Consider the following 144,179-nt stretch of genomic DNA (forward strand, 5'->3'; position numbering starts at 1 on the left):
ACTAGTGCATCATTTTTGTTGTTATTGAGGGAATTTTTGAATTAGGAATACCCTTTAATTTTTTTGAAGCCATTAGGGATACCTTTTAAAACTTGACCTATCAACCTTTCCCAATAAAAGTTAAAATATAATCACTGTGTGGAACTTACTTTTAAAAGATCACATAATTTTATATTGCCAAATCTTGTAGGTAGGATTCATGTACTAGACTATAGAAATATTTTTGTGAGGTCAAACCCTAGTTTAGAATAGTTGATCCAAACCGCTATGTGAGACTATCATTGGAATTCTCAAATTTGACAGTGGCACCACATGTTTATCAGTTTTTGATCCATAGAAATATTTGACAAAGTTCTTTGTAATGATGAATTTTAAGGAATCTATTGTAAATTTGGATTTAGGAATGTGATGTATTTTTAATAAGAGGTCTATGAGTTTATGTGTGACAACCCCAAATTGACTTGCATGGTTGATAGGGTGTTTTGGAAGGTTGATAAGTCCCTTGTTATTCTCATTGTAAGCAAACCATGTGAGCTATAAGTGGTGCCTACTCGTAAGGCTTACATAAATGGGCTAGATCAGAGGTTCCTAACACCTCAATGTTTTGGGATATGGATGGCTAGATTAGTTTGTGAATCCTCGTAGTTTTGCGTGAAAATGTATGAAAAGTATTGGGATGGTTGACATCTCGGGAGGGTGCACCTCATGCTATATCAACCGGTATCATAACCAAGTTTGTCCAACTTTTGAGTCACTAAGAAGGGCCAAGTTAAAATTGTGAGTTGAGAAAAAGGTGGACAAACTCATCCTCTCAGCGAGAGAAGTGCAAAGATGAACTTATGAGACCACTGACAAGTTTCAACCTATGAGCTGAAAGAGTACCAAGTAGAAATGAACTCATGGACAACTTCAACCTCTAAGCCAATAAAGTGGACCAAGTTGGCAAAAAGAGGATCCCAAGTCTGGCTTAAGGCGAAGGTTGTTGGGGTAAGCGCAACTGGCTTGCATAAATTGTCTAGATTGGAAGTTCCTAACACCTTAAAGTAGTTTGTGAAGCTCCACAACTAAGCATGTATGTGTAGGAATAGTACTGGGATGGTTGACCTCTAAAAAGTATACCCCATGGAATCTTAACTGGTATCAAAGCCAAGCTCAAAGTTCAACCACTTAGTGGCCACCCTCCATTGGGATTCAATGGCGGCCCAGATCTGTTGGTGCTCCTGGCATATTTTGTGCCCTGTGAAAGGGAGTGCTATGCATGGTGGCATTGGGTGCTCTCTCATGGAGGGGTCGGGATCCCCTCAAGCCCTGCAAGTTGTTGCGCTCCTCTAGTGGAGGTTTGGGTTTCTAAAAGTGTCTAGCTCTTCCGATCCGGATGCTTTTCTTCTTTTTGGAATTATGATCATAAAAGACAGTAAGCATCAAGGAAAATGGTGCACTATTGATTTTAACTTAATGACTATGTTTGATCAATTTTTAACCACCCCCCAATTGATTTTGTCTACTTGCCTTACTAGCAATACAACAAAAAGTAGCAAATAAATCAAAAAACACAATAGTTATTGGATTTTTGATAAATTTTGACCTAACTTCCATAATATTTTCATGAGGACGTTTTGTTGTTGAAAGTAACAAAAAGACTTTACCAAATGTACTTAATGTTCTTAGAGAATATCCATTACTATCTGGCTTCCACAAGAGCATTCAATAACACACTCGGACCTCTCTTGCACTAATCCTAAGCATAAATATGGTGGAGATATTGTATGGCAAGTCCTAAAAGGTCTCAACAGCTAAAGTACACTTTTTTTCTCTAGTTTGAGACACTCAATCCTCGGCAACAATGCGAATGTCAATGACTATCATGATAGATGAAGCATAAAGTCTTACAGAAATCCATCACATAAGAAAATCATAAATTCCTACTAAATCCACCACAAAAGTTTGGAAATGAAGAGGGAAAGAGAATAGAAACAATAGCTTCCATGCTTGTTATGTTGTTTACACCATTATGGAATCGTTTACAATGGTGAAACAGATCTCAGTGTGGCTAACATTACTCCAAAAAGCTTCAACATCCCTTCAATAGGACTCAAATCTCTCTCTCTCTCTCTCTCTCTCTCTCTCTCTCTCTCTCTCTCTCTCTCTCTCTCTCTCTCTCTCTCTCTCTCTCTCTCTCTCTCTCTCTCTCTCTCTCTCTCTCTCCCCCCCCAAACCTAATAAGACTCTTGGATTCATTCCTCAATGTTTATAAAGTTGTGAGCTCAAAACTATGTAGAGATCATCACATTACATATTATCTAGAAAAAATATAATCTGCAAATAACTCAAGTGCATTGTAGTGCAGAAAGTGTGTCGTGCTCTCTACAGTGGGTGCTCCTCAGTGCAATGTGCATGACAATCTCACTCAAAACAGGCTGAAAACAGAAAACAATAGACAACAATTGAGCTCACAAAGACACAATAGCAACAGTAGACCACAACAAATGACTCGACTATCTCAAAGAACTGATACAGACTCTGGCGTGGCAGCACATTTAGCTCCAGCCTAGGACTCTCAGATACAATGGGGTGTCGAGGCTCAGATGTGCACGGATGGTGAAGACGTGCTCTGCGTATAGACTCACTCTAAACGACTACCTCAAGATAATGATGACCAAACCGCTACCTCTCATATATACAACTATAAAGAGCCACCAACGGCTCATAAATGACATCATCTAAGTCTATCTCCACTGGCTGGTGGTGGTGACCTGGCCGCGATGTCCACTAGACCACCGTATCCCTGCCACGTGTCACTGCCCAGTGAGTCCGTCCAGCGTGAACCGACCAAGCAAAGACCAACTGTAAAGTCCAAACTGTACTAAATGTCCTGTGAAAGTGACACTGTAGCCTGTTATACAGGTTGCCCGCCACAAGACCGCTCACCGTCTCAGTGAGAGGAAGACTGAAAAACTGTGAAAGAAAAATACTAGCTAGTGCATATGTACAATGGCGAGCTCCTGAATGTGTCATCCAAGAGATAGAGTGGTGGCCACTGCTGCGCCCGAAGTATCAGACTTTGGAGGTGGAGCCATTAAATCAATGGTGGGGCCCTGCTGTATGTGAGCTCTCCCATCCGTAAAACTGGGCCCCCTGGGAAGGGACCAGCCACCTGCTGTTGGGCAGATGGTAGCACCTATCATGTAGTGTACTGAGGACGTTGAGTGACATAGCCACGACGGTGTGCTCCAACAATCCCGTCGCAGCAAGTCACATTTTGCATCTGAGGCAATGGTGATGACTGAAACCCTTGAGGAGGATACTGTTGTTGATTGTAGTACTGAACTGGAGTCTGTGGGTAAAGTCCCATAAATTGCTAAGAAGGACCCGTTGTTGCATTCTGCACTGGTGTACCTCCTCCAGTCCACCCATACCCCATACCCATTATCGTAGGCTGGGTTGCGCTATTTTCATGTAAGAGTACTTCTCTAAATCCTTGTACTTGATTTTGAAGGTCACTAATCACTTGAGACTTTAACTTTGGGGCCTGTTGGAGTGCAAAAATAGTGGGATCCCTATCGGCAATGGCGCTCTCAGCAACTCGCAGAGATCCCTCCATAGCTGCGTAAGTAGCTGCATGACGCTGGTGTGTAGCTGCTAACCGCTCTGCTCCAAGTTCAATGGTGGCAATGGCTTGCCTGGACTCCTGCAATATATCATCAGATAGCCAAAAAAGTGATGTAGAGTCCGACACTGTGGAAGGTCCTGTTATTAACAGTGTCAGGGTGAAGAGAGTTGGGAAGTGGTACAACTGGTGGCCCTAGGGTGGAAAGTGGCACTGCTCGTGGTGGTGGACTGGGATCATGCATCTCTGTTGGAGTAGAGATGCTGGGAGTGGTTGCAGCATGACTAGGCATAGGAGAAGAAGCAACTCCCACTGGGACTTGGGAGCTAGTGACTATGGTAGGAGTAAAAATAGTAGCAGTAGAGAGAGGGACACACACTGTAGAAGCCACAGCTGTGACATGCGCACTGTGATCTACTCCCAGATTCCCAGATGTAGCGTTGCACTTGGAAAAGCTTGATTACACAGGGCAGATGCAGGAGGGCGATATCAGGGAGGAGATGCACGAGGAGGAGGGCGATATCAGGGAGGGATGAGGCTATCAACGAAAGGTATTAGAGAGGTGACGATATAAGGTGGGTTGGTTAGAGACGAAGTTAAAAGTAGATTGAGTAGGGGAGGTGAATACGCTGGGTAGGGTACGTTGAGTAGGGGCGAGGGGGATTGTTGGGTATGGGCGAGGGGGGGTTGGTGGGTAGGGGCGAGGGGATTGTTGAGGGGCGAGGGGTATGTTGGTGAGGGGCGAGGGGGGGTTGGTGGGTAGGGGAGAGGGGGAGTAGGGTTAGGGGTGGGTAGGGGCGAGGGACAGAGAGGGGTGGGTTGGGGCGAGAGTGTGTGAGGGGGTGGGTAGGGGCGAGGGTTGTGAGGGGTCGGTAGGGGCGAGGGGGAGTAGGTGTAGGGGCGAGGGGATGTGAGGGGAGGGTAGGCAAGGGGTGTGAGGGGGGTAGGGGCGAGGGGTGTGAGGGGAGGGTAGGGGGGAGGGGGTTTATTTTAGGGGTAGGGGCGAGGGGGTTATTTTAGTGGTAGGGGCAAGGGGAAGTTGGTTAGGGTAGGGGCTAGAGGGAAAGCAACTAGAAGCAAGCAGTTTTGCAGCAATCTATTGCTTAGGCCCATCAGCAGAAAGGTTCTGAATATCATACTGAGCTCCCGCTCCACTTAGTAAGCGGAAGCTGAAAGAGGCAACAACAAAAGCTTCCTCGCGTGGTGGAATATTTAGGGCAGCAATTGCAACAGCAGCTTCAGGTTCCGTTCTCTCCAGAGATGCCTTCTGATACAACGGAAGTACCAGCAATTCAGAATCAAAGGTAGAGAGAGAGAGAGAGAGAGAGAGAGAGAGAGAGAGAGAGAGAGAGAGAGAGAGAGAGAGAGAGAGAGAGAGAGAGAGAGAGAGAGAGAGAGAGAGAGAGATGCTGAAGAATTAATGGCCGATCAGGACTTCCACACTGATAGAGACATAGTGTACAGAGAGGGAGTGGAAACATAGAGGAAGGATATTACCGAGCAGGAGCTTTGTTTTGGAACTGCGTTTGTGTGAGAAGCAACATTAGTGTGTGTGAGCACGAGTGAGAGAGACGCGGGACAGACAGCGAGAGATGCACCAGAGTAGTGCTAGGAACAATACCTAGAAAAATCCATATTCTATTTGATTAGAGTTGTACCTCAAAAATTTTGAAGAAATCCACAAGGACGGAGAGAGAGGGCAGTAGAGAGAGAGAGCTGTAAGTTGTAAGACTAGAGATAGAGATACCCAGGGATACAGATGGGAGGAAGATGATTATCCAATCTATGAGTGAATTCAAATAATTAAAAAGAAAAAGCTGGATCGTAACTGGAATCCAACCCGAATTATATTAATGAGATGAGAAGGAATTTAATGCATGCAGTAAAACAAGGAGAATTTTAATGATAACACGGATTACAACTGAGATGAGAACTTGACATAAGGTAAATCTGAGAAGAGGGAAAATGAACAACCGGAGAGAGCCGAGGATTGAGGATGGGACACTGAGGATGGGACAATCATAAGGTTGTAGGTGGGAGTTATAACATAACCAGATTCTAAAGAGTTAGGCAAGTGAGTGATAGCACTTTATTCTTGATCCATTTACCAGTGGCAAAGGAACGCCTGCCAGAGTGACTAACTAGACAACCCCCTGTGGCAAAATCTCTTGTACCATGAATGGCCCTTGCCAGGCTGGGACCAGCTTCTTAGCTTTCTTTAGATACTTAGCTTGATAGAGTAGCACCAGGGAACCCTGCGTTATTTTCGGCTTTCGAAGATGGCAAACATGCCACGCTTTGCGACGAAGTTGCTCGGCTTGGAGAGCATGTGAAGCTATCCTCCTGCTTTCTTCTAGCATTATGAGATGGGAGAGGTTTGCTGAAGCAATCCCCGATGTGACACGAACACTTTCCACTCTTGTTGAACCTGAGTTGAACTCATATGGTGCAATTGCTTCTAGGCCGAAGGTGTAGTTAGTGGTTGCCTTGAAGGAGGTGCGATAAGCCCAAACTATGCCGAGGATAGCCTGAGCCGAAGATGTTGGATGCAGGTGACAAGCTTTCTTGAGAAGCGCGACTAGCACTTTGTTAGTGCTTTCAACCTGCCCATTTGCTCTAGGATAGTAAGATCAAGACTTGCGATGAAAAAGTTGTAATTCGTGAGGAGTGTGGAGATCAGGTCATTGACAAAATGACTACCTCGATCACTGGTGACTTCCAGAGGGCACCCAAACCTGCAAAAAATATTTTCGTACAAAAATTTTGCGACAGTGGCGGCTGTACAGTCGATGGTAGCCACCACTTTGGCCCATTTTGTTGCATAATCTGTTGCTACTAGGAGATACTTACGATTGCCTGGTTGAGCAGATGGAGTAACTGGACCAACAAAGTCCAAGCCCCATCTCTCAAAGGGCAACCACGCCATAGATACCTGCAGAGGGCGATTTGATTGCTTGCTAGGCTTGAGCGCACATCGATGGCAGACATCACAAATCTTGACATGAGCAATAGCATCTCTAAATATATAGGGCCACCATAAGCCTATCTGTAATATTTTTTGCGTCGTGATGTGACCAGGGTAGTGGCCACCTATAGGACCACTGTGTGCATCCTCCAGAATGTGGTCTACTTGATGAGGGGAGACGCACCTACGCAACACACCATCTGGCCCAGATTTGTAGAGCTGTCCGCAAATCAAAGAGAACGGTCTAGACTTCAGCAAGAGTCTTCTTTTCTGCAAGGGAGAAGCATTCTCAAGATATAGGCCAGTAGAGAGGAAATGTAACACATCTCCATACCATTTTGGGGTTGTGTTCACCTTAAAAAGATGACTACCAAGAAAGTCATCATCAACCCTAGTATCCGGCTCACTTGTGTGTATGCGAGAGAGATGGTCGGCCATGACGTGCCGCTTGCCTGGACTAAGAACTACTTCGAAGTCGAAGTCCTCGTATATCAATAGCCATCTCCAGACTCTTCCCGCAACTTGGGGTTTATTCAGAAGATAGCGTAGCACATGATGATCTATGATGATAGTGAAGTGAACCCCTAACAAGTAATGATGAAACTTTTGTAAAGAATACACCATAGCCAAACCTTCCCTTTTTGTGGTGCGGTAGTTGCGCTCTGCTTTGGTGAGCAAGTGACTTGCATAGTGAATAGGGCGATCCAGGCTCGGGGGGTTCACTATGTGTAAAACTACCATATCACGTGCGTTCAAGACATGTTTGTAAAACCCCTTATCTGTGAATTCTGTTAAGAATATAATGTACTCTTTTCTTTTAAAATCTGTAAGTTTTTTTCAAATTTAAAAAAATAATGCCCTTCTGTATATATATTTCTGTAAGTTTCAAGAACTTTAAATACCCTTCTGCTGAACTCACGTGATAGGTTACATTTTTATTAGATGACCTCCCCGGGGATCCAGGTTGTACTCTTTACTAGGCTGAGTCAGCACAACCCCTACAGCCAGTTGACTGGCATCCGTATGCACATGAAAAGGGAGAGACCAATCTGGAGCCACTAAAATAGGTGCTTCAGTGAGGCGCTTTTTGAGGTATTCAAATGCTTCAGCCTCAGGTTTGACCATTTAAAGGGTACTGTAGCACTAGTGAGTCGGGTCAATGGTTGAGCCACCTGTGCATACATTTGTACGAACCTTCGATGATATCCTGTGTGGCCTACAAAGCTCTGAACACCTTTTGGGTTGATGGGAGGTGGTAACTTAAAGATTGCCATGATCTTCTCTGGATCAGGTGCTAAACCTTTGGCAGACACCACATGGCCTAGAAGTGTGCCCTCAGTGACCAAAAAGTGACATTTGTTAGGATTGAGTTTTAGCCGTGCCTCTCTGCACCTGAGAAAGACAGCAGAGAGCTAAGCGAGGTGCTCCTCTAGATTTTCCACTGGGGTTGAACATTGGGCACCTGAGAAGGTCGAAAAATCCTCCATGAAGATGACCCGTAAGTAAAGGATAGAATATAAGATATACTACTCGATTGAAGGAAGGTGGAGCATTTTTCAACCCAAACGACATCCTAGTGTAGATAAAAATACCCCAGGGAGTCACAAAGGCCGTTTTAAGCTGACCACTTGGATGGATGCCCAACTGATTATATCCACTGAACCCATCCATAAAACTGTATAGTATATGCCCTCCTACATCTTTGAGCACACGCTGAGTGAAAGGTGTGGGGAAACCATGTGGGATAGTTACCTTGTTCAGAGCTAGGTAATCTATGCACACACGGATTTTATTGGACTGCTTCTTGGGTGCTATCACCATGGGTGATAACCACTCAGAGTGCTCCACCGGTATAATGATCCCTGCCTCTTGCATTTTTTCGAGCTCTGACTTGATAGCCTCTGCATACTTTGGGTTGAGCTTGTAAGCTTGGCCTCTGACAGTCCTAGCCCCTTCAACCAGAGGGATAGTGTGGAGACCCAATTCTGGTGGGATCCCTTCCAAATCCTTGTACGACCAAGCAAAAACATCCTTAAAAGAGTGTATAAAAGAAACTACCTGATCAAGTAATGCGGGATGCTCCCATAACCAAGCTGCTAAGAGGACGTGCTAAGGGTTCTCAGGGTCGCCTAGGTTGACTTTTTTGACCGGGTCATGAGGTGTAACTGTGGAGGGTACTTCAGAAGTTGAGAAGTGAGCTGCCTCTTGGAGCTTTGAGACATCATGTGCTGGTGTTTGATCGATTGGAAACTCTGCATACTCTTCTTGTAACCATCCTGGTGGAAGCTCCTCGAAGGGTAAATCTTCAGACACAGACATAACAGAGTGCTTTTGAGGGGGCGGGGCGTCCGACCTGAGAGATGTTAGAGGAAGGGGGGAATCATTGGTGAGTTCATGCAGAGGAGATTTCTTCCCCCTTCGGTGATGTGTTATAGGATCCTCGAGGCTAACGGCTTTTATCAGAGGAACATTTGAATCATGAGAATCGAGGACTAACACACTTACTTCTTCGACTTGTACACTCTCTGTTGTAGGACTTGGGACATTGGTGTCCGCTTGAGGAGCTGGGGGAGAGAGTGTTATCGGCACAGGTGAGTTTTGAATAGAGACCACATAGCATGGCATCGAGGCGGTAGCTTCGAACCACTGCAGCCAGCAGGTCTTCGTCAAACCCGTCAGGTGGGATGGGCTGCTCAGGGTCGGGTTGGACTGTACTGACAATGAGCTGTGATGAACCACTGGATCCATACCTCCTTCGATCCGAATTGGTCGCATGGGGGAGCCAGGATTATGTATCCACATAGCACCATTTTCCCAATCATGAAGTGCCTTAGTATGCCGCAACCATGGTCTACCAATCAGCAAAAGAAATCCTCCCTCCACCTGAGGAAGACTGACCACCACAAAATCCAAGTTGAATGTGAAGTCTTGTACCATCAGAGGCACCTTCTCTACTATGCCCACAGGGTAGACTTTCCTCTGGTCTGTCAATGTAACAGTGAATGGAGCAGGGCGAGTAGGGTGTAGACCTAAGGCCAACATAGTAAATCCTGGCATCAGATTGATTCCAAATCCACCATCCACTATGACGCTTGAGAATTGATGCCCAAGAATCGACACAGTGAGACGAGGAATTTTGTAGTCGGTGAGGGAAGCAGCTGGATATGAAATCATGTAGGACTCTAAGGGCTGCACAGGTAGGTGCCCGCCACCACTAGGCCCTGCACCAGGATACAGAGACTGGATGATGGAAAGGGTGTCACTTCTAAAATTTGCATCAAGTCGAAGCATGTCGTACAATGATACTTGTTGAAAGGTGTTTTTCAAGATAGACTCTGCTGTAGGCTTCACTCCTTTGATTAGATCTTGCTCTGGTATCTTAAGCTTCTGCAAGTCCTCTACTGCTTCCATGAAAGCACCATCAATATTTGATAGAAACGAGGTAGGTTGGCTCTTGACACTACCCGCTGGTTTGTCAGCTACTAAGGGAGTTTGACTCATTTGTGTGACAGGAAATGGAAAAATTAGACCAGGGAGGTTGAGGCCAAGAGCAGCTCTCTGTGCGCATGTGAGCACACCAACCGGCTCTTCCACTTGCTTCAACCCATCTCAAGAGGCACCTACAAGAGTGGAAGGCGGGGCCTGTGGAATGGTGCTTACTGTGATGAGGTTAAGCTTTGGGAATGTAAACACTTGCTGGTTCTGGTTTGTGCTTGCAGATGTGGATGCTCATTGTTTTTGTCAGTCCTTACTGTAGTGATCCTTAGGTTCAGGACAATGTCGGCAAGGAGGGGACCCTTCTGGCAACGGACATTTACTCTGATAATGTCCATACTCTCCGCACCTGTAGCACAAAATTGGCCTATTGGAGGGGCGAGATGGTCTCTGCCCTTGCTGCATGGGACCAGATGTAGACGTGTAGAAGCTTTGGGGAACTGAAGGAGTACTAGCATGATAAAAGATGGGAGATGCAAAGTTGTTGTGCATACCTTGTTGCATAGGAGGTGTTGTCAGCAGAGGTGGCAATGGGTTTTGATGGCCATAGGGTGAGACCATGTTCGATGCAAGTGCTAGCCCTTGTAGGAGAGAAGGACCTAGACTTTGTTGTATTTGCCGCAATCCCTTGATATAGTAGCAATCCTTGTCTTCGTGCCCAGATTTTTCGCAGAAGTGGCAATAAGCCCGAAGGGGACAATCCTGTGGAGGATGCCCTAGAGAGCGACAAGAGCTGCACCATACCATAGCTTTAGTCTCCTGCTGAGACCGAAGCTCTTCTAGCTCTCTCTTGATTTGATCCAAAGCCTCAAGATGTGGTGGTTTCTCTTGTCTAAGAGAGATTGATTTCTCTTCTTGGAGAGCATGTTGTAGTTTTAGGGATTCAAGTTCTATGTGCAAAGAAGTCAATGGACCTTTCGAAAACACAGAGAGAGTCTCTTAAGAGGGGGGTTGGTGAACAGCTTCGTAGCCCCCTCGATCCTAGTAGCAGCTGCTATGAACTCCTCTACAATGATGTCGGGTCGGAGACTCTCTCGGAGTTTTTGCTGAGAAGTTTTGGGAAGCGCCTTCTCTACCCACTTCTAAACCATAAATTCACCGGGTTGCTGGGGAAGCTTGGCAACCAAAGACTTCGTTCTCATCATAAGTCTCCTCTGGCTGGAGCACCATGTTGGGCAACTCATCCAAATCCTTCTCCTGATAGTCACATGGCCTCAATGTTGCACATAACTGTTGTCTTAAGGCTGCCCAAGTTGCAAAATGGTTCTTTGCAAACTGGTTGTACCATTTGTCTGCTAAGCCATCCAAGGTACATGGAAAGAGTACCAAATAAGCATCCTCTCTATTAAGACCACGACCCTTACAGAGAGATACAAAACTCCTTGCATGGTCGTCAGCATCTTCTAAAGAGAGTCCTTTGAAGGTAGGGAACTTGATGTTCACCTTGGCCAAAACACTGGCCAAAGCCTCCATGGCCCCTTGTTGAGCCTGTTGCTCAATAGCCTGCTGTAGCAGAATAGGAGAGAGCTTTACTGGAGAAGGTGATCTGGAAGATGTGGAATCGGATGAAGGAATGGGTGATGTATGTGGAGGTATGGGTGATGAGGTTGATGGACTTCTACTAGGTACCAAAGGTCTGTTAAGTATGGAGCCTGATTTACCCTTGCAATTTTCTGTGGTAAAAGCCCACATTTGTAAGGCCCCCATTATGAGGAGAAGCCATTGTGCGTGAAGGAAAATCACTCACCGGAAACCAAAATTTTCACGGACAAGAATCAGGGGCAATTTTAAAGGCCCCCTAGACTTTTATTTTTCGCCGGAATATTCTTTTTCGCCGGAATATTATGGCCGGACGGCGGCCGGAAAGTGGTCGGAAAACAACCGGTCGGTTGGCTGGTGGCCGGTAGTCAATGGCCGATGGCCGGTGGTCAGAAGTCAATGGCCGGTGGCCGGTGGTCAGAAGTCAATGGCCGGTGGCCGATGGCCGAATTCAAAAGCAGACTTGTCTTCTCAAGGGCGGCCACACATGGACGGATTGGAGGGTCTGATTTGGACTTATTCGCACAAGGGCGGCTACACATGGCTGTCTCTCATAAGAGAGGGCAGCCCTTTTGGCCTATAAAAGGAGGCCATTTCTACACACATTTCATAGTGTGAAGTTGATGCAACAAGGTGAGTGTGAGGTGGTGAGAGTGAAGCAAGGCGGGAGCTCCATTAAGGGTATAATCCCTTTGTAAACTACTTCTTGTTTTGAAGTACTAAAGCCATTGAGTGGCTGCTTTCCCGTGGACGTAGCCCACATTGGGTGAACCACGTATATCGTGTGTACTCTCTCTCTCTCTCTCTCTCTCTACTCTATAATCTCGTGTATATAAATCTGTCTCTCTCCATTAAGTAATCTACTCAATTATCTATTTAGCTACGTCTTATTTCCTAACAACTGGTATCAGAGGAAGGTTTGCTCGTAGCTAAATTATCTCAAGGAAAGGATTCCTTGAATTGAGTGGGAGTTATGGCGGAGGAAGGGAAACTCAAGATTGAGAAGTTCAACGGCAAAAACTACCAACATTGGAAGATGCAGATTGAAAACTATCTCTACCAGAAGGACCTCTATTTGCCACTAGGCGGTCTTGCGAAGAAGCCCGCAACAATGGCAGATGAAGCATGGATTGTCCTTGATCGAAAGGCACTGGGAACAATCCGGTTAAGCTTGGCGTCAACGGTGGCCTTCAATGTTTCGGAGATGAAGACCACGGAGGACTTGATGAAGTCACTTGACGACTTCTACGAGAAACCATCGGCATCCAGTAAGGTATTTCTTATGAAGCGCTTGTTCAATCTAAAGATGGCAGAGAATGGTTCAGTTGCAGAACACCTAAATGACTTTAACACAAACATAAGTCAACTTCGATCAGTGAAAATCAATTTCGATGACGAAGTGCGAGCTCTCCTTATACTATCATCTCTACCGGATAGTTGGGACAGCCTTGTGATGGCTGTAAGTAATTCTATCTCTGGCACAAATACTCTTAAGTTTTATGATGTTGTGGGTGTTCTCCTAAGCGAGGAAATGAGAAGGAGAAGCACAGGAGAATCATCAAGTGCTGCACTATCAGTGGAAACAAGAGGAAGGCTTAAGGAAAGGTTCAAAAACCAAAAGGGTCGTGATCGCTCAAGGCGGAGCAAGTCACGCACAAAGTCAGTTCTTGAATGTTGGAACTGCGGCAAGAAGGGCCACGTCAAGAAGGATTGCTGGTCCAAGAAGAAGAAGGAGACAGAGTCTCAAGACAACAAGCCAACATCGGAGGCCAATGTGGCAGGTAAAGTAGAGCAAGATGCTCTAATTCTCTCATTAGACAATGTGTCTAATTCCTGGATAGTAGATTCCGGGGCTTCATTCCATGCGACACCACACAAGCAACATTTCCAAGACTACACCAAAGGTAATTTTGGGTATGTATACTTGGGAGATGATGAAGCTTGTGAGATTGTCGGCAAAGGTACAGTTTTTGTCAAAACTGCTAACGGAAATGAATGGAAGCTTAAAGATGTTAGGCATGTTCCTTCTCTTCGCAAAAAATTGATCTCTACAGGACAATTGGACGATGAAGGTCACAACATTGCATTCGGAAACAAACGGTGGAAGATCTCAAAGGGATTTTTGGTGGTTGCCAAGGGAGAAAAAGTCGGTACACTTTACTTGTGTACTGTTAGCACGCAACCTTCAGCTTGTGCAGCAACTACAGAAGTTGACAGTGCAGTGTGGCACTACCGACTTGGGCATATGAGTGCCAAAGGAATGCAAATCCTTCAAACAAAGAAGCTTCTACCAGGTTTGAAGGAAGTGGACTTAGAGTTCTGTGAAGATTGTGTTTATGGTAAACAAAAGAGGGTAAAATTTCAAAAATCAGGAAATGAAAGAAAAAATAAAAAACTTGAGTTGGTTCATTCTGATGTTTGGGGTCCTGCAAGTACACCATCACTTGGTGGCTCATTGTACTATGTAACATTCATAGACGATGCGACTAGAAAAACATGGGTTTATGTCATGAAGAATAAATCCGATGTATTTTTCATATTTCAAAGGTGGAAAGCCTTTATGGAGAATGAAACAGATACCAAGGTTAAATGCCTCAGATCCGACAATGGAGGCGAATATTGCAGCCAAGCTTTTGAAAACTTTTGTGCTAGCAATGGCATTCGGAGGCAAAGGACAACCCCAAGGACACCTCAACAAAATGGGATTTCGGAAAGGATGAACAGGACAATCATGGAACGAGCACGAAGCATGCGGCTACATGCAGGCCTACTGCTTGAGCTTTGGGCGGAAGCTGTAAGTACGTCTGTGTACTTAATCAATCGGTCACCCTCAACGGCATTGGATGGGGGAGTTCCAGAAGAGGCATGGACAGGTGAACCGGTGAATTATGCATTTCTCAAAGTGTTTGGATGTAAGGCTTTCATGCACATAGATAGAAGCCTAAGATCAAAGCTAGATGCAAAGTCCAAAAAGTGTTTCTTCATTGGCTATGGAGAAGGAGACTTTGGGTATCGCCTATGGAATCCTGAAGATGGTAAAATCTTAAGGAGTAGGGATGTAATTTTTAACGAACAAAATATGTACAAAGATTACTTGGAAAGAAAACAAACAAAAGAAACAGGTGATGAGTACATGGAGCTTGAGGACGGTGAAGACTCAAGGACTGCAAACGGTGACAATGTGCAACAACGTCAACCAAATGAGGAGCCTCAACCTATTCCCCGAAGATCTACAAGAGCAAGTAGACCTCCAGAAAGGTTTGTTCCTTCCTTCAACCATCTCTTGATCTCAGATTGTGGAGAGCCGGAATCATACGAAGAAGCTATGCAACATGAATCCAAAGAAGAATGGACGAAGAGCATGCAAGTGGAGATGGACTCACTACATCGCAACCAAACATGGGAGTTGGTTGAGTTGCCTAAAGGTAAGCGGACACTTCAAAACAAATGGGTGTACAAGCTGAAGGAAGAAGAAGGTGGGAAGAAAAGGTACAAGTCTAGGCTTGTGGTAAAAGGTTTTTCTCAAAAGAAAGGTATTGACTTCAATGAAATATTTTCTCCTGTTGTAAAAATGAACTCAATTAGGCTTGTCTTAAGCCTTGTGGCTGCTCATGATCTAAATCTCGAGCAAATGGATGTAAATACGACATTCCCTCATGGTGACTTAGAGGAGGAAATCTACATGCTTCAACAAAAGGGGTATGAAGTAAAAGGTAAGGAGAAAATGGTTTGCAGATTAAAGAAGAGCTTGTATGGTTTAAAGCAAGCATCAAGACAATGGTACTTGAAGTTTGATCGATGGATGTTGGATCATGGATTCACAAGATGCAACTCGGATCACTGCGTCTACACGAAGAATTTGGGAGATGGGAAATTCATCATCCTAATGTTGTATGTTGATGACATGTTGATTGCAAGTGCTAACATGCACGACATCAAAGACCTAAAAGAGGAGCTGTCCAAATCTTTTTCAATGAAAGATTTAGGTGCTACAAAGAGGATACTTGGTATGAAAATATCAAGGGACAGGACAAAGAAGACAATAAAGCTATCTCAAGAAGATTACATCAAGAAGGTACTAGAAAGGTTTGCAATGCAAAATGCAAAACTAGTTTTTACACCTTTGGCTAGTCATTTCAAACTAACGAAGGATATGTGTCCAAAGACACAAGAGGAGATAGCCTATATGTATAAAGTTCCATATGCTACAGCGGTAGGTTCTCTAATGTATGCTATGGTCTGGACAAGACCAGACATTGCACATGCAGTGGGAGTTGTGAGTAGGTTCATGGACAACCCAGGTAAAGAGCATTGGCAAGCTGTGAAGTGGATACTTAGGTATCTAAAAGGGACAACAACAAATACTTTGTATTTTGGAGGAACTGATATTTTTCTAGAAGGGTATGCTGATGCAGATATGACAGGTGACAAAGATACTCGAAGGAGCACTACTGGCTATGTGTTCACGGTTGGAGGCACAGCAGTAAGCTGGGCTTCAAAGCTGCAGAAAGTGGTTTCACTTTCTACCACGGAAGCAGAGTATGTAGCAATGACGGAGGTAAGCAAAGAAATTCTGTGGCTTCACAGATTCTTAGAAGAGCTTGGATTCAAACAAGACAATTGTGTCTTGTACAGTGATAGCCAAAGCGCTATCCATCTTGTGAAGAACTCAGCCTTTCATTCAAGGACAAAGCACATTGAGGTGAGATATCACTTCATACGCACTCTTTTGGAAGAGGGACAACTAAAGCTAGGAAAGGTGCATACAAGTGAAAATCCTGTAGACATGTTTACAAAGGTGGTCAACAAGGAGAAGTTGAGCTTTTGCTCATCTTCAATCAGCATTCAAGGATAAGAAGCCAGAATGGAAAGCAGTCACATGTTTGGTTTGGAGATCAGTCTCCAAGTGGGAGATTGTTAAGTATGGAGCCTGATTTACCCTTGCAATTTTCTGTGGTAAAAGCGCACATTTGTAAGGCCCCCATTATGAGGAGAAGCCATTGTGCGTGAAGGAAAATCACTCACCGGAAACGAAAATTTTCACAGACAAGAATCAGGGGCAACTTTAAAGGCCCCCGAGACTTTTTTCGCCGGAATATTCTTTTTCGCCGGAATATTATGGCCGGACGGCGGTCGAAAAGTGGTCGGAAAATAACCGGTCGGTTGGCCGGTGGTCGGTAGTCAATGGCCGGTGGCCGGTGGTCAGAAGTCAATGGCCGGTGGCCGGTGGCCGAATTCAAAAGCAGACTTGTCTTCTCAAGGGCGGCCACACATGGGCGGATTGGAGGGTCCGATTTGGACTTATTCGCACAAGGGCGGCTACACATGGCTGTCTCTCATAAGAGAGGGCAGCCCTTTTGGCCTATAAAAGGAGGCCATTTCTACACACATTTCATAGTGTGAAGTGGATGCAACAAGGTGAGTGTGAGGTGGTGAGAGTGAAGCAAGGCGGGAGCTCCATTAAGGGTATAATCTCTTTGTAAACTACTTCTTGTTTTGAAGTACTAAAGCCATTGAGTGGCTGCTTTCCCGTGGACGTAGCCCACATTGGGTGAACCACGTATATCGTGTGTACTCTCTCTCTCTCTCTCTCTCTCTACTCTATAATCTCGTGTATATAAATCTGTCTCTCTCCATTAAGTAATCTACTCAATTATCTATTTAGCTACGTCTTATTTCCTAACAAGGTCATCTTCTGTTATATTACTTCAGAGGGCTCAATAGTGCGCTTTGACGCTCGACTGACCGCCTTTTATGTGTCATGCAGTGACCACCAATCCAACCAAGATTTGGGCAAGAAAACCTTGAACTGGCTGAAGTCTAGTCTAGACTCTACTAGACCAGGCAAGTGACTAGACCAGGCTGGACCAGGGACGAGGAGGATAGACCAGGGTCGAACGAGGACTAGACGAGGGTCAAGGAGGACTAGACCAGGGACGAGGACTGGTTGGACCAAGGCGAGAGATGACTAGGGTGAGGGAGGAATCGACCAGGTCGACCAGGTGAGAGGAGAACAGTGCAAGGCAAGGTAGGCGAAGCTAGATAGACCCAAATAGCTTCAAGATTTCTACCTCACAGATTGAGATTTCAGTTGAGGTCCCACCGTGATCGCCAAAATGAGAGCACCTGTAGCGTAGATCATGTGTCGTGCTCTCTACAGTGGGTGCTCCTCAGTGCAATGTGCGTGACAATCTTACTCAAAACACGGTGAAAACAGGAAACAATAGACAACAATTGAGCTCAGAGAGACACAACAGCAACAGTAGACCACAACAAATGACTCGACTAAATCAAAGAACAGATACAGACTCTAGAACATAGTTTGAACCATGATTGGCAAAATGCTTCTCTTGGGCTATTAAAATACATAATTTATAAAAACTCAAAATATAAGCATATTGTTAAATGATCGAAGTGCTCCGGGGAAAAAAAGAAAAAAACCTCTCTCTCTCTCTCTATATATATATATATATATATATTTGTATATATATAGATAAAAGTACGGCCAACCGCCTCGACTGCTTCTCTCTCTCTCTCTCTCTCTCTCTCTCTCTCTCTCTCTCGCTCCCCCTCTTTATCGCGTGCTTCTCTCACTTTTGGCATTTAGCCTTCATCTCGTAGATAAAGACACGTGTATAGGGTTACTACCTCCGACATATTATGTTAGTAACTATATATATATATATATATATTATACACTTAAATTCAACGTGCAAAATAAACGATCGATGAGAATTCTTTGGAGGGTCGCGTCTGTCTAACAAAGGTGGCCAGCATTACACGCTCAACGACACTCACTACCGTCGGCTTCGCATCCTGCCCTCTGCAAATCGTAACGTTACCGATACCATTATCTCCATGGCTGCGGCATCGGAGATCTTGCAGGGCATGGGTGCGGACGAGGACATCATCAAGGAGCTGGTAGCTCTGCAGGAGGTGCCTGTCATGGCCAAGCTCCAGTCCCTTCTGCGATCCATTTTCTCCCGCCTTGCAACCCAGGTAAGGGTTTTTTTGACACTGTCGTAGTTGTGAAGCAGCTGTATGAACTCGTTATCTTCCAATGAAGGCTTGCTTGTATGTTTGGGTGAATCGGACTAGGGCACCATTGTGTGTGTGTGTGGCACATGTGCACGCGCACAACGTATTCTTTCTCATATCTTGGGTAACCAAGCATGCACCCTCTTTCATCTTTAAGTGTCGGTATTCTGCATTTTCCAGGGATCCAAGATCGAGAAAGCAGAAGAGCAAGGGAGAATTGCTGCATTGCTTAAGGATGAGTTTGAACACCTCAGGTAAGCCATCAATCTTTACAAACTACCCAAAATCTTAACATGATATTTGCTTGAAGTGCTGGCTGGCTCCATTGGCACGTATTCTAATTGCATTGGGACTTACACTCAATACTCTTTACCTGTGGGTTCTCAACTACCCTAAGCTTGCTAAGTCCATTCCACTGAGACATCGCAAGAATCAAGCAATAGAAGTATGGTCTCTATATGCACTTGCATTTGTAGGCCTTGGGGTGGTAGGGACTTGTAGAAAACAAACATACTGTGTGTAGACACCTTGGCTATCCAGTGGACATAGATGTTAGTGTCAATCGGTTGCTGTCTTAAATCTCTGGCAAGATTATGGATAAGTTTGCTTTTTGAAAATTGCAGGCATGGGCTTTTCATGTGTGGCTAAAAGCAACTCAAGCAATCATAATTCCTATGCTGTTGTATGTCATACCTTTACTGCCTTCAACCTTGGAATTCTAAAGCAATTTTTCAAATTGCTCAATCCATTCACTTGTGCTTTGGAATAAAGTAACCTCAAGTCAGAGATGGTTTGGGTCTCATGGCAACACACATCCACTCCTAAAAGAACAGGTGGGGCAACACTTTTGGATCTATGGACACATATGATAGCCAGGTGTTGGAGCCTTCTTTAAAGGATATGTGTATTGATTCCATGCAGCCATGAGTTTTTATTGCTGGGTATCTTATATATCAGACGGATCTCCTACATGGCAAGACTTTGATAGAGGCACCATGGTGGCATATTTAAAATGTGAGTCAGCCATTCAAATGTAAGGAGTCCTCTTTGCTCACATGCTTGGTGCTCTCGTGGCCTGATAACCGTGCACCTCTATATCCCTCTATTAATGTAACTCACAGTATCATCTACATGAAGGAGCAAGGGTATCCAAGTGCCTGATAATTGTGCACCTCTGTTTTCCTCTCTATCAATATAGCTGATACCTCATCAATATAGAAAGATGGGGGAGCAACATTTTATGTGTTTCTTTTACGTGGTGCATTTCTTTTGAAAAGTCACCCCAAGGAACAATCTTTATTGTTAGAAAAACCTTAAAGACCTTCAAAAACCTTTCTGGTTTAGGCAACTTGAAACTTCTGAAATGTGTTTGAATTCATCCCAAGGTTTGGTGTAATGGGATGTCACTATCTCTCAAAAGGAGTTGCATGAAAGACAGCTGATCCAAAAGCAACTGACCCAAAGACAAGTGCCCTTGTGGCTGTTCGTACAACGCTACCACGTCATTAGCAGGTTCCGCAACTTGTCCGTACAGTCCAGCCACATCATCATCTGCTACACAAATAGACTTCTTTTGGTCTTTTTAGGGTTTAGGCCCCTTGGCCACTGATTTGTAAGTTGATAGGAATCCTAACCCTTTTGTCTTTAGTTGGTAGGGTTAGGATTTTTAATTCTAACCCCTTTTGTCTTTAGTTGAGGTTCTAGGCCCCACGGCCGGCTTTAGTAAGTTGGTTAGGACTTCTTTTGTTAGGCTGGGGTTAGGGTCAGGGAGTCCTAACCCCCTTTATCTTTAGTGTTTGACACGTCAACAATTTGTGAAACTTGGCTCCATCGTTGTTTGTCCATCAAGGTCGTGAGTTGGAAGCAATGCTATGGCCTTTTGTTTCTTGTCAGTTTGATGAAAAAGCTACGGGAAGGGCGAAAGAAGCTAAAGGCAGATCTTTTCACAAACTGCTGACGTGTCAAGCCACTAAAAAACGGAACCAACTTGCAGATCTCGGCCAAGGGGCCTTAACCCTAAGTAAAGAAGCAACAGAAGAAGAAGTAGAAGCATAAGAAGTTTTACCAACTTGCAAAGTCATGCCGAGTGGTCTATTTTTAAAGAAGAGTTCCCACCAACTTACGGGGCCCCGTCCGATGGGGTTCAATTGCCTAGGGGCATTAAAATAGAGCAGGACCACACACTTTTTTTGTAAATCAATTTGATTTATATAGCTGTGGGAAACCTCAAAGCGAGGAAACCCACCAAAAAGATCAGGTACAAGGGAAGGAACACAAAAGTGTTATGCTGTACAAAATGGCTAAAAGCATTCATAGGAAAGCTGATGTATCTCTGCAGTGATATCACCAACTTCCAAGGCAAACTCTAAAGACTGCCTAAGAGAGAGCTTGAAGAACAGGAAGGGATCTGCATGAATGTGATGTAGCCATTATGCTGTCGCCATAGGCTCCAGTAAGCCCAAAACCTGACCCACATGAAGAAGACGTGAAGCGCTGCAACGCCGGCGAGAAAATACCAAATGCCCAAACCGTTAATGGAAGACCGTCGTGGGAAAATGGAGCCGCATGCATGCTGATACTCGGAAGGAAATCTCGAGTAATACAACAATCCCACAACAGGTGAAAAACATCCTCCATCCTCTTCTATAGTCGAGCAACGGAGACAAGATGAAGGGCAGATATGGCGTGTCCTAAGAAAAGTGCCAACCGGGAGCACACCAAGCAAACAACGCCAAAGAAACAATTGCTGCTTCAAAGGCAAATGGCTTTTCCATAAGGTAGATAGAAGCTTCCTCCACCAGATATCAGATTTATGCATGTGCCAAAGAGCGTTACAATGATCAGCAAGCCAAGGTTGAGGGAGAAGAAGAGCATAAACTCGACCCGCAGAAATATCCCTGAAAGGGCATTTCCCGAAGATTTGTTGCAATTCTCTCTGGAACTGGCGGTAATGCATGCCCAATCCAAATCGGTGAGCGGCGAAGGGAAACTCCAAAGTGAAACTGGCTGCATCCACCACATCCTCAACCACCCGAATGCCATGGCAAGAGAGGAAGTACGCCTGGCGAGGCGAGTGGTCAACCAAAGTAAGAGAGAAAGCCCGGCTCCAATGAAGACTCTCCAGACGAAGCGAATTTACGTCCCTCCAAGCATTCCACGATAGATGGATCGTAACCTCTTTCCAAGTGACAGCAAGGTGGAAGCAAGCGGACATCGAGGAATATGCCCGTTTATCTTACCAAATACAACCTCTCAAATCAATGATTGCTAGTGACCAAATGAGGACGTAACAACATGCTGACTCAAGTGTGCAAACATAAGAGTCCAAGGTTGAGATTGTTGCGCAAATGTAGGCAATAGCATAGCCTTCCTAGCAAGAACATGCATACGCTGGTCCAAGATATTTAGACCACCGAAGTGTTTGGGTGTACAAACCTTTGCCATCGACATCAAACGCAGGCCTTTTTTGTGTGCATGAGTTCGCCACACAGCGACAAAATGGCTGACATGAGAGAATCAAGATAGTGGCGAGGCTAGTGTAACAATGGCAAAAAGAATTGAACATATGCCATCAAGATACTGTGAACGATTCGTAGGCGGACATGCTGGCCAAGTAGATAGCTTCCAATAATGCAATTTGACATTCAAGCGATGCATAACCCAATCTACTTTTTGCGTGTGAGTGACATTCCATCCAATTGGGTATCCCAAATGCGTGGTGATTACATTTGGAGAAACAATCTCACCTGGCCACATTAGAGTATGCTAATCACAGGAATGAAGTGGCAAAAGCTTCGATTTATGAAAGTTGACTTTAAGACCAGCCGCAATCCCAAACAATTCCAAAGCTTCCATAATCACTTGAACATCACTGTGTTGGTTGCAAGGCGTAAACAACGAGTCATCCGCATAAGCCTGCCCAATAAAGGTATGACTCGAGGGTAACTGCAAACCATGAAGACGCTTCGCAGAGGTCAAGTGATCAAGATACATCAACAAGGGGAGAGTGGCAATAGCATACTACAAAGCGCTAAGGGGGCAATCTTGCTTAACCGAACAACCAAGTGGCCATGAGTTTGTCAATTCACCTTTCAGGATCCCTGAAGAAGTACTACAAGCGTACAAGAAATAAACCACATTGGCCAATTTAGGACCAAACCCTATACGCTTCATCGTGGCAGCAATGAAGTCCCATAGCATAGTGTCAAAGGCCTTTTCGATATCAACTTGCATGACCAACACATCCTGCTACGTGTGCTTAGCATACTCAATGCCAATCATAACATTAGCCAAATTGTCCATGATTTGACGACGAGGAATGAAACCATACTGAGCCTCATGGAGTCCTGTAAACAGATGGTCCTTAATGCGATGTACCAACATTTTAGCCAATGCCGCATTAAACATGAAAAGCAGGGGTTGTTTAAGAGCATCCCAAAAGGAGAGAAAGAATTATACAGTAAGTCCTTCCCAAGCGGCAGATCACCAATGACCCAATGCAAGCAACGCAGCATGCAATTTAGAATAAGTGAAAGGATCCTCAAGGCATTGTGCATCCTGCAAAGATATTATGGATGAGCACCAATTGACGTGCTTGGCGCGCGCTCACACACACACACACACTCAATGTCACAAGACGGGCACCACGTGCCAATAGAAAAGAACAGACTGAATAGACTTTTAGCACTTCAATAACAACTGAACTGAAAGAGAGAGACGACACGCGACACGGTGTGGCGGAATTCCACCCTAGAGAGTATTGGCCCCAAACCTTGGCGCCCCTTTCGGTATTTCTTTATATTGCATCAACACAGTACAAGCCGATACTCCTGACTTGGCACCTTCTCCAGGAAGCATGCCAGAGAATCAACCCTAACCTCATATTTAAAGGCCCTTGGCCTGAAAAGCAATTACAATGAAAAGCCTTCAAAACTCAAAAGCTTCTGGTCCAAAAAGCAATGCCAAAAGCTGCCAGCGTAATTTACGAAAATCCGTACAACTGCCACGTCATCAGCCAGCGCAAAAAGCGGAAATCCGGACAGCTTGCCACGTCATCATGCCAGCGCAATTTTCGAAAATCTGCGACGTCATCAGTTTTTCCTGTGTGTAGGTCCTGCTTTATTTTAATCCTTTATGTCACTTGGGGCCCCATCGGACGTGGTCCCCATAAGTTGGTAGGACTTCTTCTTCTATTACTTGTTCTTCTTAGGGTTTAGGCCCCTCGGCCGACATCTGCAAGTTGGCCCCCTTCTTCAAGGCTTTGACACGTAAGTAGTTTGTTACATTTCCCCTTCTTGAAAGAGAGTAATCGTCCGCGAATACAGAGTAATCGTCCGCGATTACAACATATCTGCAAAACAACTCAAGTTAGCTCAAAAATTTCCGAGGGACATTGCGAGGGACAATCAATATGCTCTTTTTACTAAGGAGTTAGCTTCTCCTTTCTGCTCTTTTGATCAAGGAGGATCAAGGCTTTGACACGTAAGCAGTTTGTTACATCTCCCCTTCTTGAAACAGAGTAATCGTCCGCGATTACAACATATCTGCAAAACAACTCAAGTTAGCTCAAAAATTTCCGAGGTACATTGCGAGGGACAATCAATATGCTCTTTTTATTAAGGAGTTAGCTTCTCCTTTCTGCTCTTTTGATCAAGGAGTTAGCTTCTCCTCTCGGCTGTTTTGATCAAGGAGTTAGCTTCTCCTTTTTTCTCTTTTGATCAAGGAGTTAGCTTCTCCTTTTGGCTGTTTTGATCAAGGAGTTAGCTTCTCCTTTCGTCCATATCAGAACTCTTGATATTCTTGCGTAGTAAAATTAGCCATCACACCCAGACCGTACTGATCTTCCACGGGTGATGCACTAAAATTACATACCTAGGCAATCTCATCCAATTAGGAATATTCAGAATTGACACATCACACTGCAACACAAATGCTCACATATGCATGTTACAAGACATAGAAACATTAAGCCGTCGATGAACACTCCCCCCGCAAATAACCATCCAGGTCCGGGCCATGAGCTGTTTAACGACTCCCTCATCACTCCTCCCGCAAATAACCTAAAAAGGTTCGGGCCATGAGATATAGAGGCCTTTTACAACCAAACGCCGCCCAGTCTGCAGCCTGCGTTGTTTGGAGGTGCTGAGAGTAACCACTGCTCAGACTTCTTAATTCTCCCCCCATAAATAACCATGCAAGTCCGGGCCATAAGTAACAACAACAATACTGCCCCCATAAATAACCACAAGGGTACGGGCCATGAGTAAAAACAACACTTTTCAATCATTCAATACTCCCCCCGCTAATAACCACAAGGGTCCGGGCCATGAGTATGAACAAGCAATCTCAAACATCTTTTCTCACTACTCCACCCGGGAGTAAAATCACCAATCATTTAAACCAGTATTAAAACCAGAGTCAAACAGTTCAAATCGGCACCAAGACAGGTTCAAAACAAATACCATCCATTTCAAACAGATTCCAAACAAGATCACCAAACAAGATCAAACAGAAGTCAAACTTAAAAGAAATCTCGACATCAATCAAGCTCGAAAAGTCGATTGACTTTCCATCCTAGAACTTGCACCAAAAATTAGAGTTAGGTTCATTCCGTAAGGTCGTAGCCGAGCACAGCATGGTCCATCAGCTCTCGGACAAACAGTGTTTCTTTGGCGGCGATGGCAGTCCCAAGATAGCAATCACATTGGACCTCCAAGGTCATCTGCTCGTGAAGAGACATCTACTGAGAGATGTCGAGAAAATTTCAAGTTATAATCTGCTAGGGTTTCCATGGCAAGCATTTCAAGATACCCCACACTGCCAGAAGTTGCACTCGGAAGGAAGATGTCAGAAACCATATAACTTCGGACGAAAGTTTTCTTGAAAGCTTGCCAAGTCCTTCGAAGTGTGCGGCTTGGTAGCTGTAGACATCAATATCTGCATGGCACTGTCTCTGAGAAAAACAGCAGCTCGAAACAAATCTTGGATCCTTCTCTTGCAAGTGATCTTAATGGCTTATGCCCTGTAAGACATGAGCGGTGAAGAAGGGAGCGCGCCGATGCGCGATGAAGTAAGGGTGGAAGTAGCTAATAAGTTCGGGTTGGAGGGCGAAGATACCTCAAATAAAGCTCTGTCTGCTCTTTTGTGGGATTGGTATGCTTTCAAAAAAGCACACGCCTGATGCTCTGATACCACTGCCACAAGACGGGCACCACGTGGCAATAGAAAAGAACAGACTGAATAGACTTTTAGCACTTCAATAACAAATGAACTGAAAGAGAGAGACGACATGCGACACGGAGTGATGGAATTCCACCCCAGAGAGTATTGGCCCCAAACCTTGGCACCCCTTTCGGTATTTCTTTATATTGCATCAACACAGTACAAGCGGGTACTCCTGACTCTGCACCTTCTCCAGGAAGCATGCCAAAGAATAAGCCCTAACCTCATATTTAAAGGCCCTTGGCTTGAAAAGCAGTTACAGTGAAAAGCCTTCAAAACTCAAAAGCTTCTGGTCCAAAAAGCAATGCCAAAAGCTGCCAGCGTAATTTACGAAAATCCGTACAACTGCCATGTCATCAGCCAGCGCAAAACGCGGAAATCCGTACAGTTTGCCACGTCATCATGCCAACGCAATTTTCAAAAATCTGCCACGTCATGAGTTTTTCCTGTGTGTGTGGGTCCTGCTTTATTTTAATCCTTTATGTCACTTGGGGCCCCATCAGACGAGGTCCCCATAAGTTGGTAGAACTTCTTCTTCTGTTACTTGTTCTTCTTAGGGCTTAGGCCCCTCGGCCGACATCTGCAAGTTGGCCTCCTTTAGGGCTTTGACATGTTAGCAGTTTGTTACACTCAATCTCTGGGTAGCAAACTAATGACGTAGCAATAGCTATATGAATGCTTCGTAGATTGCGTTGATAGGCTATCCGGAATTCCGCGTTTTGCGTTGGCTGCTGACGTGGCACCTGTACGGATTTTCGTATTTTTCGTTGGCTCATTTTAGCGCCGGCTTTTGGGGGTTGTAGCTTTTCATGTAACTGCTTTTGAGAGGCCAAGGGCCTTCAAATATCATTGGAGGGCCTCCTCATTGGCATTCACGCAGGATGGGAAGCAGAGCAAGAGCCTTAGGCTGCTGTACTAAGCTCAAGCAATGTAAAGAAATACCAAAAGGGGCGCCAAGGTTTTGGGCCAGTGCTCTCTCGGGGTGGATCTCTGCCACTCCCCGTCTTGTGTGTCGTGTATACAATGGTATCAGAGCTCTAGTCGTGTGCTTTTTTGAAAGCATACCGGTCTTATCAAAGAGCAAACATAGCAAATTGGTGCGTCCGATTTTTTTTTTTCCACCAAGAATCTGTGTGTCCTTGCTTCGGACTTATTACCCACTCTCACCCTTAGTCCGTCGCGCATCGGGCATGCTCATGTCTTCATCGCTCTATCTTACGGGGCATAAGCCATAAAGAACTGACGACCACATGGCGTTCATGGATTCGGCAGAGTACCTGCAGCTTCTCCTCGACGAGCTTCGCGACATTCTTTCACGACATCCTCAATAGAATCTTCCAATGTTGCAAAGTTTTCAACAGTTTTTGAATTACATGTTATCCCCTCGGATGCCCCGGGTGGTACATCCTCCTCCAGCACTAGAAAGTACGAGAGCTTCCAACCGTTTGTGCTGATCAGGGGAGTCTTCAGGAATATGGTGCAGCCATCTGACCTTGATCCAGTGCAACCACCTTTGCCACCACTGTTGCCTCCACCGCCACTGCCACCATGCTACAATGGTTGGAGCCCATATGGATACCCATATTATCCGTACCCGGGATACGCGCCTAACCAACCTAAAGATTTCAAGGATGACGGAACGACAATCAAATTGTGAAACTATATAGAAGAATCCAAGATTTTTGGAGCAGCGGGATTTCTTAAAGATAATGCTATGCAATGATGGAGTTCAATCGCGACAACCGCATGCTCCAAGGACTTGGCCAACATTCAAGACAATATCTGCACGCAGTTCTATGACTTCTCTCTGTGAAGTCCGGATCTTGTCAGAATGGGGCAACTTGAAAATGCTTGCCATAGAGACCATGGATGACTATAACCAAAGTACTCCCTAGGGCTTCAATCTCTAGAATTGAGAGTGATAACCCTTCTAACCATATAATTTTTGCTTATAAAGATTTCAAACGGAGATTGATTTACCTATCTAGAGCCATGGAATTGTGTTCTTTTTCTTATAAATTATTTGAAAGGTATAATATAAGGATCCTATTTGAGCTCTTGTATACCCTTGAGAACTACTCTTATGGAAATTTGGAGCTAAGAGAGTCTCATAGTACTCAACTTCGAGTACTGTTAGGCAAATTACTGAAGTCCAAGTGTCCTAGTCTGAAAAATCCCTTGGTTGGAAAGAAAGATTTGTTGATAACTATCTTTACCTCCCTTGACCTAGAAAAGATTGGGTTAAGCTCTATTTTGAGATCTCAAGAAGCTTTGGATGCTCTCCCTCCTTGTGTGAGAAAGGTATGGAACCATCCCGTCGTAGCTTTCAAATATGTGAAAACTTTAGGACAAAAAGCTTTCAACTATAGTGACATAGGACGTAATCTTAAAAAGCAAGAAAGGCTAGCAATCTCAAGTATTCATTGCCCTTGTAGTAAAATTGCCTTTTCTTCTTACGTAAATGGAGCTTTGGGTCATGTAGTTACTGCCGATTGTTCTATTCTTCCTTCAGATTCCTTGAAAGAACTTTTCTCAAGATGTACTAAATATAGGCTCCGTTCCTCAAACGACTCTTGCCTTCTCAAAGCCATAAAGAAAGGAATTTCTAGTTTTGTAGTAAAGTTTGAGGAGTCTTTAGGAGTTCATGGTATTTTTATCCATTGGAAGTCTGTAGTCCTCAAGAAAGCTTCTTTGAAATTAGCATCTTGCTCTAGGAATGTTTCTTCAAGAAGGAATAGCTTATCTTCTTCTGATCGTGATGCTCTTAGGAAATTTCATCGTGATTTTGTAATCTCTTACATAGATAAGTGCTCTAATAACTTTGTTGTTACATGCTAAAAGTTCTATTTAGAATGCTTGTTAGGTGAAGTAAACTCTCAGGCTTACAATGATGGTGATCTTTCAATGCAAGAGGTTATCTTGAAACATCAAGACTTTTGTAAGTCTTTTGGTTTCAAGTTACCTTTTTTATATACCGTTTGGAAGTTCCACAAGAACCCTATAAAGCCTAGATTTATAGCTGCTTCTTGTAACACCTCTTTGACTGAGGTTTCCAAATGCCTTAGTTATTGTTTCAAAGCCATTTTACCTAGCGTAAATGAATTGTGGAAAAATATGCTAAAGGAAGCGGACGTACCTATTGATTCAAGTTGGATTTTAAATGATTCAGTAGGTGTGATTCCTGTTTTAAAGTTTTTGAACTCTTCAAGAAGCCTTAAGGAGAAATCTTCTCCTTTATGTCTCCAAACTTTTGACTTTACAACGTTATACACGAAGCTACATTTGGAGGACCTTAAATTTAGAATCAAGTCTCTTATTCCTAAAGTTTTTGCGTATAAGCTTGAGAAGGATAGGTACAAGGCATTGCTACTAGAAAAGTCAACTTTGAACTTTGACTTCTTATGGCTGGAAAGTAAGAATGTAGATGTAGACAAAGGAAGAAAGAGATTCACCAGGATTGTAGATGACATTGACATCATATCTTGGTTAGATTTTCTTTTGGACAATTTATATATAACCATCGGCGACTCTCTTTTCAAGCAAACAATTGGTATCCCTATGGGCACCAATTGTGCTGTTTTTTTTTGCTAATTTTTATCTTTTTACTTACGAGTTTGATTTTATGGAGCGTCTTGTCCTTGCCAACACTTGCCCAATATTTTTGCACAAGTTATGCAATGTAAGACACTTTGTAGATGATCTTTTTGTCCTTGACGTTCCTTCTTTTCAAGATTTTATGTACTTGAATTCGAGTTCTGTAGGCGGAGGAATTTATCCCAAGGAGTTTGTTGAACTTAACTGTACCACAAATAGTGATTGTTGTGCCTTTTTAGACCTTAAGATTTTTCAGACTCCCTTGGGATTAGAAGTAGATATCTATGATAAGTGCCTTGAACCAGAATATGCCAATCTAAATATCATCCGTATGTCTCACATTTCTTCAAACATTTCTCTTTTAGCTAAGTGGTGCCATTTTCTCTCAACTATTTAGATTTTCTTGTCTTTGTTCTAGTAAATCTGCTTTTGTTGTTCAATCTTGCCATCTTATTTCTTTACTAGTTGAAAAAGGATACTCATTCAAAAGAATCATGAAAAACGTTCGTTCATTTTTGCATCGTAGTAAGTTTATTTTTAATATTTCTTCCTTTGGAATGTTCAAGATAATCAATAGTAAATTCAATAGAAGTGGGGAGCTAAAAAACCCACTTATTGTTTGACTTAATAACACTTTATGTTGTTGTTTTGATCTTTAGCTCTTCTAGTATTTTTACTATAACTTGACAAATGCTAGCCTTTATCATGGCTGAGTATGCCCATCACCTCCGGAGGGTGATAGAAACTCACCTCGTTGGTTTTGTAGAGTACGTTCAAAGCATGAATGACCTCTATACAAACCTGCAACTACTCTTGGGCACTAACGACGTGAGTAGGGATGTAATAGCTGTTGTCCAAGCTATGCATGATAAAGGTGATAATCTTATTCTTCCTGTTTGGACAAGCAACGAAGTTGAGATCACATATTGTCAAGTTTGGTTCTTTGCTCTTCGTAGGTTTGAAGTAGTATTTATTTTCCGATTTCGTATTTAGCTTACCTGAGGACTTAAGAATGTGTTCCTTTAGAAGTTGTTGTGTGAAGTTTGATTTCTAGGATTAAGTTTTTAAGATGTTTTATCCTTTTTTGCTTAAAGTTGAGTACTTGTTTTAAGCCAAGTAAGTTGCGTCAACTTATTTTAAACATGCCTTTTCTAAAAACATTTTCAAGTTAATAATGTTTTGTTTTTATCTAGTTTTGTTTCGTAGCAAATAAAGTGATTTAGTTTGTTTGTTTTTGTTTTTCTTTTCTTTTCTTGTGTCCCTTGCTTTTATAGTTTTATGAGTGCTTTATTCCCTTTTATAATTTGTGAGTTCAGATTATTTGAACTTATGAAGATATATGTTGTACTGAGTTCAAGCAATATAAAGAAATACCGAAGGGGCACCAAGGTTTGAGGCTAGTGCTCTCTCGGGGTGGAACTCCGCCACTCTCCGTCTCATGTGTTGTGTATCTCTTGTTAGGAAATAAGACGTAGCTAAATAGATAATTGAGTAGATTACTTAATGGAGAGAGACAAATTTACATACACGAGATTATAGAGTAGAGAGAGAGAGAGAGTACACACGATATACGTGGTTAACTCAATGTGGGCTACGTCTACGGGAAAGCAGCCACTCAATGGCTTTAGTACTTCAAAACAAGAAGTAGTTTATAAAGGGATTATACCCTTAATGGAGCTCCCGCCTTGCTTCACTCTCACCACCTCACACTCACCTTGTTGCATCAACTTCACACTATGAAATGTGTGTAGAAATGGCCTTTTATAGGACAAAAGGGCTGCTTTCTCTCATGAGAGGCATCCATGTGTAGCTGCCCTTGTGTAGGTAAGTCCAAATCGGACCCTTCAATCCGCCCATGTGTGGCCGCCCTTGAGAAGACAAGTCCGCTTTTGAATTCGACCACCGGCCACCGGCCATTGACTTCGGACCACCGGCTACCGGCCATTGACTACCGGCCACCGGCCAACTGACCGGTTGTTTTCCGACCACTTTTCGGCTGCCGTCCGGCCATAATATTCCGGCGAAAAGAAATATTCCCCTAAAGTTGCCCCTGATGTTTGGCTGTGAAAATTTTGGTTTCCGGCGAGTGATTTTCTTTCACGCACGAAGGCTTCTCCTCATAATGGGAGCCTTACAAATGTGCGCTTTTACCACAGAAGATTACAAGGTAAATCAGGCTCCATACTTAATATCTCTTTCAGTTCAGTGTTATTTGAAGTGCTTAAAGTTGTTCAATATGTTCTTTCCCGTTGGCACGTGGTGCCTGTCCCGTTACAGTGGTATCAGAGCTCCAGTTGTGTGCTTTTCTGATAGCATACGGGTCCTATGAAAGAGCGAACAGAGCAAACCGGCCCTTTTAAAATTTCTCTCTCAAGAATCTGCGTGTCCCTGCCGCAGACTTATTAGCCACTCCCACCCTCAGTCCATCACGCATTGGACGCGCTCTTGTCTGCATCTTAAGGGGCATAAGCCATAAAGAACCCAGGGCCACATGGCGTTCATGGATTTGGTAGAGTACCTGCAGTTTCTCCTCAACGAGCTTCATGGCATTCTTTCGTGGCATCCTCAACAGATTCTTCCAATGCTACAAAGTTTTCAATAGTTTCTGAATTATATGTTATCCCCTCTGATGCCCCAGGTGGTACCTCCTCCTTCGGCACCAGAAAGTACGAGAGCTTCCAACCGGCAATCTTCCCAGCCCTTTGTTCCGATTGAGGGAGTCTTCAAGAATATTGTGCAGCCATCTGACCCTGCCACCGCCATTGCCCCCACCACCACCATCACCATGCTACAATGGTTGGAGCCCGTTCCGTACCCTAGATACGCGCCTAACCAACCTAAAGGTTTCAATGATGACGGCACGACATTCAAAATTTTCACCTTTTCCGAGGTGAAAGATCGAAAGAAAGCACTGCAATTCCTACAGTAGCTCGACAACATCCATGCTTTGGGGAACTATATAGAAGAATCCAACATTTCTCGAGCAACGGGATTGCTATGCAATGGTGAAGTTCAATCGCGACACAACCGCATGCTCCAAGGACCTGGTGAGCTTTCAAGACAATGTTTGCACGCAGTTATATGACTTCTCTTCTTGAAGTCTGGATCTTGTCAGAATGGGGCAATTTGAAAAATGCTTGCCATAGAGACCATGGGTGACTATAACCAAAGGTTTCTTGACGTCTACTTGCCGATGTCCTTCTTTAAGTTTATTTCCTTGAAGGACCAGTGCGAGCGATACACCATTGGACTACCATCACCATTGCAGGAAAATTGTCTGTCCAAGCAAGTCTGAAAGGTGCAGCGGAAGTGAGTGTTGAACTTTGCTCAAGATGAGTGCTCCGAACTGTGCTCAAGGGTTCCTTTTACTTACGGAAGGGAGAGCCTTCCGTTCCTTTAGTGAGAGTGCAATGATTACAAACAAAGTGAATGACACTGTGAATGAAGGTGCTGAGAGAGAGAGAGAGAGAGAGAGAGAGAGAGAGAGAGAGAGAGAGAGAGAGAAGAAAAGAAATGATATATTAACGTCTACAAAAGGCCAAAATGACCTATGAGACCAATTGATTACAATGATGAGTCTAGTACCAAGTCTGGGTACAAACAAAGAAAACTACAAACAAAGAACTGATAGGAGTGCTACCGACTCCTATGGGTGGCTGGTAGGCTGAGCAATGGTATCATGCCATAAAGGTACAAAGTGGAGATAAGTCATCATGATACAATATAGCAGTAGCATGAAGCCTATCCTGATCGACACTCTGGGTGTCGTGCTAGAATCCTGTGGATCCTCTGCCGCAATCTCCGCCGGTGCTGTGTGGCTCCCCTCCTCAGTCGCGGTCGTCTCGATCTCCCTAACTCTATAGCTCGATCAATGAGAGTACCGTTGGTGTGTGTATGGGTGGGAACCGAGCTCTGTGATGGTGGTGTCCCCTCTGCCTCTGTGGTACTCAGACTGAAGAAATCTGAGATGCGTCTCTGGGACTGTCTTTGTCTTTGCCCATTCAAAAGAGCGTCTCTATGTCTCTGAATCTCAAGTAGGAATAATCCGAGACATCTTTGATCCTGATATCTCATGACTCTATCTAACGAGTCAAAACCATCTCTGAATAGACAATGAAAGCGTCCCCGTATCTCATAGTAGACTGTGCAGCGACATATGTAGTGAAACTCTGTCTCTGGCTTTGCATGCACAACTGACATATCCTACTGTCTGCTGGTATGCCTCTCAATCTACCTGTCTCAATCCCAAGCTGGTGTGAAGACGTGCGAATCTGGCCTATAGCACATCGTAACCCATGAGATAGATGTGTGTCCATGTAACTGGGCCGTGTGACAAAACCGTCTGTCGTGAGTTGGAGAAGATGCTCTCTATAGAAAACCCTCTTCGTACCCAACTCCCGTGATGGCTCTATCCATGTCCTCTTGCTATCAAGCTGGATAAGATCCTGCTGAATGAGTCTAGTAGTCTCCATCCGTATAAGAGCCAAGGATGGTGCATTAAGAGAATACTGGAAAGGGGGCAGCCTTTCCATGCTGAAACCATGCCTTTGAAACCATGAGCTCATCTATGCATACCAACATGATGTATCTCCCTGTAATGGCAGCTGTCTGGATGACTCAAGAGCAAGCCTGGCATACCTGTCCCTGGTGGTGTCCCATAAGCTGTGTACAAATGATACTGATCTGGTGAGTGCCTCAACCTCCATAGGTGGGGCAGCCAGCTCCGCTCGTATGATGTCATGTGGGACTGAGGCCTTGGCTCTAATCAGCCTAGAAATCATAGATATCAAGGGTCTCTCCATATTACTCCATCCAGCACTGTCAATAGACGGTCCCCAAACCTGAACCCTGTAGTGCATAACTGAAGCGACCAAAGTATCGAAAAGCTAGAGCTTTGTTCGGGGTTCCTGGAACTGAACCTGCGAACAAATCCTCTCTAAACCGCCTAGGGCTGCACAGGCACGAGTCAATCTAGTGTCTGCTGCCACTTTCAGTGTGAACCTCGGTCCACTAAAGACCACCCCAAGATATGTGTATGCATCAGTGTACTCCATACTGTCCTGCCCATATGTGAAAGTAGGTGCTGATCTCCTAACCCACTGTGGCGTGGTATTAAATACCATGACCTTGGTTTTGGCAAGGTTGACAAACAATCCACTATCCTCTGCAAAACTATGCAATGCGTCCAAATGTCTCTACATACCCTCTAGTGAGTCTGATATCAACACGATATCGTCAGCATACAATAAAGGAGGGATCCATGTCCCTGCAAGCTGAGCACCTCTATCTCCTCCTCTGTCAATATAATCAGAGACCTCATCAACATACATACCAAATAAAGTAGAGGACAGTGGGCATCCCTGTTTCACTCCGATAGTGGAGTGAACTATGTCAGATATCCCCTCTGCTGTGCGTACATGACCCATCACTGAACTGTACAATGCCATGATCCCTCACATCAGCTCTGTGGGTACCTCCAATTCCATAAGTCGGCGCATCAATCTGGCCCTCGGTACTGTGTCAAAAGCTTTGCGGAAATCCACAAAGCTGCAGTATATCCGTCTACCATGTTCTCGACCCTCCTCAATGATAGCTCTGAGTGTAAAGACATGATCTAGTGTGGAGAAACCCCTCCTGAAACCAGCCTGCCCAGGGGCCCGTATGCCCATAATCTCTGCCCAATTGCTCAGCCTATGCTCGAGGATGGATGCATATAACCGTGCCAATGTGTGTCCTACCATGATAGTACGGTAATTCCCCGGCACTGTGGGGTCTCCTGTCTTGAAGATAGGTACAATAGTAGATAATCTCCAAGACTCAGGGAAGCCCTCACACATGACACGGTTGAATAACCGTGCAAGCATCTCTGCCAACAAATCCCCAGTATGTATAATGTGCTCTGCTACCAAACCATCATGATCCTGTGCCCGTTTGGTCTTCATCCCGTCAATGGCCTCCTTTACCATCTCAGTGGTAAAGCAGGTGCTCGTAGTCGGACATGGCTGTGGTGGGTCTGGTAGTGGTGGTTGTCTAGGTACAGTGTATAAAGATGCTGCATACTGCCCCCATATCTCTATAGAAGTAATCACTGGTGGGGGAGACTGCTCATGGAATAGACGCCAAGCCTCTCATGAATCTCTACTAAGGAAGAGCTGATATAAATCTTGCTCCATCTGGACCAAAAAAGCTCGCTTCTTCCGTCGCACTAGTCGTCGTGTAGCAATACGAGAGTGTCTATAGGTGATCACTCCCAATGTAAGCTCCCGTTGTATCTGAGCTCTCCTCTGTCGACACTCCTCATCATACCAGCTGTTCTGAGGCATGTGCCCAGAACGACGTCTCTGCCCAGGCTGAGCGTGTGGGTATGCCTCTGTCGCTGCCCCATGTAATGTCACTGTTAGCATAGATGTGATCTCCTCCACTGTGTATACTGGCTCTGATGTGCATAAAAGCCTACGTATCTCCTTTGCATCACTGTAACAGGGAACGGGGGGAACACAGCCCAAACGTTCCGAAATGGCGTTCCGGACGAGTCCCGTTCCCGAAACGGAGATGGGAAGAACGCCGTTCCGGAAATGGGTGTAACCGGAACGGTGTTCCGGAATTGGCGGAACGACGAAACGTGGGGCGGAACGAGCAAAAGTAGGCATTTGGGGGGAGAAAAGTGGGCTTTTGGGGGCAGATTTGGGGCTGTTTGGGGAACATATTTGGTGCAGTTTGAGAGCAGGTTAGGGGGCAGATTTGGGTGCAGTTTTGGGGTTGTTTAGGAGTTTATTTGGGACTAAGCTGAATGAAGGGAATTCAATCCTTACTTAGGTGGACCGTTCCAGCCCCGTTCCCGTTCCGGGCCCCCCTCCTCCTCCCCGTTCCCGTCCCGTTCCGGACCCTCCCGTTCCTGTTCCCTGTTCCCGTTCCGCGTAACTATGCTCTGCATAGACTGAGTCTGTCTCTGGTGTAAAAGTATAGCGTGGATGTCTACCACCCCGTGAGGCCTGAGATGTATTGTACTCAAAGGAGACTGATAATGTCAAAAGTGCATGATCTACTGCTATCCCAACAGTCCTGGGCCCCATTGTGAAATCATGAATGTGAGATAAAGCTCGGATGTGTCAGAACATAGTCTACAGTGCTGGACCCATGTCTGTGTGGAAAACAAGTAAAACCTGTAGACAATGGGAAAGTCGGTAAGCCATTCAGTATGTGGCTAAACTGTGAGTAGTCGTCATCTCTCTCAGGTATCTCCTATACTCTGTATGCTCTCTGTCGTGTGAGCATCTCTCAAGTCCCATCTCCTCTGGCTCTAGCTCTCTAAGCATCTCCTCTGAGGTGTCATAGAAGACTGTCTGTGAGCTGCCTGTACGGGCATTGAAATCCCCTAGGAGTATGATGTCTCCATCTCTGGAGAACTCCCAGATATCATCATCAAGTACAGAGTAAGGAGACTGTCCTCTGGGTGAAGCATATACTGAAGTGCTGGGAGGAAAATAGCATATGGCGATGTACAAGAAACGTCCAGTCTCTGCCCTCAGCCTCACCCACAAGTATCTGGCCTGATCATCTGTCCGAACTATGTGCAGTAGTGGTTGGAGCTCCTCTCTGAAAAGATCTGCTACACCTCCTGATCCTCTAGTCCCATGCGCAGATCTGGTGCATGTCCGGCAAGCTGTCTCCCATCTGTATCCTGATATATGCGGCATCAACTGTCCTGGAGCTTGATGAGTCTCTGAGTAGAGAACAATGTCTCTGTCTCTGAAGCTATACTCAAAGGCCCCCACATCAAGTCTATACGAACCATTACAGTTCCAAACCGCCATCCTGAGAGTGGTCCCATAGGTCTCGCACCGTCATGTAGAGAGGTGCTCTGTAATCACTACTCGTCCATTTCTGTAGAAAGCTAACTTTCCCTTCTCCCTTGCTGCTATAATCTCTGGCATGACCTCTCTCATATGTGCAAGCTGAGAGAGAGAGAGAGAGAGAGAGAGAGAGAGAGAGAGAGAGGGAGAGAGAGAGAGAGAGAAGAATACGACACCAGACAGTTGTCAAACCCTCCTCCAAGGGCCCCACTCTCTATGGCGAGATAGGTCTATGCTATTGATTGCACAGATCTGGTACAATGGCCTGAATGCAATGGACTTGCCGATGATGTCGACGACAATGATGATGGCGACGAGACGGGCTGAAATCTGAAAACGCTAGGGGCTGAAATCTGCAAATCTGCTATTTGCTGAATTCTGACACTATGTTGGCGAGGACGGCGATGGCAACAACGTCACGACGATGCGCTGAAAATGTAGATGCTGAAATCTGCGAACAGTGGGCTGAAACTGAAAACGCTGGCTGATCTGACCACGCGGCGAGGATCTGCTACGGAGAGGTGAGATCTGCGAGGTTTGGGGCTGCTGTTGCGGAGTCTAAGGACTAAAAACAGAAAACGCTGATGCAATGGCTGGTTTTGTCGCTGGGAATCTGCAAAAGGCTGGGCTGATCTGCAATTTGCAAAAACGCTAGGCCTGAATTCTGGGATCTGCTAATGCTAGGGTTGATTCTGCAATCTGCTGAAAACGCTAGGCTTGTCCTGTGGAAAACGCGAGGCTGATCTGCAACCAAACACTATCTAATCTTGTTGGCTGGAAAACACTAGGGTATCCTGCCGGCCTTGCTGAGAAGGTGCACTGTAAGTTGGTGGCCTCTTCTGCCAGAAAGTGCTAGCGTTTCTTTTATAGAGCTTAGCAAATTTGCCCTACCCAGTTTCCTAGGGCGTTTGGTTGTAATAGGCCTCTCTATCTCATGGCCCGGACCAAGATGGTTATTTGCGGGGAAGTGTTCATCGGCGGCTATATGTTTCTATGTCTTGTAACATGCATATGTGAGCATTTATGTTGCATTGTGATGTGCCAACCACTAAAAATATTCCTAATTGGGTGAGGTTGCCTTGGTATGTGATTTTAGTGCATCAAGACACCGTTACAGATCAGCGTGGCTTGGGTGTGATGACTAATTTTGTTACGCCGGAATATCAAGAGCCCCGATCTAGAATGAGAATATACTCCTTATTGGATGAGATTTTTCTTGGAAGCCAATGACCAGGATATCAAGAGATCCGATTTGGAATGAGAAAATTGATTGTCCCTCGGAATGACCCTCAGAAATTTGTTTCAACTAACTTGAGTTGTTTTGTAGATATATGGTAATCGCAGACAATTACTCTCTTTCAAGAAGGGGAGATGTCACAAACTGCTGACGTGTCAATCCACTAAAGAACGGAATCAACTTGCAGATCCCGGCCAAGGGGTCTAAACCCTAAGTAAAGAAGCAGCAACAGAAGAAGTTTTACCAACTTGCAAAGTCTTGCCGAGTGGCCTATGTTTAAAGAAGAGTTCCCACCAACTTATGGGACCCCGTCTGATGGGGCCCAAGTGCCTAGGGGCATTAAAATAAAGCACATACACTCAAGCTCTGCGTAGCAAACTGATGATGTGGCAGCAGTTGTACGGACGCTCCATAAATTGCGTTGACAGGTTGTACGGAATTCTGCGTTTTGCGTTGGCTGTTGATGTGGCACTTGTACGGGTTTTCGTATTTTTCGCTGGCTGATTTCAGCGCCAGCTTTTGGGGGTTGTAGCTTTTCATGTAACTGCTTTTGAGAGGCCAAGGGCCTTTAAATATCATCTGAGGGCCTCTTCTTTGGCATTCTCGTAGGAGCGGAAGCAGAGCAAGAGCCTCAGGCTGTTGTACTAAGTTCAAGCAATATAAAGAAATACCGAAAGGGGCATCAAGATTTGGGGCCTGTGCTCTCTCGGGGCGGAACTTCGCCACTTCCTGTCTCGTGTGTCATGTATCTCTTTCAATTCAATGTTATTTGAAGTGCTTAAAGTTGTTCAATCCGTTCTTTTCCATTGGCACGTGGTGCCCGTCCTGTTACAGATGTTTACTACACACCTTTTTTTTGCACGTGTAACTTTACATTGATAAGGCTTTTCCCTAACTTTTAGGCAATGTTGGTGTCTATATGCAGTAAAAGTGCCTTGGATGAGTTGAAAGCAGAAAAAGAAGCGGACAAAAATAATTGGCTTAAACTGATTGAGGATAAATTGAGAGGGTACTTGTTGACAATATTCACATATAAGAGCTCTTTTGTTTTCTTTCTTGATGAGGCATAGTGCATACGATTATGGTTAATAGGAAATGTTTTACACTTAAATAAAGACAATCAACTTGTTTCAGTTCTATGTTTCTTTTCAAATAACTATGCTGGAAGTATGCAGCATAGATGACATTGCGAAGCAGTATGGTGATGTGGTAGCAGCATTGCAAGGTGCTGATTTGTCAATTCTTCAGTCGCTTCCTAGCCGATTGACTGCCATAGAAGAGAAGACTCCTGGTTTACATGATTCAAAAGATGGAGATCATTTTTCACTTGTAAATGACCCCACAACTGTGCATGATTCTGCTGATGTTGAGAAGTCTTCTGATCTTCCTACGGACCAATCCAAGCTACCATTTGGGGAGAGATTGCAAACTTTGCAAGAAGATTTTGATGACCAAAATGATAAGATTGGTAGACTAGAAGAGCAGGTAATTTGAAGAATGGCTTTCCTCAAATCTAGTGCTGAGTCAGTCCTAATTGACTCAGATGTAATGCATCCTGGTTCTTTCATATGGAATTTTGTTGTCGTTTCAGCCTCTATCAATTCTTTGTTTGGATTGTTTGTTGATTTTTTACCGTAAAATAAATAAAGCGATATTATGTAAACAAGCAAAGTGTGATGTTGGCTGGAAAAATAACCTTCCATCTTGTGGTTTTTCCTGGACTGCCTGAAGGTTTTGGACAGCCCAGGGGTTGTTCATAACAGCCCCCTTTTTGCACCTTTATTGTCCATACACTGATTTAGACTATTGAAGTTGTGTTTTCCACACTCGGCAAGCTACATATCACCTCATGTTGCTACATCTTTTTACCTGCTAAGGATTCAATAACCACATGTTTTCTGCGTTGTGTTTGTGTTTGTCAACCTGAGTTGTAGCTTCTAGACATACATGTAGTTTCTCATGCTTGGTGAACAAAATTTAATGTGGTTACCTCCTTGCAGATTAAAGAACTCAAGACAACAATGCAAGATGCAGCAAGGGCTTATTCTTCTGATATCGAGTCACTACAGAAGATCTGCAGGGTAATGGGACAAGAAAATTTATGGAAATACATCATATAGGTGGAAAATTGATGACAAGGGCATGCATATGCAAGAAATTTGTATATTGGCATGCAGATGTCTTTTATGCTTTCAAAACGTAAAGAGGGGTCCAGAGAATGGAGACTTCAAAATTTGATGAAAATTATGGACAGTGGTTTAGATTGATGCTCTTTTACTTTCTGATTATTTTCAGAATTTAAGGTCAGACCTTGAGATGCTCCCAATTTTAGACATTTCTGCACCTCAAGAAAGTGTGCAAGGTCCTGTATCTGTAAATCCAGACTATACAGGGGCTCTTAGCGAGATTCAAGCTCGTTTACAAAGGAAAGCAGACAATGACACAGTGGCTCAGTTGATACGCTCTACAACTCAAGCGAAAGAGGTTAGAGCTTCTTGACTCTTGTTAGAAGCTTTCTTCTGCTTAGAAGCATTGCCTAAAAAGCATATATAAGCTTTTGTCAGTTAAAAGAACTATGCGGATTTTAACTGTCTTTCTTCTTATGTCGGATTAAAAAAGCATGTGGATTATAACTTTCAATCGATTTTGCAATTGTAGGGACTCGAAAAAATGAAGTTAGTAGTGGATGAACTGAAACAGCAAGTACGAACAACAATACCCCCAGCTTCAAGAAGATCATCATCCACGAATATTCAAGCCCCTCCAATAGAGGCTAACATGACAGAGTCATCTTCTCAGAAAGACTTGGAAGTAGATCCGAAAGTAATTTCAGAAATTATTGTTGAAGAAAAGGTAAGACTTCTTTGAACTTCTTCTGCTTTGTTCCAGTGAAGAATTCAGGCTTTTTTCAGATATCTTATTCAGGGAATGTATCGCCTCAAATCATAATATTTTGGTCATTCCCCAACTCTCCAACAGGGAAATTAAAGCCCAATCTTAGTACTTTTCAAACCATGGGAGAGAGGGGTATCCATGTATCTTGGTCGCATGATGAAGCCATTCTCCATAGTATGAAGAAAGGCTATCTCTGTCCCCAACTCCTTTGAAGGTGCAAGCCATGTCCCAATTGAGTGAGATCCTACCTGATAATCTTGGTAATATGTGAGTGGATCAAAGTAAGAGATGGGGCATCTAGACAGTAGTGAAAGGGGGGTAGCTTGTCCATGCTAAAGCCATGAAGCTGAAACCAAGATTACAGTCACGATAACTTGCTGCTCTACGGAAACCCACCCCCCCCACCCCCCCCCCCCCCCCCCCCCCCCCCCCCCTCCCCCCCTTCTCTCTCTCTCTCTCTCTCTCTCTCTCTCATGCGGGTAGAGATTAATAGACTCATTCGTCAGGATCTGATCCAGCTGGACACGAGGAGGACATGGATAGAGCCGATACAAGAGTTGGGCACAAAGATGGATTTCTATAGAGAGCATCTTCTCCACCTCACGGGGGATGGGTTTGTGATTCGACCTAGCTATATGGACACGCATCTTTCTCATGGTTTGCGTTGTGCCATTGGCCAGATACGCACGTCGTCACATCAGCTCGAGATTGAGACTGGCAGATTCAGAGGGACACCAGTAGATAGTAGGATATGCCGCTTATGCCATCTAGAGCCAGAGACAGAGGTACATTACATATGTCATTGCACAGTGTACTATGAGATACGAGGCCGTTTTCATTGTCTATTCAGAGAAGGTTTTGGGTCTCTATCTAGGGTCATGAGTTATGAGGATTAGAGATGTCTTGGGCTCTATCTACTTGAGTTACACAGACATAGAGAAAATTTACTGAGGAGAGCTGAAGAGAGACAACCCCAGAGACAGATCACAGATTTCTTTACACTAGATATTGTACACCCAGAAGAACAGACAGAGGAGCAGCCAACAGTGGAGAGGTCTGCCCGCACTATTGGCATTCTCATAGACCGAGCATTGGAGCTAGGGAGATCTAGACGACCCCGATGGAGAAGAGGAGCTACACAGTTTCGAAGGAGGCTACAACAAAGGATTCGAGCCATACTTTTTCGTCGTCCAGAGTGCAGATGAAGATGGATCTCTACTTCCCTCCCATATTGTCTACACATTATACTGCTTAGTTCACACATTTCACCTTTCACACCTATCAGCTTAGTTTAGGATTTTTTAATTTGTTAATCTGACTTTGTATCAGATACACCGCATTGTAACTTTTTGGTCTCATAGGTCACTTTGGCCTTTTGAAGACGTTAATATAACAATTTCATTCCATTTCATTTCTCCCCTTTTGAAGACGTTCATATTACATTTCATTTCATTTCTCTCTCTCTGCCATTGCCTACCCTCCATCTCCCTCCTGTGTGCATGGTTGGCTGGGGCTTCTTGTCTGCCTCGCCTTCGACGTCAGCAGCAGACATGGATGGAGGCTCCTTCCGCCCCTCTGAGGGACTCAGCCGTAGCGCACTCGACCACCCCTGAGTAGCCTATCATCTGCTTTCTCTTTTGCCAAAAGAGGAAGCAAGCTTAGCAGCGAAGTTGGTGCGGCTTCAAACCACTTTTTCCATATGCCAGATTATGGGTACCAGACCCAGTAGAGGAAAGATTTGTTACTTGCTCCAGGCAAGACTGCGTGCCGACGTCAGTAAGATTTGTGATGTCCAGCTTCTTGGCTAAGGATTTTACCAGATTGAGTTTGAGATTGCTGAGACGGTCGCCATAGTTATCAACATTAGTCCGCTCGCCATTAGAGGGGCACGCGCTTTCTTCAGCCACTAGCACCATGGTTATCGACATGAGCCTGCTCGCCATCAGGGAGGCACGCGCTTTCTAACCCAGCTTCCGAGTATGAGAGGGGGGAGTGGTTGTCTCCCATCACAGTTTGTTTCCCCGGCCTGTGTCGCAAGTATCTTTCCATTCTGTCTCGGATTGGTTCCTTGCTTGGATCAGTCTTGGAGACTCCTACTTCAACAGCCTCAGTGGTTGCCCGAGCCGCTGGCATGCCTTCAATGCGTGTTCTTGACAACAATCCTCACTCCGTCCCGAACGTAGTTTTGCTACTGAAGGTGGGGGAGGGCTTTCTCTCACAGTGTATTGAGTATTCGGGTCTCTCAAACCAGTGCTTCATATGCAGGTAGATTGGCCACCTGGCTAAGGCCTGCCCTTGGAGGCAACCTCACCCACAGGCTCGACAGACTACAGCCTCTGATACGGGGTCATGGCAGCTAACTTGTCTTGGAAATATCGTTTTTACGTGGGTGATTGGCTAGGCGAGTTCGGTGGCTCCATTGGTATTTTGGCAGGCTCTTCTTTTCCTGTTCATGCACTAGAGGAGCAAGCTCGAGTGGCTAGTCACAGTAGTTGCGCGTCCTCTTGGATGAGGGCCTTTCAGCGGAGGTCGGGAGGATGTGGTAGGCAGCAATGGAGTCTAATAGGGCAATGTGCTACGGGTATCTCTGAGTTGAGCTGTTTTATGCATGAGACAGGACTCACCGGGCTTGGGGAGCTTTGAGAGCGGGAGGGACGGCTTCAGCAGTGTTTTGTTGCTTTACAGAGATTGCAGGAGAGGCAGCTCGCTTGTGAGTGGATTGAGGGACAGATGTGCCAGGTGAGACGGGAGATTCGGGAGACTGAGGAAAGAGCATGATTTTTTCTTCCACAGCAAAAGCCTCTCGGTAAACATAGCTTGGTGACAGAGTGACGGGGGAGTTTTTTGAGGTCACAGGACCTAGACATTCAAGGCGGGGGTCAGACAGCTCCAGAGACCAGATGGATCTTTGGCAGTTGTGAGACAGAAGAGGTGCATGATATTGCCACGGACTTCTATAGAGAGCTTTTGACTGCTGAGGCTCCCTCTGATCCCAGAGACGCTTGTAGAGAGCTTGTTTGGACACATGTACAGAGGCGGGTCTCTGGTAGCATGAGAGCGGCTCTTGCACAGCCACTCTCGGAGGAGGAGCTTTTTGAGGCACTGCAGGCACTGTCGTATAGCAGTTGCCCAAGTGAGGATGGTTTGACGCAGCCTTCTTAATGCAGTATTGGGGTGGTGTTTGGGCCCGGCTTGTGCAGGACGGCTTTGAGTTTGAGGGTTCAGCCCTCGGGGATTTGATTCATGCGACACAGATAGGCTTTGTCAAGGAGCGTAGTATCCTTGACAATTTCTTTACCTTCTCGGAGGCCACTATTTTGGCACGGATGCAAGATGAGGACTTGTCTGTGATCCTTTTCGAGTTTGAGAAGGCCTATGACCGGGTGGATTGGGGATTCTTGGTGTAGGGCACGGTCTTGCGCATGAGCTCTGGATTCGGGGGATTGTAGCCCTTTACAGCACAGCTCATAGCTAGGTTCTGATTGCTGGGGGCAGGGGCCCTAGGTTTGCATTGACCAGATTGGTCTGAGAGGGATGTCCTTTAGCTCCTTTCCTGTTTCTCTTTTTCTCCGAGGCTTTGAGTATGTATGGGGCGATGATCTTTTGGATGCGGAGTTTGCTGATGATACTGGTTTTTACTTGCATGGCCAAGAGGCCAATTTGACTTGGGTAGGTCTGACTATGGAGACCTTTTGTGGGGCCTCAACAGCGCTGATCAATTGGCGCAAGACTGTGGCCTTTGGATCAGCTTTTTCCCTACAATTGCATGGATGCTTGACCCTGGTTTTAGATGGATTCCATCAGGTACTGCAATTAGATACTGGGGTTCTCAGATAGGACTTGATTTGTCACCAGAGCAGAAGGTTGCACCTCTCCTCCTGAGTATCTGGAGGAAGCTGCTTCTTTGGAGTATAGCATGGTTATCTCCAGCAGGACGGGTGGTGGTGACGAGTCAAACCTTGTTGGCTACTATGTTGTACATCACCTCTTGTTGGATTTTCTCGAGTTCTTGCATCAGCCAGATTCAGTGGTTGATCAGGAATTTCCTTTGTTTAGGGCATGATGGCTAGACCTCTCGGGCCAAGGTGGCTTGGCTGGTCATTAATTTATCGCTTGCACAGGGAGGGCTGGGAATTATAGATCCTGTGCACTAGAGCAGGGCAATTTTGGGGAAGCTTATTGTTCGAGGACTTCTTCCAGTCTCTGAGCCTTGGAAGGAGTTACTGCTACAATTGATTCATGCTCGAGCTCCCCCCATTGATGGCCTTAGGTCCCCTGGAGATTCAATGGACCTTTATAGAGATGATGAGGATTGGCTTGAGCCGCGGCTAGGAGGATCGCTTTGCATTGAGGAGGGTTTGTGGAAGCCGATTATCTAGAACCTTATGGCTCGCACACAGCAAGGCCACATGCTTGGGAGCCGCTTGCATGTGGCATGGGGTCCTCTGGCAAAGGGACCGGTGCACAACTTTGGAGACTGGCTCCAGTTTTCGTGTGCTCTAGAGGAGGCACAGCAAGAGAGGTTGAGTCACATTCAGGGGGGCTTGATCACGCACCAAGATATTCAGGGAGCTCTCTTAGAGGCTTGGCAGACATCTTTTGAGCTTCACGCACTGAGTTGGATGGGTGCCTTCACCCAGCTTGAGATCTTGATCTCATTTAGAGCTTGCACAGAAGAGGGATGCTGTCTCTTCTTTGGGGTACAAGGGGAGGGAAGGCTCCTTAAGAGTGGTGGAGGAGTTGCCTCTTGTGTTGAGTTGTATCTTCCAAAGGATTTGGGTGATTGCGGTCGTTTCGCGGAAGTGGTTTATTGATCCGGACCGGGCAAAAATCGATGATGATTGGTGACTATGGGCTTATCGAGTGCGACCTCTTGCAAGGTTGCAGTGGGATTCTGAAGAGTGGTTTTGGCATGATCCTCTTGGTTTCCCTAATACCCCTAGTACGCAGATCCGGACCCGGCAAAAATCGATGATGATTGGTGACTATGGGCTTATCGAGTGCGACCTCTTGCAAGGCTGCAGTGGGATTCTGAAGAGTGGTTTTGGCATGATCCTCTTGATTTCCCTAATACCCCTGGTACTCAGTTCTTCCAGTATACAATGGAGTTGGGCAGACATTATGACAGAACGATGCATAGCCACCCCTAGCAGTGGGAGAGCATTGGAGGCAATAGGGACTCTCTAGGGAGTTCTTGTCTGATTTTTGGACCCGGTTCAAGGTTGTGAGCTAGTGGACAGGCCCGCAAGATATTGACTTTCTAGTGGTTCACGGCACAGAGATGCATAGCGGTGGGCACGTGGGTGGTCTACTGTGGGCATTCTGTCACACAAACTGGTGATGTTGCTGCTGGCTGCCCAGTACACACACACACACCCTCTCTCTTGCAAGAACCCCCGCTGTAATGCTGATGTGGCAGGCATCGTACGGACAGGCCCGCGATTTGCGGCGCAGATCACGGAAATCCGTACTGATGATCTGGCAGCAGTGTACGGCAGCTTGCATGGGCAGCTTTCGGCAGATTTTGGGCAGCTTTTGCGTGGCCTGCTTTTCTACGCAAGAGGGGAGAGAGAGCTTTTATTTTAAAGCCTTACTTTATATTTTTACCAAGCCTTGTGAGAGTTGGTGCATTATTTTTAAATGCTTTTTATTGGCCAGCTTTTAGGACAGCTTTTGGGGCTCTGCTTTTAGCATCCCTTGTAACCTCTTTATAAGAGTTGTTGGGCTCTCACTTCTCAGAGCATCTGGACGTAGAGTCTGAGAGTGAGTCCCGATCACTCACTTGTACTTTGAGTTGCAGATTGATACAAAAAGAAATATCGAAAGGGGCGCCAGTCTTTGGGGCCAACATCTCTAGGCACGGAACTCCGCCGGGCCATTGTCGAATAATTATGAACCGTGAACTGTTTTGAAGTGAATTCTTGTGGTGTCGTGGTAAATTCTCGACTTGGAGTGTCCAAGTCTGTTACAGTGGTATCAAAGCACGGCCGATTTCTCTTCTACGGGAAATCCGATCCTTTTTACGTGGCACCTATGGCTTCAAGCAGAGATCAGTCGACTTCCTCTGCATCCAGAGATGTGGGAAGAGATCACGACGAAGATTCACGCGAGGAGTATGGCCCGCCTCGGCCTACTCAGGCAGAGCTCGAAGAGATGGAGCGTCGACGATTGATCGGCGATGCAACAAAGATGATGCTAAATTTTGGGAAGGACCAAAATTTGCAAAATTTATGAGCCAGACCTCCTTCGACGAAGTGCATTCACAGTGGCGGAAGACCATAGAACCACCCCTCAAACCGGCACTGAAGAAACCTCCTACTCCAAGGATGTATATAGAGCAAGAATTAGAGAAGGTGGTCGATGCAAAAATCGCTTAGCTTTTTGACATGCAAAACAAAGCAGAAAAGCACGACAGAAAGCAGAAGAAAGGAACTGACTTCCCGGGTTATTTGGATTGTTTGTCTACATTTGCATCGGCAAGAAAGCAGAAGAAGCGTGCTCGATTTGAAGGAGTACCCAGTTTTTCTTCTTCTTCTTCTTTCGAGAGTTCTTCTATCTCCTCTGACTCGAGCGAAGAAGACAGAAAAGGCAAAAAGCGAAGCAAAATGCAAAGCTTTGGAAAGGGCAAGAAAAAGGTAAAGAAGCCTCGTCCAGTGGTTGACAGTTCTACAGAGGACTTGTCTTCGGATAGTTCGGACTCTGACGACAGCAACTTTTATGCAAAGAAGAAGAGTTGCCAACCAATATGACTTTTTGGAAGATAAAAGCAAGAAAGCCCGAGAGTTTACGGAAGGTGGACAGTCAATTAAATTTGACACGTTTTCTGGAGATAGAGATGCTTCGAAGGCTTTGTCTTTCATACAGCAGTTTGACTAGCTTTCTCTGGAGGGGGTTACTCAGAGCACTCCAAGATTCGGAGGGCTGCCTCTTACTTCAAGGGAAATGCTTGAACTTGTGGTCCATGCTTCTATTAAACAAGACGGTGCCAGTTAAATGGTTGAAATTCAAAAGGCTTTTTATTTCTTCTTGGCTGACTCGAGAGTACGAACGCGACATACGAACTGCTTGGAACCATCTTCGGATGACCAAGAAGGATACATTGGACGCATATTGTGAGAGAGTCTGGATCTCTTTTCTACCCGCCTCTTCATTTAAGATCTTGTTCAAAGAACAGATTGAGCGGTTTACCTTGGGTCTTCCTACAGAGATCCGAGATCACTGCTTAGAGCAAAAGTCAGATTCCATTCAGGAATTGATGAGTCATGTGAAACGGGGTTTTGCCATTCACTCAGGCAATTTGACCTACCCCACAGATGAAATCATGACGCAAAGGACCGAACAGACTTCGAAAAATGAAAGTAGAAAAAAGAAGAGCATTCGAGAAAAGAAAGAAAAGGATGCATGACCCAAACTCACTCCTCAAGAGATAGCTCTTTACATCAAAGAGGAGAAGTGCTTTGGATGCGGGGAAACTGGGCACATCTTCGCGAAGTGCCCTAAAAAGGCACCGAAAGAACAAAATGACAAGGATGAAGACAGGCCTGAAGGTTCGAGAGTAGCTGAGGAACGTGGACGAAAAAGGCAAGATGAAAACAAGACTGGTTCCAGATTACGTGAGTACTGACCCAAGCACGATGGACAAGAGTACAAAACTTTGCGAAGCATGGGGAAAAGTGAAAGACCAAGAAGCCCTGATCAACTTCATTTCACCTGAATTGGCGGCGCGGCTCGAGATCACAACCGATCGGATGGGACCACTAGCAGAGGCAGTTCTAGCGGCACCCGGTAGGGACATAGCCATTACACCTGTAATTGGCAAAATTTGGTTGCATTGTCAGGGGTATTTGGGGCATGAGGACTTCTACATAATGCCTTTGGAAGGTTGTGATGTCCTCTTGGGAATTCCTTGGTACCACAAGAACAACGCCGTGGTCAACTATTGGGCGAGAAAAGCGACTTTGACCAGAGAGAAGGGCAGAACCATTGTACTAGATGTAAAACTTAAGGGCGAGTCTGTCCCTATTGTATCGGCTTCGGCCATTTCAAAATTAATGAAATCTAGTCAGTTTATTTACTCGATCTTCTTGAGAGGGATGTGTAACAGACTTGGACACTCCAAGTCAAGAAATTACCGCAACAACTCAAATAAATACTTCAAAACAGTTCATAGTTCACAATTGATTCGACTGGCCCGGCGGAGTTCCGTGCCTAGAGATATTGGCCCCAAAGACTGGCGCCCCTTTCGGTATTTCTTTTTGTATTAATCTGAGTTCAAAGTACAAGAGTGCGGCAGGCGCTCACACTCAGACTCTGCATCCAGATGCTCTGAGTTGTAAGAGGCGTGCTCACATGTTTAAAGATTACAAGGGTTGCTAAAAGCAGAGCCCAAAAGCTGAAAATCAAAAGCCCCAAAAGCTTCAAAAACTGTCCATAAAAAGCTGCCAAAGCAACTTTCAATATTTTTATCTCTCAAGCCATTCTTGGCAATAAAGCAGGCTTTAAAAAATTAAAGCTCTATCTCTCTCTATCTCTTGCGTAGCCAAAAGCAAAAACAGCCGGCCGTAAAACCCGCCGCAATTCACGGGATGCCACATCAGCAGTACGGCTTTCCGGATTCTGTGCCGCATTTTGCGGGGCTTGTCCGTACGGAGCCTGCCACGTCAGCTGCAGCTTGCGAGAGTGTGTGTGTGTCAGGGTTATGCCACGTCATCCACTTTGTGACAGGATGAATGATGAGAATAGGACAAATACGTCTGAACTTGATAAAGAACGCAAAGATTTTCTCCACACTCATGCCGATTGCTTCTAAGAGGGCGTGCTAGGCGAGTTACTACCCGCCCGTCGTGAGGATCATACCATTGATCTGATACTTGGAAGCACACCAGTGAACCGGCCACCTTATCGTGTGAGCCGAGCCCAGAACAAAGAAATTATGAACCAAGTTAAAGACCTCTCGAAAAGGGTCTTGTCCAGCCTAGTACTTCACCGTACTGCTCTCCAGTGTTGTAGGTTTTGAAGAAAGACAGATCTTAAAGAATGTGCATCTTTTATAGAGATCTCAACAAAATCACCATCAAGAACAGATTTTCGATTCCTAGAATCGATGATATACTTGACCGACTACAGGGATCCTCGTGTTGTAGCAGGATCGACTTGAAAAGTGGATATCATCAGATCCAAATCGCGCAAGGAGATGTCTACAAGACAACTTTTTGGACGACTTTTGGGTTATTTGAGTTTTTGGTGATGCCTTTTGGCCTAACCAATGCTCCTGCGACATTTAACCGGATGATGGATAGGGTTTTTCGAGAGTACAGACTATTTGTTGGCACTTTCTTTGACTACATCATTGTTTTCTCCAAGGATGAGACAGAACATAGAGAACATCTGCTTCAGGTCTTTCAGGCATTACGAGATCACAAGTTGGTGATTAATGCGAAGAAAAGTGAATTTTTCCTATCAGAGATACATTCTTTGGGACACATTGTGTCAGCAGCAGCAGGAGCGCAGATGGACTCGGCCAAGATAGAGACTATCCGTGATTGGCCCGATTTGAAGAATGTCCATGAAGTTAGAAGCTTCTTGGGCTTCTGTTTGTACTACAAGCGGTTCCGTAGAGAGTTTTCAGAGGTGCTTCCCCTTTGCATATTTGGACACAGAAAGGAGTCACTTTCTCGTGGGGACCCATAGAGGTGACCGCCTTTCAGACACTGAAAGAGAAATTGACTACAGGTCCAGTTTTGACTTTGCCGGACTTGCAGAAGTCATTGGAAGTATATTGTGATGCTTGTGGTCGTAGTCTGGGTGTGGTCTTAATGCAAGAAGGCCATGTCATTGCCTACGAGGGCCGATTGTTCTCAAGGCAGGAATTGACAGCACAGATTTATGAGAAAGAGCTTTTGGTGGTTATCCATGCTCTTACTCAGTGGCGGCATTACTACTCGGAGCGAATTTTACTGTCCTCACAGACCATCAGAGTACTTCTTGTCACAGAAGCAACTATCAAAAAAACAGATGCGGTGGGTGCATCTTGTCACAGTTTCACTTCCAAATTGTCCATGCGCAGGGGCAGAAGAATTTGGTGGCAGATGCTTTGTCTCGGAAGCCGTTGGTTTTGGCTATTTCCGCAATACATCATAGGAGCTTCGAGGATATGGTCGATCAGTATGCCACAGATACAGATTTTGCAGACATTTTTCGCATGGATACGGGACGGGGAGACAGTAGTGGGATATTCCATTCGGGATGGCTACTTGATGAGGAAAACCATGTTGTGCGTTACACATCCGTTGGGGGAAAAGGTTATGAACGAATGCCACTGTCCGCCTTTCAGGGGTCACCGCGGCATCGCTACCACCTTGAAAGGGGTAGAGAGATACTTCTTTTGACCGAGACTCAAGAAGGATGTGGACGAGTTTGTGCGCAGTTGCTTGGTATGCCAGAAGGTCAAGTTTGACAGGCATAAAGCACAGGGATTGTTACAGCCTTTGCCCATACCCACCCGCTCCTGGGTAAGTATTGCAATGGATATCAATAATGCTTATCTCAAGCATGAGCCTTTTCGGGCTATGATTGTGGATATCATCCCACCTTTGATCTCCCAGATGTATGTTGATATGGACATAGCCTGGTTCCGCTTTGTTATGCGTGTTCAATGTGTTATCCAGGATTATGGCAGGGACTATTTGTCACAATTCAGGGAACAGGTTAATCAAGCGAAGGATGCTTGTAGCAGACTCATGCACTTGGTGAATCATTCTTCTCTTACTGAGACTCAAGTGACTGAGTTGTTTTCTGCTCGCGGTATGTTACGGCACAATGATGAGAGGAAATTGGCCAAATGGCAGACTCGAGCTCGACAACAAGCTTTTGCAGATAAAGGTTGTTCTTCTAAACAATTTTTCCGGCATTTGCATCACTCCAGGCAGTCTCAAGCTATACGAAGAGTTAAATTACTGTCGGTGGAATGGACCTCCACTTTACAAGAGCTAGCACTAGCCCTACATTCTCATTATGGCAAGATTTTTGAGGCCCCTTCTTCTCCCACGAGCGCAGCTTGTCAAGCGCGTCGCATGTTTCTATCACATGTTACTCCCATCCTTTCGATGCAGCATGCTCAAGACTTGGAGGCTGTTTTCACTGAGCTGGAATTGCATGCCAGCTTGCTTGATTTGGGTCGGTGGAGAGCTCCTGGTTGGGATGGCCTCTCTGTGGAATTTTTCCTGTCCTTCTGGGATTATTTGAAGATGCCTTTGTTGTTCATGATGAATACAGCTTGGGAACAACAGGAACTGCCCCCCTCTTGGAAAGAAGGTTTGCTCAAGCTGATACCTAAGCATGCATTGTGCGAAGAATTCTCTCATTAGCGGCCTATTACACTTATGCCTGTGGTATATAAATTAATAGCAAAAATGCTTGCTAACCGACTCAAGTGCTTTTTGCATGAAGGCTTGCATCAATCTCAATACGGCTTCATTCCACGACGTCAAATTACTGATAACCTTGCGAATGTCATCATTGGTATGGAATATGCAAAGTACACTCAACAAGATGTATTGGTCATGCAGGTTGACATTGAAAAGGCCTTTGATACTGTTCTTTGGGATTATATTGCGGGCACCATGCAACACTTGGGATTTGGGCCTAGGATATCCCGTGTCGTGCTGTTCTTGTATGCACACAGCACTTCTGCGGGCTTGCTGGATGGATCTCTTACAGAATCTTGGCCTTTGGGACGGTCGGTGAGACAGGGCTGCCCTTTGAGTGCTCTGCTCTATGCGATTGCTACTCACCCGTTGTTTATGTATTTGGATTCCTTGACTTCCAATGTGGCAGGCTACATGACCTGTCTTTACTGTCGGGATGGCAATTTGCTGGTCAGGCCTATGCGGATGACTCTTTGTTTATGCCTCGTAATCACTATGATGAAGTACAACAAATTATGCATACTCTTCATTTGTTTGGATTGGCAGCGGGTCTCAAAGTTAACTTTTGCAAATCCAAGCTATTGCCCCTGAAGGAGTGTGATCGGCATTAGATATTATGGCATGGGCAGATTGTTCCTCCACATGTTTTGGTTCGCCATTTGGGTTATCCGTTGGGTTGGAATGTATCAGCTATGCAAAAACTGGATTGGGTGCTCCAACGTCTACATTCCAAGTTAAATTATTGGAAACTATCCACGTGGCCACTTCATGTACGTCTCAGGATTGTCCAATGCATCCTTGTGGCTAATGTGCAGTTTTACCTGCCTTTGTTATCCTAGCTTCGGTTGCGCTTGCAGTCCCTCATGTCAAATATTTTAGAGCATTTTTAGCAGACCTCGTCTACCAAGAAGGTTCTTCGGCTTCTCTCTATGGACAAGCTGTGTTCTCCCAAGCGGCTTGGAGGGTTAAATATTTTGGACTTGCGACGTCATCTTCTGGCCCGGAAAGCTATGCTGTTGCCGGTCTTGGTGGAGCAGCAGCAACCCTGGGCTCTCATGGTCACACATTTGTGTACGCACATTGTCACCCCAGCTTTTGGTCATTGGCAACCGACCTATTGGGATGTTGTCTTTGGGAAGCTTGAAGGACACATTCCTGGATGTCCCTTTACTTCTTCTCTCATTGTTGATTGGAAAGTTGTCACTTCGCATTTGGCTTGGAATGGTCGACCATCCGCTGTGGGTAATTCTCTTTGTTTGGAGAGTCTGCATTGGAGCAGGGCCTTCGCTTCGAATTTGGCTCAACGGTCTCCTCGCCAAGCATATTTTTTTGCCCAGAACGGAATCTGTCAGGTGCATCAGGTGCTTGATGGCTCGGGTTATGTTCTTTCGTTCGATGATGCAGTGTCCCGTTTTCGGTTGGGTCCTCACTATTCTTCTCTTTGGCGGAAAATTCAAAGGATGCCTTCTGATTACTCACCCATTCCTCCTTTGGATGTGGACTCTCGCTTCTCTGATTGGAACTTGGCTACGACTAGATTGGACTGCATCTCAGCTGGCAGTGTATATGCCATCTTTCAGTATGATATATGGATTGTGCATCATGATAATCGGTTGTGGTTGCTCTCCGAGTCATCCTTGTGGTGGCAACACACAATGTCTCGTATTTGGCAGAGTCATCTACCTTTGAGGGAGCGAGTTTTCTTGTGGCGCTGCTTGGTGGGAGCTCTACCTGTTGGCAGCGTGTTACATACTCGACATATTGCACCTTCCCACTGCCCCAGATGTCTTGAAGCTGACGAGACAGTGCCACATTTGCTATGGCGTTGTCGCCACTCCAGAGCCTTCATTCGGCAAGTGTCGACTGCTCTTCAGCTGCGTTTTCCTTCCGGCCCTTTTCACAGACGCTTTTGGCTCTTTGGAGTGCTTCGGTCATCGCATTCTCAGTTTGCGGTGTTCTTCACCTGGGTCAGATTTTGGACTCTGTGGACCATCTGGAACTATAGGAACTCCTTAATGTTCCAAGGCACCTATGTTGACCCCTTCTCCTATTTCAAATCATCTCTTGGTGAAGCACTACATTTTGCTCATGATGTTGGAGACTTCACTCTTGATGCCTATATGATTTACTTTGACTGTTTTTAGCTTTCGGAGCCTTATAGTGCTCAGCTTTTTGTATCCCTTTCTTTTCGTGGGTTTTCCTCTCTTTGAGGTTTCCCACTTTTAAAGTAATCAAAGCAGATTTACAAAAAAAAAGTATTGCAATGGATTTCATTTTTGATCTCCTGAGAACACAGAGTGGTCACGATGGTATTTGGATTGTTATTGACAGATTTAGCAAGCAAGCTTATTTCATTCCAGTGAAGAAAACAGTCAAGTCGGATCACTTAGCTAGACTGTTTGTGGCCCAGATCTTCAGATTACATGGCATGCCCGAGACGATTGTCTCCGACAGGGACCCCAGATTCACGAGTTTGTTTTGGAAGGCAATTTGGGAGAACATTGGCACGCGGTTGCAGTTCTCGTCATCTTTCCACCCGAAGACTGACGGGCAATCTGAGATTGCCAATTCAGCGGTACTAGATTTATTGAAGTCTTACATCTGGGATTAGAAGACTCAATGGGAAATGTATTTACCTTTGGTGGAATTTGCCTACAGTAACACGATACACTCTTCGACGGGGAAGGCGCCATTTGAGATTATTGAAGGTGCTACGAAGGTTCCACCCTTCCTAAGCACAAAAGATAAGATTTTTGAAGCCGATGAGTACATGCGTGACTTGGACACGGCTTTTGCCAAGGTCTGCGAGGCTTTGCAGAAATCTCAAGAAAGACAGAAAAAGGTAGCAGATCGCCATCATCGCGATTTGAAATTGAAGGAGAACGATTGGGTGCTCTTACGTTTTGAGAAGGCACGCCTGAGAAAAAAAAAGGGAAAGGAGAGGCTTTTTCCAAACCTTAATATGCGATACTACGGACCTTTCCAGATCTCCGAAAAGATAAATGATGTCTTCTTCCTATTGAAACTGCCCGACACTTGGAGGATTCACAAAGCATTTCATGTGAGTCCCGTGAAGCCTTTTAAAGGCGATGTGCCCGAAGATGGGGAGCCTGACGAGCAACCCGAAGTGGAAGAAAACGAGGAGATCCTTGTTCCAGAACAGATATTGGCACATAAGGACAAAAAGATTAAGGGTAAAGTGAGAAGGCGGTTCTTGGTTAAATTCAAGAACTATCCTGCATTGGATGCGAAGTGGATGGAGGAGGAGGACCTAGCAGATACTCCTCAGATTGTGAAACTTTACCTTGAAGCTTTTGGTTTAGCATAGTCTATTCCAAATGGAACCCCGAATTCAGCTTGGCCGGAAATATGGTGGAGTGGGTATGCACAAGAGGAGAGTTACTCCGCTCCTTTGTCAACAAATGCCTCGATTTTTGATCCTAGAGTCACTGATGTCTCTTTGAGCTTCAGGGATACTGAGAGCTGACAATATTCTGCTGTATGACTTTATGAACTGGAATTCCTGATAATATGATACTGATTTGTTCTTGACTTGTTTAAGTGCAGGAATTGATAGACGAAATGACTGCAGCATTTGGTATGAATGATCTCGATAGACATGGTTGCAATAGGGATTAGTCAATCGGGCATCTCTGAGGTCTTGAGTGGATCTAGATGCGATTGCTAATTGTATTGCTGATAAATCATGGTCTGAGATCCGAATGAATGTTGAATGTAATTTGTCATGTGATGTCTTGTGATGTCAAGTGATGTCCTGTGATGTCGTGTGATGTGACTGTCGATTGGTACATGTGCTAGATGTGTGTTCCTAGTGCATCGATACTAACAGTCAGTGTTTGCTAAGACAGTTTATGGCTTCTATCTGTTTTGCAGGCGTAATCGATGGCGATTACAATGCTTTTAAGAGGGGGGTATGTCACAAACTGGTGACGTGGCTGCTGGCTGCCCAGTACACACACATACACCCTCTCTATTGTAGGAACCCCCGCTGTGATGCTGACGTGGTAGACACCATACGGACAGGCCTCCGATTCGCGGCGCAGATCACGGAAATCCATACTGATGACGTGGCAGCAGTGTACGGCAGCTGGCGTGGGCAGCTTTTGCGTGGGCTGCTTTTCTACGCAAGAGGAGAGAGAGAGCTTTTATTTTAAAGCCTTACCTTATATTTTTACCAAGCCTTGTGAGAGGTGGTGCATTATTTTTAAATGCTTTTTATTGGCCAGCTTTTAGGATAACTTTTGGGGCTCTGCTTTTGGCATCCCTTGTAACCTCTTTATAAGAGTTGTTGGGCTCTCACTTCTCAGAGCATCTGGACGCAGAGTCTGAGAGTGAGTCCCGATCACTCGCTTGTACTTTGGGTTGCAGATTAATACAAAAAGAGATATCGAAAGGGGCGCCAGTCTTTGGGGCCAACATCTCTAGGCACGGAACTCCGCCGGGCTAGTGTCGAATAAATTGTGAACTGTGAACTGTTTTGAAGCGAATTCTTGTTGTGTCGTGGTAGATTCTCGACTTGGAATGTCCAACTCTGCTACACATTCCCTGGGATGTCGGCATCCTTTGGAGACTCAATAACACTGCTATGGGACCATCCACATGCTCAGCAAATATGGCTGTGGATACTACGCCTCATGGTTCCTTTTCTCCCAGACATGACCTTCTCATGGGGAGCTGCGGCATGGTCCACTACATCAGGCCCTTCTTTATGGTTTGAGACTGAGCCAGACAGTCAGACTATCAAGTTTGGCACTAGGCAAATGAGTCTCTTCCCATGGTCAAGTATGGAAACCATTTATGGCATTTGTGTGAGCCCTTTCCTTGGTGAAAAGTACCTTGAAAATGATTTGGAAATGCAAACCAAGCGCCTCTCAAATGGAGGGTCTTCTTTTGGTGTTGCGTCATATGTGACTCTATGCCTTTTTGGTGCACTGGCATATTGCTACACAATTGCTACACAACTTCTTTGTGAAGCTACACAACTGCTGCAATATTGTTTACACCACACCAATTTTGGAAGATTTTTTTGGATTTTTCGTTGTTTGAGCCTAGCACGATTGTACCCAAGTGAGTACTCTGGTAATGTTTTCGGCACTCTGGACTATTCCTCATAGGGGCAATTACCAAAATACCCTTGTAATTTGTGGAAATTCCCAAAATACCCCTCAAATTTCAAAAATTCCCAATATTTACCAATGAGCTCACAAATAGTGGCATCTGTGTCTAAAAATGATGAACGATTTCATTTTAAGAGCCCACGATACCATTTAAAATCCTACTTCTATCATCTTCTATCGAGGGAGAACGAATCTTCCTATAAAGAGTTGCAATTTTTTTTTGTCTTTAGATATGTTTGCGAGGTTACTGAGGGGTATTTTGGGAATTTTGGAGAAATTGAAGGGCATTTCGGAAACTTTTGGTAAAATATGATGGGTATACTAGGAATATTTGAAATTTGAGGGGTATTTTGGGAATTTCCACAAATTTTAGGGGGTGCTTATTTTCCCTTTATCATGCGCACAATGATCTTTAGCACGCCTTTTGTTGTGGTAACAGGTCTTTTACTTTAGGGAAAATCACCAAAATACCCCTGTAATTTGGGGAAATTCCCAATATACCCTTGTATCAGTTTGTGATGGATTTGCCCCAATTTTTGTATACCCTAATCTTTATGAAAATAAAGTTCTATCTTTAAGTGTCTTAGACAAAACTATTTACCAATGAGCTCACAAATAGCGGCATTTGACGATTTCATCTTAAGAGCCCACAATACCATTCAAAATCCTACTTCTATCATCTTCAATTGAGGGAGAATGAATCTTCCTATAAAGAGTTGCAAATTTTTTTGTCTTTAGACATGTTTGTTGTTAGACTTACACCATTCTGCTGCTTCACATAGGTCTAGGGAAGACTTGTACGGCTAGTATGTCTCTGGGCTGGCCACCCATAGTCTAGGTGTACCTGGTTCGGCCACCTGAGCTTGGGGTCGGCCGCCCACCTTGTTCGGGCACCCTCATATATATTTCTTTTCTTGTTGGGTCGGGGATTGTATCTGGCATTGCCCTACCTCCCCTTGGGCACCTATTTACGCGGCCAAGGGGGTACCCACTTCCATCATCTGGTCATTGCGTATTAGGTCTTCTGCTCATGGTAGTCATGGGGGGACTGATCGCCCCCTCTTCACCATATCTTGCGTTTGTGGTCTATTATCTCTCTCTCTCTCTCTCTCTCTCTCTCTCTCTACAGATTATGGCTCTATACAAATCAGTGATGGGACATGTACGCACTCCGGAGGGGATATCTGATTTAGTTTAGTCCACCATTGGGGTGAAGCAAGATTACCCATTGCCTCCTACTCTATTTGGTATGTATGTTGATGAGGTGTCTCATTACATCGACAGAGAGGGTGATAGAGGTGACCGGCTGGCAGGGACATGGATCCCATTGTTGTTATATGTTGATGATATTGTGTCGATCTCTTACTCACCAGAGGGTATGCAGCGACAGTTGAATGCATTACACAGTTTTGCAGAGGATAGTGGATTGTCTGTAAACCTTGGTAAAAGCAAGGTTATGGTGTTTAACACCACATTACAGTGGATCAGGAGATCAACACCGACTTTCACATATGGTCAAGAGATTGTAGAGTATACAAATGCATACACTTACGTTGGGGCTGTCTTCACTGGGCCGAGGTTTTCTTTCGGGAGAGCAACAGAGACTAGGCTGACTAGAGCTTTTGCGGCCTTGGGAGGCTTGGAGAGGATGTGTTCGTAGGTTCAGTTCGAGGAACCTCGAACAAAATTATGGCTCTTTGATACTTTAGTAGCCTCAGTTATGTTGTATGGGGTGCAGATATGGGGACTTCTGTAGGCCAGGATGGTTGGAGACGTATGGAGAGGCCCTTGGTATCTGTGATCTCTCAACTAATCAGAGCCAAGGCCTCCGTACCCCACACTATCATTCGAACAGAGCTAGCTGCCCCTCCTATGGAGATTGAGGTGCTTACCAGGTTAGTCTTCTGCGTGCACAGCTTGTGGGATACTACTAGAGAGAGATATGCTAGACTGACCCTTGAGTCTTCTAGACAGTTAGCTCTTCAGGGAGACACTTCATGCTGGTATGCACATATGACATCATGGTTTCAGACGCATGGCTTCACCATGGACAGGCTGCCCACTTTCCAGTACTCTCTTCAGGCACCCTCGATGTCTCTTACACGGGTGGGGATTACTAGACTCATTTGTCTCAGGACCTGATCCAGCTGGATACGAGAAGGACATGGATAGAGCCGCTACAAGAGTTGGGCACGAAGATGGCTTTCTATAGAGAGCATCTTCTCCACCTCATAGGAGATGGGTTTGTGATTCGACCCAGCTACATGGACACACATGTCTCATGGTTTGCGGTGTGCCATTGGTCAGATACGCACATCCTCACATCAGCTGGAGATTGAGACTGGTAGATTCAGAGGGATACCAGTAGACAACAGGATATGCTGCTTATGCAAGCTAGAGTTAGAGACAGAGCTACATTACAATATGTCATTGCACAGTGTACTATGAGATACGGGGCCGTTTCCACTGCTTATTTAGAGAGGGTTTCGGTCTTTCTCTAGGGTCATGAGTTATGAGGATCAGAGATGTCTTGGGCTATATCTACTTGAGTTACATAGATATAGACACTTTACTGGGGAGAGAAAGAGAGAGAGAGAGAATCCTAGAGACAGATTAGAGATTTTTTTTCGCTAGATATGGGCCAGCTAGAGGAGCAGCCATCACTACAGAGCTCAACCCACACTCATTCGACCACTACCGGCATTCTCATCGACCGACCACTGGAGCTACGGAGATCCAGACGGCCACGATTGAGGAGAGGGGCTACATAGCATCAATGGAGACTACAACAGAGCCATACTCTCTCGACATCTAGAGTGCAGATGAGGATGGATTCTAGTAGTATTATCTTTGTTCTAGTTCTTTTGTACCCAGACATGGTATTAGATTCACTATCTTGTAACAGATTGGTCTCATAGGTCATTTTGGCCTTTTGAAGACGTTAATATAACATTTCATTTCATTTCATTTCTCTCTCTCTCTCTCTCTCTCTCTCTCTCTCTCTCTCTCTCTCTCTCTCTCTCTCTCTCTCTCAGGCTTCCGCACACGCGCACTCATATGGCGTCAGTCGCCAGCGTTGAGGGCGCACCTTCCGCATTAGATTCTTCTCCTCCCAAGATCTGAACAGCCAGCGTTTCTGCAAATGGAGCAAAAATCTGCTAGCGTTTTGCATCAGCCAGACAAGCAATGGAATCTGGAGCTTTTTTGTCGCGGAGAAAAAACCCGACTTGGCATCTGGTGCCTTGCCGGCGAGAATCCTCTTCGTTCACTTCAGATTTCAGCCATTCCCCACTGCTGTTTTTTCTCTGTTTTCAGCCCCCCGACGGCTGTGCACACAGAGATAAACCCTCCCTACGCCCTGTGCACCACCATCTTGGGTGGATAGACACTTACCACTTGACCTCGACATGTCAGATCACTTGCTTACACAGGAGCATCTACATGGACTTAGGGAGAGGATCTTGGATCTCTTCTTGGACAGGTTCATTGCTTGGATCTACAGACTAGAGTGGGACTTCAGTTCTTTGGACTCTCTGGGAGAGTTTACCCGCGAGATACCCAGAGCTTGGCTTGGATGGTAGTGCAGTTTCTCTGCTACACTCATAATCATTTGGATAGTTACCGTCAGAGTTATTTACTCGCCCTCGGTAACCTTACAACAAACTTATCCCCCGACCTGGGCAGTAGGCCACTCCCAGCTCATTCACATTTAGAGCCACATCGAGATGTGGTTTGATGGCGTTGTTGGTGCGGATTCTGTTTTGGTTGACACCGAAGGATTGGAGGGAGGAGATACAGGCAAGACGGTGTAGATAGGTTGGTCTGGCCTTTCCTCTTCTCAAAGGATCTTCATAGTGCAGATTGCTCAGTCTGGCTTGCCTTCTTCATACAGGATGAATACGGTGCAGACAACTTGGTATGACCACACCTCTTCTCAGAGGCCCTTCATAGTGTAGGCTGTTGAGTCTGGCTTTCCCCTCATCTAGGATTACCCTACCTACTGACAGGACACCATCCGGTGGTGGTCCGTGTGGTCTCTCGGTGACTGCTGCAGCTTACGGTAGCTTCTACAGTGCAGATTACTTAGTCTGACTTTCCTTGTTTCGGAGGACGTTTACGGCGCAGATTGCTACATCTCGCCTTCCTGGAGTTTTTCACAGCGTAGCCACCTGGCCACACCGGGTTACAGGTTCATGCATTCACAAGCTTCCGGTCATTCGCATGACAGTTCCTGGGCTTCCCCATTTTCTCGAGACGGTTTGACGACAGACACCCTAGATCCTATTGGGCAGGACACTTGCAGGTCTATTGGCACTTCTTTTACGACAAGGAGTTATTTTCACACTCAGTTTGGGACCTTCATGCAGTATCTTCACCCTGTATCGGCGGAGTACAGCAGTTTGCTACACTTCTTGTGAGGGTACTTTACCATGGAGATTTCTTGGCGGTCAGGAAACCCCAGACTGCTGCTACACTCGCGGAGTTTGCCGGAGGATTGTCCTTCAGTGGACGTTGTGGCAGACATCTTCATCATTTGCCTCACATCTTCCGCTTCATGTAGTTTGTTCAGCATCCGGTGCTGAGAGGGGGTGTTAGACTTACACCACTTTGCTGCTTCACATAGGCCTAGGGCATACTTGTACGACTAGTATGTCTCTGGGCTGGCCATCCATAGTCTAGGTTGTACCTGGTTGGGCCGCTCGAGTTTGGGACCGGTCGCCCACCTTGTCCGGGCGCCCTCATATATATTTCTTTTCTTGTGGGTCGTGCGGGAATTTATCTGGCATTGCCCTACCTCCCCTTGGGCACCTATTTATGGGGCCCGGGGATACCCACTTCCATCATCTGGTCATTGTGTATTGGGTCTTCTGCTCATGGTAGTCATGGGGGGACTGATCGCCCCCTCTCACCATATCTTGCATTTGTGGTCTCTCTCTCTCTCTCTCTCTCTCTCTCTCTCTCTCTCTCTCTCATGCTTCCGCACACGCGCACTCTCACATTTGCGAGGTTACTGAGGGGTATTTTGTGAATTTTGGAGAAATTGAAGGGCATTTTGGGAACTTTTGGTAAAATATGAGGGGCATTCTCGGAATTTTTGAAATTTGAGGGGTATTTTGGGAATTGCACAAAGTTCAGGGGTATTTTCCGTTTCTTTTACCTACTAGTAGCATTTCAGCTGAGCAGTTTGAAGTCTTTTATAATTTTGTTTTTAACCATCTTACATGGCTTCACCTATCTAGGGTGGCCATATCTTATACATTGTTTAATCAATGCAAACTTCTCCACCCAAAACACAGAGTGGGTTAACACCTAGGTCTCCACCCCCTATGTAGCATAGATGATGTTGGTGCAGAACTCAATACTGTACATTGTGGAACTGACGTATATATTATCGTCTGGATGATTACCATGAGTATATAACTTGAACTTTTCTTTAGAGGTGAACTTGGGCTATTCTTGGATTCATCTAGGTTTATACTAAAATGAATTGTAAATTGTTTTTGACATTCTCCCTGCTGAATTACTACTCGCGTGGCATTTTGCAACAGATGCACTGCTCATATCATGATAATGTTTACATTGCTGTGTATATATTGGCACTACAATGTAGAATCCTGCCTGAACAAGTAGAGTTTGACTTGAATGTTTCAGGTCAAAACATCTATGGATGGAGAACTGTTGAATAACCGCTTGAGGTCATTGGAGGAGGGAATAGTTGGCCTAGTAAGTCATATATGTCCAGGAAAGAGGACTATCCATTTTGGACCACTCATGTTTAAGACAATCAAGAGTGCAAGAGGTTAACGTTTTTCAGCCTTTTGAACAATTTCAGGCAACTCAAATGGCAGGTAAAGCAGATCGTAAAGACCTAAATGGGTTGCAGATTCAAATGTCTCTCCTTAAGGACTCTCGTTCAAGTGAGCTTCCATCATCCCTAGCAACATTTAGTCCAGAAGGAATACTGATGGAGACCTCACCCGGGGAAGAAATCAAGGAAGTTAGCCAAAAACAGAGCTTCTTAAATGAACACAAACATGCAGAACCCCCTGAACAGATCACAAAAGAAGAAAAGGATCAAACCATAGCTGAACAAGCATCTCAGCATGAAGAACCAAAGCCTAATTTAGTGTCGTCTAGCGAATTTCAGAAGCTTAAAGCCACCTTTTTTACCCTGCAGTTCTCACTCCAGAAACTTCAGGTAAAAGTTGCACTTGTTGTGATCATCTAGTGGACTAGTTTTACTGCTTTTTTTAATGAGTTCCACAATTTGGAATTGTTGCATTCTGTTTGGTAACAAAAGAATTTCAATTTTGACTCTTCTTAACAGCACTAAGTACCCACTACAAATGCTAAAATTTGTAGAAAGAGACCTCCAACTGGTGATACACCAATGGGCTGCAATTTGAGTTTGTTGCACACAAGCTTTTCTCAGGATGCTTGGATGTGTGGTTGTAACCGGCTGGCCTACTGCCCAGGCGGTGCGGGACAGCATAAACAGTAATTTTCAGCTTGTAAAACCAGAAATTTAGCACTTAGATAATGGAGATATAAGGCAGAGTAATTAGGGGGGAGAGAGAGATTGAGAGATAGGGATGGGATTGGGAGAAATGCAGAGGTAGAGTTCCTCCCCTACACGTAATTGGCCCCTGAATATGCCCCTTTCGATATTTCTTTTATTTAGATAAAGTGTTATAGTACAATGCTTATGAGAGAGCTGGCAGCTTGCTTTTGTGAGAGCAGACCAAGAGAAAATGAAATGAATTGAGAATTAAACATCTTTAAAAGGCCAAAATGACCTATGAGACCCAAAACATTACATCTTGGGAGAATCCGATAAAGTGTCTAGAAGAAACTAAGAAACTGAAATTGAAAGCAAAAAAAGCTAAAATAGAACCGTAGGGCACTACAAGGGGGTGATTAGGAGCTCTCTAGCAAACACAAAGATACAACCTTGTTAAGGATCAGGAGGGTAAAAACATCATCATCATCGTTGTCATCGGTGTCCTAGGATGTCCAGTGTAACAGACTTGGACACTCCAAGTCGGGAATCTACCACAACACACGTGAGCAAAGAACTGAACAAAAGAGAAATGAAATGAAATGAAATGTTATATTAACGTCTTCAAAAGGCCAAAGTGACCTATGAGACCAGAAAATTACAATGTGGTGGATCTGATACAAAGTCAGAGTCAAAGTAACAAGATGACAACAATGACAAAAATGAAATGACAAATGCCACAATAAAATACTATGGAATCCTAAACTACTAGGTGTGAACAGCAGCTAACTGGGATATCTAGATCACAAGAGATCCAGCATTAGTTGCTGGTGGATCTCATCAATCTCCTCCATGGTCAGTAGTCTGACCGGGCGTCGTGCATGTCGAGCCAAAGTGATCCGAATCCTGTGATGCAGCCTCCGTCGATGTTGTGTAGTCCTCCGCAGTCGTGGGCGTCTGGATCTTCCAAGCTCAGTCGCTCGGTCGATCAGTGTGCCTCTGGTGTGAGACGACAAGCTCTGCTGTGGTAGTAACTCCTCCGGGTGTCCAGTGACAGCTCTAAAGAAATCTGTGATCTGTCTCTGGGACTGGCTAGCCTCTCCTCTCATCAGGCTCTCTCTGTGTCTGCGTAGCTCGAGCAAAAACAAGCCCAAGCATCTCTGATCCTCGTACTGCATGACTCTGGAGAATGGTCCAAAGCCCTCTCTGAACAAGCAATGGAAGCGGCCTCGTATCTCATAGCAGACGGGGCAGTGGCATGTGTAGTGCAACTCTGTCTCAGGCTCGATGTCACACAGGGGGCATGTCCTGGCCTCTGCTGGTACTCTGCTGTATCTCCCAGTCTCGATCCGCAGCTGGTGTGAAGATGTACGTATCTGGGCGATAGCACATCGTATCCCATGAGACAAGTGGGTGTCCATGTATCTCGGCCTCGTCACAAAGCCATCAACCGTAAGCTGGAGGAGATGCTCTCTGTAGAAAGCCATCTTCGTGCCCAGCTCCTGTGCTGGCTGTATCCATGTCCTCCTGGTGTCTAGCTGAGTCAAGTCCTGGCGGATGAGCCTGGTGATCTCGGACTGTGTAAGAGTCGGAGAGGGTGCATCCAGTGAGTACTGGAAGGGAGGCAATCTGTCTATGCTGAACCCATGCGCCTGAAACCATGATGTCATCTCCCCATACCAGCATGCTGTATCTCCCTGCATGGCTAACTGTCGAGAGGACTCAAGTGCAAGGCGAACATATCTGTCTCTTGGAAGTTCCCACATGCGGTGTATGAAGGAGACCGATCTGGTGAGCGCCTCCACCACTAGTGGGGGGGCAGCTAGCTCTGCTCGAACAATAGCACGTGGTACTGAGGCCTTGGCTCTAATGAGCCGCGAGATCATAGAGACCAGAGGCTTCTCCATGTCCCCCCATCCATCACTGCGGCCTGTCCTCCCGTGATGATCTAATGAAGGTCCCCAGATCTCAGCTCCATAAAGTAATGCAGAAGCCACTAGAGTGTCAAAGAGCCAGAGCTTCGTCCTAGGCTCCTGAAACTGAACCTGTGAACACATCCTTTCCAATCTACCCAATGTTGCATGGGCTCTGGTCAGTCTAGTCTCTGCTGCCCTCCTCAATGAAAATGTTGGCCCACTAAAAACCACTCCGAGGTAAGTGTACGCATCTGTATACTCCACAGTCGCCTGGCCGTATGTGAATGCTGGTGCTGACCTCCTGATCCACTGTGGGGTGGTATTAAATACCATGACCTTGGTTTTACCAAGGTTGACGGACAAACCACTTTCTTGAGCAAACCTATTCAAAGCATCCAAGTGACGTTGCATCCCCTCCGGAGAGTCGGAGATCAACACAATATCATCAGCATATAACAATAATGGAATCCATGTCCCTGCCATTTGTGCACCTCTATCACCATCTCTCTCAGTGTTAGAGAGAGAGAGAGAGAGAGAGAGAGAGAGAGAGAGAGAGAGAGAGAGAGAGAGAGAGAGAGAGAGAGAGAGAGAGAGAGAGAGAGAGAGAAAGAAAGAAAGATTTTTAACGTCTATGTCAGGCCGAAATCGGCCTATGAGACAAATCAAATGTACATGGTGTGTATGTCATCCGTCTATCGGAAAGACAAATGAAACAAAACTGATACAAAACTGAACTGAATGTAGGTAGTGGGGTATCTGAGGAGGGATGGAGCTCTATCTCTAGGGGTATATGCATGTCTATATGCTCAAGGTAGTACAATCATGAGAATGCATCAAGCTATCTAGCTCCATCCTGTACTAATGGGGGGATGTAAGATGTGGTACATGGGTGGGTCTGGTGCCAAGGCTACCCGGATGAAAGCTGTCGGGTCGGCCCTCATCTGGGCCACTCGCTCCTCAGTGGCACGGCGCTCCCGGGCTCGGATCTCCTCGATCTGTCGGTGGTGGGAGCTCGCGCCCCTGTAGCCTGTGACTCGTGGTCGTCATCTAGCTCGGCTCACCTCCGCCTGTGGGAGTGTCACTCCCCTCTGAGTGTCTGGTGAGGGAGGGGCGGCAATCCTCTGAAAGAAGTCTGTGAGCTGCGACTGTCTCCCCTCTGTCTGTGTAGCTGTGTGTGGCTGTAGTAGTGTGTCCCGATGGCTCTGTATCTCTAGTAAGAACCGTCCGAGCTGTCTCTGATCTCGAGAGTCCATGATCTCTCGGAGAGTGGGTTGTCCTCTGAATAAGGCCTCATACCTGCCTCTGATCTCAGTGTATGCTCTGCATCTACATACAAAGTGCTCCTCACTCTCCACCTCCTCTGTGCAGGCTCTGCAGACTCGCTCCTCCCTGGGAACACCAGTATGTCTCCCGATCTCAATCTCCAACCTGTGTGAAGCCACTCTCAGCTGACCAATCGCCACCCGTGAGCTATGTGGCATATATGTGTCCATGTAGCGTGGTCTCTGTATGAACCCCCCAGACAATATGGTGAGAAACTGGTCTCTGTAATCTGACATCCTCGTCCCCAAGCCAGGTGACTCCCAGACTCTCCTAGTGTATAGCTGCCACAGATCCTGTCTCAATACCAAGTTCCTCTCACTGCGAGAGAGGTGAACATATGGTGAGTGGGGGTCGTATTGGAATGGTGGTAGGCTCTCCATGTCAAGACCGTGTCCCTCAAACCATGCTCTGACCTGTGAGTACCATGCTCTCTCATGCCCACTCTCTGATAGCTGTATAGTTGCCTCAAATGCTCTACGAGTAAGTTTGTCAGGAGGTAGCTCTCTCATCCTCTGGATGAAGCAGACTGTCTGGAATAGTGCCTCTACCACCATAGGTGGTGTGGCGAGCTCGGCTCTAATAATGTCATGTGGCACTGTCTTCTTGCTGCGGAGCAAGCGTGAGATCATACATACCTGTGGCCTCTCAAGCTATGTCCACTGGTCAGCTGTCAATCCTGGTGCCCATACTGCCGCCGAGTACATCAAGGCCGGGGTGACTAAGGTGTCGAAAAGCCACCCCTTCGTGCGGGGTTCCTGAAAGTGTGCCTGGTGGCATCTCCGCTCTAGCATGGCCAGAGCTGCATATCCTCGGGTGAGCCTGTCAGCAGCAGCCTGCCTCATAGTGAAGGGTCCTGGTAGGCTGGTGAATGTGATGCCAAGGTAGACATAGGAGGTGACTACATCAACCTGTCCTCCTGCTGCTGTGAAGGTGGCAGCGCTCCTCACTGCACTGGATGTGTGAAAGATCATAACCTTGGTTTTGCCAAGGTTCACAGTCAACCCCCTGTGTGTGCTGAATTCGTCCAAGGCCTCAAGATGGCGTTGCAAGCCCTCGGGTGACTCTGAAATCAACACAATATCATTAGCATATAACATGATGTGGACCGGAGTACCTGCCAAGTCGCTCCCCTCTCCTCCTGCTCGCAGTATGTAGTCGGAGATCTCGTCGATGTAGAGCCCAAAGAGTGTCGGGGAGAGTGGGCATCCTTGCTTAACACCAATGGTGCTAGCAATGGTCTCTGAAAAACGGCCTGGGCAACGAACTCGACCCGTCACCTTCTCGTAGAGAGCATATATGGCCCAAATCATCTCTGTTGGTACCCCAATGCTGTGAAGGCGCTGGAAGAGTCTCTCGCGTGGGACTGTGTCAAAGGCCTTGCGGAAATCCACAAAGCAGCAGTAAAGCCTCTTCTTCCGCGCCTTTGCCCCATCAATGAGGCAGCGCAGAACGAAGATGTGATCATTGGTGGAGAAAGCTCGTCTGAAACCTGCCTGGCCTGGAGCTCGTAAACCCTCGATCTCCGCGTAGCAGCTGAGCTGTGCCTCAAGTACTGCTCCATATAGCTTGGCCATCGTGTGGCCAATCATGATAGTCCTGTAGTTCCCTGGGTCCAAGGTGTCGCCAGATTTGTGGATAGGCACTATGGTGTGCTGTGTCCCCTATAGCCCGGTTGAAGACATGTGCAATCAACGGGGCTATAGTGGAGGCCGCATAAATGATGTGCTCACTCTGTAATCCAGTATGGTCAGCTGATCGTCTGTGCTGCATGCGGCGTATGGCCCTCTCTACCATCTCTGCTGTAAAGAAGGAGGAGCACGTGGGGCGTGGCTCGTGTGGCTGTGGGATAGGAGGCTGCCCTGGCACCTCGTAAAGTCGCTCTGCATAATCATGCCATATCTGTGGATCCTCAATAGCTGTAGTCAGACGTGGCTCGCGCAGGGTGCGCCATGCCGTCGCGCTATCCATGCTCATGAATAGGCGGTATAGCTCAAGCTCCTGTGCCTCTTCGAATGCTCGCCGCTTTTGGTGTGTCAGCGTCTTCATATGCCGTCTGGCCTCTCTCTCTGTGATCTCTCCTAAGGCTCGCCGTGCACGGAGGCAGAGAGAGAGAGAGAGAGAGAGAGAGAGAGAGAGAGAGAGAGAGAGAGAGAGAGAGAGAGAGAGAGAGAGAGAGAGAGAGAGAGAGAGAGAGAGAGAGAGAGAGAGAGAGAGAGAATGAAATGAAATGAAATGTTATATTAACGTCTTCAAAAAGGCCAGAATGACCTATGAGACCAAACCGATACGGTATGGGTACCTTAGTACTAAAGTACTAAGTGTGAAAAGTATGAAAGTGTGAAAAAAAAAGTGAAATAAACTTCTTAGGAGCATTCTGGGTGTCTGGCTAGAATGCTTCTAATCCTTTGCTGTAGTCTCCTCCGGTGAAGTGTGCTTCTGCATCTCGGTCGTGATCGTCTCGATTTCCTAAGCTCAATCGCCCTGTCAATGAGGGTGCCTTTGGTATGGATGTGGGTTCTCCTTTGTGCTGGCTGCTGGTCTCTTGCTTCTCCTTCCCCTCCTGCTTCTCTCGATCCGAAGAAATCTGTGATCTGCCTCTGAGGCTGTAGTGTTCTTTGTCTTCTCATTAGATTATCCCTGTGCCGATGTATTTCCAGTAGGTATAAGCCTAAGCATCTTTGATCTTGGTATTGCATGACTCTATCTAGAGGTCCAAAGCCTTCTTTAAATAGGCAATGGAAACGCCCACGTATCTCATAGTATACGGTGCAATGGCATATGTAGTGTAATTTCTGTCTCCGGCTCCATTCCGCATAACTTGCAAATTCTGCTCTCAAGTGGGATTCCCCTAAATCTGCCAAATTCAATTTCCAGCTGGTGTGAGGATGTACGAATCTGACCAATAGCACATCTCAAACCATGAGACAGGTGGGTATCCATGTAGCTCGAGCGAGTCACAAATCCATCTTCAGATAGCTGTAGGAAGTTCTCTTTGTAGTCGGCCATCTTCGTGCCCAATTCTTGTGTAGGGTCTACCCATGTCCTCTTAGTATCCAATTGTATAAGATCCTGACGGATGATTTTATTAATCTCTGTTCGTGTAATTGCCAGTGATGGAGCCTCAAGAGAGTATTGGTAGGGGGGTAATCTTTCCATACTGAACCCGTGTCTTTGAAACCACGAAGACAGTTGCGCATACCAGCATGATGTATCCCCTTTCATTGCTAACTGTCGAGAGGATTCGAGGGCCAATCTAGTATAGCGGCAATTATTTGTATCCCACAAACCATGTATAAAGGACACTGATCTGGTAAGAGCTTCAATTTCTATCGGAGGGGCAGCTAGTTCCGCTCGGATAATCGCGTGTGGTACAGAGGCCTTGGCTCTAATCATTTGGGAAATCATAGATACCAAAGGTCTCTCCATTGGTTTCCAATTATCCTGATCCACAGATGGTCCCCAAATCTGGACCCCATAAAGCATAGCTGAAGCCACCACAGTATCAAAGAGCCAAAGTTTTGTTCGTGGTTCCTGAAATTGCACTTGTGAACACATCCTCTCCAACCCTCCCAAGGCCGCAGAGGCTCTGGACAATCTAGCCTCTACTGCTTTCTTAAGAGTAAACTTCGGTCCTGCAAATACCACACCAAGGTATGTGTATGCATCTGTGTACTCTACTGTATCCTGGCCATATGCAAATGTAGGTGCCGATCTCCTAACCCACTGCGGTGTGGTGTTAAACACCATAACTTTGGTTTTACCCAAATTCACTGACAGTCCGCTGTCCTCCATGAATTTATGTAATGCATCTAACTGCCTCTGCATTCCATCTGGTGATTCTGCTATTAATACAATATCATCTGCATACAACAACAAAGGGATCCATGACCTTGCAAGTTGAGCACCTGTGTCACCCTCTCTATCAATGTAATTTGATACCTCATCTATATACATACCAAATAAAGCAGGGGACAATGGGCATCCCTGCTTTACTCCAACGGTGGAATGAACAATGTCGGAATCCCCTTCTGGAGTACGTACATAACTAGTTACTGACGCATATAAGGCCATGATCCCCCAGATAATCTCCTTGGGGACCCCTAACTCTTGCATCTTGCGCATCAATCTGGCCCTTGGTACTGTATCAAAAGCTTTCCGAAAATCCACAAAGCAACAATACATCCTTCTCCCGCTTGCTCTTCCTTCCTCAATAATGGCTCTGAGCGTAAGAATATGATCTAGAGTGGAATAACCCCTCCTGAATCCAGCTTGTCCTGTTGCCCTTATGCCCTCATTCTCTGCCCATCTATTCAGTTTTTGTTCCAAAATGGATGCGTATAGTCGGGTCAATGTGTGACCCACCATAATGGTACGGTAGTTCCCAGGTATCATAGGATCCCTTGACTTGATAATAGGTACGATAGTAGATAATTTCCAAGATTCAGGTAATCCTTCACACATGACCCTATTAAACAGACGAGCAAGGACTTCTGAAAGTAGATCCCTTGCATGGATCAAATGTTCTGCTACTAGACCCTCATGATCATATGCTCTTCTTGTCTTCATCTTATCAATGGCTTTTTCCACCATTTCCGTAGTAAAGAAAGTACTAGTAGCAGGGCATGGCTCTAGCCGATCTGGTAGTGGAGGCTGTCCAGATACCATATATAATGATGTTACATATTGACCCCAAATCTCAGGAGAAGTAATCGTCGGAGGCAGTGAGTGCTCGTGAAATAAGCGCTAGGCCTCATGTGAGTCCTGACTCAAGAAGAGCTGATATAAATCCTTCTCCAGTTTGGCTAAAAATGCCCTTTTCTTGCGACGTACTATACGCCGAAGAGCAATCCGGGACTGCTTATATGTGATGATCCCAAGTGTAAGCTCTTTCTGTACCTGGGTTCTCGTCTCTCTGCATTCCTCGTCATACCAACTGTTCTGAGGCATGTTCCGAGATCCTCTCTTCGGATCAGGTTGAGTATGTGGGTATGCCTCTTGTGCTGCTCCATGTAGTATCTCTGTTAACTGAGAAGTAATCTCCTCTACAGTATATACTAGCTCGGCTGCCCACATCCTATTATAGATCTTTGCCACATAGACTGAATCAGTCTCTGGTGTGAAAGTATATCTTGTGTGTGTCTTGTTCCTTGGTACTTGAGAGGCATTGTATTGGAAGGAGATTGATAAGGTCAAGAGAGCATGATCCACTGCAATCCCAACTGGTTGGGGTCCCACCTTAAAGTCCTCGATACTAGAAAGAAAGCTTGGTGAAGTCATGACATAATCCACTGTGCTGGCCCCATGCTTGTGCGGGAAGCATGTGAATCCCCCTGATAAAGAGAAATTCTCTAGACCATTAAGTATGGCCAAACCATGTGTAGTTGCCATCTCCATGAGATGTCTACCATATTCAGTGTGTTCTTTATCTTGTGAGTTTCTAGTATGCCCCCTTTGTGAAAATCCACTTCTCTGAGCATTTCCTCAGAGGTATCATAGAATACTGCTTGAGAGTTGGCCGTTCTGGCATTAAAGTCTCCTAAGAGAACAATGTCTCCATCTCTAGAAAACTCCCATATGTCATTACTCAATATGGAGAAAGGGGACTGTCCTTTAGGTGAGGAGTAGACTGATGTACTTGGAGGGAAGTAGCATGTAGCGATATATAGAAATCTATCTGTCTCGGCTCTCATTCTCACCCACATATACCTTGCTTGCTCATCTTTCCTGATGAACTATAGTATTGGTTTCAGCTCTTCTTTAAATAAGACTGCTGCTCCTCCCAAACCCTGGCTACCCCGTAGAGATCTTTTGTCTGGTCGACCAGCTGTTTCCCATAAATAACCCTTCACATGTGGCATACGTTGTCCCGGTATCTGGTGTGTCTCTGAGTAGAATACTATCTCTCTGTCCCTAAAGCTGTCTTCAAAGGCACCTACATCTAGCCTATATGATCCATTACAATTCCACGCCGCTATCCGGAACGTCGCCCCATAGGTCTCGCACCGTCATGCTGAGCGCTTTTCCAGAACCACTACTTTCCCTCCTCTATAAAAGGCGATTTTCCCCTTTTCTCTTGCTGCCCTGATCTCTGGCATCAACTCTTGCATGTGTGCCACTTGTGCCAATGTAAGGTCATCTCCCAGGAAAATACCGGTTTTCTTAAGAGTTGGCCTCTTCTTTAGAAATTCTTTCCTTATTTCTATATTCGGGAAGCGGAGAATAAGTGCCCTATCCTTTACGTTCCCCTTCACATCGATTCCTTTCTTGCCCACTCTCCATGCACTTGTGTGAGTGGGCTCTGTGATGCCCATGCGTTGTAGGAGTTCCTTCACTTCTTCATCTACATTCTCTTTGTCTTTGACTCCTGTGACCCGCACATGTAGAGCCCGATTCTTCCTTCTGTGCTCTTCCTCAATGGTCATATTAATAATGGTGGAGGTAGGTGTGGTATTGGGCATCTGTGCCTTCCCTTTCTTCGCATCCTCAATCCATTTCTCTGCTTTATCAACCTTTTCTTGTGTCTTAAAAAGACGTTCCGCCCATGAAGATGCCGTTTTTGATTTCTGTTCATCTCCTTCCCGTAGAGCTTTCATCTGATCCTTCATGTCCTCCAGCTCCTTCAACACCGAAGGAGAGAGAGAGAGAGAGAGAGAGAGAGAGAGAGAGAGAGAGAGAGAGAGAGAGAGAGAGAGAGAGAGAGAGAGAGAGAGAGAGAGAGAGAGAGAGAGAGAGAGAGAGAGAGAGAGAGAGAGAGAGAGAGAGAGAGAGAGAGAGAGAGAGAGAGACGCGACATGGCACGGCACGGCATATTTCCACGTCCAAAGAGACTGGCCCCAAAGACTGACGCCCCTTTCGGTATTTATTTATTATTAATGCTTCACAAAGTACAATGTCGAGGGTCCTTGTCTCAACAGCGCTTCCAAGCTTATCTGCTTGAGACTTAGGCCGTGGCACTCACTTTTATAGGTCCAAGGCCTTCCAAAAGCAGTATATATGAAAAGATTCAACTCTAAAAGCATCTTGGCCCAAAAGCTAGCGCTAGGGAGAGCTAACGTGATTTGAGGAAATCCGTACAGGTGCCATGTTAGCTGCGCAAATCGTGGAAATCCGTATGGTCTACCACGTCATCAACGAAAATTGTAGGCATCTGTATAGCTGCCACGTCATCAGCTCTTCACGCCTCTTTTAGCCTTTTGTGCCTCGGGCCCCAGCGGGCAGGACCCCATAAGTTGGCACAACTTATAAACTTATAAAATGGATGCCCTTCTGTTTTAGGCCTCTCGGATTGGTTCTGCAAGTTGGCACAACTTCTACTGCATCTTTCAGTAGGCCTTTGACCCCTCTTTGTCCGGAGTTTGTCCTTTCGGTCATGCCACAGCATCACTTTGTGGCATACCTCCCTCTTGAAGAATTGTAGGTGCCCTCGATTATGCTTGCAAAACCAACATCAGCCAGAAACCAGTTCAGTAGACACTGACTCTAAGTACCGACGTACTAGACAACACACATCTAGTACTTGCACGAAGATGACAACCACTGAACATTTGCATGACATTAACATCACTATCAATGTTGCTGTCACGAGGACGTGGCAACTGCTAACCTTAGTTGTTGGTTTCTTTCCAATGATTTTTGTTTAATTTTTGAGACCCTCTTTTTGAAGTTGCAAATGGTCGGACATTGTATGGCCAATGTGAACGGTAGTTTCACCCGCAGACGGGAAGTTGGTCGGCACTGGAATTCGTACAGTAAGAGGATGTCTAGGCTCAGAGCAAGATCATACAGGTCCCCCCCCGTCGCACTTAGCAAGTTGGTGGATACTAGGAAGTGAACTCAATAAAGGCATAAAGTCAAGGTGGGATCACCAACAGAAAGTATCCGACAGTTGGGCCACATTGCACTTTTGGATGCGGTCCCAATGAGGATAGATGGTCAGAAGACCAGCGGGAGCCCAACGGAAGCATCTCCTAAAATTTAGGGAACTGCTATTTTGGGCCACGAAATGTGTTCGCGTCATTACCTTCGGTATGACCAAGGGAACATTTTAGTACTCTGCTGCAAAGTCAACTGATGCACAAGTTGAGAGATTTTTAAGCAGGAAGCCCAATGCGGGGAAATTGCATGTATGAGTGCCAAGTGGCACTTTGTGGTCAATTTTACCAAGTCTGGGAGAACAGAACCCGTAACTGACTTTTGAGAGCAGTTTTGGAGGCTGTTAACTTGGATTTTCAGCCATTTCTCTCCATTTTTGAGCTTCCCATGACTTTGCCTAGGTCCAAGGAGCTCATTTTCAGCATTGGAAGGCATCAGATGCGTGTTTACAGGGCTGTTTTGCTGCGTTTTCAGCGATACGCAGGTTTTGGCAGCCATGGAAATCTTCCCCTTTTTGCATCTATTTGTTCATAGATGCATTACAGGTCAAGGACAGCAGAGGGGGCGCTCGATTTATGCTGGGAGGATGCTTCATTGAGAGCCTGTGTTCTGAGGCGGGTTGTCTCCCCTCATGAAGTCGAGTATATTTTAGAGGATGCCCATAGTGGTCCCATTGGTGGCCATTACCCTGGTCATATAATTGCACAGAAGATTCTCCAGTGTGGCTTATGGTGGCCCTATATTTTTCGCGACGCAATTGCCTATGTAAAGGTATGCGATGTATGTCAGCACTGTGGCCCTAAACCGAGCAAACAGTCAAACCGTCCTTTGCAGGTCTCTATGGCATGGCAACCCTTTGAGAGATGGGGCATAGATTTTGTAGGTCCAATTACTCCCTCTGCCCAACCCGGCAATCGGAAGTATCTGTTGGTGGCTACAGACTACGCAACAAAGTGGGCAGAGGTTCTTGCAACAACAGACTGCACTGGCACTACGGTAGCCAAGTTTCTATACGAAAATATTTTGTGCAGGTTTGGATGTCCCTTGGAAATGACCAGTGACAAGGGTAGTCACTTTGTGAATGAAACAATTTCTACCTTGCTGGCCAACTACAAGATTTTTCATCGAAAATCTTGTTCCTATTACCCTAGAGCAAACGGGCAGGCAGAGAGCACTAATAAGGTTCTGATAGCACTCCTGCGGAAAGCATGTCATCTTCATCCCTCGACTTGGGCTCAAGCTATCCACGGTACACTTTGGGCATATCGAACTTTCAAAGCCACAACCAATCACACCCCATTTCAATTGGCTTTCGATTTGGAAGTGATAGCACCTTTCGAATTCAACTCAGGATCCCCGCGAGTGGGCAGTCTTCGGGCCAATGGAAATTTGGGGTCAGCATCTGTATCTAGAGGCAGAGCAGCTTCGTCGTAAAGCCTGGCATGATCGCCATCTCTGGAAGCCACAAATAACGCAAAGATCATTGGTGCTACTTTGTCAGGCAAAGTTTTTGAAAAAAGCAAAGAAGTTGGTCCCAGCATGGCAAGGACCATATAAGGTGATGGAGATTCTGCCTGACGGCGCTGTACAATTAGCCACTCTCGAAGGAGTTCCGCTGCCTTTAGTCAATGGATCTCGGATCAAATGCTATCATGCTTAAGCTGCCGCTCAAGGGTCGAACCTAGCTACCATCAAGTGTTGAGCTTCGCCGATTCCTGAACCTTTCAATAACCAAATCACCCTCCCCTTAGACAGCTCTCCTTCTGCAGACTCTGTTAAGCTGAAGGGGTTTGATTCTAAATTGGATCAACTCTGTCCTTCACTCTTTGTCTTCAATCTCTGTCTTTCTTGGGCATAACCTAATCTCTTGAATCTCTACTCAATTCTTTTCTTAGCTTTTGCCTCTCAATTGAAACTCAGTTCTTTGATATGCATAAATGCCTCTGTATCGTTGCGCGGGGTAGTTATTTATGAAATGATTCGCGTTTTATCTGCCACTTCTGAGTACCTCGAATTTATCAATGCTTTCTATTAATTTGGTCGTAGCTAATTCTTTAAGGTCTCTGGGATAGTTTCCTAAGCGTTAAAAGTACTTCCTTATTTGAATAGCCTCGGCTTTGTCTCTCCTCTCAACCCCCTCTCCTAGCCCTAATGCTCGCCCTAGCGCTTTCCCGCTCTCCTCGCCTCTACCCCTTACTCTTGCCCTCGCCTTAGTCTTGGCCTGCCTCACCCTATCCCTCCCCTGGCCCTCGCCCCTTATCCCCTATCCTCTCACCCTTTCCCATCCCCTCGCCCTTTGCCCCTAACCCTAGCTTTCCCCTCCCCCAAACCCCCTTACCCCCTATCCCCTCGCCCTAGCCTCCTCGCTCGCCCTCGCCCTAACCCTCCCATCCCCTCGCCCCTCGCCCTAACCTTCCCCCTCGCCCTCGCCCTCGCCCTCTCCCTCGCCCCTCGCCCTAACCTTCCCCCTTTCCCCCTCGCCCTCGCCCTCTTCCATCCCCTCGCCTCTCGCCCTAATCCTCCCCTTCCCCCTCGCCCTAGCCTCCCCTTCCCCCTCGCCCTCACCCTTTCCCACCCCCTCGCTCCTCGCCCTATCCCTCACCTTCCTCCTCGCCCCCCTTCCCCCTCGTCCCTAGCCCCTAGCCCCTAGTCCGTCGCCCTCGCCCTTTCCCATCCCCTCGTCCCTAGCCCCTTGCCCTATCCCTCCCCTCGCCCCTCGCCCTAGCCCCCCACCCTCTCGCCCTCGCCTTGTTTCTTCCCTCGCCTTGGTCCTCGCCCTTCAACCCCTCAAGCCCTCGCCCTCCCCCAACCTCACCTAACCTCGCCTCCTGGCTTGCGCAAAAAGCAATCAAGGCCAAAACAAAAACAAAAACCAAAAAAGCACATTTAAAAACTGAAAAGCGAAGCTATACTTGCTTTTAGCTTCAACTTAAAAGTAAATCAGCCTCAACTTCTTCACATCAGAAGCGCCAAGAGTAATCTGGACTCCACATTCTTCCCATCGCCAAGTGCCTCCGAAGCTCCTGCGCCCTGCAACTCAAATTTCTCATTGGAAGTCCCCGCACAGTTGAGTATGATGGTTCGTACTCGGAATAGAGAAAAGCATCTGCAATCAGAGGATAGCTCTGACAGTAAATCAGACTATACTCCTAGTTCAGAGCAGATTTCAGAGGAATCTTTCGACGAAGATTCACCCCAGTCAGTCACTGCTGACAGAGTCACCACACTCCAGGTGCCTTGCCCGTTTGGTGCCCTCTCCAAGGTACCTTTAATATTGATATATCATTTGAAGGCTCCAAATCCAGCACTCAAGGATGTGTCCTCTCAGCAGCAAATGATACACTTGGGTCTTCAAATGTTGGCTCAGGCCGATTTGTCCTGCAATATCTCTATTGCCAAGCTAACTTCCCTCTTGCTCACTTTTCCAAAGTTGAATGGTACTACACTTACAGTGGAGGATATCGGACAGGCTATGGGAATATTGATTATGCTGGCTCCTCTGCCCGCAACAAAAACCTTCTCTAATCTCTCACCCGAAGAAACTGCAAATGCTTGTCAGGAACATTTGCTGGACTCACATCCAGACTATCACAGGAGTCAGCAGTTGTATTCAGTGTTACAGTATTATTTTTTACTGCGTGCACCGGAAAGAACGGGGGTTCCATCTTCTCCGGGTTCTCCAGCAATATGCGATGCTTTTTTTGTCTATACCACTGCCTGCCGTATCCATTTCACCATTTGCTGTTTAAAGCGCTACAGGACAGGGCAAAGCGTTTTCGGACTCAGCGTAAAGGGAAAGCGGAAAGGTTCAATTGCTATGCAGCCCCTATTATGCATTGGGTAGTACAAATTATGCAGCAAAAGACAGATGCAAAAGCAGTTCTCACCCTTCAAGATGATCCAAAAGAGCAAGACCGTTCCAAAATGGCCAAAGGGAAAGGCATCTTGCGCAAGAGGGCAAAGGTACAAAAAGATTCATCTGTGCAGCTAGCAACACTACCCTTCTCAGAATCACAGGTCAAAATCTCTGACGTCCATACTACAACAACAACAGTGTGTATGTCTACTTCTGTGGCTACCTCAACTTTCACACCACCTCTTGTGAGTAGTGTTGCAGTCACTAAAACACAACCTCCAGTTGTGTCGCCAGCACCACGTACTACTCTTAGTGTAGGGGCACCTAGGGATAATGTTGGGGCACCGAAGGATACTGCAGGGGCATCTAGCTTTGGGACGCCTACATCTGACAAGCATGACATATATGATACTTTTGCGCCTCAGACCGACAAACTTTTAGAGGCAGACAGAAGAGCCATTTCGACGATTATCAATGTAGCCCTCTCATTGCAAGGTACGAACGGTCTGCATCGCGCTTGCTATGACGGTATGACAAGGGAAGTGCAGGCTCATCTTCAACGAGCGATGGATAGGAACAATTTTATTGCTACAGCTCAAGATCGCATAAGAATCTTAACTCAACAAGTAGTGGACCTCAAACATATTGTCCACTCTCAGCAAAAACAGTTAAAAGAGGCAAATGATATGACCGCAACAGTTCAGGACCTCTCTCCTGTGGTACATACACTGTGTCCCTCTTGTGCAAAATACCAAGCTGTAGCCATTTCAGAGGCAGTTCCAGCTACAGGTACAACTACAACTACAACCCCGGTTTCTCTGCAAGTTTCTGCTATGGCAACACAGGTACTGACACAGACGGACGTTTCCAAAGCACACTCAGGGGATTCTCAAACAGCAGAGAAAGCAAATCCTACCAATATGGAGTCTAACCCAACAGGATCGGTCTCATCACAATTTCATGGTCCCTCTATGGCCTCCCCGTCCCAATCCCCATCCTTTCCTCAGCACTTCTACGGCTTCCCGCGATTCCAACAACCTGTTCCACCCTCGCAGCCTGCCCAGTCTTTTCTTGGGTCTCCACCAGCTCCACCTACTCACCCTCAACCATCTCACTTGACGCAGCCTGCTGCTCATGGGGTGGCTACTCCATACCCGATGTACCCTCCTCATGGCCACTACCCCTCACCATACACTTGGCCTCCATCTCCTTACCCACCTTACTATCAGCCTTCTCCTCCTCCTCCATCATCCGACCACCAACAGTAGATCGCCGATATTTCAGTTCTTTAGTTCCGCTCTTCGGGACGGGTAGCGGTCGTGTGGCGGGCAACCTGTAGCCTGCTACAATGTCACTTTCACTTTCACAGGAGAGTAGTTTACAGTTGGGCTTTGGTCAGTTGGTTCTCAAAGGATGGTGTCAGAATGTATCCCGCAAAGGTCGAAGCTCTTAAGACATGGCCACACTTGAAGACTGTGCACGATGTTAGAAGCTTCTTGGGATTGTGCTCCTACTATAGAAGGTTTATCAAAAATTTTGCAGAGATAGCATCACCGGCTTTGCTTTTAGCACCCCTTTGTAACCTTTAAATACATGGGTTGGCCTCTCACAACTCAGAGCATCTGGACGCAGAGTCTGAGTGTGAGCGCATGTCCGCACTCTAGTACTTACTAAAAAGGCGCTCAAGAGAGTATAACAAACTCCCGTCCAGTTCCTGAAAAGAAAGTTGGTTCATCTCATTCCGTTTAGCAGAAAAAAAAAATCAAATGGCAGATGACCCACCTTGGCATAGGTCTGCATCTTTGTGTGTTATCCATGTACCCAAAGGTCTACATAATTCTTAAGCTGTTTTCTTGGGCAGAGACACGTGGCAGGGTGGTCTAGTGGACATCGTGGCTAGGTCACCACCGCCACCCAGGGGGGATAGTTTAGATGATGTTCTTTATGAGCCGTTGGTGGCTCTTGATGATTGTACATATGAGTAGTCGTTTTGGGCCAGTGGCATTATCTTGTACGTAGTCGTATAGAGTGGGTCTTTACACATGGCACGTCTTCACCATCCCGGCACATCTGAGCCTCAACACCCCCATTGTACCTGTGAGTCCTGGGCTGAAGCCGATTGTGCTGCCACACCAGAGTCTGTATGAGTCTTTGAGATAGTCGAGTCATATGTTCTGGTCTGCTGTTGTGTCTTTGCGAGCTCTGTTGACGTCTATTGTTTCCTTTCTGTTCAGTCTGTTTGAGGGAGATTCAGTCTGGTTGAGTGAGATTGTCACGCACATTGCATTGAGGACCACCCACTGTAGAGAGCACGACACATTATCCACGCTATAGTGACCAAAACTCTGCTCGTGCACTTGCCACATTGGACGCATATATGTTCAGGAAGCCCACAAGGCAACCCTGAACCTACATAGTGATCCACTGAGCCCTGCTTGGCACAATAGTCCCTCTGCCCACAATGGCCTGCTGCAAAGAATCCGCAATAGTTATACATACCCCACCCTGGATGCCTCCGGGTCCAAAAGCAGCTGACAAAAAGTATCATATCGTCCACGCAAGAGCTGAACACAACGTCTAATGCGGCTCTCACACAGATGATGCTCCTGTAGCATAAGGAGATCAATCTCTCCTCCGACAAGGCAGCGCTAAAGCTCCTGACGCACTCGGCCCCGTTGACGCTGAAACTGGGGCCCACCAAGTCCCTGCATGTTCCAAGAGACGATCCTCATGGGGAGCGAGAGAGAACAAATGCTGCCGCAACAACTAAACGTGCTATCTTCGAGGCTGGCTTGGATGGGGAGTAATCCGTATCCGAGCATCCTCTAGATAGGCGTGACTGCAAGGAGTGCCTGGCCCAAGCCCAAGTAGAGCGAGCCGTACGTAAAGTATCCTCCTCTGTCCAGCAGTCCTTATGAATGTATACATAGCATGGCGAGCACTGAGTATCAGCAAAGAGGTGAACCACAATGTGTCTACATCTTGCTGCATCTGGAGGAGTCACGGCAAACTTGGCCAATGGCCAGAGAGTAGAAAGCGAGTCTGTAACTCCTAGGTCTCCCATGTGGTGAGAGAACTCTAGGACCTGTGTATGTAACCACTCCAACACTGAGTCGAGAGTCCACTCAGTCTGGTCCCTGCCGCAAAGAGGAAAAGAGAATCCAATCGCCGAGTCTAAGGCCTCTATCCCCCTAGATGCAAGGAACAGAACATGAATCCTGAAGCAGGCTGCCTCATGGTCTGAGGAGTCGCCGAGAAAACGTAGTCAAAGATGTCCCATCGGCACCGAATGTCGAAGCTCGTCAGACCACGAGGGACTGCTGCAAAGGGAGACGTCTGTACCTGTAGAGGGGGTCGCAAGAAAGGGTGTCCCTCTCTCGCCAAGCGACTCGTGGCAAAGGCGCTGCAAAGAGATCTCCTAGCAGCTGAAGATGGCCCCGCCCCCTGGGTCGACTGTGGAACTGGAGCGGGAGGGGGGGGGGTGTAGGAGCAGGGGAAAGAGGGGGAGAAGAGGGGCGGGGGGGAGCGACAGAGGCAGAGGGGCGAGGGGAAGAGGCGGCGGGAGGATGATGAGGAGGGGGGAACTCTGGGGGGGGGGGAAGGTGGGGGTTGGAGCAGGGACCTCATCCTGCTCAAGAGGACCGAAGCGGTTCCTTGTGGGAACCCACTGCCACTGGGCAGGCGCCTGAGGACCACTCTGAGTGCCAGGCTGTTGCTGTGGCCCTTGTCGTCGTCGACCACGAACCTGCTGCCATGCCTCCTCCGTTGGAACCCCAGGCTTGGAGGTGCATGTGTACATCGTGTCTCTGCCTGTGGTTGCTGGCCAGCCCTTGCAGGCTGGGGCTGAGTCTGTGGTGCAGGTCGAGGCCTCCTCCGTGGACAGGCCTTCACAAGATGGCCCATCTGTCGACAAATGAAGCACTTGTTCGGGAGGCCTGAATACTCCACGCTCTGTCTAAACCAACCCCCACTCACCCGAGGCAGAAGAATGACCTTCGGGAGAGTGTGAGTGTCCCTAACCAGAACGCGAACTGAGGGAATGCCGGCCGCCTTGGCAGCTACTGAGGCTGCCGTGCGAGGTGTCTCCAGGACAATCCCAATCGCTGAGCCTATCTTGGACAAGAGTGGTAGGTACTCCCTCCGCAAACCAGGAAAGCAGACGGAGATGGGGAAGTCTACCTCCTCTACCAGAACATCTGAAGCAGGGTCAAAACCATGTCTGCACTGTCGAAAGTGGGCTCAAGCTGCTCGAATGGTCAATGGACTCATGGAGATGACCTTGGACGCCATCTTCGGGGTCGCGAAATCGATCTGGTAGTAGCCCCGTCCGAGGATCTGAATGTCCAAGATCTTGCCCACCTCTGCAAGAAGGCGGGCCTGGAGAAGGTCACATAGCTCTCCTCTGTTGGGTCTGGTGGCGAGAATCTTGCAGATGACGGAAGTCGCCTACAGACGATCCACCTGTGCGGCTAGGCTCGCTTGCTTTGTCGGAGTAAGAGCAAGTCGGATGGTGGGCTCAGGGGGGTCGGGCGAGGGGACTTCATTAGAGTCCCTCTGTGGCAGAGCTTGAGCCTCCATCTGTGTCTGCTGCTGTGTCGGAGAAGAAACGGGAAGAAATTTTTCTCTGCAAAAGAGCCCCAACGAGCATTGTCCGGAAACCAGCACTTGTCAGAGCCAATCACAAAAAACTTCGGCACGAGGGTGGCAGAGAACCAAGATAACGGGGGCGGGGGGGGACGCGGGGCGGGCTGGAAATGGCAAAGGGTGGGGGTAGCGGGCTGGCAGCGGCAGCGAGCGGGGCAGGAGGCTGAGGGGCGGACAGGGAGGGCAGCGCAAATCAAGGGGAGGGCGGGGGGGGGGCGCAGCTAGCGTTGGCGGGAGGGGGGGGAGATAGGTGCTATGAGCGCACGTGTTATGCTCCATGACATTCTTTCGCGGCATCCTCAGCAGAATCTTTCGATGCTGCAAAGTTTTCAACAATTTTTGAACTACATGTTACCCCCTCTGATGCCCTATGTGGTACCTCCTCCTCAGGCATCAGAAAGTACGAGAGCTTCCAACTGGTGTCACAAACTGGTGACGTGTCATGGCCCTGGACAACTATGGGCAGCAGATACACACACACCATAGGCTGGCCGACTGCTTCTGAATTCTGAAAATCCTGCTGACATGTTGACGTGGCAGTGTACGGCAAATTCCGGAAATTGCGGCGTGTTTTACGCTTGGCTGCTGACGTGGCATTGCGTACGGACAAAAAGCTGGCTGAATGTGCATGGGAAAATGCAGGCAAATCTTACGCTATTGCTTGGAGAAGCTTTTGGGAAAAAGTTGCTTTATTTTCAAGTTGAAGCTTTTGATTTTGAAGCTTTTGGGGCTCTGCTTTTAGCATCCCTTGTAACCTTTATAAAGAACCCAAGGGGGCTCCCTCTGCAGAGCATCTGGATGCAGAGTCTGAGAGAGAGCACCCGTGGGAGTTGTACTTTGCTCGAAAGTTAATATGAAAAGAAATATCGAAAGGGGCGCCAGTCTTTGGGGCCAATACCTCTTGGCACGGAACTCCGCCGGGCTGTGTCGAATCAATTGTGAATTGTTTTGAAGTGAATTTGTGTTGTGTTGCGGTAGATTCTTGACTTGGAGTGCCCAAGTTTGTTACAGTGGTATCAAAGCATAGAAAGATTCTTCTTCTACGGAGGATCCGATCCTTTTTACAGCGCACACAGTTTTTGGGAAAGAATCTTCGTGTCCCGATCCCGGACTTATTAGCCACTCCCACCCTTCATACATCGCACATCGGGCGTGCTCCAGTCTTCATTGCTCAGTCTTACAGGGCATAAAGCCATTAAAAATCCCAGATTACACACGGGTTCTGGTCAAGAATCTAACAGAGATGACACCTCTCAGTGGGAAGGCAAAGAAAAGTTGGAAGATCCGGCGCGGGAATTGAAGAAAAGAATGAAGATTTGGGCAAATTTTTTTTTGGACAAGTTTGCCAGAAAGGAGTACAAACCTCAATTGCAAATTGGCATATGTGTGAACACATTGATTAAGTACTCCAGGAACCCAAGATTGGTAATACACCTGAAGAATTATCCGATTGATACGATTTACTCAAGATGGCATGTGGCCATTGCTTTTACTCTCAAGAAGGGAGTAAAGCCGAAAAGACAGACGAGTGTAGAAAAGTAGAACCTGTACTCGCGGAAGGACATGGACAAGCAAAGCTTCAGATAGGGCAAGAAAAAGGCAAAGAAGCCTAGATTTCGCCCAGTTTCTGACAGTTCTACCGAGGATTCATCCTTAGATACTTCGGACTCCGACGATCACATGTTTTATGCAAAGAAGAAACATTTTTTGTAAAAACCAACCAATATGTCTTCCTTGAAGATAAAAGCAAGAAGATCAAAGAATTTAAAGAAGGTGGACAATTGATTTGAATCCTTTTCTAGGTTCCGTGATGCTCGAACATGGTGGTTTACACTTCTATTGCGAAAGGAAGCTCCAGTTAAATGGTTGGAAGGCTTTTTTTAATTTCTTCCTGGCTGACTCGGGAGTACGAACGAGATATACGAACTGCTTGGAATCATCTTCGGATGACCAAGGGAGATTCTTTAGACGCTTATTGCGAGAGATTTTGGAACTCTTTTCTACCAGCCTCTTCATTTATGAAGGTCTTGTTTACGGAACATATTGAGCGGTCTTGTTGCGGACTTCCTACAGAGATTCGAGACTACTACTTGGAACAGAAGTTGAATTATTTTGAAGAATTGATGGGTCATGCGAAACGGGGTTTTTGCGATACATTTGGGAAATTTGACTTACCCCATTGATGAGATCTTGACCCAGAGAACCCAACAGACCTCTCACAATGAAAGTAGAAAGAGAAAGAGTTGCCAGAACAACGAAAAGAATGATACGCGTTTCCGACAGACTCTTAGAGAAAGGGTTATCTATCTCAAAGAGGGGAAGTGTTTTGGATGCGGGGAACATGGGCACATCTCCGCAAAGTGCCCCAAAAAGGCACAGCAAGATCGTACTGCAGACAGGCCAGAGAGTTCTAGAGCAGCAGAGGAATGTGGCAGAAAAGGCAGATGAAAATAGAATTGCTACCACATTGCGTGGGGCCCAAACCGAATCAGATGAACGAAAGTACAAACTTTGCCGCACCTAGGGCAAAGTGAAAGAATAGGAAGCCCTCATTTTTCTTTCATGGAGGAGCCAAGGCCAACTTCTTTTCACTTGAATTGGTGGCTCGATTTGGGATTACGCCCGACAGGCTGAGGCCACAGGGAGAGGTAGTTCTAGCAGCAAACGGACGGGATGATGCCATTACACCGATCATTGGCAAACTTCGTTTGCAATGCCAGGGGTGTTTAGGGCATGAGGACTTCTACGTAATGCCCTTGGGAGGTTGTGACGTCCTCCTCGAAATCCCTTGGTACCATACGAACAATACTGTGGTTGACTCTGTAGCGCGGATAATGAGTCGTACTCTCTACAGTGGGTGGTCCTCATTGCAATGTGCGTGACAATCTCACTCAAATAGACCGAATCTCCCTCAAACGGACTGAACAGAAAGGAAACAATAGACGTCAACAACAGAGCTCGCAAAGACACAACAGCAGACCAGATCATATGACTCGACTATCTCAAAGACTAATATAGACTCTGGCGTGGCAGCACACTCAACTCCAGCCCAGGACTCACAGGTACAATGGGGGTGTCGAGGCTCAGATGTGCCGGGATGGTGCAGACATGCTCTGTGTAAAGACCCACTCTAGACGACTCAGTACAAGATAATACCACTGGCCCAAAACGACTACTCATATGTACAATCATCAAGAGCCACCAACGGCTCATAAAGAACATCATCTAAGTCTATCCCCACTGGGTGGCGGTGGTGACCTGGCCACAATGTCCACTAGACCACCTTGCCACGTGTCTCTGACCAAGTGTGAACCGACCAGACCAAAGACCAACTGACCAAAGCCCAACTGTAAACTACTGTCCTGTGAAAGTGAAAGTGACATTGTAGCAGGCTACAGGTTGCCCGCCACAAGACCGCTGCCCGTCCCAGAGAGCGGAACTGAAGAACTGAAATATCGGCGATCTATTGTTGGTGGTCGGATGATGGAGGAGGAGGAGGAGGCTGATAGTAAGGTGGGTAAGGAGATGGAGGCCAAGTGTATGGTGAGGGGTAGTGGCCATGAGGAGGGTACATCGGGTATGGAGTAGCCACCCCATGAGCAGCAGGCTGCGTCAGGTGAGATGGTTGAGGGTGAGTAGGTGGAGCTGGTGGAAACCCAGGAAAAGACTGGGCACGCTGCGAGGGTTGAACAGGTTGTTGGAATCCTGGGAAGCTGTAGAAGTGCTGAGGAAAGGATGGGGATTGGGAGGGGGAGGCCATAGAGGGACCATGAAATTGTGATGAGACCGATCCTGTTGGCTTAGACTCCATATTGGTAGGATTTGCTTAGACTCCATATTGGTAGGATTTGCTTTCTCTGCTGTTTGAGAATCCCCTGAAGGTGCTTTGGAAACGTCCGTCCTTGTCGGTATTTGTGTTGCCATACCAGGAACTTGCGGAGAAACCGGGGTTGTAGTTGTAGTTGTACCTGTAGCTGGAACTGCCTGTGAAATGGCTACAGCTTGGTATTTTGCACAAGAGGGACACAGTGTATGTACCACAGGAGAGAGGTCCTGAACTGCTGCGGTCATATCATTTGCCTCTTTTAACTGTTTTTGCTGAGTGTGGACAATATGTGTGAGGTCCACTACTTGTTGAGTTAAGATTCTTATGCGATCTTGAGTTGTAGCAATGAAATTGTTCCTATCCATCGCTCGTTGAAGATGAGCCTGCACTTCCCTTGTCATACCGTCATAGCAAGCGCGATGCAGACCGTTGGTACCTTGCAATGAGAGGGCTACATTGATAATCGTCGAAATGGCTCTTCTGTCTGCCTCTAAAAGTTTGTCGGTCTGAGGCGCAAAAGTATCATATATGTCATGCTTGTCAGATGTAGGCGTCCCAAAGCTAGATGCCCCTGCAGTATCCTTCGGTGCCCCAGCATTATCCCTAGGTGCCCCTACACTAAGAGTAGTACGTGGTGCTGGCGACACAACTGGAGGTTGTGTTTTAGTGACTACAACACTACTCACAAGAGGTGGTGTGAAAGTTGAGGTGGCCACAGAAGTAGACATACACACTGTTGTTGTTGTAGTATGGACGTCAGAGATTTTGACCTGTGATTCTGAGAAGGGTAGTGTTGCTAGCTGCTCAGATGAATCTTTTTGTACCTTTGCCCTCTTGCACAAGATGCCTTTCCCTTTGGCCATTTTGGAACGGTCTTGCTCTTTTGGATCATCTTGAAGGGTGAGAACTGCTTTTGCATCTGTCTTTTGCTGCATAATCTGCACTACCCAATACAAAAAAGGGGCTGCATAGCAATTGAATCTTCCGCTTTCCCTTTACGTTGAGTCCTAAAACGCTTTGCTCTGTCCTGTAGCGCTTTAAACAGCAGATGGTGAAATGGATACGACAGGCAGTGGTATAGACAAAAAAAAAAGCATTGCATATTGCTGGAGAACCCGGAGAAGATGGAACCCCCGTTCTTTCCGGTGCGCGCAGTAAAAAATAATACTGTAACACTGAATACAGCTGTTGACTCCTGTGATAGTCTGGATGTGAGTCCAGCAAAAGTTCTTGACAAGCATTTGCAGTTTCTTCTGGTGAGAGATTAGAGAAGGTTTTTGTTGCGGGCAGAGGAGCGAGCACAATCAATATTCCCATAGCCTGTTCGATATCCTCCACTGTAAGTGTAGTACCATTTAGCTTTTGAAAAGTGAGCAAGAGGGAAGTTAGCTTGGCAGTAGAGATATTGCAGGACAAATCGGCCTAAGCCAACATTTGAAGACCCAAGTGTATCATTTGCTGCTGAGAGAACACATCCTTCAGTGCTGGATTCGGAGCTTGTAAATGATATATCAATATTAAAGGTACCTTGGAGAGGGCACCAGACAGGCGAGGCACCTGGAGAGTGGTGATCGTGTCAGCAGTGACTGACTGGGGCGAATCTTCCTCTGAAGATTCCTTTGAAAGTTGCTCTGAACTAGAAGTGTAATGTGATTTACTGTTAGAGCTATCCCCAGAGGCAGAGGACTCTTCCTCAGATTGGAGATGCTTTTCTTTATTGCGAGTTCTAACCATCTTGATCAACTGTGCCTGAGAATCTATATTGATTGATGAGTCCCATTGTAGCAGGAGCAAGGACGAGACCCACTTCGGTACCCCACTTTGGTATTGGATGACGGATTGAACAGAGTACCAAGGCTTTAATAAAGGCTCTCTGCTTTTCGCTTTTGCTTTTCGCATGTAAAACGTTCTCTCCTCTTCTCTTTTGCTTTTCGCAGGTAAAATGTGCCCTTGCTGAGAAGTGAGAAACCGCCCGAATTGCTTTTCGCAGGATAAGTGGCGCTTGCTTTTTTTTATTTATTTATTATAAAGGCGAGGGGCGAGGGGCTAGAGGCTAGGGGCGAGGGACGAGGGGATAGACAAGGCGAGAGGCGAGGGCGAGGGGGGCTAGGGCGAGAGGCGAGGGGCTAGGGGCAAGGGAATTGGGGGTGAGGGTGAGGGGCTAGGGGCGAGGGAATGGGGGGTGAGGGCGAGGGGCTAGGGGCGAGGGAATAGGGGTAAGGGGGCGAGGGCGAGGGGAAGGAGGCGAGGGCGAGAGGGTGAGGGGGGCTAGGGCGAGAGGCGAGGGGCTAGGGGCGAGGGAATAGGGGGTGAGGGCGAGGGGCTAGGGGCGAGGGATAAGTTAGGTCACAGACCAAGGCTAGGGCGAGGGCGGGAGTAAGGGAGCCAGAGGCGAGGAGAGAGGGAAAGCACTAGGGCTAGGATTAGGGCTAGGGGGGGTTGAGAGGATAGACAAAGTCGAGGGTAGAAAAATGAAGAGGGAGTTTTAACGCGTAGGAACTATCCTAGAGATCTTAAAGATTTAGCGACGACCAATACATAGACTTGATTAATAGAAAGCATGGATAATTTCGAGGTACTCAGAACGAATGAGCAGTGGCAGATAAAACGCGAAGTACTTTCATAAATACCCCACTCAATGATACAAAGGCATTTATGCATATCAAAGAACTGAGATTCACTTGAGAGGCAAAAGCTGAGAAAAGGAACTGAGTCGAGATTGAGGATTGAGGAGATTCGGTAATGTCCAAGACCGACAGGTATTGAAGACAGAGAGAGTGAAGGATAGAGTTGATCCAAGTCCATAATCAAACCTATGAGCTTAACAGAGTCTGCAGAAGGAGAGCTGTCTAAGGAGATGGTCTAAGAGATAAGATAAAACGGAACAGCAAGATGCGGAAGATAGTGATTCCGAAGTAATTTAAAGGTTCAGGAGTCGGCGAAGCTCAACACTTGATTGTCGCGCGGTTAGACCCTTGAACGGCAGCTTAAGCATGATAGCATTTGATCCGAGATCCATTGACTAAAGGCAGAGAAACTCCTTCGAGAGTGACTAATTGTACAGCTCCGTGGGGTAGAATCTCCATCACCTTATATGGTCTTGCCATGCTGGGACCAACTTCTTTGCTCTTTTCAGAAACTTAGCCTGATAAAGTAGCACGAGTGCTCCTTGCTTTATTTGCGGCTTTCTGAGATGGCAATCATGCCAGGCTTTACGACGAAGCTGCTCTGCCTCTAGAGCCAGTGAAGCCAAACCTCGGCTTTCCTCCAAAAGGAAAAGACGAGATACAGATGCTGACCCCAAATTTTCATTAGCACCAAGAATGCCCACTCGCGGGGATCCTGAGTTGAATTCGAAAGGTGCTATCACTTCCAAATCGAAAGCCAATTGAAATGGGGTGTGATTGGTTGTGGCTTTGAAAGAAGTTCGATATGCCCAAAGTGTACCGTGGATAGCTTGAGCCCAAGTCGAGGGATGAAGATGACATGCTTTCCGCAGGAGTGCTATCAGAATCTTATTAGTGCTCTCTGCCTGCCCGTTTGCTCTAGGGTAATAGGAACAAGATTTTCGGTGAAAAATCTTGTAGTTGGCCAGCAAGGTAGAAATTGTTTCATTCACAAAGTGACTACCCCTGTCACTGGTGATTTCCAAGGGACATCCAAACCTGCACAAAATATTTTCGTATAGAAACTTGGCTACCGTAGTGCCAGTGCAGTTCGTTGTTGCAAGAACCTTTGCCCACTTTGTTGCGTAGTCTGTAGCCACCAAGAGATACTTCCGATTGCCGGGTTGGGCAGAGGGAGTAATTGGACCTACAAAATCTATGCCCCATCTCTCAAAGGGTTGCCATGCCATAGAGACCTGCAGAGGACGGTTTGACTGTTTGCTCGGTTTAGGGCCACAGCGCTGACATACATCGCATACCTTTACATAGGCAATTGCGTCACGAAAAATATAGGGCCACCATAAGCCACACTGGAGAATCTTCTGTGCAGTAATATGACCAGGGTAATGGCCACCAGTGGGACCACTATGGGCATCCTCTAAAATATACTCGACTTCATGAGGGGAGACACACCGCCTCAGAACACCATCTTGCCCTGATTTGTATAGCTGGCCCCCGATCAAAGTGAAAGGCCTAGACTTCAGCAGCATGCGTCTCTTCTGCAGGGGAGAAGCATTCTTTGGGTAGAGGCCAGTAGAAAGCAGATGCAAAACATCGCCGTACCATTCCGGAGTTGTATCCACCTTAAAGAGACTGCTATCAGGAAAGTCGTCAGCAACCCCTATTGCTTCTTCACCAGTGTGAATGCGAGAAAGGTGGTCGGCAAGGACATGATGTTTGCCGGGCCTGAGTACCACTTCAAATCGAACTCTTGAAATAAGAATAGCCATCGCCATACTCTACCTGCAACCTGCGTCTTGTTGAGCAGATATCGTAGGACATGGTGATCAGTAAAAACTGTGAAGTGGACCCCTAATAAGTAGTGCCTAAATTTTTGCAGAGCATACACAATAGCTAAACCTTCCCTTTCTGTGGTGCTTTAGTTGCACTCTGCCTTTGTGAGTAGGCGACTCGCATAGTGAACAGGGCGATCCAGGTTATACTCCTTACTAGGTTGAGTCAGCACCGCACTCATAGCCAGTTGACTAGCATCTGTATGCACATGATAGGCGCTTCAGTGAGGCGTTTTTTAAGGTATGCAAGAGCTTCAGCCTCTGCCTTTGACCATTGCAAGGGAACAGCAGCACTGGTTAGGCGGGTTAGGGGTTAAGCCACCTGTGCATACATGCGTATAAACCTGCGATGATAACCTGTGTGGCCTACAAAGCTGTGTACCCCTTTTGGGTTGATGGGAGGTGGTAACTTTAAAATTGCCACAATCTTCTCTGGGTCAGGCGCTAAACCTTTAGCAGACACCACATGGCCTAGAAGTGTGCCTTCAGTAACCAAAAAATGACATTTGTTAGGATTTAGCTTTAGGCGTGCCTCTCTGCACTTGAGGAAGACAACAGAGAGCTGAGCGAGGTGCACCTGAGAAGGTCGAAAAATCGTCCATGAAGATGCGAAGATGATCCGTAAGCAGAGGACAAAAAATGAGATATACCGCCCTATTGAAAGAAGGTGGGGCATTTTTTAACCCAAAAGACATTCGAGTGTATATAAAAATACCCCAAGGAGTCACAAAGGCCGTTTTCAGCTGATCACCTGGATGGATGCCCTACTGATTGTATCCACTAAACCCATCCATGAAACTGTACAATACATGCCCTGCTACATCTTCGAGCACACGCTCAGTGAAAGGTGTTGGGAAACCATCTGGGATAGTTACCTTATTCAGAGCACGACAATCTACGCACACACGGATTTTGTTGGACTGCTTCTTAGTCGCTATCACCGTGGGTGATAACCACTCCGAGTGCACCACAGGTACAATGATCCCTGCCTCTTGCATTTTTTCTAACTCTGCCTTGACCGGCTCAGCATACTTTGGGTTGAGCTTGTAAGCTCGGCCTCTTACAGGCTTAGCCCCTTCAACCAGAGGTATAGTGTGGACACCCAATTCTGGTGGAATCCCCTCTAAATCCTTGTAGGACCAAGCAAAAACATCTTTAAAAGAGTGTATGAAAGAGACTACCTGATTGAGTAATGCGGGAGCTCCTCGAAGGGTAAATCTTCAGATGCAGACATGACAGAGTGCTTTTGTAGGGGGTCCGACTTGGGAGATGCTCCAGAAAGGGGCAAATCTTTGGCGAGTGCATGCAGAGGAGATTTCTTCCCCCTTCGGTGATGTGTTATAGGTTCCCCAAGATCGAGGGCTTCCATCGGCAGGTCATTCGAAGCATGAGAATTTGGGGCTGCCACACTTACTTCTTGGACTGTTGTACTGTCTGCTGTAGGACTTTGGACAGCTGTGTCCTCCTGAGGAGTTTGAAGAGATAGTGTTACTGGCGGCACAGGCATGTGGTGAATAGAGACTATGTAGCATGGCATCGATGTGGTAGCTTCCAACCACTATAGCAGGTCCTCGTCAGACCCGTCAGTGGGATGGGCTGCTCAGGGTCGGGGTTGGACTGTACTGACAATGAGCTGTGATGAGCCACTGGATCCATCCCTCCTTTAAGCCGGATTGGTTGCATTTGGGAGCCGGGAGTGTGTATCCACATGGCGTCGTTTCCCCAATCATGAAGTGCCTTAGTATGCCGCAACCATGGTCTACCAATCAGCAAAGGGAATCCTCCCTCCACCTGAGGAAGACTGACCACCACAAAATCCAAGCTAAATGTGAAGTCTTGTACCTTCAAAGGCACCTTCTCTACTATGCCCACAGGATAGACTATCCTCTGGTCTGCCAATGTAACCGTGAACGGAGCAGGGCGAGTAGGCTGCAGACCTAAGGCTGACATGGTAAATTCGGGCATTAGATTGATTCCAGACCCACCATCCACTATGACACCTGAGAATGACCACCCAAGAATAGATACAGTAAGACGTGGACTTTTATAGTCGGTGAGGGGAGCAGCTGGATATGAAATCATGTAGGACTCCAGGGGCTGCATAGGTAGGTGCCCGCCACTAGGCCTTGTACCAGGGTACAAAGATTGAATTATTGAGAGGGTGTCACTTCTAAGGGTTGCATCTAGCCGGAGCATCTCATAAAGAGACACTTGCTGAAAGGTGTTCTTCAGATTGCTTCCGCTGTGGGCCTAGCTCCTACAACCTGGGCCTCCTCGGAAACTTTGACCTGTTACAAGTCAGCTACTGCTGCCAGGAAGGCTCCATCAATGTCCGAAAGCATAGAGATTGGCCTATTCTTTGCACCACTTACGGGTGCGACATTTTGAATAGGTTGCGGAAGGGTTGGACCGGATGGTCCCGTTGACAAACTTAAACCCAGGGCTGCTCTTTGTGCTCAAGTGAGCACCCCAGTAGGCTCTGCTGCTTGTTGTGGCCGAACTGTATGTGTAGCAGGTGCTGGCTGTGGGGTGGTGTTCATTTTGATTAGATTGATTTTCGGGAATGCAAAATCTTGTTGATTTTGATTTGGGCGTGAAGATGAGGATGCCCTTTGTTTGGGACAATCTTTACTGTAGTTGTCCTTAGACTCCGGACAATGTCTGCAAGGAGGAGACCCTTCAGGTAAAGGACACTTACTTTGGTAATGCCCATATTCACCGCATCTGTAGCATAGGATTGGCCGATTAGACGGACGAAACGGGGGACGAGGTGGTCGCTGCTCTTGTTGTTGCATGGTGGTTGAGGCCGAGGTGTAGAAACTTTGGGGAACTGAGGGAGTACTGGCATGATAAAAGCTGTGGGGTGCAAAGTTATTGTGTATACCTTGCTGCATAGGGGGTGTTGTCAGCAGAGGAGGCAACGGGTTTTGATGGCCGTAGGGTGAGACCATGTTGGATGCAGATGCTAGCCCTTGTTGGAGAGAAGGACCTAGATTTTGTTGTATTTGCCGCAATCCTTTGATATAGTAACAATCCTTATCTCGTGCCCAGATTTTTCGCAGAAGTGGCAATAAGCCCGAAGGGGACAGTCCCGTGGAGGATGTCCAGGAGAGTGACAAGAGCTGCACCATACCATAGCTTTAGTCTCTTGCTGAGACCGAAGCTCTTCTAGTTCTCTCTTGATTTGATCCAAAGCCTCAAGGTGCGATGGTTTCTCTTGTCTCAGAGAGATTGATTCTCTTCTTGGAGGGCGCGTTGTAGTTTGAGGGCTTCGAGTTCCCTGCGCAAGGAAGTCAAAGGATCAGCAGGACTACCTTCCGAGAACACAGAGAGAGTATCTATGTGAGGAGAGTTGTTGAACAGCTTCCTAGCCCCCTCTATTCTAGTAGCAACTGCGATGAATTCCTCCATAGTGGCGTCAGGTCGAAGGCTCTCCCGGAGTTTTTGCTGAGAGGTTTTTGGAAGCGCCTTCTCCACCCACTTCTTAACCATGAATTCACCGGGTTGCTGGGGAAGCTGGGCAACCAGAGACTTGGTTTTGGTCATAAGCTCTGCAAAGGTCTCCTCTGGCTGGAGCACCATGTTGGCCAACTCATCCAACACTTTCTCTTGGTAGTCGCCCGGCCTGAAAGCTGCACAGAACTGTTGTTTTAAGTCTGTCCAAGTTGCAAAATGATTCTCTGCAAACTGGTTGTACCATTTGTCTGCTAAGCCGTCCAAGTGGATGGAAAAAGTACCAGATAAGCATCTTCCTTGTTAAGACCACGTCCTCTACAGAGAGATATGAACCTCCGTGCATGGTCGTCCGCATCTTCCGAGGAGAGTCCTTTGAAGGTGGGGAACTTGATGTTTACCTTGGCTAACACACTAGCCAACGCCTCCATGGCCCCTTGTTGAGCCTGTTGCTCAATAGCCTGCTGTAGCAGAATAGGAGAGAGCTTTACTGGAGAAGGTGATCTGGAAGATGTGGAACCGGATGAAGGAATGGGGAATGAAGGAATGGAAGATAAAGGAATGGGAGATAAAGGAATGGGGGATGTCGTATATGGAGGTATGGGTGATGAGGTTAATGGACTTCTACTAGATACCATAGGGCGTCTTCTGTTATAGTGATTCAGAGGGCTCAGTAGTGTGCTTTGACGCTCAACTGACCGCCTTGTATGTGTCATGCAGTGAACATCATAGGTCTAACACAGAACAAGTGAGGATAGTGACTAGACCACCTGGTCTAGGACCAGTGACTAGACCACCTAGCTGGCAAGACGAGGAGGGCTGGACCAGGGCGAGGACTAGACCAGGACCAAAGACCAAGGACCAGGGACGAGGACTAGGACTTGGACCAGGGCGAGAGAGGACCAGACTTGCAAACTATCTACACAGTGTGCGGAGCCAGGTAACAACCGATTAGCTTCACGATTTTATCTCCACAAGAGTGAGACTTCCTTTGAGGTCCCACCGTGATCGCCAAAATGAGAGCACCTGTAGCGCGAATAATGTGTCATGCTCTCTACAGTGGGTGGTCCTCAGTGCAATGTGCGTGACAATCTCACTCAAACAGACTGAATCTCCCTCAAATAGACTGAACAGAAAGGAAACAATAGACGTCAAACAACAGAGCTCGCAAAGACACAACAGCAGACCAGAACATACGACTCGACTATCTCAAAGACTGATACAGACTCTGGCGTGGCAGCACACTCAGCTCCAGCCCAGGACTCACAGGTACAATGGGGGTGTTGAGCTCAGATGTGCCGGGATGGTGCAGACGTGCTCTGTGTAAAGACCCACTCTAGACGACTCAGTACAAGATAATACCACTGGCCCATAACGACTACTCATATGTACAATCATCAAGAGCCACCAACGGCTCATGAAGAACATCATCTAAGTCTATCCCCACTGGGTGGCGGCGGTGACCTGGCCACGATGTCCACTAGACCACCCTGCCATGTGTCTCTGCCCAAGTGTGAACCAACCCGACCAAAGACCAACTGTAAACTACTGTTCTGTGAAAGTGAAAGTGACACTTGTAGCAGGCTACAGACTCTTAGGCTGAGAAAGCGACTTTGAAAAATGAAGGTCACAGAGATCGTACTTGATGAAATTCAGCTTGTTTCCTCGATTTTCTGGAGAGAACTGAATGATGATGGAAGGTTGAATATGTTTTGACATAGAAAAAGAACGCCAAGATTTTCTCCACACTCATGCCGATTGCTTTTCTGAGGGCCTGCCAGGCGAGTTACCACCAGCTCGTCTTGAGGATCATACCATTGATCTGATACCTGGAAGCACACCACTGAACCGGCCACCTTACCGTGTGAGTCGAGCCCAGAATGAAGAAATTATGAAGCAAGTGAAAGACCTCTTGGAAAAGGGTCTTGTCAAGCCTAGTACTTCAACGTATTGCTCTCCAGTGTTGTTGGTTTTGAAGAAAGACGGATCTTGAAGAATGTGCATCGATTATAGAGCTCTCAACAAAATCACCATCAAGAACAGATTTTCGATTCCTAGGATCGATGATATTCTTGACCGACTACAGGGATCCTCGTGTTTTAGCAGGATTGATTTGAAGATTGGATGTCATCGGATCCAAATCCCGCTGGGAGATGTTTACAAGACAATTTTTCGGACGACTTTTGGGTTATTTGAGTTTTTGGTGATGCCTTTTGGCCTAACCAATGCTCCAGCGACATTTAACCGGATAATGGACAGGATTTTTCGAGAGTACAGAATATTTGTTGGCACTTTCTTTGACGATATCATTGTTTTCTCCAAGGATGAGGCAGAACATAGAGAACATTTGCTACAGGTCTTTCAGGCATTACGAGATCACAAGTTGGTGATTAATGCGAAGAAAAGTGAATTTTTCCTACTCGAGATATACTTTTTGGGACATAGTCTCAGCAGAAGGAGTGCAGATGGACCCGGCCAAGATAAAGACTATCCGTGATTGATTTGAAGAATGTCCATGAAGTTAGATGCTTTTTAGGTTTGTGTTCGTACTACAGGTGGTTCATTAGAAAGTTTGTAGAGGTTGCTTCCCCTTTGCATATCTTGACACAGAAATGAGTCCCTTTCTCGTGGGGACCCACAGAGGTGATTGCCTTTCAGACATTGAAAGAGAAATTGACTACAGGACCAGTTTTGACTTTGCCAGATTTGCAGAAGTCATTCGAAGTATATTGTGATGCTTGCGGTCGTAGTCTGGGTGCGGTCTTAATGCAAGAAGGCCATGTCATTGCCTACGAAAGCCGCTTGTTCTCAAGGCCGGAATTGACAACACATATTTATGAGAGAGCTTTTGGCGGTTATCCATGCTCTTACTCAGTGGCGACATTACCTACTCGGAGCAGATTTTACTGTTTTCACAGACCATCAGAGTTTACGCTACTTGTCACAGAAGCAGATATCGGAAAAGCAGATGCGGTGGGCGAACATCTTGTCACAGTTTCACTTCCAGGTTGTCCATGTGCACGAACATAAGAATTTGTTGGCAAATGCTTTGTCCTGGAAGCTGTTGGTTCTGGCTATTTCCGCGATACATCATAGGAGCTTCGAGGATATGGTCGATCAGTATGCCACAGATACAGATTTTGCAGATATTTTCACTCGGATACTTGTTCCAGAACAGATATTGGCACAGAAAAACAAAAGGTAAAGCGATAAGACGGTTCTTGGTTAAATTCAAGACCTGCTCCGCATTGGATGCGAAGTGAATGGAGGAGGAGGACCTAGCAGATACTCCTCAGATTGTGAATTTTTACCTTGAAGCATTTGGATTAGCATAGTCTATTCTAAATGGAACCCTGAACTCAGCTTGGGCGGAATCTAGTGCAGAGGGTATGCACAGGAGGGGAGTCGCTCCGCTCCTTTGTCAACAGATTGCCTCGATTTTTGATACTAAAGTCACTGATGTCTCTTTTGAGTTTCAGGGATGCTGTGAGTTGACAATATTTTGCTGTATGACTTTATGAACTGGAATTCATGAACATGATACTGACTTGTTCTTGACTTGTTTATAAAGAGGAACTGATAGACGAAATGACTGCAGCATTTCGGTCTTAACGATCTCAATAGACATGGTTGCAATAAGGATTAGTCAATCGGGCATCTCTGAGCTCCCGAGTGGATCTAGATGCGATTGCTAAATACGTTGCCGATTAATCATGGTCTGAGATCCGAATGAATGTTGAATGTGATTTGTCATGTGATGTCCTGTGATGTCGTGTGATGTGTGTCGATTGGTACATGTGCTAGATGTGTTCCTAGTGCGTTGGTACTAACAGTCAGTGATGGCTAAGATAGTTTATGATTTCTGTCTGTTTTGCAGGCATAATCGAGGGTGATTACAATGCTTTCAAGAGGGGGGTATGCCATAAACTGGTGACGTGTCATGGCCCTTGAGAACTATGGGCAGCAGATACACACACCACAGGCTGGTCGGCTACTGAATTCCAAAAATCCCGCCGACATGCTGACATGGGAGTGTATGGCAGATTTCGGAAATTGCGGCGTGTTTTACGCTGGGCTGTTGACGTGGCACTGCGTATGGAAAAAAAGCTGGCTGAATGTGCGTGGGAAAAAGCAGGCAAATCTTATGCTATTGCTTGGAGAAGCTTTTGGAAAAAAGTTGCTTTATTTTCAAGTTGAAGCTTTTGGAGCTTTGCTTTTAGCATCCCTTGTAACGTTTATAAAGAACCCAAGGGGGCTCCCTTTGCAGAGCATCTGGACGCAGAGTCTGAGAGAGAGCACCCGCGGGAGTTGTACTTTGCTCGAAGATTAATATAAAAAGAAATACCAAAAGGGGCACCGGTCTTTGGGGCCAATACCTCTTGGCACGGAACTCTGCCGGGCCGAGTCGAATCAATTGTGAACTGTTTTGAAGTGAATTTGTATTGTGTCGCAGTCGATTCTTGACTTGGAGTGCCCAAGTTTGTTACAATTGGCAACCTTCTCAGCTGTCTTTTCCGATCGGGGAAGTTTTCAGGAATATGGTGCAGCCATCTGACCCTGATCCAGTGCAACCGCCTTTGCCACTGCCATTGCCCCCACTTCCACCACCACCATTGCCACTAGGCTACAATGGTTGGAGCCCATATGGATACCCTTATTATCCATACCCGAGATATGCGCCTAACCAACCCAAAGATTTCAAAGATGGCGGCACGGCAGTCAAATTTTTCACTTTTTTCGGGGTGAAAGATTGCAAGAAAGCATTGCAGTTCCTACAGCAATTCGACAACATCTATGCTTTGGGGAACTATACGGAAGAATCCAAGATTTGTCGAGTAATGGGATTTCTTAAAGATAATGCTATGCAATGGTGGAGTTCAATCGCGACACAACCGCATGCTCCAAGGACCTCGCAAGCTTTCAAGACAGTTTTTGCACGTAGTTACATGACTTCTATGTTTGAAGTCCGGATTTTGGCAGAGTGAGGCAGCTTGAAAATGCTTGCCACCGAAACCATGGATGAATATAACCAAAGGTTTCTTGACGTGTACCTTCTGGTGTCCTTCTTTAGATCTGTTCCCTTGGAGGCCCAATGCGAGCGATACACCATCGGACTACCATCACCATTGCAGTAATATTGTCTATCCAAGCAAGTCTCCACCATGCAAGAACTTATGGATCAAGACACCTGTGGAAGATCAGTGCGGTCTGGGTGTGATGGCTAATTTTACTACGCCGGAATATCAAGAGTTCTGATCTGGACGAAAGGAGAAGCCAACTACTTGATCAAAAGAGCCGAAAGGAAAAGCCAACTCCTTGATCAAAAGAGCCGAAAGGAGAAGCTAACTCTTTAACAAAAAGAGCAAACTAATTGTCCCTCGGAATGACCCTCGGAATGACCCTCGAAAATTTTTGAGCTAACTTGAGTTGTTTTGCAGATATGCTCTAATCGTGGACGATTATTTTCTTTCAAGAAGGGGAGTTGTCACAAACTGTTGACGTGTCAAAGCCCTGAAGAATGGAGCCAACTTACAGATGCCGGCCGAGGGGCCTAAACCCTAAGAAGAAGAAGTCCTACCAACTTATGGGGGCCCCGTCCGATGGGGCCCCAAGTGACATAAAGGATTAAAATAAAGCAGGACCCACACACACACAAATCCGAAAATTGCGCTGACATGATGACGTGGCAGAACTGTACGGATTTCTACGTTTCACGCTGACAGTGCTGACGTGGCAGATTTTCGCAAAATGCGCTGACAGTGCTGATGTGGCAGTTGTACGGAATTTCGTGATTTACGCTCGCAGCTTTTTGGCATTGTTTTTGGACAAGAAGCTTTTGAGTTTGAAGGCTTTTCATGTAAACTGCTTTTCATTGGCCAAGGGCGTTTAAATATGTGCTATGGGCTCATTCTTTGGCATGCTTCTTGGAGAAGGTGCAGAGTCTGGAGTACCGACTTGTACTGTGTTGATGCAATATAAAGAAACACCGAAAGGGGCGCCAAGGTTTGGGGCCAATTCTCTCTGGGGTGGAATTTTGCCACTCCGTGTCGTGTGTCGTCTCTCTCTCTCTCTCTCTCTCTCTCTCTCTCTCTCTCTCTCTCTCTCAATTCAGTTGTTATTGAAGTGCTAAAAGTTTGTTCAGTCTGCTCTTTTCTATTGGCATGTGGTGCCCGTCTTGTTACAAACCAATTGAAACTAACTGCCTGTCTTGTGCGTGTGACATTGTAGCCTTGCTACAGGGTTTCTTTTAGTCAACTATTTGAATGCAAACTTCTATCACTTTGATATTGTCAACAGCTGAACAGCCTGCATGCTTTTCAGGAACTCATTGCTCTTAAAGCTGATCGAGATGAACTACTTCAGTTACATGAGAGTATGTACCGCCAGGTAGTTCTATGTGCATGTTTGTTGCAAACACTTGTTGATCAAAATTTGAGTTGCGTGCAAAAAAAAAAGGAAGCATTGTTACATTTATGACGAACCATAAGGGTATACATGCATTCGTCTAGAATGGATTAAACATACACTCATTTACATGCATGATGTTCTAGGCATATGTAATTTTCAAACACTTCAAAGTAGACTTACCAAGATAGATTTTGTTTCATTTCTGATGCCGTAGGCTACTGTGTGTGCACAGCAGAAGTCTGAGTGTCCCATTTCACAATTACCGTACCAGCTACCACCACCTCCATTATCTCAACCACCCTTGAATGGAGGCGGAAGTTTTGACAATGAGGTAAGATATTGAATTCAGAATGAATTGTATGACAATGTGAATGCTAAATCAAGCTTGACAATCAATGCAAACTGTGGTTCAATGATTCAAAGTGGATCCATAATGTAACTTGTGACTAGGCTGCCTCTTTGGAAGTGGTGCACCTTGTGGTTTCGAATACAAGAGATGTCTCTTCTGCTAAAGTGTATTCTTAGTAGCTTGGATGGAGTAGGATAAGTGACTCAAAAATTTGCCGCTAGAAGAGTGTGTAGGGTCGGGTAGGCAAGATAGTGTGTGTGTGTGTGTCCTTGTTTAAATATAAACTAAAATACCCACTACTGAAACTGTTACAAATGACACCAGAAAACAATAAAGTGGTTATTAAATTGTACTAAAAATCCAAATGGTTCTTTAGATTTAGTACAAGAGTAGATTCTCAAAACAAGTTGTTTATCTATGGTTGAAGGTTTCTTTTAAATTCCATTTGTATGCTTTACAAAGAAAAAACTTAATAGGGTTTCTTGCAGAAGAATTATGACCCATGCATACATAAACTTTTTGTTTGGGGTTGGTAATGTATAAAAGAATGTAACAAAGTGGATCAGTCATCTAAAGTAGCATATAAAGGTTAAAGTTCACCTTTCTCAATAACTGTGCATGGCTCAAATGAATGACCCGGAAAATATAGGTCCACAAGGGCTGAAGTTTGCCAATAAATCATGTAAGTTATGATCCATTTACATGGGACGTATATCTTCACCATAGGAAAAAAAAGGGCCGTGTTAGAAGATTTGAAAACAATCCAACTCCCCACCCTTTGTTGGCATAGTGCTTCTTCCTAAGCGCTTTCGCAGTAAGGAAGCGGACGGTCAACAGGAAACAGGTAAACAAAGTTTCCCTGTTTTCTAGCTTGAGGGGTGGCATTTCCTTTTAACACAACAGAGGTTTGTTACTTAGCTATTGTTCTTGCAATGAAACGGACTCCGTGTTTGATGGCAATTTTCTTCTGTTATGTGCGTGTAGTTTTATGTCGTTACAACATCTCATAGTAAATGTACTATCACCAGATGTACAAGACTTTGACGATTGAGCTGGATAACATGAACAACAAGATGAAGAAGCTGGTGAGTGTTGATGTTTTTATCTGTGATTTGGTTGATTTGTCGCTTTGGAGGTTCCCAGTTTCATCTTGTTTGTTGATACTTTTATGCAGGAAGAGAGGAGTGATTTAAATGTCCTAATCACTAAACGGTTGGAGAACTTTACCCAACCTGCGGCCACAGTAGCCGAATCATCCCAGGGTCTGAATGAGGTAAAAGCTGCTATTAACGAACATGCGGACCGAATGATGGAGTATGCTGATACACTTCTGCAAATGGAGGTGTATAATACTACCTCTTTTCTCCCAGAGAAAGGCAGAGAATATATGATAATGTTTTCTAGGTGGTGTTATTTCTAGGCTCTTTTGGCCAGCAAAGCTGATGCTTCTGGCTTGCAAGCTCTCAGGCAGTCCATTTTGGAGCTGAAAAAAAGGAGTAAGGAAAATACTCTAATGATACAACCACCTTCACTGGAGTCATGTCCACAATTTGTTCAGGTTTGATTGCTTTACTATGCTATTTGAGGCATCAAACCAAGAATCTTCCAGTGTGATGCATCACCCTAATAAGCTGTAAAATTCTTGATAGCAATTTGCATGCAGCATGGAGGGTCGGAAAAGCATAGAAATTGCGTCTGGCTTCGATTATAGGTGGTTGGCAAACCTTCTTTGATTAGCCATCCTGTCAGCCTCTGATTCCTTCTCATTTGTCTGGTGTGTTCTTGTTTTCTGTTTCTGGAAACGGAAATCATACCTCAAGAACGCACGTCTTGAGGCAAAAGAGTTTTCTTACAAAAAGTTTCCTCTGTTTTGTGTCTCCTAGCTTTTTGCGGTTGAAACTGGAATATAATTTCCTCCATTCAATCTCCATTTAATTTTGTTTGCTTTTAAACGTGAACCTGTTGTTCTTTTGCTTACTGCAAGCTGTTTAGGTGTAGATAGAAGCAGGCTACAAGCAATGGTTTTATTTGACATTTTCATTTCCAACACAGCATGCAGAAATGGATGTTGTGTGCTGAATTTTGTCTTTCACTTTTTCCGGGTAAACAGCCTTCACAATATATAACTGCAGCAGAAAAGGTTGAAAAGCATGAGATGATGTTGAGTAAGGTAAGGCATTCGTGTAGGATGCTTATAATGTTAGGCAAATCATATAATAACACCTAGATTGAAATTTTACCATCATTAGGTGTAGAAAAGATGTAGGTTCAGCTGCTAATGAGGTAATATGAAGCTTTGCAGCTTCTTAAAGATATGGAGCTACTTGGAACAGGCATCCTGACTTTATCAGGGCACAGTTATGGTGACTCTCAAGATAATCAAACGCCTCAAAAGAGCCATGGGGAAGAAGAAGTGAAAGATCCACATCTTGAAAGTTCTGCAATTGCTAGTCCCCTGACGGAGAAGCATGAAATTCATGCTCTGGTAGCTGGTGGAAGCACAGGAGATGCTTTGATTAATCCCCAAGCTCTAGCACAGGACAAGGAGCATGCTGATAAGCCAGTTGATAATGCTAGTAACCAAGCATTTACAAGACTGGACGCTAGGACTGAAGTTGCAAACAAGCATGATACAATCCTCGAGCTTGAGGTATGGTACCTAGACATGTAAATTCAGGCAGGAGTCAAAGGGCTGAATGGCATACCAACTGCTTCTTTGATTGAAGAGAGCCTCTAACTGGCATCGAGTAATCGGATCTTTTAGGAAGCTCTTCAAGAGAACTTGATCAAGCCCAAAGGAGATGCAGAAATTGTCAACAAGCTAGCAGAAGATTTCTTACCTCTCTCACTAAAACTGAAAGAACTCAATGACACACTTCGTGACCTGCAGGACAACACAGCAGAGAAAGACGACTTGCAAGTAAGATTGTTCATGTGATGGTTCCAAGTGGAGATCTGACATGCTGTTGCTTGTTAGTAAATTTAACATTGTTGGTTTTCCTTGAGCTTCTTGTAGAAAATGAAAACTTACTTAAAACAGCGGCTTGATCGGGCTGAAACTGCAATGTTCAGTGGCAAAGGTCTTCCAGGATTCAAGTGCATGTATGTGTTCAATCCTATGAAGCTTAGTGGTTCTCAAGCTAATTGCAGTGTCGGTATCCATCTTGCTTGTGTTTGCACGTAGGTCATGTGCTCATCGACTCGAAAAACTCAACCCAAATCGGGCGGATTTTGTACCAACCAATGCTATGCGTCGCCAAGTTCTTCCAATGCATACAGCAGAGCGATTATACCATGTGAGTACTCTTGCACATGAGATTAAGTATTAGAAGTTGCTGTCTCCACATCTTCAAAGTGCCCTATTTGTAGATTTTTTCAAAGAATTCTTCTTAGCATATGTCATTATATCATAAGTGCTCTGTTTACTTGCCCTGAATGTGGTTATTTCATGTCATATGGTGGGATCAGAAAGATGGAGAAGCAGATAGCCCCAGGGCTCAAGAAATGACAAGCCCGACGTGTGAAAATCAAAGCAAGTTTTTTCCTACCAATTCGAAGCAACTACTTTCACCTACCCCTCTTGAGCCACAAGGAGGCCAGTCTCCACCCAGGCCTAGACCAGCCAAAAAGAAATGAGATCCGATCATCCCATCCCTTTACTCACTCAAGTGGCACTCATGCTGCAGGGTAGTGTTGCTACGTTTTGCTTTGTTGTATCAATCTTCAGGCCTACAGATGAAGTGACGTATGGTTATACAGACACGTGCATGCATGTGCGGCATGCTCGCTTATGTGCATTATGTGTAGCCAAGAGTCCTCTTTAGCTGAAGAGAGTGTGCAAGGAGAACATGAAATTTCAATGTACTGTGAAGCCCAGTCAATCTGGACAAGTTTTTGCAGAGAAGAGCCTTTCAAGGCGACACGTACGTACTCTCATGTGGAAATAAAAAAGCTTACCACATGAATTACAAGAGAGGAATACTTCCTCTTGAGCTGCACCATATCACTCTGAATTAGTGTCTAAGTGACCACTTTTGCATATTACTTTAGGGTCTAGTATTTAATGCAACATGCAGGCTGTAAAGCATGATGGCAATGTGCTTGCGAGGGAATGTAACAATGATGGGTTTGTCAATTTATGTAATTATAATAATCCAAACTAAGCTCTTATCTACATTTTGTGTTTTTGCTACTCACACATTCTTTACTCCTTTATTAAATCTCTTTATGTAAGTAGTAAAAGTTCTGAAAAACAGAAGAATTATAATACTTCACAGTGCACCACACTCTCCACTTAATTTATTGCCGGTGGTTATTATCTTGCATTCTTCATGCTCTTGTCGAGGAATATGCATACAAGTTGCTGGCTCGTTTGATGATTTTAGATTGACAGTGTCAATTTGCCTCTAGCAGCTCTTAGACGTTCATGCATGACACGAGTTCTACATGCCCACAAAGAGGGCAAGAGAGCTATATACCGTGATTGTCGAGTCACCATTGATGGCAAGACCATCGAATAGGGGCCCATGGCCTATGAGACACCTCACAGAGACACATATAGCGGTATGGATGTAGCAGGCTACAGTGTCACAGTTAGTACAATTGGTCTGGTCTGGTTCACACTGGACGGACTCTCTGGGATGGGCAGCGACACGTGGCAGGGATACGGCGGTGGTTCTAGTGGACATCGTGGCCAGGTCACCACCACCACTCAGTCTGGAGATAGACTTAGATGGCTGACATTTATGAACCGTTGGTGGCTCTTTATGGTGGGACATGAGTAGTAGTTGTTGGGTCATAGAGATCATCTTTTTCATAAATGGTATAGTGTCGTCGTCTAGAGTAGGGAGTCTATACACACAGCACGTCTTCACCATCCCTGCACATCTGAGCCTCGACACCCCCATTGTACCTGTGAGTCCTGGGCTGGTGCTAAGTGTGCTGCCACGCCAGAGTCTGTATTGGTTCTTTGAGATAGTCGAGTCATATGAGTCATATGTTCTGGTCTGTTGTTGTGTCTCTGTGAGCTCAGTTGCTATCTATTTTCCTTTGTTTTCAGTCTGTTTCGAGTGAGATTGTCACGCACATTGCATTGAGGAGCACCCACTGGAGAGAGCACGACACACTCCGCGCTACAATGGAACTACAATGGATCCCTATGGACGCACCCATGGTGGCTTGAGAAGGTGATGGAGGGTAGAGATATCATACTTATCACTAAAAGACATGAGAGTTACAAAGACCTTGTCAAAGCTGCCAAGCAATGAACGACTAGGAACCATACATGGTTTTAACTTTAATCCTCATCAGCTCTACCCTTCTCAAGTTCTAGTCCGATTCACATAAAGCGGGCCTTTGTGTCCCGTGCCATGATCTGTATCCTCACCTATAGCTCTCGTGTGTACAAGACTGCCACCCCTCTTGATCCGCAGGAACTCTGCTGTTGCCTACAGTTCCATCATAGTGACTCCCATACCAACCCCAGCACTTTCGGTAGGCCCTGTTCATGGCTCTGGCTATACTTGGTTCATTGCTTAGCAGCCTTGACAAGTTGGAAGTTTAGGTTTTCTTGGACCTTCTTATATGGTTCTTTTCTATGAAGGGTATCAAAGATTAATAAAACATCATCCAAACTTGCTGTAGATTGGCATTGTTTCTACTGTAAGTTAAATTTTGATGGACAATAGGAAGGAATGGCTCATACAATTTTGATATTTGGTAACCTCGTGGAAGTATGCATCCGGTCGTCGATAATATCATGATAACTAATATATGTTATGCTCAAATAATCCCTCGTAAGTCCAAGAAAACCTCATATCTCTATTGCATTCCATGAACCATGGGAAGGCTTTGAAATTTACTTTGCATAGTGAGATAAAAATTCTCTTACTTGGACCAATCAAGAGAACCTAGATGCACTGGATAAAAATGTATGGAGGAGTATTAGGTTAGTCATAGTGATGAAGTTGATCTACTCTAGTAGGTGCGGTCTCGCATAAGTTGATCTACTCTGGTGGGTACCTCATCACAAATTACCTTGCAGGCATATATTGGCTTAAAAACATCTGTGTGAAAAAGAAAAAGAGGTGAGCATAAAGAATTTCTTTTTTAGTTTATAGTTTAAGAAACTTGCGTTGGTTAGAGGCAAATACAATTTCCTTGTCCACTTGGTTGAAGATGAAGGATTCACAACTCTTAGAGTCAAGAGAAGGAGAGGTGAATATTGAAGGGTTGTTGAGGAAAGGACCTTCTTAAGGCAAGAAATAAACATTATGGTGTCCATGAGTTAAGGTTTTCTAAGATTGGTTCATCTCCACCAAGAACATCACATTAGAGTGAAGAAGTTGCTTTGTGGTGAGTTAAGGGCGGTAACAAACCTTTATCCCCAATATCTTGGTAGTCATCTTAGGCTCTGCACATTTCTCATTTCCTACATTAGGAGACTACATCGCCAGTACATGACCCATGAGTTGCCTTCATGTATAATTACAGCAATGTAATGAAGAGATGCAATAGGTTGTATAGCCTTATCGACACCTAGTTTGATGTATTTGTTATCATTTAAAATATGGTTATTGTTAACACTTTTATCACAAGCCTTAATTATAATAGGAAACTCAAATAAAGTTCCAGCAAAACAAACAAAATATGATTAAATGACGTAAATAAATGTCCTAAACAAAAAGCTTGCCGGTAAAAGTATGGATGTTGGTTAAGAAAGGGGGGAAAGTCATAAAGCATTGAGACAGTGTGTTTGAAGGTGTATGACAATGCAAAGTTCAAGGCATGTGATGCGCCTCCACCTTCATCGTCAGAGTACCAGTAGCTCGCCGTCCATGGGTGCCTTCATCCTTTCCTGTGTACATACCATAGTAGAGTTTCTACAATACACCACTCTCCTAGACGGTGAGCGGTCTTGTGGCGGGCAACCTGCAGCTGAGCTACAATGTCACTGTGCACGGAAAGATAGTTACGGCTTGTGGTCATGGGTTCACACTTGGTGGTCTAGTGACACGGTGGCTAGTTCTGCTCCGCCACAGTTTAGAGATAGGCACATCTTGACTTCAGAATATTTGAGCATCTGTTGGTGGCTGCCCTTTTTGTATATATGCTCATATTTGCTTAGTCTTGGTACGCGGTTCTAGGTGGTTTTAAGAGTTCCTGTCTTGAGTCTAGTTTCATGTGTCTAGCACCATACATCTGCACTCTCCCTGCTGCACATTTGAGCCTCGAAACCCCCATTGTACCTATGAGTTTTGGGCTTGGCGTTGAGTGTGCTGCCAACCAAAGTCTGTGTTGGTTCAAATGAGTTAGTAGAGTCCATATGCTATTCAGAGTCTATTGTTGAGTTACTTGAGTTTGCTTTGTTGTTCATTGTTTACTGTGTTTTCATTCTGTTGGAGTGAAATTTTCACGCACATTGCAACGAGGAGCACCCATAGTATAGAGCACGACACAGTATTTTTGCTACAAATATAAATAAAGTAGATAAATAGATATTCTACGCCTCATACATTAACCATTGGAGAAAAAAGTGAGAGAGACGAATGGTATGCTCAATATAGAGTGGGTAGAATGGCGGGTACGGAGATGGAGGCCAGGCGTATGATGGAGAGTAGTGCCCATATCTTGGCGGAGGGTACACTAGATATGTCCCCATGAGCAGCAGACTGAGTAGTGTGAGAAAGTGGAGCAGGGAATGGCAGAAAAGCGGAAAAGCCATTGTAAAAGGAAGCATGATGTAACGAGGGTGGCAAGGAGAGCGAGGCCATCGATGGTCCTTCAAACTGTGATAAAGCTGGCCCCGGGTGTAGAGATTCCTTAGTCATCGCCTTCTCCGTGCCCTATGAACCGATTGAATTATCTATCAATGAATGCTCTTGGATTGCCATTGCAGCAACATTAGTAGGACTTGGAGCTGCAGTTGTCACGGATGGAGCTGGCTGCAAAACTGCCATGGAATGAGCTTGGGCGCAAGATGGACACACTTGACCGGCCACACAGGGAAGTTCCTGAACTACTGCCATATCATTTGCTTCTTTTAGTTGCATGTGTAAAGTTTGGACTATGTTTTTGAGATCCTGCACCTGTCTATTGAGAATTCTCACACGATCTTGAGTTTGTGCAATCGACACATCCTTGTTCATCGATCTCTGAAGGTGGCTTCAAACTTCCCTTTGCATATTGTCATAAACTGCTCGATGCCCGTGAGTATCTGCAAAGTGATCATTGTATCTATGACAATCTAAATTGCTTTTCTATCCACATCTAGATGTCTGTCGGCTTATGCAGAAAAGTTGACAAATGGGTCACCTTGCCCTAAGCCAGGTGTCCCTGCACTAGTAGGTGGCACTCCTACCGCAACTGGGGCGTCTGACTAGGCACTTGCAACACTGACAATGGGTGGAGTGAAGGTAGAGGTGGCAAGGGAAGTGGCTATTGTAACAATTTTTCGAGTGGCGGCCCGGACTTCAGAGGCTTTAACTTGAGACTGAGAAAGGTAAGTTTGCCAGTCCTTCGATTGAATATTTAAGTACCTTAGCCCTTTTGTGTGGATTGCCTTTCTTTTTGGTCTGCTTGGATGGACCTGACTGCTCAGTTTCATCATCTCGCTGAGTAGAAGTAGGAGTAGCATCTGTTTTCTTTTGCATATTTTGAACTACTCAATACATAACGGGGGGGCCGCATAACAATTAAACTTTTCTGCCTTTCCCTTTCTCTGTGTCCAAAATTGCTTTGCTCTGTCCTGCAGCACCTTAAAGAGAAGGTGGTGAAAAGGGTAGGGTAAATAGTGACAAAGACAAAAAAAGTGCATCATAAACTACTGTAGATGGTGGAACGACTGCTTTGTCTGGTGCGCACAGTAAAAAGTAATGTTGTAAGATGGAGTAGAGCTAGTGATTCCGGAGATACTCCGTATATGAGTGTGTCAACAACTCTTGGTAGGCACTAGCAGTGTCCTCAGGGGAGAGATTGGAGAACGTTCTGGTGGTAGACAAAGGTACAAGCACAATCATTATCGCGATAGCACGTCCGACATCCTCCACTGTAAGAGTCACCCCATTGAGCTTAGAAAAAGTGATTAACAAAGCACTCAATTCAGCATTGGAAACATAGCCAGAGAGGTCAATCTGTGCAAGATTGTGTAGACCAAGGTGTATCAATTGATGGTGGGAAAAAACATCCTTCAATAATGGGCTCGACACCTGTAAGTGGTAGACCATAAGCAATGGTGCCATAGAGAGGGAACCAGAAGGGCGAGGCATCTATAGAGTGGTTATCTTGCCTCGCGTAACCATTGTAGATTGGGGTGAATCTTCATCGGAGGAGTCTGCTGCGAACAATTCCTCTGAACTAGGTTCATAGTCGGACTTGCTTTCACTGCTGTCCCCGGAGGAGGCTAAGGACTCCTCTTCAGACTAGAGGTATTGTTCCTTATTTACCTCTAGCTCCTTATTTCGAGTGAGAACCATTTTCTAGATGATGACCACAATTGATAACTATATTCCACAAGTGAGTAGATGCCCCAAAATCATGCGCTGCACTAATCCACACCTAGATACATTGATGAATATACACCCAGCTACAATATTACCTATAGTATTACTTCAAATTACTCAACTCCATACCATCAAATGTTCTTAGGAAAACATTATTAAATTTAGCATTGATGGATGAGCCACTTGTTGAGGTTTGAATGGGATGCATTAAAGGGCTGTTAGGATATACAAAAAATTTACAACAGAGATGGACATTCTTAAGCTAGAAAACCCTCTGTTCCAATAGTTTAGGATTTCTCTCAACTATCAGCTTGAATAAACCAAGGAGAAGATAAAGAACCTATAATCATTACTAATACAACTAGGAGAAAGAAGAAAATGGCGTGGTATTAGACAAAGACAAAGAAATTGGAAGAATATTGAGAGTTTAAAGTGAGGAGGTGGAGACTGCAGTAGAAAAATCAAAGTACTGAGGTAAAACTCGTTAATTTTTCAAGTTGGTGTCTTTAGATTTTTTTCTTTATGTAGAGAAACTAATGCTATAGTCTTTATTTGTGTTCACCTTAGGTCCCTAATTTAGCTAGACTATTCACAAGGAAACATGAAAGGTGGATCTTAATCATTTATGGCCTGATTCTACTCATTCTTGCTAAGAATCTGTTGGATGAGAGAAGGTTCAAGAAGGCTACGAAAAAATGCATTGATGGATTCTTGTAGAGTTCTACCTTGGACAACGGTGATTTTCAATGGACTATGGACAAAGTTGGAATCGGTAGGATAGGTTATTGACAACCATTCAAAATCATGAATCAAAACTTGGAGCACACAAAAGGGAAGGGCTCCTTTCCACCAAAGCCATCAGTTTTTAGTGAGCAAGGCTGAGAATTTATTTTAGGGCCATAGAGATACTTGAAGAACCTTTTCACATCAGTGACATATATCATAATAAAAAGAAAGACCTCAAATTTGATTGTTTCATTAAAATTTTCTTTAACTTGAGGGCTTTGCAGTAAGAAATGATAGAATTATATGGTGTTCAACATTATCAGGTGAATGGGCAAGCCATGTCTATGATTAAGTTAAATGAAAGAGAAATTGTGAAGAATAGGAAAGTTGAGTTTCAATAACCCTCATGAATAGAGCTCATGATACCAGAGAGGGACAAGGCAAAAAATCCAAAAAAAGTTGTGTTTAGACAAAGAAGAACATCATTAAGTGCTTTTGAAGTTGATTGTAAGAATTTTATGTTCTAAATTAGGTATTCTACCACACCAGTATCCCTGAAATAATCAAGGCCAATAGACTAGGGAGGACTTAGATGTTGAGGGTTTTGGTAGGGACAAGATAGAATGGCACAAGACCTAAACACACTAAAGTGTATGTACAATGTGGGGTGCCAATACCAAAAACCCTTGTATCTCCTGCAAGGGTGCATCAAAGGAGTTGAATCCTACTAATTGGAATAAACTCCCATATAGACTAATGATCAAGCAATTTTGGATATTCACATGTCAAGTGTCCACCTATGCACACTATATGCACTCACAAAATAATTTAAAATATTTTTCACCTTTACATAGGGTTTGCATAGAAACTACAACCTTTATCAGCCAAGAAAATTTCTAATAAAAAGATTGAAAGAGAGTATTGTCATATAGTGGGCTTTTAGGGGGGGGGGGAATGAGTGATTCATTCTAACCCCCATAGTTCATCTGGTGGAAACAACATTGCTAGAAAGGCTTCTATTTCTGGAATGAAGGCTAGAACCTTCTTGGGATTCTATGGGAAATTGGGTAGCCTGTGTATCCAATGTTTAATACAACCAATGAGAGGCCCTACATAATGCTATGAAGGACCATGTACTTCATGGCATAGCAAGAAATCAAAAGGAAAAAGTGTGGAAAGCCTTGGATGCACTCCTCTTTTGCTGTCTTATAACTCATTGAGGAAAGAATGACCTTGCCAACTTCAAGAAAGAGCTCAACGACTTTAAAAAAGCTATGAAAGATTCTTGGAGCTCATAGCACTTCACATACTTCATGGTAATAGATGTTAATTAGGATTCTACAAATTAAATTCAACTGTAGGGAGTCATTGTAGCAGACCTAATTGCAATCCACAAAATTGTCAAATCGTGGATCGGTAACCCGGCTAGGGCATGGAAGCACGAGCATAGGATGTATATACATAGAGGATTCAAGGGATCCTTCTACTAATCATAGAGAAAAGCCATGGAATGGGCTTCCTCTAATCAACAACACATTCCTACTTACTAATCACTTGCACACAATCATGTGGCTGAAATTAACATCAATCACTCTATTCACAACTCTTAATCACACAACTACACAAGCATGCAATTAACATACCTACTCCGCATTAGTGTGTCCATTCCGGCACAACCCCTTAATGCAACTACGTATACACACACACACACACACACACACACACACACACACACACACACACTAACCGCACACCTTGTAGAGAGAGATGAAGAGAAGGAAGGCATAGCCCTCACACACCATGGCCAATGGTGTGGATAGAATATATTAACTCAAAAAAGGGATTAGGAGATCTACCAACACACTAATACAATCTCACTCCACATAATCAAACAAAGAAGACTAATAAGAAAGAAAGTGTAATTGATTATTAGAAATCAAGAGCTACATGGGCATGGAAAGCCCATGAGCCTCATAACTATCCACTCTACAAAGAGGAGAACTCACCCAAGAATGACTTCTCATTAAGCATAGGGCTCTTTTATAGCTTTGGCCCTCAAACCCTTCAACTATGGGATAAAGTTGAGCTCTTTAGCGTAAACTTATACAACTTTGGAACTCCTAAATGAGCCCAAGGTCCTATACAAAGAAAATGAAATATTGTACACTATAGCACATCCACAGTTTGGTGCATAATTGGTATAGTATGTATTAGCTGCTGCTAACATTCCCCCCTTCCTAATTTGGCGCACGTCCTCGTGTGCCGGTGAAGCAAGATACGGTGACATGGTAGAAAGCAAGTCCATGGAAGAAATATTAAGCTGCAAAACATAAGAACAAGTAATGAGCATCAAAGGCCACCAAGAATGAATAAAACATGAAGCACAAATGAACAATCATGCAAAGTGATTTTTTGCTTCTAAAAGATGGGTCAATCATAGTAAAAATGTAGACAACATAAAGCAAAAAAGACACCTAAACTATCGTGAATATTAAACCACTTGAAATTTTAGTTTTATGCATGAAACACAAGCAATCAATTATGACTCTATGCTAATGCAAGTTCACAAACCTACTAGCCTAAAAACTATGTGAACAATCTTAATAAATCATTTAAGTCTATCATGTCTAAGGGCTATAAAAAAGCTCATAATCTATTAGTACATTGTCAAAGATTTTTTGAAGCTCGTGGAAGTTTTGATTTTGTCATTCATTGAAAAAATTAAAGCACAATCACAAGGCTACCCCCCCAAGGGAAGTCTAGGTGCGACTCTCAGCTCCTTGAACCCTCAAGAAGGTGTTCCAAAAGCTTACTAGCCTACCAAGGCGACGGCTAACCCCTATTAGTCCAGGGCATCGGTTTAGGGCCTTGACCAAGCGAGCCAAGTTGATTCCCCTTGCCTGCCAAGTGCGAATAAGGCGCTAGGTCTCACATAGACACAACATAACATATAGATTTGATTTTCATGTGCCTAGTAGCATTTTTGCTACTTTTTCTTGACACTTTTTTGTTTCATTGATTCATTTTTTAGCACTTTTTATTGCTTCCAACATGAGATGCTAATAAAAATTGGACTAAAGACTAAAGCCTAATCATAGCCCTAGGTCATCACAAAAATGAATGGAGTATTAAGACTCTCACTAAGAGTATAGGACTAATGAGAAATGAACCTACATTAATCTAAGGTCAAGGCCAATTACCTATGACTAACACATTTTGATGAGTTAATTTTCACAAAGCAAAGTGTTGAAACTTTTGGATGCAAAGCAAAGTGTTAAAACTTTAGGATGCCTAGCTTCCGAACATGAAAAAACCATAGCTTAGAAGCAAAATTTCACTTAATCCAAGCATAGAGAATGAAGAGATTAACAAAAGAGCAAAATCATGAAAGAATTACACCTATTCATGCTCTTTGTGCATCCTCGAGCAAGCATCCCCTTTGTGTAGAGAAGCCTCTTGATCCTTTTATTTGCAAACGAAGCTGATTTGAAGCTAAGTGTGAACACAAGCTCCAAAGTCCTCTTTTATTGAAAGCCAAAAACACACAAAAAGCAATAATGAAAACCTAAAGCTAGGGTCTTGCATACCCAAATTTGCCGAAGGGAAAAACCCCAAGGGAAAAAAGTGCCTTTGGTTATGCACATGATGCTCTTTGTAGCAGATTTATGCATACATAACAACAATGAGAGAGAAAATGCTTCTACATAAGCAATTTTTACCATCTCTCATGCATGATTCAAAGTTGATTAGTTTCTAGCTCAATGAAATATGGCGTTAAAAACAAGCCAAGAGCTGAAAATAATGCAAAATTGATGAAATGATGTGACTCTTGAAAGCCGTATTTTATAATGAAAAGCTTTCCAAAAAGTTGGCTAACACTATCTCAAAATGAAAAAATTTAACTTTTGACCAAGCTATGAGCTAGCATGTATACAACTTTTAATCCAAAGAATTTGGAATGGTTCTAAATAGCCACATTTTGCAATATATTGCAATGCTGACCCCTTCTTGGATCAATGAAAGCACACTCCTGTAACAACTCTTCAAAAACGAAATCAATCATTAGTACTCTAAGCATAGAAACATCCAATACAAGCACTAAGACTCATTTTGCTCAATCACAACTCAAATTTTCATTCTTTCTCTTGACCAAAGAAACTCCATTTTAGTGCTATGCAATGATTTTTTTCCATTCAAATCAAGCTCTCAATTGTAATAAGCAATACCAAGCCGAAATTTTAGTACATAGAATGTCTTGATGAAGCATTATTGCATGTGCAATATTGTAGCTCTCAAAAGATGCCCAACATATCACAAAGAGTTTTTTTCATTTAGTGCAAAGAAAATCTTTTATTTATGCATAGAAGTGTTTCAAAAAACCATCATGCACACACAATCAATGCTTTGCCTGTTTGCTCTCATGTAGCAAGTATGGCATACATAACAAAAGAGACTTGGATCGGCCACACAAGATGATCAAGGTAAAACTTGCTACTATGGTGATGGCCATCCATGATTCAATGAAGAGTTGGCTCCGAAGGAGCCATAAGGATCATACATAACAACAAGGGAGAGAATGCCCAAAAATTTATTATTTTTATGTCACACACCGAGGCGGTTCTCATTTTTAGCATTCCCAAAAAAATTTTAATTCCATCTGAAAGGCGAGCTGAGTTTTGGCTGCCAAAAAGCCTAATTGCTAAATCGTATTTAAATCCTCCCTTTCAAGTCAAGCCATGGGGTGAGAACCTATCCTTAAGAATTTTATTTTTTTATTTTTGGCTTTTTGTGTTAAAAGAATATTTCCTAAAAGAAAACATCCCTGCTGCAGCTTATCGATGGCGTGAAGGGCCGTGGAGTGGAGATGAGTAGGTACTAAGAGAGACTTGTGGGTGCTGGCTGGGCACGAGCATTTTGAGAAAATGGCGGCCTGTGTGTGAACAATGAACTTGATGGCGGAAACTAGGGTATTTGGGAGCCATGATCCTCTGTGTGTGTGTGTGTGTGTGTGTGTGTGTGTGTGTGTGTGTGTGTGTGTGTGTGTGTGTGTGTGTTTGAGGCACGAGGAGAAATACCCTGCCTCACAGGTGATGCTTCAAAAGTTTAGGTTTGAAGTCTCCCTTTGTAGATCCTTATACTTCATCTCATCTTTAGAAAGGCTTCATCAGCCTGTGCTTGCCTATATCATTATCAAAGTAATTCTATAGCTCATCTAAGCTCCAAGAACACCAGCCATGGACTAGACAGAAGGCCAATATCTAGATGAGGTTGCTCTCTCTCTCTCTCTCTCTCTCTCTCTCTCTCTCTCTCTCTCTAAACCGGTTCACTGTGTGCCGTATGCAAGTTTGATCTACCATCACACTAATACAATCTCACTCCACATAATCAAACAAAGAAGACTAATAAAAAAGAAAGTGTAATTGATTATTAGAAATCAAGAGCTACATGGGCATGGAAAGCCCATGAGCCTCATGACCATCCACTCTACGAAGAGGAGAACTCACCCAAGAATGACTTCTCATTAAGCATAGGGCTCTTTTATAGCTTTGGGCCTCAAACCCTTCAACTATGGGATGAAGTTGAGCTCTTTAGCCTAAACTTATACAACTTTGGAACTCCTAAATGAGCCCAAGGCCCTCTACAATGAAAAGGAAATATTGTGCACTATAGCACATCCACAGCTTGGTGCATGATTGGTGTAGCCTGTGTTAGCCGCTGCTAACATCAACACTTTTCTATAAAATGCTAAGTGAATTCTCTTTTGTATGCAACATATTATCTATAATCACACTCGTTTGGTGTATAAAGAAACATGGAGGCTTGTCAGCTTGGTCCACTCGAAGTCCCACTACCAAGTAAGAACCAAGTTTTTCAAGCACACTAAACATGGAGGAGGAGTACAAAAAGCTAATGGCTTGCTTGAAGTATTGCAATGGTTTTACAGACAAGTGTGCCATTGGACAAGATCATAAGAAGCCAAAAAATTAATTAGAGAATTCAAATGTTGCAATAGCTATATAAAAGAGTTAACAAAAAAGGAAGATGCATACAATAGATAATCTATAAGTGAAAGGTTTTTACAATGTCTCGCCGTTACAAAGATCTACAACAAGTTAGAGAGGAGCCAACAAGAATAAGAAGCAACTGAACGATGAGATGGAAAATCTCAATGAAAAAGTACAAAAAAAAGAGCAAGAGCGTCGACTAGACAATTATGTTCAACCACAACACACTTCACGGATTATGCGTCGACGAATCGATCATCTCACACACATTCCCTCGGATACCACATTCGTAAGTGCAAGAGACAAGCGATGTCCTTGCTATCCTCAAGTGGTGGAGCTCGAAAGAAACGTGTCTGTCAAACTCGGTAAGAATACTGATGCAAAATTTTGATTTCCTACATGTTCTGCAGGTTGTGTAACGGTAATTCAATATGCAAAAACTTGGCTCGAATGATGATGGGAATTGAACCCGATGCTCAAACAACCGGACATGCTCTGCTGCAACATATCATCAAGCCAAAGGAGGGTGTTGAGATACTAGGTGATCCATCCAACACTGGCATTGCCAAGGTTTTATGGCATAAGTATTTTCAGTGAGCTAAAGAGTATTGTGTCGCCTCAAGAGATGATGGAGGTGTGTGACAGCACGGGAATAAGTTTCAAGGCATATGAAGCTTTGTATAGAAGTGTCATACTCGATCACCGGACAAAAGGTTTGTTTCAGTTTTTGCCAACACCTTACAATCTCAATGTTGCAAAAAAGTGTGCCAATAATGATGTTGCAAGCTTGTTGTGGACGAATTTCAGTATGTGGAGGATGACATGCCATTAGAAGACAACAAATTCTTTCGCTCAAATGAGTTCAACAATGTGTATGTTGACTTGTTGAAGCTCCAAGAGTCAATGATAAGATTTTATGGGTTGACACAAGAAGAGTGTGATGGAAAAGTGATATTTGTTATGAAGCTTGATGAGTGCCAAGTTTTTAAAGGTCAACGACTCGAAAGGGTAAGTGTTACGTTGATGAGAAGGGCCTTGGTGGGTGTCAATGTGGAGCTAACTACCAATGAGAAGGGAAACACTTGTTTAGGTGTTCAGTCATAGAAAAATATTTGGTGGCTGGCAGCTTTTCATCTCCCACATGAGACACATGAGACTCTGAAATGGTATTTCAATCACACAGCAATCGTTGATGGCATTCGACAACAGCAAGAAGGATAGAGAATGCATGTTTCAAGTCTTAAAATGTTCCAAGTTGAGTGGCATTTGACTCAAGTGTATGTTAGGGTGCAAGCAAGGTGCAATGACCCTCTTTCCATGCATTTATTGCTGCCACAGTAAAGTCTCAATGGGAACTGAGGGCAAGGGTGCAAAGGCCAGCAAGTCGAAAGGTGGTAAGGATAAAGGGGACAAAGTTACAGTCAACTCTGCAAAAGGTGTACCCACTACACAAGCAGTGGGTAAAGCACTACAACAATGGTTTCAAGGTATCCTCAGTTGTGATCAGCAAGTACCCCCTAATTGAAATATGGATGATCCCAATTGGGATCCTATTCTTCCAATATCACTGATAAATGTGTATGTGTGCACCCTTCATGCCCGTCTACGAATTCTTGACAAGTTGATTATGCTCCATATTGATTACGCTTGGAATATGGAGCCTACAAAAAGAATAGAAGAGTGTATACGAGAACTTGAATCTATTCTATCGAGCATTGGTCTACATGGGGGTGCAATTGAGCTATCAAAGGACAAGAAGGCGTCTGGAAGTACACAAGATTGCCCTAATAAAGTATGTATGGGTGGTAGTAAAGCTAGACATTTGCTTTCAAACTATTCAGACTCCCAAAGTCCCAATGAGTTTCAATTGTGAAAAAAGGTGTGTGACATTACCACCTACAAAGGTAATGAAGCAGCCCTAGGAATTATGTGTACTCGTGTGTGGCAGTCTACTGATGATATTTTTTGTCTTCTCGAAAAGGCAAAGCTAACCGATGATGAGATATCCCCCCTAAAGTTTGTAATCAATAGTTTTATAGCAGAAATGGTGGATGCTTGGGAAAAGACACACATAATACATTACATGGTGTGTTGAACATTCGATATTTTCAATTGAAATACATATGTATGTGAAACTAAAGTTTGTTTTGTTTTAGCATTTTTTTTTTGCACATAGTGTATTTTTTCTTGACACTAATGGTTCATTAGGCATTTGGAGCAGCCAAGGAATGGAGCGTTCACACTATCAATCAAAAGCAGTGTATTTTAAAAATACACGACATAGAGGTGGAAGAAAAAAGAGCAATGCCCTTCACGAGATGTTCAATTGGTTCTACAAAGTTTTAGTGGGGAGAGAGAGAAAGAAGACAAGAGAACAAAGAAGTTTGAAATGTAGAATAGAAAAAGTGGTTAGCTTGAGGCGATCACAATCATATCATGCTTCGAGTGCAAAAGATTGATTCCAACCGTGGTTGGAGACAAGGCGGCGTGATGGTGGCAGGCGTTGGGTCAAAATTTAATTTTCTTTTGACACTAACCATTTCTATTGTAAACATGCATTGTCATGCAAAGTGATTTGTAAAGGCGTCAATTATTAGTCCCATGGGTCAAGTTTCGCTTATTTTGGAGTCTTTTCTAATTTTGAGTGATTTTATTTTTTTTTAATTTTTTAAAAAGTTTAAGTACTATATAAGTCAAAACTCACAACTTAAAGTTCATTTCTTGTTTGCACATTTTAGAAGATCCTCTCAAGCCCAAACGTACATGTACTCATATCTTGCACAACATGGACGATACACAAGAGCACACCACCATGCACAACACTATGACACCACTGCCACTGACAACACTAAAAATATGCAACCAGCACTCATACATAATCCACCGTTTCAAATCCACAACCTCAACCACAAGAACCAGCTCCAAACACCCAACCGCTCCCCCAACCTTCGACTACAGAGGATTAGAACACCATGCGATAGATTTTTGATGATCTCCAGCCAGTACAACATGCGAATTGCACACCTCTACCGGAGCTCGGACCATTTGCAGCTCTTAACAGACCAACACAAGAAACAAGACCTGGAGCTCAAGCAACAGCAGCAACTTGAGATCAAGCAACAGCAACACCTAAAGCTCAAGCAACCACAACTACACCGTGAAAATTCCCCTCGCGAATCAAACAAAGGGTGATCAAAGTAATACCAGGTGATCCTGTTTCAATAGCATGAGATGCTACGAGGAGGAAGAGAATTAGAGAGTTAGAAAAGAAAGAGGAAGCAGATAGAAAAGCACAGAGATTGCATGAAGAATAAAGAAGGCAGAGAGAGTAAGAAGAATGGCAGAGAGCCGAGGTTGAGAGAGCCCACTTGGCTAATTTACAAGCACGAGCAGAGGCTGAGAGGAGAGCGGAAGAGGATAGAGCTCAGGCCGCCCAACAAGCAAAGGTTGGGAGCTCTAGACCTTCAAAAATTCCTCAAAGAGCAAAACAATGTGCGAAAAAGAAAAAGGACAAGCTCACACCTAAAGAGCAACGAGCCCAAGAAGAGAGGAGGAAAAAGTACAAAAATGACCCTCCTCAATTGGCCAGACAAGCGGCTCCTCCACCACCACCAATAGCACAGAAGAAACGGTGATGGGAGCATGGCACAATTGCTCTATGTGAGATCCAAAAATATCAAAAGAGCACCAAGCCAATAATACCAAACGTAGCTTTCTCTCGAGTGGTAATAGAAATAATGGACAAATATTCAGATTCTGTTACACGTATCCAGCGTGCGGCTCTTTTGGCTTTACAGGATGTCGTCGAGGACATTTTGGTGCAGTTGTTCCAAGATGGCATATTTTGTATGGTGCATGAAAAGCGAGTTACTCTAAAAAATACAGATCTAGCTCTAGCTCTCAATCTGAGGAATGAAGGGTGGCTCCATAAGAATTAATTTTCCCATGTAACCTCTGTTTATGAGATTTGTAATCCTTCGATATAATATGAACGAGTTGATTTTCTACCATTCCGTGTAACTCTAACAGTTAATTGTGTACTTTTTGTTGTTGAAGTATTTGAATTAATCAAGTAGTTAAATTTCACCTCCTCGACCATGCAAGCACACGTCTGACGTGGGACGTCTACCGGTGAATTTTTTGCGAAACGGAGCCGTTTCGGGTGGGTATGGAGGCCGTGGGATCACCCATATGCACGGCGATGACCACCAACGTGGAACGGGCCAAAAAAATACCCTGTGTACTACGGTGCGCATGGGGTAGTTTTGACATTGTTGAACGGGCCAAAAAAATGCCGTGCGCCACGATGCGCATGGGGCATGTGTGTCGTGGCACACATGGTATTCTTTTGGGCAGTTCCGCATCGTTGGTCATCACCGTGTATTTTGATGGTCCCACGGCCTCCATACGCACCCGAAATGGTCCGTTTTGCAAAATATTCACCGGTAGGCATCCCTCGTCAGACGAGTGCTTGGATCGTCGGGGAGGTGTGAACACGTTGAAGAAAAACATTTATTGGCCAATATGTGCAATAGAAAAAAAAGTACAGGAAGTGATAATAAAATACAAAATACAAAATTATTGTATATTGCTTTGGATATTACATCATGGCTGGTTGGTTTTCTTGTAAATTACATCTTTTGGTATAGGGCGAATGGCAGACTTGACACCAAAGGTTTTGACAATATCCTCTGTGTTTGTCACCCCTTTACCTAGGCTTAAGGCACAATGGGAGAGGACTAACCCAGGGTGCTTTCCTGTAAAGGCATACAATGCCGCCTCTCGGTCTACCAAGATACACTTGTGAATATTAAGGGTAAGGGAATCTTCAGCAAGGATGGCACTTAATGCCTTGCACTTGAGCAGCTTTGCAGAACCATGCTTGGAGAACTCTGTGTGTGCAACTCAAAGAACGGATGGCCTTAGATGGCCAAGGTAGTGCTACAGGGAGCTATCTCTACCCATAGGAATGTTCGCAAACCTCCAGTACGCATTGCAAACTTATCAACATGGTATGCGGTCAGTAAAATATTTTAGACAACTTCAACGCCTGCTATAGGATACAACAGACTATCAATAAAGTTAAAGTGGTTACCTCAGTTTCCTCATCCATCTCTTCAAGAGTTTTCCTTGTAAGGTCGATGCTAGAGCGATCATCTCCACCCATAATGATCAGCGGTTTGTGTGAAAAAAAAAGTGCTTTTCGGGAGAGTTTCATAAAATGAGGCACATGATTTGATTTCCATAAGTGTATTTGCCACGGTTTGTACCAAATTCTGTTCGTTTTCACTAGAGAGGAATAAGAGGCTTGGTGGGAGACCTTGGTCTTCAAAGTCAATTTGAAAGTTGACCTTCTCTTGCTTTCCACTGGGATCTTTCATGCCCGCATAGATGGCAACCACTGAGAGTGACTCATCTTCTCTGAGTCCTAGTGTCTTTGCAATGTCATCAAGGAACAAGAAGTGATGACCATCCACCAGCATTGTATGCAAAGTGAGAATTTGGAGGTCAGGAACTTCCTCCAACACCTCATCTCCCTCTATCATCCCATCTTCCTCCCTAGTGGAGCTGCAATAAATTCATTTGATTCCTCCACAATGGTTACAGGAGGTTTCTGGTCGGCCTTTTCCTTTGATTTTCCCTTCTCCATGCCCTCAAGCACAAGCAATACCAGTACCATGTCCCAAGAGATGAATTGGGTACCTGTGCACCCCATGCCCAAGTCCATGAGGTCATCCTCATCCTCTGTCCTGTAATCCCGCTCAGTAAGCCCTTTTATAAACCTCAACAAGAGATAACAAAAAAATTTGTCGGCCGCATAGAGGTGTTTGGAAAAATCCACTAGCAACCACGCCATGTTGAATCCCTCAAAGACTATTGCATATTCTGCCATGTGCTTCATCATCTAGTCAAGAAAGCTTTGTAATTCCTGTACATGAAGGTTAACAGTGGCATGCATGTTGATCGTCCCCTCAAGCACACTGACTAGTTCATGTGCACAATCTGCAAGTCCTATCTTTTGTAATTGTGTGAGAAGTGCATCAGAAGATGTTTCCATGGGTCTGTTTGTGAAGAAGATGCAAAGAGAGCTTAGAGATTCTGTTTTGTGAATGTGAGAAATGAAGTTTAAAACCTAGAAAGTCACTTTTATACTCAATGTCACTTTTTAAAAGCACTTAAAATTAAGTCAACTTGACTTAAAACTATAATTATAAACAAAATCATGCAACAAGTATTGAAACACACCAACATTGAAAGTATTCACACTCCAAACTTAAAAACTTGCATATTTCAAACGAAATCTTAAACAAATAAAAAATGAAAAAGAGATTCAAAACGCCATATATATTAAGGAGAACGAAATCGCTTCAAAAGCTTTTACATTAATACATCGCGGAAAACCAATGTTTTCACACAGAAAGCTCTTCTCTTTTCTGGAACGAACAACCTTTTCATTGATTACAAAAATATATTGATTGGGCAAGGTATATCTAGATTAAGATACTCGCGAAGGTGGCTAGATTTCATTTGTTATTCACTGAGATGTCGTGCATTGCATTGTTGTGGAGGCATATTTGCAGATCAATTGATTCTCTAAGAGCAACATTAGAGTCTAGTGCCTCCAATTCCCCCTTCATCGCTTCCATCTTCTGTAGGGAAATAAAATTGACAAGCTTTGCTTCACAATATGGTATCAGTACGCCACATTCTTAGCAACTACAGAGCACTTGATTGTATCTCCCTGGTGGTTGATCACCTTAGTCTCCCATCCAACTGCAAGGAAACCATTGATCGCACTTCCCCCTTTGCAAGTCCACATTTGTGGTGTCCTGTGAACACTCTGCAGTTGAAAGATAAACACGAACACATGAAGGGACATAAACCAAGTTAGGAAAGCTTTACGGGAACCATATGTGCACTTCATTGCTGAATGCACATCCTTCTCGATTCTCCTTTTGGTTGCTGTGATCAAGGCACTATCAGGCTTAGGCCATTCCATACTCTGCAAGGTTGGTGGATGAATCGGAGAAAGATTACCATACTCAGTTTGCGTAGACGATGGTTATAAAAAAAAATGTCCCGTGAGACAAGCTCAATGGATGGACAACCAGCATAGATAATCTTGCGAAGGTCAACATGGATGGCCTCAAAAGTTCCTATGAAGGACTCTATTGGCTCCCACTCTACAAATCAGATGGGAATACACTTGCAAACATGAACAAGCAATGAAAGCCTTAGACATCAAAGCAATATATACAGCAGAAATACAAAATATACGATCTAAAAACTTAACAGAGGAGTGAAATTACAGTTTGCAAGAAACCTCAATGGAGCCACTGTTGTCTCTAGCTTCTGTTGTGAAGCAACATACACATGTTGCGCCTTTGTAAAACCCTTGCCGTCATGGGTTTTCTTGAACTCCATGATCCTTAGCTTCTATACCAAGAACGGCAAGGCAGTAGTACTCTCTTAGGTCATAGAGAGTTTGTATGTCATGAAGCACTAAAATTTTTGTGCATAACAAGAGATCAGACTCATCCTCTAGGATGTCAATGGACTCCTTTACCTTTGTGATATTCTTTGCTTTGAGCTTTTCCACATCCAAAATCTCCTTGCATTGTATTTTCTCCAGTTCTTTATTTAAATCCTTAGGTATCTCTTCAATTTCTTATATCATTTAAATCTTTTGTTATTTGCAAGTGCTTGAGCTCTCTCTGTTCTACTAGAAGAAGACTCAAATATACCAAGTATGCAATGTCTTCAATCACAAGATGGCCACCCAATTTTCCATGACATTGACAAGCGTTATGTACCATCTTCCATTCATGTAACAGTGTTCCTCATTTTTTGGAACGAATGGTCTTTGTAAAGTTTCTTGCCTTGAATATGTAAAATTACATACAAAGGTTCCAACTCGTACTCCTTTGTAAAGACTATGTATATCTTTTAAAATTTTGAGATGTCATTACTAAACCGTTCAAGTAAGATCTCCAAGTGAAAGGGAACATTGGTTTTTTTGGCATAGGCAAACTTTGACAAATGCTTTACTTAGTAATGTAGACCCATCAATCTATGTTCACTTGTCTCTTCAACCTCCTCAATGTTCGCACCTTTCAGAATACTCCTATCAAAAAGTTTTCTTGGAAAAGAAGAAACTCTTGTTAAGTACTATCCTCCTTAGTTATCTCACTATCCTCCATAGTTAACTCTTAACTAAATTCATTTCGTGAAGGGTTTACTTCTTACACAATTTTAGTATGCACGGAGAGCCATCCGTTAAGACTAAAATTGCATAAGGAGGACACCCTCTTACTATTGGATGTTCAAGAAAAACTAAATTCTTTTGATGAAGGGTCACTCCTTACACAATTTTAGTGTACACAGAGGGCCATCCATTAACCCTAAGATCATGAAAGGAGAACACCCTCTTAGTGTGGAGAAAAGTTAAAAAAAAAGGCTTTCCTTTGAAGAAGGATACAGTTTGCAAATTAGTATATAAAGAGCCTATGTCACCAACTCTGAAATGTCATAAGGAGGACACCGTATGAAAACAATTATATAAATACTACGCAATTTCATGTCTTCTTAGCATAATCTTTGTTAGATACTAGCTTGCAATTTTGCAAAAAAAAAAAAGCATATACAAAAATCATGCCCAGAGGAGATTTGGTCTTTATATAGCTCCTCAAGCATGCACTTCAAAAATTGGATCAAACGGTCAAATCCATAGCCAACGACTACTTTTTACTTCAAGATTTGTATCCAAGAAAATTATTGCTTAAGTATTTGTGCACACCTATATAAAGAGGAGGGAGCCCTTGAGTTTGATTTTTTCACCCTCTCCTTTGCCTTTCCATCTTCCCATTTTGCTTAGCCTTCACCTTCATCACTTTTCACCCATCGAGCCCAAAGTTTTCCAGTGCTTTCACCAAGTTATCTCATTTTGCATCAAATTCACCCATACGTTCACCATTTCAAGTGTACTTTTTTGTGTGATGGGTATAATCCCATAATCTCCAGAAGTCTCTTTAATTTAAATCAAGTAAACTCAACTTGTTTGATATATTCTATTTTCTTCAAGTTATTATCAATGGTGTTCTTTTTACGTGGGTTTAGTTGAGCCGAGTAACCTTCTGGATACATTGTTTTTGCACACAGGGTCACCCATTGCTCAGCACAAATCAAGGGTGTTTTCCTTATGCAATTTTAATTATGTTGATTAGGAACCTACGTACACTATTTTCGTGCACAAGGGACACCCATTGGTCAACACAAAAAATTGAGCAAAATTTTCTCATGTGTCGTTCTTATGCAATCTAGTTATTCCAAATATCCCCTCTAATTAGTTTAATTTCTTGTAAGGAGACAACCCTCTAATCAAATTTTTTTTTGTATGGTGGCACTCTTGCACAAATTTGGCTTGATGGGACGGCTCTGTGAGTCCTCTATTTTGGCACATGGGGGACACACTTTACACAATACAATGTTTTTGCTTGGTATAGCTCTTGCACAAAAGTAAGCTAAGTAGGTGGCTCTTCAAGTGCTCTATTCTCATGTATAGGGTAAACTCATTAACTCAATATTTACCCACATTAAACTTAGAGGGTGTCCACCTTCTTCTACGTTTGAAGAGGAAAGGCAAGCATTCTTTTACAAGTTATCCTTCTTCTCACTTATATTTTGATTGATGTTGTAGGGAGTGGAAATAATTTATGGCAAGGACCAAGAAAAATGCTAGGAAGGTCCAAAAGGAGGAGGTTAAGTAGGAGGATCCACTTGATGAGGCAAAAGAAAACCAAGGAGAGCAATCAAAAAAGGAAAAAAAATATCCATTTAAATATCAATCACTTAAGAAGGGTACAAAAGATGATTCATAGAAAGGAAGTGATACCAAGATCCCACTCAAGCCAATTCCAAAGAATATTTTCTCATAGAGTAATATGTGTGAGGGAGAATAGAAGAGCATAGAAGGCATTGAGGATGGGAATTCCTAAACTTATTTTCCAAAGACTTTGCAGAGAGGTTAAAAATTAATTCAGAATAGAGACAAGGAATGACTAAGATTCAATGCAAGGGTTGTTGAAGACTCAAGGAGAGAGATTTGAATCAATGAGTAGATGGATATGTACCACGTATAGTTATGGAAAGGGTCATGTTAGCTAACACAAGTAGCAGGTGGCTATCAAGTGTATAGAATGTGTTTGTGGTATGAGTAGCATATGTGAGGCTATAGGGTTCCCTAGGAAAAGTGTGACTATGAACATGATGGTGCATCCTTAGCTTCTTAGGGATTGTTCTTACTGTGAGTGTAATCTAAAGGCTTACCCAAACAAGATGTCATCGGGCTAGCCTTGTAGACTAGTACTAAACTAGTATATGCAAGTGAGGATCGAACTTAATTTTGAGCCTCTTGGCCTTGGTAGCAACAAGGATGGAATCAAGCTAGCATTTCACGCTAGTGCTACAATAGTATATGCAAGTAAGGATCGAACTTAAGTTTGAGCCTCTTGGCATTGGTAGCCCCACAAGGATGTAATGAGGTTATCCTTACACCCTAGTGCTACAATAGGATATGCAAGTGAGGATCCAACTTAAGTTTGAACCTAGAAGTGTTATTCGTGAGGATTGAACTTAATTTCAAGCCACTTGGTATTGGTATCCACAAGGATGTCATGAGGTTAGCCTTACACCCTCGTGCTACAATAGCATATGTAGTTGAGGATGGCATTGGTAGCCCCACAAGGATGTCATGAGGTTATCCTTACACCCTAGTGCTACAATAGGATATGCAAGTGAGGATCCAACTTAAGTTTGAACCTAGAAGTGTTATTCGTGAGGATTGAACTTAATTTCAAGCCACTTGGTATTGGTATCCACAAGGATGTCATGAGGTTAGCCTTACACCCTCGTGCTACAATAGCATATGTAGTTGAGGCTCGAACTTAAGTTTGAGCCTAAAAGCTATATGCAAGTGAGGATAAAACTTAAGTTTGATCCTCTTGGCATTGGTAGCCACAAGGATTTCATGAGGTTAACCTTACACCCTAGTGCTACAATAGCATATGCAGTTGAGGCTCGAACTTAAGTTTGAGCCTAAAAGTGTTATTATTTTCCCTTAGTATCCACAAGGATGTCATGAAGCTAGACTTGCATGATATTTCTATACTAGCATATGTAGGCGAGGTTCGAACTTATGTTTAAGCCTCTTGCCTTGAGTAGCCACAAGGATGGCATGAGGCTAGCCTTACACCCTATTGCTACGATAGCATATGCAATTGAGGCTAGCATATGCAAGCAAGGCTCAAACTTAAGTTCGAGCCTCTTTTCCTTAGTAGCCACAAGGATTTCACTTAGGCAAGCCTTGCATCTTATTGCTACACTAGCATATGAAATTGAGGCTTGAACTTAAACTCAATTCTAAGGTGCTATTCTATGCCCTTGGTAGCCACAAGGATGTCATCAGGCTAGCCTTGCAGGCTAGTGCTACACTAGTATATGCAAGTGAGGATCGAGCTTACGTTTGATTGGTAGCGACAAGGATGTCATAAGGTTAGCCTTACACCCTAGTGCTACAATATCATATGTAGGTGAGGCTCAAACTTAAGTTCGAGCATAAAAGTGTTATTATTTTCCCTTGGTATCCACAAGGATGTCATGAAGCTAGAATTGCATGATAGTGCTATACTAGCATATGTAGGCGAAGTTCAAACTTAAGTTCAAGCCTCTTGACATTGGTAGCCACAAGGATTTCATGAGGCTAGTCTTACACCCTAGTGCTACAATAGAAAATAAAGATGAGGCTCAAATTAAGTTCGAGCCTAAAGGTGTTATTCTATGCCCTTGATAGCTACAAGGATGTCATGAGGCTAGCCTTTCACCCTAGTGCTATACTAATATATACCAATAAATCTCAAACTTAAGTTTGAGCCTAAAGATATTTCTCCATACCCTTTGTAGCCACAAGGATGTTGTGAGGTTGTGGCTTTGCATAGTAGTGTTACAATAGCATATGCAGGCAAGGCTCTTGCCATTGGTAGCTACAAGGATGTCATGAGGTATAGTAGTGCTATGCTATATTAGCATAGACAGTTGAGACTCAAACTTAAGTTCAAGCCTAAAGGTGTTATTCTATGCCCTTGGTAGCCACAAGGATGTCATGAGGCTAGCCTTGTATCCTATTAATATAGTAGCATATGCACGCAAGGCTTGAGACTCAAAATTAAGTTCAAGCCTAAAGGTGTTATTCTATGCCCTTGGTAGCCACAAGGATGTCATGAGGCTAGCCTTGTATCTTATTAATATAGTAGCATATGCACGCAAGGCTTGAACTTTAGTTTGAAGCTAAAGGTGTTGCTCTATGCCCTTGGTAGTAGCCTCAACGATGTCATGAGGGTAGCATTGCACAATAGTGCTACACTAATATAGGCACAAAGGGCTCAAACTTAAATTTGAGCTTCTTGCCATTGGTAGCCAAGGATCTCATGAGGCTAGCTTTGAACCCTCGTGCTATACTAGCACATGTAGTTGAGGCTCAAACTTAAGTTTGAGCCTAGAGCTATTATTCTCTGGCCTTGGTCAAGTCTGAATCACTTGCATGAGGCAACTCTATCATGCTACACTATCCACAATAAGCTCATGAGTCTAGACTAGAGTGGCATATGCTAGTGCTTCAATAACATTAGAAGGTGAGGTTCAAGCTACATCAATTCATTGTTCTAGTTTCTCAACAAGGACACAAGGTACCAAATACAAGATAAATATCCGACATGAAGAATCTACATCAAGCGGCAATGGCACACTTAGTACCCAACCAAGTAAGTGATATTATCTTTTTTTGATTTAAGCGGTTATTGTAATTAGCGCTCTAAATACCAAATAGGATTTTATGTGGAAACTCTAATTACAGAGTAGTCACTTACTTTGCATTTCCAGAGTGTGATTTTCACGTAGCTGCAATCCGATTGACTTAGTAAGAGAGGTTAAAATGTATATCAAGGAGACGGTATCAGATAAATATGAATGTATGGAGTTATTAATTAGAGTCATTAATTAAGAGGATCAAATAAAGATTAGAAATTAATAGAAAGAGATTGAAGAGTGAATTTTGAGATGCATTTATAATTGAAAAAGGAGAATAGATTAAAGGAGAGGAAAAGGTTAGTATTTGAGAACATTATCTCAAATATTAGATTAGAAGAAAGTAGAAGTTTAGGACCTGGGAATGTAATCTCAGAAGACAGGCTACAATGGTTAGTAGAATAAAATAATGATTAGTGTAGGTTTAGGAGATATTAAGAGGAGGGGAGGGAGTGATTAAGAGAAGGCATTAAGGAAGACTACATAGAGAGATTAGAAGATATTAGGGAGTGATTAAGCAGAGCTAAGGGAGATTACACACAGAGATTAGAAGAAGGTATCTCATGCACACGAGAGAGAGAGAGAGAGAGAGAGAGAGAGAGAGAGAGAGAGAGAGAGAGTTAATGAAGACATGGGAAAAAGAGCCTTTTGGAGCCTCTAGTAGATGTGCAAAGGGGAGGGAGACGTGGGAGTAAAAAACCTTACTTGTCACGTCGTTGTCGGTTTTGTCACAGTCTATAGGAAAATCCATACCCTATGTTAATGAAGGAGAGAGAGAGAGAGAGAGAGAGAGAGAGAGAGAGAGAGAGAGAGAGAGAATTGATGTAGATGTGTGAGAAAGAGCCTTGTGGGGTTGTGAGTAGATGCGCATAGGGGAGGGAGATGCGAGAGTAATGATCCTTACCTCTCACATTATCCTCGTCGATTTTGTCACAGTCTGTAGAAAAATCCAAACCCTATTATAATGTAGAAGGTTTCAAAAGAATCAAAAAGGCTTTATTGTCTTTTTCCACCAACCCTACCAAGATATTATTAGCAAACAAACATGTGTGGCCAAAATTAATGTGTTTTTGTAATGGTTAAAAAAGGTAACAAAAAAACTTATCACAAAAATCAGCATAACTTTCACATACGATGTCCAATTGCAAAACCTTTTTTATGTGCCTGAATCTTGAAAGAGGCTCTACGGTTTTGTGAACAGACCCTAGTTAGAAAACCTTTTTTTTAATGAACAATTCTTTAAAAAATGATGTTTAAGGGGTCAAAAAAGTCGACAAAGTTAGGGGTGTCTAAAACTAATTTTTTAAGAGTTTTTTATTTAAAATACTCACAAGTTGGACATAATTTTTACTTCCCTTGGCTAAAACCTCTTAGGATCAACAAGTGAGGAATCCACCTCCACCAACCCTCTTGCTTAACCCCTTTCTTGGCACCTTCATGTATGTAAAATTGTCCTACTACAACACGTAAAACACCAGGACTATAATCACCAAGACTCGATTTACACATAAACAACTAGAACAAAAAGAAATCATTTTATTTTGAATGTCCATCAAGGCTCAATCTTCATAGCATACTCTTCATGGCCACCTATACTCAGACTAATGTTCTATCCTCAAAGAAAACTATATCACTAACTAGGCTCAAACGTAAGTTTGAGCCTTTTTAGCCACTCATGCAACTACTTTGAGGCCTTCTTGTAAGATCAAACTCTTTAGATAGGTCATTCATGGAAACTTACTTTTGAGGTAAATATCATCATTACTTTGGCTTCACGTTTCAAGTCTTTAAATGTATATTGCAGCGCAAACTTCAATCTGAGCCTCCTTCCAAATTCAAGGCTACTTTAGCATAGCTTGGTTTTTTCTCACACCTCCTGCTAGTTGTAGAATTCTAGCACTTGGATGTACATCTACGCTCAAACTTGAGTTTGAGCCTTCTACCAAATTCCATGGGTGCCTAAATGTAACTTGGACTTCATCTTGCAACTCGTGTCACAAGTATAGATTTCTACCACTTGGATGCACATCTACTCTCAAACTAGAGTTTGAGCCTCCAACCACATTCCATGGTTGCCTCTATGTAACTTGGGCTTCAATGAAACTACTGTCAGCTAAGTATATCTAACACTTAGGTCTCAAATTTGAGTTCAAGCCTCCTACCATCCTCCACGAGTTGATTCAATGTAACTTGGGCTCCATCTTGCAATTCTTGCTAGCTATAGATTTCTAGCACTTAGAAGTACATCTAGGTTCAGACATCAATTCAAACCTTCTACCAAACTCCATGGGTGACTCAATGTAGCTTGGGCTCCATCTTGCAACTCTTGTCATCTTTAGATTTCTAGCACATAGATGTACATCTAGGTTCAAACTTGAGTAAGAGCCTTCTACCATCCTCCATGGGTTGATCTAATGTAACTTGGGATCCCTCTTGCAACTTTTGTTAGCTATAGATTTCTAGCACTTAGATGTACATATGGGCTCCAATATTGGTTAAAGCCTCTCCTACCAAACTCCATGGGTGCTTCAATGTAACTTAGGCTCCATCTTGCAACTCTTGTCAGCTTTAGATTTCTAGCACTTAGATCTACATCTAGGCTCAAACTTGAGCTCGAGCCTCCCACCATCCTCCATGGGTTGATCCAATGTAACTTGGGATTCATCTTCAACTCCGTGAAGCCCTCATCTCCAAACGTCGCATCAAATTGCTAGAAAAAGGCCAAGACTTTGTCCGTAGCACCAAAGGTGCCATCGTAGGTAAGGAAAGGGATGCTCTTTCCTCCCTCTTTGAACTTTTTGAGCTTGGACGACCTTTTCCAGGCGGCATAGGATTTCCTATGGCCTCTTCTCTTGGGCGGTTTGAGAGCTGCACCATCACTTTCTTTAGAAGGGGAAGAGGATGAGGAAGATGGAGAAGAGGGTGGCCTCTTTCTCGCCCTTTTCTTCCCTTGTTCCTCGAGGCTCTTTTGAAACATTACTTTCTTCAAATGAGGAAGAGGATGAGGAAGATGGAGAAGAGGGTGACCTCTTTCTTGTCCTTTTTTTCCCTTGTTTCCTCTCTTCCCTCTTTGAGTTATGATGAGGAGGAGTATGTGATGGTATTCTCCGTTTAGGGGGTGTTGGAGAGCGTTTTTCCCGCTGTCTTCGTGGAGCCATTTCCACCGAGGTGGCAAGAGACTTGGTTCTTTCTCGTTCTTTCAGTGGAGGTTCTACCATTAAAACTTGGGCTCTCCTTTGAGAGTGAGATGCCCCATCGAGTAGTAAGTTTTTGAGCCCTTCGTACGGATCCTCCTCTTCTTCCCTTATCGGAGAGAGTCCTTTTTTGGAAGTCTCACCAGGAGCTTTCCTAAGTACTCTCTCTTCTTGGTGGGGAGTTTGGAGAATACCATGGGTGCACAATTGCTATAGCACTTCACCTTGGAGGGATGGATTTCCCACGGCTTGTTGAATCCTAGAAACAAGACAGCTTACAAGCATAGGGGCATCATTAGTTGCTCTATCATTAGCAAAATCAAAGCTATCAACATTCATTTCAATCTCTATACCCTTCTCAGTCATACTAGCAAATTTTAGATGTAAATTTGTACTTGTACTTTGGCACTTCAAGCCCTAGCTGCTACTCCTCTTTACCTTCGAAGATAAGCACTCAAGCATCTATACCCGTGGCTCAAATATTATTAATTGAAAGGAATAGAAGAGAGGGTTTCACAGAGCCGAGCTGAGTTGCATTATTCGTTATTCGGGAGACGTATAATATGCGAATAATGGGCGTATTATTCGTTTATCTAAATTATACGGCCGTATTATACGGTGCCACATCAGCATAAACAGCTAATCGTATAAATTCTTAGTTTTTCGATCGAAAAACTTTTCGATCGAAATTATTTTTGAACGAAATTATTTTCGATCAAAAATTATAACGATCGAATATGTTAGTATATATAGCAGCACGCAACAGGCCTCACACCAGCTTTCACAGTCAGTGTTTTCCATGTGAGGACTCTCACCAAACGTTTGGTGAGTACTCTCACCAAACGATCAAAAAAAGTAATTTGTAAAAAAATAAAACAATTTGAATTTAATAAAAATTAATATTCAATAGAATTTTAAGTTTTGTGATTCAAATATATGAATTTGTTTTGAAAAACTTAGTAAATAGTTGAAAGTTTGTATTTTGTGAAGAGTTTAATCTCTCACCTGATACAAACTGTAATTATAAGAATCACTTGTCAATGTGTTCAATTAATTGACACTTGAAAGTGACTAATAAAAAAAAAGTAAGATATTATCGTTGTGTGTAGAGTGTACTCTCGCATGAGATAATTAGTTTAAAAATATAATTACATAAAAATTAATTTTATGTAATTTAAAGTTCGATTTTGATGTGTAGAGATTTTCTCTCACTTCAAAATGAATATAATGAAACAAAATTATATTTTTACGTTTTGTGTAGAGCTATTCACACTGCTATGCTCTCACTAGAGTAAAAATTTAGGAAAAACATGTCCAAAAATATTAATATTCTCTTATCTTTATTTGGACTGCAAAATCTACCATACTGTGTGAGAGCATACACATGCTCGCATTGTAGATAGATAATCGCTTAAAAATCTATGGTAAAGTGTAAGAACTTTTTGTTCGCACTTTACATAGATACGATAATTATCAAGTATCGTAAGTGATTATCGTTTTGACATTTAAAAATGTCACTTATAGCTCTTGTATGTATATCAATTTATAATGATAATCATTTTAATACTTGATTTAATCGTAATTATTCATTATCGTAATGTGTTAAACCTACAAGCTTGCACTTTAGATAAATCGATGCAATTTATATGTAATCCAATGGTATTGTTTTTTATTATTGTATTTTTGTTCAATCATTGTTTTTAATTATTTTAATTTCATTCAATTATTGTTAGTCAAATTAATTTAATGTTTTAATTGATTTTGATTATGAATTTCACCTTGACTTTGTTTTTACTAGCAAATTACTTTTGTGCATCATGGTGAAAGGACAAGAGTGGAGTTATGTGCATGAGTTGAAAGCTAGGAGAAATACATCTCGACTTAAATGTAAATCCTGTGGCCACGAGTTCAGTGGTAATGCAACCAAAATTAAAGAGCATTTATTTAAAGTCCCTGGAAATGTTGAAAAGTGTGGGGCACCACCAAAAGATATTCATGAAAAATTTGCCATGTATTCTCGCAAAGTAAAGTTGATTCTTGCAGCTAAACATAAAGGTGATGTTTCTAAAGATATTCATGCGAATATTGAACCATCTGTATGCAATGAGGCAACAGAAGAGGTGTGTACCACTCAAGTAAATGATCAAAGTTCTCAATTGAACCCTCTTCATGGACATGCTTCTACATCAGGAGGAGTTCCTAGCACAAGCAAATCCGGCAGAGCGTCATCCAATGGACATACAATGCCTGAAGCATTAGGTAAACAGTGGTTGCTTGAGTTGCATTTAAAATGGACACAAGAATTTGTTGCGTGTGGCATATCGTTCAATGCTATGCGCAATCCAATATTTCAAGATGCTTTGATGAGGACAACCAAAAAAGGATTTGTGCTTCCTAACTATAACTAAATGCGAACCGAATATCTTGATAAAGTCAAAGACAGTACTGAAGCCATTCTCAAACGCACAGTTCTAGAGTTTGTTCCAGCATATGGATCCACCATAGCATTGGATGGATGGACTAACTGTCAGAAAAAAACTTTAATCAATGTAATGCTTATTAACCCTAGAGGGGCTATGTTCGTGGAAGCAATTGACAGCTCATTGAAAGAGAAGACTATCACCTACCTAGCAGGGGTGTATAAGCGTGCAATTGCAAAGGCAGGTGGACCAAAGAATGTGACTGCTATTGTCACAGATAATGCGGCCAACTACAAAGGAGCAGGAAGAGCTATTCAAGTCAAGTATCCGGAGATTTCTTGGGTACCATGTGCAACTCACACTTTAAATTTGCTTTTAAAAGATATTGGTAAAATGGCATGTGTGAAGCAAACTTTATTGGATGCAAATCATGTGGTGAAATTCATTAGAGAGCATCAATTTTCGTATGCTCTTTTTCAAACCAAGTCACCAAATAAATCTTTGCAAATATTTTGCGCGACAAGGTTTGCTACGGGATACTATGTTCTTGCTGCTTTGCAAGAGTTAAAGCCTGCATTGATGGAAACCTTAGCAGACAGAAGATGGGATGGATGGCTCAACAAGTATCCAAGTTATCAGGAAGCAGCTGGTCAATGTGCGCAAATAGTAAACTCGCCAGTCTTTTGGCGTAATGTAGAAAGAATAGTAACTGTGTCAAAGCCATTTGTAGATCTTTTGAGAGTAGTTGACACAGATTCTTTTATTTTTGGTCGGGTCTACTGGTATATGTCAGAGACTATATGCAAGCTAAGAGAAAATGTCAGTTTTGGTGCAAAGGATAAAGCTACCATGATTACAATTGTTAACAAGCATTGGGTGCAGTTGCATACGCCATTGCATGGTGCGGCTTTTGTATTGGATCCTAAGTTTCAAATGCATCAGCAATCTGCCAACAAAGAAGTTATGTCCGACTTCAAAAAAATGTGCTCCCAACTCTTAGGGCGTGAAGATGGAAAAACAGCTTTTCATCAGCGAGTAGATTATGCCAACAGAACTGGTATGTTTCAGGATTCGTGACATATAGATGCCATTGGCAAAACAAGTGCACCTTTATGGTGGAAGGAGTATGGTGGAGAGAAAGTGGAGTTGCAACACAGTGCAGTTAGAGTTTTATCAGTAGCTGCATCAAGTGGAATTTGTGAGCGAAACTGGTCAGCATTCGACTTTGTGCACACTAAAAAGCGAAACAGACTTCATACTAAACAGGCTGCTGATTTGGTGTATGTTTTTTGCAATATGAGACTTATTTATAAGCCTCAAAACATTGCAACTAGAGCCGCTCAAAAGCAATATGGAGTCTTCCAAACGCATGAAGCTATTTCTGCAGAAGTTGATGATGATGATGATATGGAATGGGAGATAGTTTCAGAATGCTCAGATATGGACGAAGTAGATGATATGGTTGCAATTTTTGAAGATGGAGATGATTTGTGAGAGTACCATTGTAATACTTACTCAACAAGTTTTTGTATATGATGAAAGAAAGTGTTATCTCGTTGTCGTTCACATCAAAACCTCTCTCTCTCTCTCTCTCTCTCTCTCTCTCTCTCTCTCTCTCAGACGCACATATTCACTCACACTCAAATATAAACTGCCGATAATATCTTGTCGAATAAAAATTACATAAAGTCGATGTAGGTTTGAAATTACAACAAGGTTCTGGGAAATTACTCAATCGAAAAGAGTTTGATATAATTTTGAGATTACAAAAAGCTTCTGAGTGACTTATGAGTTTGATATATTTGCTATAAGTTCGTCTATGGTAAAATCTGTAATTCCTAGCTCAGGGGATGGTTGAGCTGTTAGGAAATAAGACGTAGATAAATAGATAATTGAGTAGATTACTTAATGGAGAGAGACAAATTTACATACACGAGATTATAGAGGAGAGAGAGAGAGAGAGAGAGAGAGAGAGAGAGAGAGAGAGAGAGAGAGAGAGAGAGTACACACGATATACGTGGTTCACCCAATGTGGGCCACGGGAAAGCAGCCACTCAATGGCTTTAGTACTTCAAACCAAGAAGTAGTTTACAAAGGGATTATACCCTTAATGGAGCTCCCCCCTTGCTTCACTCTCACCACCTCACACTCACCTTGTTGCATCAACTTCACACTATGAAATGTGTGTAGAAATGGCCTCCTTTTATAGGCCAAAAGGGCTGCCCTCTCTCATGAGAGGCAGCCATGTGTGGCCACCCTTGAGAAGACAAGTCCGCTTTTGAATTCGGCCACCGGCCATTGACTTCCGACCACCGGCCATCGGCCATTGACTACCGGCCACAGGCCAACCGACGGCTATTTTCCGACCACTTTCCGACCGCCGTCCGGCCATAATATTCCGGCGAGGGGAAAAAAAAGTCTCGGGGGCGGAAGTTGCCCCTGATTTTTGGCTGTGAAAATTTTGGTTTCCGGCGAGTGATTTTCCTTCACGCATGATGGCTTCTCCTCATAATGGGGGCCTTACAAATGTGCGCTTTTACCATAGAAAATTACAAGGATAAATCAGGCTCCATACTTAACAATCGCCCACTTGGAGACTGATCTCCAAACCAAACCTGTGAGACTGCTTTCCGTTCTGGCTTCTTATCCTTGAATGCTGATTGAAGATGAGCAAAAGCTCAACTTCTCCTTGTTGACCACCTTTGTAAACATGTCTGCAGTATCTTTACTTGTATGCACCTTTCCTAGCTTTAGCTGTCCCTCTTATCCTCGAATGTTGATTGAAGATGAGCAAAAACTCAACTTCTCCTTGTTGACCACCTTTGTAAACATGTCTGTAGGATTTTCACTTGTATGCACCTTTCCTAGCTTTAGCTGTCCCTCTTCCAAAGAGTGCGTATGAAGTGATATCTCACCTCAATGTGCTTTGTCCTTGAATGAAAGGCTGAGTTCTTCGCAAGATGGATAGCGCTTTGGCTATCACTGTACAAGACACAATTGTCTTGTTTGAATCCAAGCTCTTTTAAGAATCTGTGAAGCCACATAATTTCTTTGCTTGCCTCCGTCATTGCTACATACTCTGCTTCCATGGTAGAAAGTGAAACCACTTTCTGCAGCTTTGAAGCCCAGCTTACTGCTGTGCCTCCAACCATGAACACATAGCCAGTAGTGCTCCTTCGAGTATCTTTGTCACCTGCCATATCAGCATCAGCATACCCTTCTAGAAAAATATTAGTTCCTCCAAAATACAAATCATTTGTTGTTGTCCCTTTTAGATACCTAAGTATCCACTTCACAGCTTGCCAATGCTCTTTACCTGGGTTATCCATGAACCTACTCACAACTCCCACTGCATGTGCAATGTCTGGCCTTGTCCAGACCATAGCATACATTAGAGAACCTACCGCTGCAGCATATGGAACTTTAGACATATAGGCTATCTCTTTTTGTGTCTTTGGAAACATATCCTTCGTTAATTTAAAGTGACCAGCCAAAGGTGTAGAAACTGGTTTTGCATTTTGCATTACAAACCTTTCTAGTACCTTCTTGATGTAATCCTCTTGGGATAGCTTTATTGTCTTCTTCGTCCTGTCCCTTGATATTTTCATACCAAGTATCCTCTTTGCAACACCTAAATCTTTCATTGAAAAAGATTTAGACAACTCCTCTTTTAGGTCTTTGATGTCATGCATGTTAGTACTTGCAATCAACATGTCATCAACATATAACATTAGGATGATGAATTTCCCATCTCCCAAATTCTTCATGTAGACACAATGATCCGAGTTGCATCTTGTGAATCCATGATCCAAAATCCATTGATCAAACTTCAAGTACCATTGTCTTGATGCTTGCTTTAAACCATACAAGGTCTTCTTTAATCTGCAAACCATTTTCTCCTTACCTTTACTTCATACCCCTTTGGTTGAAGCATGTAGATTTCCTCCTCTAAGTCACCGTGAGGGAATGCCGTATTTACATCCATTTGCTCGAGATTTAGATCATGAGCAGCCACAAGGCTTAAGACAAGCCTAATTGAGTTCATTTTTACAACAGGAGAAAATATTTCATTGAAGTCAATACCTTTCTTTTGAGAAAAACCTTTTACCACAAGCCTAGACTTGTACCTTTTCTTCCCACCTTCTTCTTCCTTCAGCTTGTACACCCATTTGTTTTGAAGTGTCCGCTTACCTTTAGGCAACTCAACCAACTCCCATGTTTGGTTGCGATGTAGTGAGTCCATCTCCACTTGCATGCTCTTCGTCCATTCTTCTTTGGATTCATGTTGCATAGCTTCTTCGTATGATTCCGGCTCTCCAGAATCTGAGATCAAGAGATGGTTGAAGGAAGGAACAAACCTTTCTGGAGGTCTACTTGCTCTTGTAGATCTTCGGGGAATAGGTTGAGGCTCCTCATTTGGTTGACGTTGTTGCACATTGTCCCCGTTTGCAGTCCTTGAGTCTTCACCGTCCTCAAGCTCCATGTACTCATCACCTGTTTCTTTTGTTTGTTTTCTTTCCAAGTAATCTTTGTACATATTTTGTTCGTTAAAAATTACATCCCTACTCCTTAAGATTTTACCATCTTCAGGATTCCATAGCCTCGATACCCAAAGTCACCTTCTCCATAGCCAATGAAGAAACACTTTTTGGACTTTGCATCTAGCTTTGATCTTAGGCTTCTATCTATGTGCATGAAAGCCTCACACCCAAACACTTTGAGAAATGCATAATTCACCGGTTTACATGTCCATGCCTCTTCTGGAACTCCCCCATCCAATGCCGTTGAGGGTCACCGATTGATCAAGTACACAGACGTACTTACAGCTTCCGCCCAAAGCTCAAACGGTAGGCCTGCATGTAGCCGCATGCTTCGTGCTCGCTCCATGATTGTCCTGTTCATCCTTTCCGAAATCCCATTTTGTTGAGGTGTCCTTGGGGTTTTCCTTTGCCTCCGAATTCCATTGCTAGCACAAAAGCTTTCAAAAGCTTGGCTGCAATATTCGCCTCCATTGTCGGATCTGAGGCATTTAACCTTGGTACCTGTTTCATTCTCCACAAAGGCTTTCCACCTTTGAAATATGGAAAATACATCGGATTTATTCTTCATGACATAAACCCATGTTTTTCTAGTCGCATCGTCTATGAATGTTACATAGTACAATGAGCCACCAAGTGATGGTGTACTTGCAGGACCCCAAACATCAGAATGAACCAACTCAAGTTTTTTATTTTTTCTTTCATTTCCTGATTTTTGAAATTTTACCCTCTTTTGTTTACCATAAACACAATCTTCACAGAACTCTAAGTCCACTTCTTTCAAACCTGGTAGAAGCTTCTTTGTTTGAAGGATTTGCATTCCTTTGGCACTCATATGCCCAAGCCGGTAGTGCGACACCGCACTTTCAACTTCTGTAGTTGCTGCACAAGTTGAAGGTTGCGTGCTAACAGTACACAAGCAAAGTGTACCAACCTTTTCTCCCTTGGCAACCACCAAAGATCCCTTTGAGATCTTCCACCATTTGTTTCCGAATGCAATGTTGTGACCTTCATCGTCCAATTGTCCTGTAGAGATCAAATTTTTGCGAAGAGAAGGAACATGCCTAACATCTTTAAGATTCCATTCATTTCCGTTAGCAGTTTTGATAGAAACTGTACCTTTGCTGACAATCTCACAAGCTTCATCATTCCGCAAGTATACATACCCAAAATTACCTTTGGTGTAGTCTTGGAAATGTTGCTTGTGTGGTGTCGCATGGAATGAAGCCCCGGAATCTACTATCCAGGAATTAGACACATTGTCTAATGAGAGAATTAGAGCATCTTGCTCTACTTTACCTGCCACATTGGCCTCCGATGTTGGCTTGTTGTCTTGAGACTCTGTCTCCTTCTTCTTCTTGGACCAGCAATAGATTATCCATGGGTAGCCCCCGAATGTATATCTAGTAATCCTCCCTCCTGGACCAAAGCTATGGATATTTATTCCATGTGTCATACATGTAAACGCATTTTGAAGTGCTTACCAAAGCCCCAAGAACAAAGCAAGAGACATTTTTTGAGTAATGTACTTGCTCATCTTGAAGCCGGCAAAGCGTCAAAACCCCAAAATCCGGCCTAATGCTTTTGATCTCTCCTTATGTTTAAATGGTGCCCATAGAGTGGGTTACAACATCGTAATGACATCTGGCTTACGACCAGCTGATGATTAATGAAAACACTGTCTCATGATTTCATCATTGTTTTACTTTTGGTGTCAGATTTATTAATTGTATGTTTAATTGAACAAAATATCTATGTTTGTCATTCGATATACTGTCCAATGTCAAATTAATTGAATGGGTATTTAAAAGTAATGACATGTTCACCTGATATGCAGATATGAAAGAAGAACTCAACCACGCTGAATCTCAGACAATTTTTAAAGAAGAACAAGTTAGATGTGGACAAGCAGATCTTTCTACTATTGCCAACATTGAAGAAGATGAATTTGAGCTACATGGCGAACCATTAACCCTTAAAGAGTGCAAAAAGCTTTGCCCTAATCACTTTGTATGCCATTAACTATTTCAAATAAGTGGCAATGCAAAAGATACAGCTCCATTAAAGCTCTCTGATTTGCAACATAAAGGACTGGCACGTGTATTGCTGCAAAGGTTTATACGACAAGAGAGATGCCTACCAAACAACAACCAAGTAGAAATTTACTTTATCCATCAATGCTATGTTCGATATGTTTTGCTGAAGAGAGTGGATTGGTCAAATCGTCCAGGCACTGCTGGCGTTGGACGTGGACGCATTGCAGAAAAGGTGGCAGCACGCAATGCAAATAATCCAATGCCTCCTCGCAAGCGTCCTATATTAAGT

At 44.4% G+C, this 144,179-nt stretch overlaps 1 protein-coding gene across 5 annotated transcripts; it reads left to right on the plus strand.

Moving 5' to 3' along the window:
• The first annotated feature begins 18,331 nt into the window (after nt 1-18,331).
• LOC147449805 (uncharacterized) lies at nt 18,332-106,652 on the plus strand. Of its 5 annotated transcripts, none has more exons than XM_086522169.1 (20): nt 18,332-18,605; nt 18,825-18,898; nt 39,475-39,558; nt 39,725-40,034; nt 40,550-40,630; nt 40,845-41,033; nt 41,208-41,402; nt 63,661-63,732; nt 63,842-64,207; nt 102,178-102,243; nt 102,479-102,595; nt 103,642-103,698; nt 103,788-103,955; nt 104,034-104,171; nt 104,724-104,783; nt 104,916-105,263; nt 105,378-105,533; nt 105,630-105,715; nt 105,798-105,909; nt 106,082-106,652. In XM_086522169.1, the coding sequence occupies exons 1-20, from the start codon at nt 18,465-18,467 to the stop codon at nt 106,247-106,249; spliced, it is 2,988 nt and encodes a 995-aa protein (XP_086378295.1). In that variant the 5' UTR covers nt 18,332-18,464; the 3' UTR covers nt 106,250-106,652. The 5 variants fall into 5 exon arrangements, with proteins under 5 accessions (XP_086378295.1, XP_086378296.1, XP_086378297.1 ...); XM_086522170.1 differs by having other exon boundaries at nt 102,497-102,595; XM_086522171.1 differs by having other exon boundaries at nt 102,500-102,595.
• The last annotated feature ends 37,527 nt before the right edge of the window (nt 106,653-144,179 follow it).

Source organism: Adiantum capillus-veneris, chromosome 10 (genome assembly GCF_014529385.1).
Source record: "Adiantum capillus-veneris isolate H3 chromosome 10, ASM1452938v2, whole genome shotgun sequence".
Lineage (NCBI taxonomy): Eukaryota > Viridiplantae > Streptophyta > Polypodiopsida > Polypodiales > Pteridaceae > Adiantum > Adiantum capillus-veneris.

What these genes read in the sequence shown, in the direction of transcription:
- LOC147449805 (XM_086522169.1), top strand. Translation starts at nt 18,465, where the DNA reads ATGGCTGCGGCATCGGAGATCTTGCAGGGCATGGGTGCGGACGAGGAC. An exon ending in TTGGTAGACTAGAAGAGCAG is followed by an intron (nt 40,035 to 40,549) that starts GTAATTTGAAGA and finishes ACCTCCTTGCAG; the next exon opens with ATTAAAGAACTCAAGACAAC. An exon ending in AAATTATTGTTGAAGAAAAG is followed by an intron (nt 41,403 to 63,660) that starts GTAAGACTTCTT and finishes TGAATGTTTCAG; the next exon opens with GTCAAAACATCTATGGATGG.